We start from the raw sequence: 144,179 nt of genomic DNA on the forward strand, positions 1-144,179 counted from the left end.
AGTGTTTTGTTTTCTCTATTTCTATTCTGTATTTCTCTGCCAAGTCTGCTAGCTTTTGATGCACATTGCTTGCTTCCCTTGTAATTTTCAGGCACAAGTATCACAGTTCTGTATCGGTGTAAGATTCAAGTCTGTTCACACCCATAATTCCTTCAATGAGCTCACCCTCTTCCATCCCTAGTCTCGTATAGTTCAAGTACTCCTCTCCCCTAGGAGCACTCTGCGGGGTATTCAGTTTATCTAACCATTCCGGCAACTGTTGGGCAGTCAAACCTTGCAACAAAATGTTGTTGGGCTGAGTATTTGGCAACGGTTGTACAACTAGATTTGGAGACTGCGGTGTCAGTCATTTCAGGCTATGACTGGCGTTTGACCCTGTTCCGATGTCTGGAGGAACTCCGAATGGACTAAGGTCTAGTAATTATCTGGTTTCATCAAAGGGCTGTCCCACGGGAAAGACTACTCTGGCACCGCCACTGAGTTCTCCCCTAATAGAATTCTGACTCAGGACTCCTTGTCCGTTTGTACTGTTATTTACCTGTGCAAACAAAGGTATGACTGGATCAATGGTGACAGGCACAGATACAGCATCTGGGCTTGGTCTGACATTCCGGTTCTGTGGGTGCATAATTTCCATATTCTACCTTATCAGAACAGACATGTCTGTCTGTGTCCCTGTTACAGGTCTGTACTTTGGCATTGCTTGTGACTGCACTTGAGGCAGTAAGAATGGAGTTGGTTCTGTCTGAAACAATGTTGGTTTCAGGAAAACCTGTCCTGTTGGCACTATTAAGTTTGTGGCAGTTTCCACAATGGGTACATCAGGGTAAATTCTCAGGACATTGGCCTGTGGCATCTGATTGTGTGCTACCGGTGTAGTAGGCAGATTAAGATTGCTCTGCATTGGGCTCTGTGTCATGCTAGGATTAATGTGTACTAGATTCGCTGTCATGTTAACCAGTGTCGGTGCTGAAGGGTTTACACTGGTGTTCAGACCGCTTTCTTGTGCTGCATATGGTGGGGGCTGATTTCTCAATAACTGTAAAATAAACTCATCATCGTCTGACTCTTCCTCGAACTTTAAAGACCTCCTATACTCTTTTGATCTCTGCTCCCTACTCTCGGAAGGGCTTCTGTTTGTCGTTATGGTGGCTTTCCTTCCTTCCCTCTTGCTGTCCTGCTTAGTTTCAGGGAACAATTTAATCCCCTGTAAAGTTTCTGTTCTCAAACATTTCTGATCGCTGTCCCATCTAGCCTCCGCTAGTGTCTTTTCAGCTTTTCTCATCCTCCTCTCAAACTTCTGTTGCTGCTGCTGTCTGGCTACTAATTCCCAGATTGGTAATGCCTCGAATTGTGCTGGTCTTGAAGGAGGTTTCAAGTCATATAGCACCCTCCTCAAATTCTCTAAGCTCCTCAAATTAAATGTTCCATGGGCAGGAAACAATAGGCTCCATCTTTCTCTGTCACTTTGCACCATTGTTTTAGCCAAAGACATGGCGCAGCACCCTTTGCTTTGATCACAATGTAAGCTGGTGTTCCTTCTGGTGGTGCAAAATCTTCTATACCAATTGTAATGTATGTATTGCCCCTTAGGGCACTCTTTAAAGCTTTGAAAAATGCCATTTCTGCGACCTTTATTTTATTCTAAATCAAATCAGGAAGTGACTTTTAATCCCATAATTGTTTAACCAACCTTCTCAACCAATTGCGCTTCACTGTTGTCCGCCAATTCATGCGTGACCCTTCTCACTAACCAACCTAGCCCAGTGAGGCTCCAATGACGTCACACTCACACGTACTGAGGCTGAAAAAATCTTGCGCCTTGTCCTCCTAACCTCAGCTTCACACTAGACTAATGCAAAATTATTGCGAGCACGAAACAAAATCAAACCCCAATTTGTCAGTTTACTACAGGTAGGGTAGCCAAATCACTTCAGAAAATTTTTTCACTGACGGCTTTTGCTCTAGCATCTACTCCTTCTTTCTCAGTTTACCTGATTCACAAGCAAAATTCAACCTGCACATTTTACCCTCAACTGATCAGCGGGTCTGTCCTTGTGCACATAGGACACATCACATCTCAGTCGAAAATTATTTCACACAGACTCACACCCTGACTTGTCGACCACGCCCAATCGACCTTTTAAACAGACAAATTACAGCAAAGAGTCTCATACACTTTTCAATATACTCTGGAGTCTTAGATTACAAAGGGTCCTTATACCAACAACCACGTGGACAATTTTTTAGCACAAAGCGCCACACACATGTGAAGTTCGACAATTTCCCTAATCTCACACTTTGAAGTATGCACACTCCTTCTACAACTTAATTTGGAGCCTCACAGACATCAATCACAATTCACCTGCAATTTGCATAAGCTGTGCAAGCGCAAAACCTACCTTATTCACACTGTCATTAGGACACCGGGAACTCCCCAAACAATCAAGGTCTGGGAAAGTCATTGTAAATACTTGCACATTTTGTCTCCCCTTTGTATCATTGACATCTGAAAATCCAAACTTTCACCAATGTCTCTTACCAAATCTGTGAATCACTTTGCTCTTGTGAGAGACTAACCATTACCCCACTACCATCTCTGGGAAAACCTGCTATTTCTCGCTTATCATCTCTGGGGCCAAATACTCTTCTACCTATCTCTAAATGTTATGATGGGTTCTTAAGGAGACTAACCATGTACCAGGCCTTTATGATGGGCTCTTAAGGAGACTAGCCATCATACTCTGCTACCATCTCTGTTAATCCTCCTGGCCTTATTTGGTTATTTATCATTAATTTATAAGGGGATGCATTGGAAGTTTGATGGACCTTTTGACTGCGCTTAGAGTAGTTCCCACCATAAGACTCACACCAATACAAATCAATAAAAATGACAATCAATAACATCAATAATCATAGGAGTCAGTAATTCCCACGCACTATGACCTCTTGGCCATGAATAATCACACCTTATGCAAAAGTTAAAATGTTTATTTCCTTATATTAACAACGCTGATATTACGTAACTTAGGTCCTCATTATGCCATGGTGGAAAACCCTGCTTACCACTGTGGTGACGGGCACCAGGATACTGCCGCAGTGGCGAATATCCATTCGCCATATTATGACACACACACCAGTCTGACAGAATACAGCCACATACACAAATCTGCCAGCCCAAAGGTCAGTGATAAAGTGGCGGTCCCAACACCCATACCAATATGCCAACAAAACAACACCCATCACAATATGACCCACGAATCACCACAGCGGACATTCAACAGCGGGAAACCATTGGCGGTACTTAAATTGGACACTCACATGCAGAACAACACTACATTGGCCAATACTAAAAAGTCACACCTGACACCCAAACACACACCACTCCCACAGCACTATAAAACACACATCCACATTACCCACAACCCTTTACAAACAACAATTACTGCCAGGAGATTGACACAAACAGCGCAGAGACAACTGGACACACACACCACTTACGCCCATACATCCCTCACACACCCCACAACACACCCGACCACATTACTCAACACACTCTCACCAACACACACCACACAACACCCATGTCCCCACAAAGGCACTCCCGTTTCACTGATGAGGAGTTAAGGGTCCTGGTGGAGGAAATAGTCAGGGTAGAGCTACAGCTGTTTGGAGCACAGGTACAGCAAATATCCATTGCCAGGAAGATGGAGCTATGGTGGAGAATCGTGGACAGGGTGAACACCGTGGACAGCACCCAAGAACAAGGGACGACATCAGGAAGAGATAGAACGACCTATGGTGGAAGGTACGTTCCATAGCAGCAAGCCACCAACCCACCATACAGAGGACTGGCGCTGGACCCCCATCTCCTCCCCCACAGCTCACAGCAATGGAGGAGCATGTCTTGGCATTAATGCATCCTGAGGGACTCACTGGAGTAGTCGGAGGACTGGATACTGGTGAGTCAAGACTTACTACTTATCACCCGCCATACCTGCATGCCATCTCACCCCCTAACTCTCACTCCCATCACTCCACTACATTCCACATACTGCACCTACACATATGGCTAACCACTATGCCAAATCCTGCATGCTATACCAATGCATGGACAGCCCTCCCAGCCCTGCATGGACACCCATCACCAAAGCATGCACAGCATAGGGAAACTAACAATCACACAATACATCACCATACACAAGCAAAAGATGGGAGGGCAACACCAACGATAGAGGGGAAGCTAGGGATGTACAATATGTCACAGACATGAAGCATAATACATCACTTACATTCCCAGAGGTGCCCCAGCCAATCTTAGCGGAGAGGTGGTGCCACTACAAACAGAAGATGCCCCCAGTGATGACAGTAACTCTGGACTTCAGGATCTGGACAAACAACCTGGCCCATCAGGGACCACTGGGCAGCCGGTCACCCAAGCCCACTCACAGTTCACCCCAGAGCCTCCCCATCAGTATCCAACACCACCTCACCCACCCAGCATACCCATACCTCTGTCCCCACGACATGTCAATCAACAGTGTATCCACCTGTACAGGGACCCCAGTCCATACCTCATACCCAAGACAATCAGGGCCATGGGTCAGTGGCAGTGGGGACACCGTTCAGGGGACAGAGGCACAGGCCAACATAGACACTGGGAGGACTGCTATGCATCTGGGGGAGGACAGGACCAGGGAACCGACTCTCCAGGAGACACTCTCCGAGATCGTGGGAGCCTACCAACATTCCCAGGACACGATGGGTCAGGTCCTTGACAACATGCAGGAGAACAGGTGGCTGCAGGAGGGACAGTATCAGGGGATCAAGGAGGACTTGCAGGCCATTAACACCACCCTGATCTCCATAGCAGGGGTGCTGGCGGACATGGCCAATATCATGAGGGAGGCAACAGCACACCAGCGGGCCCCTACCTCTAGCCAGTCCATTGACCAGCCCTCCACTTCCGCTGCAGCTAGTGGGCAGGAGGCCCTGCCAAGGACCCACTGGCCACCAGCACGCATCTCCCTGCAGAAGGTGAACCACCCCGCAAACGTTTCTTGCAAACTAGACAGAAGCTAGAGACACTTGCCAAGACCACCACCAGGAAATTAGACTCTCCTGGCTGTTGCCCTTGTGTCCCACACAGTCACCTTGTCCACCTTTAACTGTCTTTGCTCCCCTTCCTATGGCCACTTGGCCACTGGATCTGTGCTACAAACAGACTGGAACAATACCCTGGACTTTCCTCCATCATCACCCCATTCCATTGCACTTCCCCTCAGTTTCTTATCACTACAATAAACACCCTTGAACACAACTTGACTACTAGTGTTTTATGTTTTCAAAATGTACATTTATGGAAACAGTCACATCTAGTGCAAATGATCTGAACACTATGAGAGCATAGAAATAAGGACCTGTAGCTGTCTGTAGTCATCACATCAGTGCACAGTTGTTGTATCACCAACATCTGTAAAATGACAAGCCATAGGTGACAGTAAGTTGAGATGCAAAGGATGTTAATGCCATCATGCTACAACCACTCAGAATACACCAATAGTCATAGGAATGATCAGTTGCTCTGTATCACCTGTGTGTCATTGGAGGTATTGACGGATAACTGATGTTCTGTTGTCCTAATCCTCAGCCTCTTCATGTTCACTGTCCTCAGGGTCTACTGCTGCCACAGGGGCATCTCCAGCCTCCTCCTCCTGCAGAAAGGGTACATATCGTCTTAGGGCTAGGTTGTGCAACATGCAGCATGCCACTACTCTCTGGCAGACCTTCTCCGGTGAGTAGCACAGGGATCCACCTGTCAGATGGAGGCACCTGAACCTGGCCTTCAGGAGCCCGAAGGAACTCTTGATGATCTGTCTAGTTCGCCCATGTGCCTGGCATTCCTCACAGGGGTCAGCAACCACGATAGGTTTGGGTATCCAGAGTCAACTGCAAGTATTGAGGGACCACATTTAGCCTCACACAATTACTTGGGGATGACACCTGAAGGCATGCACTAACATACAGTGGGTAGGGACCAAGGCTTACCTATTAGCCACACCATATGCTTCTGTAGTTGGGCCATCACATTTGGGATGCTGCTATTCCTCAGAACAAAGGCATAATGGACCAGCCCAGGATACTTAGCATTGACGTGTGGATGTACTGGTCCGCCAGGCACACCATTTGCATATTCAGTGAGTGGAAACCTCTACAATTCCTGAATACCTGTTCATTCTGGCGTGGGGGGGGGAGAAACGCAATATGTGTCCCGTCAGTCACCCCAATAATTTTGGGGATATGCCCCATTGCATTGAATCCGGCCTTCACAGAGGCCAAATCTTCCACCTGGGGGAAAGAAATGTAGATAAACATGTGTTTTACCAGGGCAGACAAGACTCTTGCCAGCATGATTGAGAACACTGGCTGTGACATTCCTGCTGCCAAGCCCACTGTCACTTGGAAAGAACCAGTTGCCAAGAAATGGAGCACTGATAGCACTTGAACAAGAGAGGGGATCCCAGTCGGATGGCGAATAGCAGATATCAGGTCAGGCTCCAAAATGGGCACACAGCTCTGTGATTGTGGTCCTGTCCAGTCTATAGGTGAGCATAATGTGCCTGTCCTCCAGTGTAGCCAAGTCCACAAGGGGTCTGTACACAGCGGTATGTTTCCACCTTCTATTCACCCGCAGCAAGAATGTAGCGGTATGAATCTAAGGGACACAAGAGTGAGTAGGCTGTCACAGTTTGAACAATGGAACCACAACTTCAGTGTACATGGTGCATTTATGTTATGGGACAATGGGAATGGCGAGGTATGTGCGGATCTAGTCTGGGACGCAGTTAATGTCGATATGACCATTGTCCCCTCTCCCCTGAAATGGCGACCGCCTGTCCTGTATGTAGGGACAGGTGGAAGTGAGGTAATTCCGCCGACGTTGGGTGTCGTGGAGGAAGGCGGTCTTCCACCACTGTGCAATTCCTCATTGGATAATATGGGGCTATATGGAGTACAGTGGCCAATGGGGATCTGCGCCGGCAGTGACAGTGTACACCGCTGCGGACGTGACCGCTATTTTCTATCTGATTCCTCACTTGTTTCCTGACCTTCAACAAGAGAACCCCTACACTGTGTGTGCTGCTGTGACCCACCATGGCCCGTGTGACCGGGGAAAGGGCCCCTACCTTCACTTTGGATGAGTTGGAGCAACTGGTGGATGGGGTCCTACCTCAGTACGGACTGCTGTATGGGCCTCCAGACCAACAGGTGAGTACACATTGGACACGATGCATGTGGGAAGGATGCATGGAGATGTATGTGCAAGCATCCTGTCATCGGGGGCAGGAGGTATGTCTTGTGATGGTGTACATGGTGTGCGCGGGCGCTGTGTGTGCCAATGGTGATGGAAATGGGACTGGTTGGCCAAATGTATGACATGCTGGACTGTTTGTTTAATGGTGTTCTCCTGTTTATATTGCCTCTGCAGGTCAGCACCCATCAAAAGAAGAGATTATGGTGTGCCATCCTGGCGGGGTCTATGGCTTGCGGAGCACCCACTGTCGGAAATGGTAGGAGGACCAGAGACGCTGGGCACGGAACACTGCGTAGGCCTAGCTGAGGATGGCCTCCCAACGAGGAAGGGGTGCCCGTCGGAACCTGACCCCCCCTGATGGCACGCATACTGACGGTGGCCCACTCAGAGCTGGATGGGCACTTGAGGGAATCACAGCAGCCACAAGTGGATGAGTACAGTGGGTATTATTCTAAAATTTGGCAGGTGGGGTGGGATCCGGGTGGTGGATGTGAGTTAGTGGGTGCCCCTAAGGCCAGGCCAGACATTACAGCGTGGGTCAACTCTAGGGTAATGGGTGTATGGCAAATGCAGGTAACCTAGCTTGTTAGCATTCCATTTCAGTCAGGGCTTTGTGGGTACCAGGAGGGTTGCAGTTGGCGGTGTGTGGCCCTTATTTTGCCTTAGCACCTAGCCAAATCACTGGCTGTGCAATGCATAGTGCTTAAGCCTGATCCCTGTGTGTGACGGTGCTGTGTATGCCAACTGTGGTGTTGGTGCAGTAATCAACTCAGTGTTTCCTTTTTTTTCTCTCCCCCCCTTTTTTGTTCTGTCATCCTGTCCATGTGTGCATTAGCATTATCTGGAGGAGGAGCAGGGGCACCGGCGACAGAGGGAGCTGCATCCCACAAGACCCTGGAGCAGGGTCCGCCAACGCGAAGAGAACCAGTGGGACGGAGGGCGAGGGGAGTAACACAGACTCCGATACCTCCTCCGATGGGAGCTCCCTGGTGGTGGCAGACAACTCTGTGACCACCCGAGCTGCAGGTAGATCCGCCACCCCCTGTACCAGCACCGCACTCCCAGTAGCCCCTCAGCGAGTTGCCCATGCCCGCTCACCCAGGAGGATGGACATCTCCTTCGCCCCACGCACCTCAGGCCCTGCCCCAATGAGCCCTGCTGCCCTGAGTGAGGAGGCCATTGACCTCCTGAGATCCATCTCTGTAGGGCAATCAACCATTGTGAATGCCATCCAGGGGGGGCTGGCATCCCAGATGGAGCAATGCAATGCATTCTTGGAGGGCATCCACGGTGAATTGGTGGCCCAACAGAGATCGATTCAGGCTCTGGCCTCCTATCTGATGGCAGCCATTGTCCTTGTTTCAACCATCCCCCCTCTGTAGGAGGCTGGCCTGGCTTATAGTGGGTACCAGATGGTACTTACACCTTGTGCCAGGTCCAGTTATCCCTTATTAGTATATTAGTAGTGTTGTAGCAGCTTGGGCTGATAGAGGTAGCCATAGCAGAGCAGCTTAGGCTGAACTAGGAGACATGCAAAGCTCCTACTATACTACTTATATCATATAGCACTATATCATAAGAATCACAATAGTCAGAGTTACTAAAAATGAAGGTACTTTATTTTAGTGACAATGTGCCTAAAATGTCTCAGAGGATATACTCCCTTAGGAGGTAAGTAAACTACACAAAATATACACACAAACCAAAATCAGGTAAGTAAACAGTTAGAAAAGTAGTGCAAACACTGTACAATACATTAGGATGCAATAGACCTGGGGCAACACAAACTATATACTAAGAAAGTGGAATGCGAACCACTTAGGGACCCCAAGCCTAGTGTAGTGTGTAGAAGGTCGCTGGGAGTGTAAGAAAGCACTAAGGGTGTCCAAGATACCCCACCCCAAGACCCTGAAAAGTAGGAGTAAAGATACCCTACTTACTCAGAAACACAATAAAGTCGTAATAGGAGATTCTGAAAAGACAACAACTGACTGCAAAGCACTGAAGACGGATTCCTGGACCTGAGGACCTGTAATGGAAGGGGACCAAGTCCAAGGTTCACAAAAGTGTCCAAGGGGGGGCAGGAGCCCACTAAACCCCGGATGAAGATGTAAAATGGCTGTCTCTGGGTGGAAGAAGCTGAAGATTCTGCAACAACAGAAGATGCCAGGAACTTCTCCTTTGCACAGAAGATGTCCCACAGTGTGCTAGAGGACGCAGTTGTTTCCACGCAGAAAGACTGCAAACAAGCCTTGCTAGCTGCAAAGGTCATGGTTGAAGAAAAGGGGTGCTGCCCGGGCCCAGGAAAGACGAGGAGGTTTCCCCTTGGAGGAGGAGGCAGAGGGGGCACCCAGCAACACAGAGTGTCCAAGCAGAAGCAGGCAGCACCCACAGAAGCACTTGAACATGGGTTCAAGTAAACTGAGCATGGCGGTCATCTCAACACTACAAAGGAGGGTCCCACAAAGCTGGTGGTCAACTCAGCGAGTTGAGGAATGCAGGACGGATTGCAGAGGACCAGGGCTATGCTGTGCACAAAGATTCCTTGCAAAAGTGCACAGAAGCCCTAGCAGCTGCAGTTCATGTAGTACACAGGATTACTGTCTGGGGTTGGGAGACAAGGACTTACCTCCACTAAATTTGGATAGATGGAACACTTGACTGTCTGGGTCACTTGGATCCAGCTCCTGTGTTCCAGGAACCACGTTCGTCAAGATGAAAGGGGACCCAGAGGACTGGTGAAGTGCACGTTTGGTGCCTGCGTTAGCAGGGGGAAGATTCCGTCGACCCACGGGAGATTTCTTCTTGGCTTCCAGTGCAGGGTGAAGGCAGGCAGCCCTCAGAGCATGCACCACCAGGAAACAGTCTAGAAAGCCAGCAGGATTAGGCACTACAATGTTGCTGGTAGTCTTCTTGCTACTTTGTTGCGGTTTTGCAGGCATCCTGGAGCAGTCAGCGGTCGATCCTTGGCAGAAGTCGAAGAGGGAGATGCAGAGGAACTCTGGTGAGCTCTTGCATTCGTTATCTGAAGAGAAGCCCACAGGAGAGACCCTAAATAGCCGTCAGAGTAGGATTGGCCACCTAATCAGGTAAGCACCTATCAGGAGGGGTCTCTGGCGTCACCTGCTGGCACTGGCCACTCAGAGGCCTCCATTGTGCCCTCACACCTCTGCATTCAAGATGGCAGGGGTCTGGGACATACTGGAGGAGCTCTGGGCACCACCCCTGTGGTGGTGATGGACAGGGGAATGGTCACTCCCCTTTCCTTTGTCCAGTTTCGTGCCAGAGCAGGGGCTGGGGGATCCCTGAACCGGCATAGACTGGCGTATACAAAGAGAGCACCATATGTGCCCTTCAAGGCATTTCCAGAGGCTAGGGGAGGCTACTCCTCGAGGAAATCCTATGTTCTACCTCCCTGGGACTGGGCTGCCCATACCCCAGGAGGGCAGAAGCCTGTCTGTGGGTTGGCAGCAGCGGTAGCTGCAGTGAAAACCCCAGAGAGCTGGTTTGTCAGTACCCGGGTCCATGCTGGAGACCTGGGGATGCCTGGGATTGGCACCCCAATACCTGATTTGGCATGGGGGAACAATTCCATGATCTTAGACATGTTACATGGCTATATTCGGAGTTACCATTGTGAAGCTACATATAGGTATTGACCTATATGTAGTGCACGCGTGTAATGGTGTCCCCGCACTCACAAAGTCAGGGGAAATTGCCCTGAACAATGTGGGGGCACCTTGGCTAGTGCCAGGGTGCCCTCAACCTTAGTAACTTTACACCTAACCTTCACCAAGTGAGGGTTAGACATATAGGTGACTTATAAGTTACTTTAGTGCAGTGTAAAATGGCTGTGAAATAACGTGGACGTTATTTCACTCAGGCTGCAGTGGCAGTCCTGTGTAAGAATGGTCTGAGCTCCCTATGGCTGGCAAAAGAAATGCTGCAGCCCATACGGATCTCCTGGAACCGCAATACCCTGGGTACCTAGGTACCATATACTAGGGAATTATAAGGGTGTTTCAGTGTGACAATCAGAATTGGTAAAAATGGTCACTAGCCTGTAGTGACAATTTTAAAGACATAGAGAGCATAAGCACTGAGGTTCTGGTTAGCAGAGCCTCAGTGGCACAGTTAGGCACCACACAGGGAACACATTCAGGTAACAACTATGAGCACTGGGGTCCTGGCTAGTAGGATTTCAGTGAGACAGGCAAAAACAAACTGACACACAAGTAAAAATGGGGTTAACATGCCAGGCAAGATGGTACTTTCCTACACAACCACCCCCCCCCCAAACAAGGGACAATAAGGCTAACCTTGTCCAGATGAATCTTCATTGTCTAAGTGGAAATATCTGGAGAGTCCATCTGCATTGGAGTGGGTACTCCCAGGTCTATGTTCCACTGCATAGTCCATTCCCTGTAGGGAGATGGACCACCTCAACAATTTAGGGTTTTCACCTTTCATTTGTTTAAGCCATAATAGAGGTTTGTGGTCTGTCTAAACAATAAAGTGTGTACCAAACAGGGATGGTCTCAACTTTTTCAGTGCCCAGACCACAGCAAAGGCCTCCCTCTCTATGGCAGACCAACGCTTTTCTCTACTGGTCAACCTTCTGCTGATGAAAGCAACATATTGATCCTGGCCCTTAGTGTTAAGCTGTGATAGCACTGCCCCACCCCTAATTCAGAAGCATCAGTCTGGACTGTGAACTTCTTGGACTAACAAGGTGCAGAGCACATGGCCTGTTTTAGCTCATCAAAAGCCTTTTGACAGCTAGCTGTCCACAGTACCTTTTTAGGCATCTTCTTACTAGTGAGGTCATTAAGAGGAGCTGCAATGGAGCCATAGTTCTCGATGAACCTCCTGTAGTACCCTGGGAGGCCTAAGAAGGTTCTCACCTGGGTTTGAATTGTAGAGGGAGCCAATTCCATAATGGTTTGGATCTTCTGCTGCAGTGCTGCAATCTGTTCCCCACCTACCAGGAGGCCCAGATAAACCACTTTCCCCTGCCCTATTTGGCACTTTGAAGCCTTGATATTGAGGCCTGCCTTTTGCAGGGCCTCCAAAACGTTCCATAGGTGGACCAGGTACTCATCCCAGGTGGAGCTAAAGACAGCTATATCATCTTGATATGCTGCATTAAAAGCTTCCAGACCTTGCAGGACTGTGTTCACCAACCTCTGAAAAGTGGCATGTGCATTCTTCAAACCAAAGGGCATCACATTGAACTGATAGTGCCCTCCAATGGTGGAAAATGCAGTTTTAGGTTTAGCATTTTCTGATAATTTAATCTGACAATAACCTGCAATTAAATCAAAAGTGCTTATATACTTGGCAGAAGCCAGTGTATCTATTAGCTCATCTGCCCTGCGTATAGGGTGAGCATCAGTTTGGGTTACTTGATTGAGTCCTCTGTAGTCAACACAAAACCTAATTTCTCTTTTACCATCCTTACTGCGAGGTTTTGGGACAAGCACCACTGGACTAGCCCATGGGGCTGCTGAAGGCTCAATCACTCCTAAGTCCAGAATTGTCTGTACCTCTTGTTTTATGCAATCTCTGACATGGTCAGTCTGCCTATTACTGCATGTAAACTGTCTCCAGTATTGATTGTGTGCTCACACCAGGTAGTGGTACCAGGTATTAGTGATAAGAGGTCAGAAAATTGGTCTAGGAGATTTATTCAGTTGTCCTTCTGCTCAGCAGTAATGCAATCTGCAAGCACCACTCCCTCCACTAAGCCATCAGCTTCAGTGGTGGAGAAGAGGTCAGGGAGAGGGTCACTCTGTTCTTCCTGCCCTCATCAGTTGCCTTGAGCAGGGTTAAGTCAGCCCTGTCATAGTAGGGTTTTAGGCGATTGACATGGAGCACCCTAAGGGGACTCCTGACAGTGCCAAGGTCTACCAAATAGGTAACCTCACCCTTCTGTTAAAAAATGAGGTGGGGTCCACTCTATTTGTCCTGGAGTGCTCAAATACCACACCATCTGTCCTGGGTGGTACTGGGTCAGGACAGCCTTCTGGTCATGCCATTGCTTTTAGAGCTCTTGGCTGTTCTGAAGGTTTTTACTGGCCTTTTTCATGTATTCAGCCATTCTGGATCTTAGGCCAAGTAGGTATTCCACAATGTCTTGCTTTGGAGCTTTTAAAGGTTGTTCCCAACCCTCCTTCACAAGTGCAGGGGGACCTCTTACAGGGTGCCCAAAGAGGAGTTCAAAGGGGCTAAAACCCACTCCTTTTTGGGGTACCTCCCTGTAAGCAAAAAGGAGGCATGGCAACAGGACATCCCATCTTCTGAGTTTTTCAGGGAGTCCCATAATCATACCTTTGAGAGTGTCATAAAACCTCTCAACCAGACCATTTGTCTGTGAATGATAAGGAGTTGTGAACTTATATGTTGCACCACACTCCTTCCACATAGTTTTGAGGTATGCAGACATGAAGTTACTACTTCTGTCTGATACCACTTCCTTATGGAAGCCCACCCTGGAAAAGATTCCCAGGAGGGCATTTGCCACTGCAGGAGCTGTAGTGGTTTTTAAGGGGATTGCTTAACCATAAGACCACCATAAGAAACCTATTGCCTCAAGCTGTTGGAGGGTCAAGGGGACCAACTATGTCAACCCCTACCCTTTCAAAGCGCACCTCAACCACAGGAAGTGGAATTGAGGGGGCCTTAGGTGTGCCACCAGTCTTGCCACTGCCTTGTCAGGTCACACATGAGCGACAAAACTCCTTAGTGTCCTCTGACATCTGAGGCCAGTGAAACAATGGAACAAGTCTGTCCCAAGTTTTGCTCTGGCCCAAATGCCCAGCCATAGGAATGTCATGTGCCAAGGTCAGAAGAAACTCCCTATACTGCAAAGGGATAACCAATCTCCTGGCAGCTCTGGGTTTTGGGTCCCTTGACTCAGTATAAAGGAGTATAAAGGAGGTTGTCTTCCCAATAGACCTTATGGCTATCAGTGATATCCCCATTCTGCTGTTTGACAGCTTGTTGTCTTAAACCCTCTAGTGTGGGACAGGTTTGCTGTGCCACACTCTGCGGCTCTTCCCTAGCAGGCCCCCCTGCACCCAAAAGCTCAGCAGTGTCTGCTGCCAGCTCATCTGGTGTAGGTTCTGCACAGGGAGAGGATTCCTCTTCCTCAAAAGGGGAATCTTCTGGAGAGGGAGGGATAGTGGGCAAGGATTTACCCTTCCTACCCCTAGCTTTTGGGAGCACTCTGTCCATTGTTTCAGGATCCAAGCTTCCCTGTCCTCTTTGCTTTTTGGCCTGAGTCCTTTTTAAAGCAAATATATGCCCAGGAATGTCCAGCATTGCTGCATGAGCCTCCAACTCTACTTCAGCCCAAGCTGATGTCTCCAAATCATTGCCTAGTAAGCAATCTACAGGTAAATCAGTGGCTACCACAACTTTATTTAGACCAGTAACCCCCCCCCGAGTTGAGATTCACAACAGCCATGGGGTGGCTAAGACTGTTGTTATGAGCATCAATCACTTGGTACTGCTGACGAAGTAGGTGTTGATCAGGGTGAACCAGTTTCTCAATCACCATAGTGACACTGGCTCCTGTATCCCTGTAGGCCCCAACCTCAACACCATTTATTAGGGGAAGTTGCTTGTACTTACCCATATTAAGGGGACAAGCAACCAAGGTGGCAAAGTCAATACCACAATCAGAGACTAAAACAGCCTCTGTGGTCTCCCTAACAAGACCAACCTCAACTACGCTACCAATGGTGAGCGCAGCTACAACCTTTCATTGGCTATTTGTAATAGACTTCCCACTACCACTGCTATTACTAGGGGCACTAGAGTTTGCAGTTGGGGTAGAGGTAGTGGGAGCCTTGGTGTTTTTCTGTGGACAAGTGGAATCCCTTGCCCAATGGCCTTTACCCTTACATAAATAACACCATGGCTTCTTTTTAGTGTTGGAAGAGGATTTGGACCCACCACCCCAAGAGGATTTTTGTGGGCCTGATGAAGACTGAGAATGTTTTTTATCTTTGTCCCCACCCTTGTCAGAAGACTTACCATCCTTCTTCTTGCCATCCTTTGTCACCGCCTGTATGAACTTTTCTGTTCACTCTTGTTCAGACCCATTTGTCTGCCTTCTTTCCCAATTTTTGGGGAGTGGTCAGATCTGAGTCTACCAAGTACTGGTGCAAAAAGTCAGACACACAATTATTCAGAATATGCTCTCTCAGAATTAGATTATACAGGCTTTCATAGTCAGTCACCTTACTGCCATGTAACCAACCCTCCAAGGCCTTCACTGAACAGTCTACAAAGTCTGTCCAGTCTTGAGAGGACTCTTTTCTGGTATCTTTGAACTTTATCCTGTATTGTTCAGTGGTTAAGCCAAATCCATCTAAGAGTGCATCCTTCAAAACTTTGTAATTATTAGCATCACTTTCTCTGACAGTAAGGAGCCTATCCCTACCCTTACCAGTGAAAGATAGCCACAAGATAGAAGACCACTGCCTTTGAGGGACCAACTGTACCATAATTGCCCTCTCAAGTGCAGCAAACCACTTGTTAATGTCATCCCACTCCTTGTAAGGGGGGACTAGCTTATGCAGGTTTCTAAAATCTTGTTCTCTTACAGGATTACTGACGAAAACACTGCTGCTGCCACCATGGGGAACTAACCACAACCTCTGCCTTTCCCTCTCTACATCTAGAGATTCCCTGTTTAAGGCCAACTGTTGCTGTCTTAGCTTCAGTCTGGCCTCTTCCAACCTCAGCTTTCTGAGTTCCCTTTCCATGGTGTTATCCTCAGGGTGGGAGGGTTGGGAATTCTGTAACACAGAGGAAATGTGGGAATTGGCAGAATGGGACCTGTCTCTAACTGGCTTGACTCTAGTAACCTGGCCGTTTGGAGTGAAAGGCGCCCTACTAGTGTGTGACCCCCTCCCACTACCAGTGTCACTAGGTGGCCTGTTAGCTGGCAGGTCCTTGGATGAACCCTCCCCAGAGTCCTCAGGGCTCTCCCCTGATTCTTGCTGGGTACCCCCCACCTCTACCTCCTGAGCCTGTGATGAGCCAGGCTGGTTCTGGACACTTTCTAGGAGAAGGCTAAGGAGAAGATCTTTGGTAGGGTTCTTACCAATGCTTAAACCTCTTTCTATGCAGAGACCCCTCAAGCCTTTAAAGTTTAAACTACCATAGGTTGTCTGGACAACTGTGGTAGTAAGTTCTACTGCAGACATGTTTAGAAAGGGTTTAGGACAGAGAGCAAAAAGGTTTTAGAAACTTTTAAAGAAAAGAGGAAAACTTTTCAAACTTTTCAAAACGTTTGAAAACTTTTCTGAAACTTTTTAGAAATTTTATAGAAAGAAAGTTAAACTGTTTAGGTTAACTGTGTATATTTTTAAGTATTTGGTATATGTTTTTCTTATGAAAAGCACCAATGACAAAGTGGTAAAGCAGTTACAAGTAGTTATCTCACCACTGCACCACCAATGTAGGAGGCTGGCCTGGCTTATAGTGGGTACCAGCTGGTACTTACACCTTGTGCCAGGTCAAGTTATCCCTTCTTAGTAGATTATTAGTGTTCTAGCAGCTTAGGCTGTTAGAGGTAGCTATAGCAGAGCAGCTTAGGCTGAACTAGGAGACATGCAAAGCTCCTACTATATCATATAGCACTATATCATAAGAATCACAATTCTCAGAGTTACTAAAAATAAACGTACTTTATTTTAGTGACTGTAGGAAAGTACCATCTTGCCTGGCATGTTACCCCCATTTTTACAGTATGAATGTTTGTTTTTGCCTGTGTCACTGAGATCCTGCTAGCCAGGACCACAGTGCTCATAAAATAATGCCCTGTATGTGTTCCCTGTGTGGTGCCTAACTGAATCACTGAGTCTCTGCTAATCAGAACCTCAGTGTTTATGCTCTGTCTGCTTTTAAAATTGTCACTGCAGGCTAGTGACTAATTTTACAAATTCTCATTGGCACACTGGAACAGCCTTATAATTCCCTATAAGGTACGGTACCTAGGTACCTAGGGTGTTGGGGTTCTAGGAGATCCCTATGGGCTGCAGCATTTCTTTTGCCACCCATAGGGAGCTCAGACAATTCTTACACAGGACTGCCACTGCAGCCTGAGTGAAATAACGTCCACGTTATTTCACAGCCATTTTACACTGCACTTAAGTAACTTATAAGTCACCTATATGTCTAACCCTCACTTAGTTAAGGTTAGGTGCAAAGTTACTTAGTGTGTGGTCACCCTGGCACTAGCTAAGGTGCCCCCACATTGTTCAGGGCAAATTCCCCGGACTTTGTGAGTGTGGGGACACCATTACACGCGTGCACTACATATAGAGAAACACCTATATGTAGCTTCACAATGGTAACTCCGAACATGGCCATGTAACATGTCTAGGATCTTGGAATTGTCACCCCAATACCATTCTGGTATTGGGGGGACAATTCCATGCATCCCCGGGTCTCCAGCATAGAGCCCGGGTACTGCCAAACTTAATTTCCGGGGTTGTCTCTGCAGCTACCGCTGCTGCCAACCCTCAAACAGGTTTCTGCCTCCCTGGGGCCTGGGCAGCCCAGTCCCAGGAAGGTAGAACAAAGGATTCCCTCCAAGAGAGGGTGTTAAACCCTCTCCCTTTGGAAATAGGTGTGAAGGGTCTGAGAGGGGTAGGCTCTCCTGGCCCCTGGAAGTGCTTTGAAGGGCACAGATGGTGCCCTCCTTGCATAAGCCAGTCTACACCAGTTCAGGGATCCCCCCAGCCCTGCTCTGGCGTGAAACTACAAAGGAAAGGGGAGTGACCACTCCTACGACCAGCACCTCCCCGGGGAGGTGTTCCGAGCTCCTCCAGTGTGTCCCAGACCTCTGCCATCTTGGATGCAGAGGTGTGAGGGTACAATGGACAGCTCTGAGAGGCCAGTGCCAGCAGGAGACGTTAGAGACCCGTCCTGATAGGTGCTAACCTTTCTCTGTAGCCAATCCTCCTCTGAGGGCTATTTACGGTCTCTCCTGTGGGCATCTCACCAGATAACGAATGCAAGAGCTCACCAGAGTTCCTCTGCACTTCCCTCTTCGACTTCTGCCAAGGATCGACCGCTGACTGCTCCAGGACACCTGCAAAACTGCAACAAAGTAGCAAGAAGACTACCAGCAACATTGTAGCGCCTCAGCCTGCCGGCTTTCTCAACTGTTTCCTGGTGGTGCATGCTCTGAGGACTGTCTGCCTTCACCCTGCACTGGAAGCCAAGAAGAAATCTCCTGTGGGTCAACGGAATCTTCCCCCTGCCAACGCAGGCACCAAATTTCTGCATCACCGGTCCTCTAGGTCCCCTCTTACCCTGACTAGCATGGTCCTTGGAACACAGGAGCTGGGTTTAAGTGTCCCCGACAGTCCAGTGGCCCTTCTGCCAAAATTTGGTGGAGGTAAGTCCTTGCTTCCCACTCCAGACAGTAATCGTGTCATGGGACCCCCTTTTGTTGTGCTGAGTCAACCGTCATGCTCAGATCTTCTGAATGCCTGTTCAGGTGCTTCTGAGGGTGCTGCCTGCTTCTCGTGGGCTCTCTGTGATGCTGAGCGCCCCCTCTGTCTCCTCCTCTTAGGGGCGACCTCCTGGTACTTCCTGGGCTCTGGCAGCACCCAAAACCTTCAACCGTGACGTGTTTGCAGTCTTTCTGCGTGGAAACAACTCTGCATCCTCCAGCATGCTGTGGGACACCTTCTGGCCAAAGGAGAAGTTCCTCACACCCTCCGTTGTTGCAGGATCTTCGGCTTCTTCCACTCAGAGGCAGCCCTTTTGCACTTTCATCTGGGGTTTAGTGGGCTCCTGCCCCCCCGGACACTTGCGTGACTCTTGGACTTGGTCCTCTCCTTTACAGGTCCTCTGGTCCAGGAATCCGTCTTCAGTGCTTTGCAGTCAGTTGTTGTCCTTGCAGAATCCCCTATCTCGACTTTACTGTCTTTCTGGGGTAGTAGGGTAACTTTACTCCTACTTTTCAGGGTCTTCGGTGGGGAATCTTGGACACCCTTAGTGTTTTCTTACACTCCCAGCAAACCTCTACACACTACACTAGGCCTGGGGTCCATTTGTGGTTTGCATTCCACTTTTGGAGTATATCGTTTGTGTTGCCCCTAGGCCTATTTCTCCCTATTGCATTCTATTGTGTTCTACAGTGTATGCACTACTTTTCTAACTGTTTACTTGCCTGATTTGTTTTGTGTGTGCATATTTTGTGTATATCACTTACCTCCTCAGGGAGTATATCCTCTGAGATACTTTTGGCATATTGTCACTAAAATAAAGTACCTTTATTTTTAGTAACTCTGAATATTGTGTTTTCTTATGATATAGTACTAAGTGATATAAGTGGTATAGTAGGAGCTTTGCATGTCTCCTAGTTCAGCCTAACCTGCTCTACTATAGCTACCTCTATCAGCCTAAGCTGCTAGAACACCTCTAATCTACTAATAAGGGATAACTGGACCTGGCACAAGGTGTAAGTGCCACTAGGTACCCACTATAAGCCAGGCCAGCCTCCTACAGTGACAATGTGCCAAAAATATCTCAGAGGATATACTCCCTTAAGAGGTAAGTAAAATACACAAAATATACACACAAACCAAAATCAGATACGTAAACAGTTAGAAAAGTAGTGCAATCACTGTAGAATACATTAGAATGCAATAGACCTGGGTGCAACACAAACCATATACTAAGAAATTGGAATGCGAACCACGTAGGGACACCAGGCCTAGTGTAGTGTGTAGAGGGTCACTGGGAGTGTAAGAAAACACTAAGGGTGTTCAAGATACCCCACCCCAAGACCCTGAAAAGTAGGAGTAAAGTTACCCTACTTCCACAGAAACACACTAAAGCTGTGATTGGAGATTCTGCAAAGACAACAACTGAGTGTAAAGCACTGAAGACGGATTCCTGGACCTGAGGACCTGTAAAGGAAGGGGACCAAGTCCAAGAGTCACGCAAGTGTTCAGGGGGGGCAGGAGCCCACTAAACCCCGGATGAAGGTGCAAAATGGCTCCTTCCGGGTAGAAGAAGCTCAAGATTCAGCAACAACGGAAGATGCCAGGAACTTCTCCTTTGCACAGGAGATGGCCCACGGTGTGCTAGAGGATTCAGAGTTGTTTGCATGCAGAAAGACTGCAAACAAGCCTTGTGTTAGAAATGGGGTCTTTGGTTGTCAGTCAGGTTACCCCCTGTCCAAGCAAGGACCCTCACTCTAGTCAAGGTAAGTCACACACAATCCAAATTATCCTGTGCCCACCCTCTGGTAGTTTGGCACTGAGCAGTCAGGCTTAACTTAGAAGGCAATGTGTAAAGTATTTGTGCAATAAATCATACAACAACACAATACAGCACCACAAAAATACACCACACAGTGTTTAGAAAAATATATAATATTTATCTGGATATTTGCAGGTCAAAACGATAAAAGATGCAATAAGAAAGTGTAAAGATATCACTGGAAAGTGATATAAAGTGTCTTAAGTCTTTTAAAAAGCAAACAAAGTCTCTTTCAAGCACAAAGTACCTGGTTTGAGTGAAAAATCTCCGCAAAGGGCCGCAGAGGAGGAGATGTTTGGAAAATGGTGTGTGCATCGGTTTCACCCCTTCACACACGGACTTGCGTCGTTATTTTCCATGCGGGGAAGATGTTGCGTGGATTTCTGGCGTGAGGACGGGCCTCCTCTTTGGGCTGCGGGGTTTTCAGACACCCCGGGGTCTGTGCATGGAATCCTCGGCTTGTTGACAAGCTCTGTGTCGTTCCGGTGGGCAATGCGGGGAAATTTCTCCCTCACAGCAGGCGCAGCGTCGATTTCCCCTCTGGGAGTCGGGTGGCGTTGTTCCAGGAGGGTCGTGCATCGAAGTTCTGATCACACCGCAGGCGCCGTGTCGAGCATTTCCTTGCGAAGTCGAGCGGCGCCTACCCGGGTCGGCGTGCTGTGAATTTTTCACTGCAGAACAAGCTGTGCGTCGAATTTTTAGCCGCACAAGGACTCCAGTTGCAAGAGAGAAGTCTTTTTGGTCCTGAGACTTCAGGGAACAGGAGGCAAGCTCTATCCAAGCCCTTGGAGAGAACGTCTGCAGCAAAGCAAGAGAGCAGCAAGACAGCAGGGTAACAGCAAGGCAGCAGTCCTCTGTAGAAAGCAGTCAGGTGAGTCCTTCAGGCAGTACATTTTGTCAGGGTGCAGGTTCTGGTTCAGGTTTCTTCTCCAGGAAGTGCCTGAGGTGGTAGGGCAGAGGCCCTGTTTCATACCCAAATGTGCTTTTGAAGTGGGGGACGACTTCAAAGAGTGGCTTAGAAGTGCTCCAGTTCCCCTTTCAGTTCAATCCTGTCTGCCAGGGTCCCAGTTGAGGGTGTGGCAGTCCTTTGTGTGAGAGCAGGCCCTCCATCCTCCCAGCCCAGGAAGACCCATTCAAAATGCAGATGTATGCAAGTGAGGCTGAGTACCCTGTGTTTGGGGTGTGTCTGAGTGAATGCACAAGGAGCTGTCAACTAAACCCAGCCAGACATGGATTGTAAGGCACAGAAAGATTTAAGTGCAGAGAAATGCTCACTTTCTAAAAGTGGCATTTCTAAAATAGTAATATTAAATCCAACTTCACCAGTCAGCAGGATTTTGTATTACAATTCTGGCCATACTAAATATGACCTTCCTACTCCTTTCAGATCAGAAGCTACCACTTCAATAATGTATGAGGGCAGCCCCAATGTTAGCCTATGAAGGGAGCAGGCCTCCCAGTAGTGTAAAAACTAATTTAGGAGCATTACACTACCAGGACATGTAAACCACACAGGTACATGTCCTGCCTTTTACCCACACAGCACCCTGCTCTAGGGGTTACCTATGGCACACATTAGGGGTGACGTATATGTAGAAAAAGGGGAGTTTTAGGCTTGGCAAGTACTTCTAAATGCCAAGTCAAAAGTGGCTGTGAAACTGCACACACAGGCCTTGCAATGGCAGGCCTGAGACAAGGTTAAGGGGCTACTTAAGTGGGTGGCACAACCAGTGCTGCAGGCCCACTAGAAGCATTTAATCTACAGGCCCTTGGAACATACAGTGCACATTACTAGGGACTTATAAGTAAATTAAATAGTCCAATGGGGTATGATCCAATGTTACCATGTTTAAAGGGAGAGAGCATATGCACTTTAGCACTGGTTAGCAGTGGTAAAGTGCGCAGAGTCTAAAAACCAGCACAAACAGTGTCCAAAAAGTGGAGGGAGGCAGGCAAAAAGTTAGGGGTGACCACCCTAAGGCTGTCAGGTCTAACACCTTGCTAGCTGCAAAGGTTGTGGTTAAAGAAAATGGATGCTGCCCAGGCCCAGGAAGGACCAGGAGGTCGCCCCTTTGGGGAGGAGACAGAGGGGGTGCTCAGCAACACAGAGAGCTTATGCAGAAGCAGGCAGCACATGCAGAAGCACCTGAACATGGGTTCAAGAGAACTGAGCACGGCGGTCGTCTCAACACTACAAAGGAGGGTCCGACGAAGCCAGTGGTCAACTCAGTGAGTTGAGCAATGCAGGATGGAGTGGTGGGGACCTGGGCTATACTGTGCTCAAAGGATTTCTTGCAGAAGTGAACAAAAGCCCTAGCAGCTGCAGTTCATGCAGTACACAGGATTACTGTCTGGCATGGGGAGGCAAAGACTTACCTCCACCAAATTTGGACAGATGGACCACTGGACTGTCGGGGTCACTTGGATCTAGCTCCTGTGTTCCAGGGACCATGCTCGTCCAGATGAAAGGGGACCCAGAGGACCAGTGAAGCAGATGTTTGGTGCCTGCATTAGCAGGGGGAAGATTATTCTGCAGCCTTTGATGCAGTGGACAGGAACTTATTATGGAGTAAACTCCAAAGCTGGGGAACCCCAAGCAAGTTATTAAGGGCAATAATTTTACTTTACATATCCACTTGGGTAAGGGTTAAAATGTCAAGCTCTGCCATCAGTAAGGAGATCACCACCACCAACGGGTTAAAGCAAGGATGTGTGTTAGCACCTCTTTTATTTAACCTTTATACAGCATATATATCCCAGGTGCTAAGACATGCCAACCGGATCCCAGCAAAAATCAGGAATCTTAAAATCACCCTCTTACAAGATGCAGATGATATTGTGCTGCTGGGACATTCAAACATTGGGTTAAAAAAAGCATTAACTGCCCTTAATAGTTACAACATGGAAAATTAAATGAAGGTGAATGCTTCCAACACTTAAGTAATAATCTTTGGAGGGTCACTTAAACACGGAAAATGGGGCCACTCACCATAAGAAGCCCAGACGTGTATAACTATCTGGGCGTGTGGTTATTGGTCGAAGAAAAACCAAAAGTCCATTTACATCATCTGAAGGTAAAAGTAGATTTCATATTAATCAGAATATGCCAGCTAAACAATTTCATAGAAATTCCCTCTCCAAGACTAAAGCCCTCATTACAACCATGGTAGGTGGTGTCAAAGCGGCGGTAATACTGCTAACAGGCCGGCATTAAAAAAAATGGAATCACGACCATGGCGTAAACTGCCAACATAGACAGCCACTTTAACACTCCGACCGCCATGGCAGTAGAAACAAACACCGCGGCAGTAACCGCCAACAGACAGGCAGAGTACAATGTACCTCCCACACTATTACAAGGAACCAATCCGCCAGCTTTTTTGGGGCGGTACCAACGCCATCAAAAGCACGGCAGAAACAGGACTTGGAAGGGAAACCACTCACCTTTCAACACCCAACGAGGAACCAGGACGCCATGGAGCCTGAGTTACTGGTCCTGCCCATGTTGGTTTACCTCCTCTTCTATCAGGAGCAGCGAAGACGCCGGCGACGACCATGGTGAGTACTGCACCTAGCACACAGGGGAGGGGAGGAGGGAAAAGAGAATGACACACACACACGCAACACCCCCACCCCCACCCTCACCCAGAACACCATACCCACAAAGACATGCATCAACATTACATTTCCACCCCGTCACCCCCTGGAATAACGCAAGACCAAATGAAATTATTGTAATGAGTGTAATCATCAAAAAATCAGATAGGCCAAAATGAAAATCATCAGTATATACACATACATACACCAACTACACAAGTCCGGATAGTAATTACATCATTGTCCGTGGACAAGTGGTCCCAAAATGCATGGGCGAAGCCCACACATGATACCTGACTTGAAACGGAGAGAACACTGCTGGGGCATCAGATCGAAAAGAAACAGGCACCTCAGGGGGAGGAGGGGCACCTCAGCCGGATGAACTGATGACACCACTGCTCCACGAGGGGGCTCCATGCCCACAGTTTGGTCCTGGGAGTGCAGAGCCACAGTCTCTCAAGTCTCTCCAGTGGGTGGTTTGCCCACTGCTGTATCCTGGGGAGTGCAAAGCCACAGTCTCTCAAGTCTCTACAGTAGGTGGTTTGCCCACTGCAGTATCCTGGGGAGTGTAAAGCCACAGTCTCTCAAGTGGATGTCAGACTCCACCGGTTCTGGAGGGGGCATTGTGCCCAGAGTGCTTCATCCTGCCAAGGACTGGGGTAGTTCATGCTTTTCTCCACTGGTTCTGGAGGGGGCTTTGTACCCAGAGTGCTTCATCCTGCCAAGGAGTGGGTGAGTGGATGCTTTTCTCCACTGGTTCTGGAGGGGGCATTGTGCCCAGAGTGCTTTATCCTGCCAAGGGCTGGGTGAGTGGATGCTTTTCTCCACTGGTTCTAAAGGGGGCATTGTGCCCAGAGTGCGTCACATGCAGTGTGGCAGGTCCCATTCCCTCACCTGGCTGTATGTGCCACAAGATTGCCTGGGAACAGGTAGCATGATACTCCATGGAGGCAGAGACACACTCCACCCTGCTGCGAATTCGCCTGCCACCCATAGGTACAAACAGTGCTGGGTGTCGTGCCTCATGTACGCTTTGCAGGGTCCAGGGGATGTTCCTGGGAACCGTTGCTGAGGCAGCAGACGTGCAGGTGGCGGTGCAGGTGCAGGTGGCGGTGTCCACCACCGTAGAGGTTGCTTTTCTGGTTGCCAGAAGGGGTGACTCTGGTCCCTCAGCCGTAGGCTCCGTGCCCTGTCCTGACTTGCCCTTCACCTTGGGTCCCTTCCCCACCTATGATGTCGCTGCTGGTCCCTTGGCACTGTCCCCTTTTGGCTTGGAGGAGCCCTTGCTGGGTGGTTGATGCGGCTTCTCCCTACGGCATGTGGGCACCTTCTTCACCTTGGCAGGTGGCAGGATGGGCTGATCCTTGGCCTCGCTAGGTGGCACACTGGCAGCCCTGATGGCTGCCGCCCGCAATGTGACCGGACTTGCTGAGACCAGAGTGCTGGACGAGTTGGTGGCTGAGGTGCTGGGCTGGGTCCTGGACATCCTGGCCCTAGGGGAAGGACGGGGGGGGGTGTAGAGAATAGGTCAATGTTAGCCAGGAAGAGTTTCTTAGACACACTGGGATGGGAAGATGGTGGGGTTTGGGAGTGGAGGAAGAGGTAGTGGTTGTAGGAGGTGTACGTCTGCTGAATTTGGGTGAGGGTGCATGGGCCGGAGGCTGTTGTGAGGTGGATGGGTGTTGGGTGGGTGTGTGCCTGTGTTTGTGTAGTTTTGGAGGAGGGCTCACAGACACACTGGGAGAGGACACAGGGGATGTGTGAATGGTAGTGGGGGTGGTGATTGCACGTGAGCTGTGTGTGGTGAAGGGCGTGCTGGTGATGGAGGTAGTGGATGAAGATGTAGTGCATGCAGGTGTGAGTGGAGACAAGACAGGGAGGGAGGAGGAGGATGTGAAGGAGGGGGACACAGTGGAGGCAGAGGATGTTGGTATGTCTGCATGGGGATGGTGCTTGTGAGAGTGCCTGTGGGATGTGTGGTGCTTATGTTTGCCATGTCCACTCTTGTGTGTTGATGAGTGTGCATGCTGGTCTGATGGTGTGCTTGGGATAGGCTGAGGTACAGGGGATTGGGTCTGGGTAGAGAAAGTTTGAGGGGGGAGGCTGGACACAGGGACAATGGCTGCCATCAGTGCTGAGGCCAGAGCCTGAAATGCTCTCTGTTGGGCCGCCATGCCAGAATGAATGCCCTCCGGGTATGCATTTGTTTGCTGCAAATGCCTCTCAACACCCTGGATGGCATTCAAAATGGTTGATTGCCCAGCAGTGAGGGATCTCAGGAGGTCAATAGCCTCCTCACTGAGGGCAGCAGGGATGACTGGGGCAGGGCCTGAGGTGCCAGGGGTGAAATGATGCCCACCCTCCTTGGTGAGCGTGCACGGAAAACTCGATGAGGGGCTGCTGGGAGGGTGGTGCTGGTGGGGGGGGTGGCAGCTGTATCTGTTGTTGCGGTGGGCACAGAGGTGCCCGCCACCGCAAAGGAGCTTCCATCACAGGAGGAGTCGCTGTCACTGGTGTCTGCTCCTCTCCCCGTCGTGGAGCTCCTCTCGCCCCCTGTCCCACTGGTGCCTTCTGACTCCGTAAATTCACCCTCCAGGGCCATGTGGGTTGCAGCTCCCTCCTGCTCCGCTGCCAATGCTCCTCCGCCAGATACTGCTAATGCACACAAGGATAGGGTGACAAAACAAAATGGGGGGGGAAAGACAGGAGACACATAGTCAGTGCCTGCAACACCACTACCGTTGGCGGACACTACACACAGGGAGCATCCCTATGCACTAAGCCATGCACTAACAGTGCAGGGGAAAAGCACATGCCCATGGGGGACTCTGTCTAGACCCATTTCATGCACAGCTGGAACCCATAGGAGCCTGACTAGGTGTAGAGGGCAAATACCACCTTTGAGGTTGGAGTGGGACTGAGCCTGCAAATCAATGGATCTACCTTTGCGCATCTGCCCTGGCCTAGGGGAACCCACAGCCCACCCCCCCCAGACACCTCATCAAGCGGGCAGAGTCAGCTGAATGAGAGTGTACTCACCCCCTTGTGGCTGCTGTGATGACCTCAAGCGCCCATCCAACTCAGGATATGCCACTCCCAGGATCCGGTACATCGGGGGGTCATGGTGCGACGGGCACCCCTTCCACGTTGGGAGGCCATCCCCAACTGGGCCTCTGCCGTCTTCTTGCTCCAGTGGCGCAGGTCCTCCCATCTTTTCTGGTAGTGGGTGCTCCGCCTATGGTAGACCCCCAGGGTCCGCACTCCCTTGGCGATGGCACGCCAAATACCCTTCTGGTGGGCGCTGACCTAGGAATAGTGAAGTAAAAAAGGATGTTACTCTCCCGTACAGTTCTTCTCACACATTGGCCACAAACCTCCCACTCTGTCCCAGGAAAACATGCACTCACCATCCTGACATGTTGACATGCCCCCCGTCTCTTCCATCCACGACACTCCATACAATAATGTCCCATCCACCATGCACACGGTTCACTCACCTGTTTGTCTGGAGGACCGTAGATTAGCGTGTACTGGGGAAGGACCCCATCTACCAGTTTCACCAACTCCTCTGCAGAGAAGGAAGGGACCCTTTCCCCAGACAGTGTAGCCATTGTCACTTCCAGATGCAGGTCACAGCAGCACTTGCAGTGTAGGTCCTCTCCTGTTGAAGGTCAGGTATCAAGTGAGGGAACTGATAGAAAATGGTGGTCACGTCCATGGTGGTGCTTACTGTCACACCCAGCATACATCGTCATTGGCTCCTGGAAACCATAGGACCCAATGATAACCAATGCTGAATTGCGCAGCGGTCTTAGACCACCTACTGTGATGCTGCACAACGCCAGCGCACTTACCTCATTTCACCTTGTCCCTCCTTACAGGTCAGGCAGCCGCCATTTCAGGGGGCCACATGGCAGGCCAACTAACTGTGTCACAGCTATTTTAGCCAGGAATACGGACAAAGGCACACAGAGATAATTTCAAGATTGTTCTAAACAGCCTTGTGAAACCTATGTGGTGTTTGACCCTCTGCTCACCCTTCTCCTCCATAGGGCACGTCCGCTGGGGCAGGTGATGAGATGGCGGCATCCTCCGGTGTACAGACCCCTGGTGGATCTGTCGACAATGGAAGACAGACACATCATTATCACTTACAGACTTGATCGTTCCACAATCCAGGAACTGTGTGCCCAGCTGGAGCGAGACCTGATGTCAGCTATCCGCCATCCCACAGGAATCCCCCCTCTAGTGCAGGTCCTGTCAGTGCTCCATTTCCTGGCAAGTGGGTCCTTTCAAACAACAGTGGCCTTGGCATCAGGGATGCCACAGCCAATGTTCTCTAACGTGTTGTCCAGAGTGTTATCTGCCCTGCTGAAACACATGTGCAGCTACATCTTTTTCCCTCAGGTGGAGGATCTGCACACAGTGAAAGATGACTTTTATGCCCTGGGACATATCCCCAACATCATTGGTGCCATTGATGGTACACATGTGGCATTTCCCCCTGCAGGAATGAAGAAGTATACAGAAACCACAAAACCTACCATTCTATGAATGTGAAAATGGTGTGTTTGACAGACCAGTACATCTCCCATGTGAATGCCAAGTATCCTGGCTCAGTGCATGACGCTTACATTTTGAGGAATAGCAGCATCCCTTATGTGATGGGGCAACTCCAGGGGCACCTTTTGTGGCTAATAGGTGAGCCCAAGGTCCCCACATAGTTTAATTAGGTGTCTGTGTATGGGAGATTCCATACTGTTTGGAGGATGTCTAACAGTTGTCCCTTTATCTTTGCAAGTGACTCTAGTTACCCCAACCTGTCATGGCTACTGACCCCAGTGAGGAATCCCGGGACAAGGGCAGAGGAACGCTACAATGAGGCACATGGGCGAACTAGGAGGATAATAGAGCGCACCTGATGCTGGTCTTGTGGCAGCTGTGGAGCCTGCGGACAGCGAAGAAGAGGAGGCAGAAGAAGAAGATATAGATAACCGAAACAACATCATCATGCAATACTTCCAGTGAGACACAGGTAAGAGGATAGCACTGCTTCACACATCTCATACTACTGTAGGACATAGCATAAATCTGCCTTTTTACCTCTGTGTATGGAACCTGACATGTCACTTTGCCTTTCCATTTCACAAATCTGGGTCCCACTTTGTGCCCTTTGCTATGTTTACGGCTGCACAACAACTGTGTAAGGTTGGTATGTGAACATGAACATTGACATTGCTATATTTCAGAGAGGTTGCAATGACACATTTGTGAAAGTACAGACGAACTCCAGATTGATTTGTGATTCAAGGGTGTTTATTTCTGTGCTAATAAGTGGAGGGGGTGTGCAATGGGCTGGGGTGATGGTGGAGGAATGTCCATGGTAGAGTTCAGTTTCTTGGTCTCGCAGGTGCATTGTCCATGGGGGCATAGGAAGTGGAGCAATGGCAGTTGAGGGTGGACAGGGTGACAAAGTGGGACAGAAGGGTGACAATCAGGAGGGTCTTATTTCCTGGCGGGGGTCTTGGCAATGTTCTCTGTCTTGTTCCTGGACAGTTTGCGGGTGGTTCTCCTTCTGCAAGGGGTGGGGTGCTGGTGGTCTGTTGTTCCTGTGCCGGTGCCTCCTGTCCACTAGCGCCGGCGGAGGTGGAGGGCTGTTCATCATCCAGGCTAGTGTCAGGGGCCCATTTGTGTGCCACTGTGTCCCTTATGGTGTTGGCCAGGTCTGCCAGCACCCCTGCAGTGGTGACCAGGGTGGTGTTAATGGACTTCAAGTCCTCACTGATCCCAAGGTAGTGTTCCTCCTGCAGCCGCTGGGTCTCCTGAAACTTGGCCAGTACCATGACCATGGTCTCCTGGGAATAGTGGTATGCTCCCATGATGTTAGAGAGTGCCTCGTGGAGACTGGGTTCCCTGGGCCTGTCCTCTCCCTGTCGCACAGCACTCATCCCAGCTTCCAGGTTGTCCTGTGCCTCTGTCCCCTGAACCGTGTGCCCACTGACCCTAGGTCCCTGATTGTCCTGTGTTTGTGGGGTTGCCTGGGGTCCTTGTAGTGGTGGACACACTGCTGATTGACGTGTCCTGGGGACAGTGGCATGGGCCCGCTGGGTGGGTGTTGTGGTGGTGTTTCCTGAGGGGGGAAGGTCTGTGGTGACTTGTGACTGTGGCAGGGGAACCGACTGTCCAGAGGTTCCTGATCGGCTGGGCTTGTCATCTTGATCCAGGCATGCAGAGCTGCTGTCATCACTGTGGGCCTCTTCTGTGGGTGGACTGGATATGTCTGGCACCTCCTGTCCGGTGACGTTGGGTATGGTTCCTGTTGTGGTGTGAATGCAGAGTTTTAGTATCTGTGTGTGCCATCATGTGCATTGGGTGAGTTACCCTCTACTCCTGTGCTTGCATTATTGTGTTTGCCTTTGTGTGATTGGTGTTTTGGGGGTCTGTATGGGTATCTGTACTGGACATGCTTTGCCAATGGGTGCCCATGCATTGTTGTTGCATGCAGGGCTTGGTATTTGGATGTGTGGGTTGTGATAGTGGGGCATATGTGAGGTGTTGGAGTGATAGCGGTGAGGGGGTGGGTGGGGGTATGTGATGGCATGCAGGTAGGGTGTGGGGGATATAGTATTAAAGATTTGACTTACCAGAATCCATTCCTCCTGCTACTCCTGCGAGGCCATCGGGATGCTGTATTGCCAAGACTTGCTCTTCCCATGTTGTTAGTTGTGGGGGAGGAGGTGGAGGTCCACCGTCAGTCTTCTGGACAGCAATCTGGTGTCTGGATACCATGGAACACACCTTCCCCCGCAGGTCAGTCCACCTCTTACTGATGTCATCCCGTGTTCTTGGATGCTGTCCCACTGCGTTGACCCTGTCGACAATTCTCCACCATAGCTCCATCTTCCTAGCAATGGAGGTCTGCTGCACCTGTGATCCGAATAGCTGTGGCTCTAACCGGATGATTTCCTCCACCATGACCCTGAGCGCCTCCTCAGAAAACCTGGGGTGTCTTTGAGGTGCCATTGTGTGGTGTGGGTGATGTGTGAGGTGATGTTTGTTGTGCTGTGTGTGTGTGTTGTGTTGGGGTGTGTTGTTTGAGGTGCGTGGATGTTGTATGAGTGATTTTGTGGTGTGCCTGTGGATGCTGGTATTGTGTTTGTTATTCTCTCTCTCTCTGCTTTTTCAAAAAAGTGTAGTTGGAAGGGTTTATGGGTAATGTGGGTGTGTGTTTTATAGTGGTGTGAGTGTGTGGGTGTGGTATGTGTATGTGTATCAGGTGTTTGTATTTCGAATTGTCCAATGTGGTTGTGTTTTGTAAGTGTGTGTATTTTGAGCGCTGACTTGTGGGTTGTGATAGTGTGGGCGTATTCTTGTTGGCGTGACGGTGTAGGTTTTGTTATCGCCAGTTTATCACTGACCTTTGGTGTGGTGGACTTGTGTGGGTGTCTGTATTGTGGCGGATTCCGAGATGTGGGTCGTAATACCTGTAGCGGGTTTCCGCAGCTGCCACGGTATGTTGGGGGCCTTCAGCACGGCGGCAAGCGGGATTTACCGCCAGGGTTGTAATGAGGGCCTAATTCTTCAAGTTCTTAATGCCTTTCTTCTTCTTGGAAGCCTATCCAGGAAAATTCACCACACTGATAGAAAAGCTTCAAGTTAATTCTTATAAAAGAGTGTTCAAGTTACGTCAGTACATAAGGAGCCACCTGATAAGGCTAGAATTTGGCTTGGAAGGCCAGAACCGGGTCCATATGGGTGCCTTCCTGAAATACTATAACAGGATAATTATGGCCTCACCTAACACTCTGAAATCAGCTCTCTGCCCTATCAAAAGTGAATCCCTTTCCGCAATAACTAACAACAGCATTAAATGCCCTTCAAATCGATCAAGCAGAACTGATCAAAGTGGCGCAGTCACATATTTCCATCAAGTCTATGCTGTAAGGCAGATAAAAATGCTTTCCCGGGCAAGTGACCTGAAAAAACTGAGTAACACCTCTGTGCAAGAAGCAGTGGCAGTATCTTATATGAATGATTCACAGCACTTGGCACCTCAGTCATATATGGCCTGCACAATCAGGAAAGTCTGTGTGGCACAGATTGCAACTGCAAGACTGTTTGGCCTGAAGATAAAGGAGCTGAACACAAAATGGCATTGTCTTTCCAAAATAAAACGTTCTAGGCTCTGTGAATACAAAACAGAGACTTTCAACCACCTATAATGCTGCCCACCACTGATGAATGCACAACGCACTTTACTAAGACCACTTTTCCTTCACCATGGGATAAGAACCTGTAATGAGGCCAGATCACTGATGTTTGCCCTAAAGGAGCCAATTGAACTAGGCAAATTTGCGAAGTTTATCTCTCAGCTGCAAGCAAAACTGAATGAATGCTCCACATTCACCCAAACTTTCTAATCTAAATCAGACAATTCGCCATGAATTGCATTTTACATATGATAGCACAATACTGTGATACTGCTAATTTTTTACTATTTTAAATTGCGCTGTCAGATCTTAAAGCTGTGAAAACATATGCAAAGGTTTTAACTTTAAAGGCTTGACAGACGTTCTCCATGCTATGTAATACCTCAAATAAATGATAGCCCTCAATAGTAGTGCATACATTACGTCAATTAAATCATAGCGCTCAACAGTAGTGCACTCACTAGATTATTGCCCTATAAGAGGACGATTTGTAGTGATAATATGCACTTTTAGGTATTTCACTTTTGTCCCTTTATCTTTTTTAAGTATTTCCTGTTAGTGCTGTAATAAGATAGCTTATTGAAATTTTTTGAAGTGGATGATTTGTAATGATGGCATGCACCTTAAATTTTAGATATAAGCAGACATTGATCTGTTATGATGAAATGTAGCATCTTTTTGCCAATATCGCAATGTTATCTCTTAATAGTAGTACATCTCTTAACAGTATCTTATTTATTGTGAGTAGATGATTAGTACTGAAAGCATGCATGTCATACTGTTCTACACAGAGGCAGGAAATGATTTGTCAGGATGAATGCTCTGCGGGTTGCACATTTCACATACACATTTCTTCTGATCTCTCCATGTTTTACTTCTGTATATTTTCTGCAACGATTTTAAGTAATCACGCAATAAAGATATATATATATATATATATAACTGTGAAATCGACTGACACTGCCCTTCTCTTGCCTAGCGGTGGTTTGCCTTGGGCCCTCAAGAGTGCGGCACTCCCTTCGTCCCTGACAAAACTCCTTTCTGCTGGATCCACCAGCTCCTGTCAATTCTGCCAAGTCAGGCAGATCTTAAAGTGGTGGAATTCCACCCTCAGAAGTCAGATATGGGGTTAAATTCCTCCTGCACCTCACAATATGCAGTGATCACAAGCTTCTCATGCTGGACATCTAGACATGTTAACTACTTGCCCGCATTTTGTCCACGCAAGGTTGCGACCCACCTGAGCGTTTTATCAAATGGTTAGATTTACGACTCTGTGACTAGGCCCGGATTCCTTTCTGCAAAGAGTGTTTAGAATTGTCTTATAACCCTTTAGGAATTGTATATAAGAATGCTCAGAACTCTATAACTTTGAGAGACAGTCACCTGGTCCTGACTCTGTACTACCCTCTACTTAAACCAACTGTTCCTATTTTGCCAAATGCCTCTTGTCTTTCAATTCTTTAAAGCAACATTTTAGTGAGCCAGACAGAGCAGATTGGTTTTTCGAACCCAAATGCAGCTGAAGGAAGAGAACTTTACCCATATGGATTCACATCTGTGCAACAAAAAGAGGTGACCAGATGCCGCAATTGACTAAAAGTTCTGCTTAATCTGTGGGGCAGAGCTCCATCCTGAAGGCGCTATCAGTGGGTAAGAGACTACATCTGATCCTTAGTCCCAGAATTTGGTACATGGCAAACTAGTAAAAAGTGTATAAATTTAACCTAATCTCCCTGACACTGAAAGAAATCTGACATTTGCCCATTTCATGTGTCCGAACTAAGTAATCGCAAGGCGGCCTCGAAGGCAATCCGACGGAGGTTACCTTTTTACGATAGTCAACACACAGCTAGGGGAGGTGAATGTGCTGAGTTTGCCACAGATAGCGCACTTGATCCCTGAGTGTGATATATGGACGAGGCCCACTGGGCATGGCCAAGACTGTACACATATGCTCTGGGTGTGATATAGGGCCAACACCTTAATCTTATCTTTTAGGCTAAAAACGTTTCTCAGCACTACTGGTCTCTTAAACACTAGTAGTGTATGAAAGAAGTGATAGCTATTATTTGCTTGGACCGCTGGGCATGACACAGATGGCGTGCTAAGCCATTGGGTGTGAAACAGGGTGCAATTTGAACGTTAGGGAAAGATTTGGACCTTGGAGATTAGGTGTAGGTGGTGCTTGGCCAAGGAAGGCCTGTAGTTCTCAATTTGTTCCTTCTTTTTGGCGTAAATTGTTGCTATCTTTGTCCGCAAGCTAATATTTGCAGACTATCCGACTCACTTAGTCCCGTGTACCATGCAGAGACTCCCCCTCGACATCGAGCAGCATGCAGTAGGAGCGGACTAAGATTTTTTTGGAGAAAGTCATAATTTATTTTCTGACACTTTTTTCTCTCTATTCTCTTTTATTTCCATTGTGGTTTTGAAATGATGCATTGTTGATGTTGTGATGCTAATAAACTACTGCAATTATATTTCATGTTGAAATCCTATGTCTTTTCAAATGTTTAATGTGTGCATGAAGAAGTTGTTACCTTTCTCTCACAGATCATTATTTCATATCTGCTAATCCACTGCTAAAAACAAATTACAATGTTTTGAACTAACCATTGCACTTTCTTTCATGTTGTGACCCTTCTTATGCATTGTTTTGTGTATTGTGAAAAGTGTGTTTGATGTATCTCTGTCTGAAGTTGAGCTCATAGCTAGTACTTGTTGCCGGCATAATTCCCTGTACATAGTTCTCCATTATCAGAGTAGGATTTAGGATTATTTAAAGCTCAAGAGAGTTGCAACTGCGTTAGTCCCTTAAAAAAGGTCCCCAACCCATCATGGAGCCGCTGTTAAGCCACATGCAACCTAAATTCTGAAAGCTGTAAAAAAAATAGATACATTCTGCCATGAACAACATGCACATATTAATGCACATGCGTTCCCCTGGCCAGGGTGGGGGACCTTCGAAACCAACATCCTAGAACATAGGAGGACACACCTTCAGACCAAATGTGTAGGGCAAAGGAAAGCTAAAACAGAGGCACTGTTAGAACTATGGGCCATCTTCAAGGTGGCCCTGACCTGTAACCACCCAGAACTCACAACCAAGGCTTCCACACCTCCCCCACCAGTAGTAAGTACGGAGGTGCTCTCTCTGATGCCTACCATCCCAGCCACTCCTATACTAGGTTACACCAATCTGCTGGTCCTCCGGGCAGTGAGCAGCTGGGTCCAGGTGTGATGAACCACCAAGCCGCAGGCACAGATGATTCCAGGCACATCCCAGGTCATCATTAGGATTCCTTCAATTTCAACCCTGGTCTGATGTGTTCCGTCATTCAAACCCCAGCAGCATGTGAAGTACATACTCCAACCCGTCCGAAAGAGCACTCTCAGGTGACTGGGAGGTTCATACCGATCCTAGACAGTGCCACCTCTAGCAGTGGCAAGAAAGAGAGCTTCAGTCCTTCAGGACCTAACAGCGAGGGAGAGTGCCAGATTGATCCCACCAACCAAAGGGGAAAATAGGGAACCTATGCCAGGTACCACCAAAACACTTAATGACACACACACTGAACCAGGCTGTTCAAGGGAGGACACCATGGTTACATTAATAGTAAACGACACACCTTACAACTTTCTGTCATGCCTAGGGGCAGGAACAGTCCCCTTATCGAAAAACACCACCATCATTCAAGGGGTTTGGTGGCTAGGGTCCCCTCCACAGAACCACACAAGCTGGTGATAGGAAATAGTCAGATGAGGGAACAGTTACTGTATTTTCCTGCATCACCGACTAATATATTAGGGCGGGACCTAATGATGAAGCTAAAAATGTCTATCCTTTTTGCCCAGAATGAGATGGCAGCCTGCCTTCCCCTGGAGTTCCCCTTCTAGAGCAGCAAACAGCAGGACTCACACATTACATGGACACCAGCCAGGGTGGTTCTAGCCAATCAAACCCCTTTTGGGGAAATCTTCCTGGAATATATGGAAAGCATCTTCAAGCGATGGGAATTAGCTCAGCAATAGGCCAGTCACCCATGCAGCCTCCTTGTAGGGACCGCCAAAAAAATAACGTGGGTAGGGAACAAGAGACTCAAGGCCATGACATGCACATGCCTACTGAGTCCCCCGGGGTTAGGAGGACAGCTGGCACAGGAATGATGGTGGTAGCAGAAAGACCGCATGTATAACTGGGGTTACCAAGTTCAGCCTACGTCTCTACTCTGGCACCTCCACAAGCGGGAAAGCGGCACTATGCGTTGCACTCCCTGTGCCCAAAGTCCCTTATCTACTGCCAAATGTGGTACCAAAGTGAGTGACCATTAAGGGAGACTTGGCACGCCCAGCAAATAAAACAATACCCCAAGGAGGTGTCCCCACCGACCACATGGGGAGTGTCCTGGAGAATGAGATGGGCAGGCCACCACCCATGCTCCCCATGCAGTAGCCCACTTGGAAAGGGGAAAAATAGGAGAAAGTCCAGAGAGATACCGCTAAGCTGGACCAACATCAGTTAAAAAAGACTGCCTTCGTGCAAATGGCCCCTGGTCTTGAAGAGCACTCCGCCTCAGAACTCCAGAGGGTTTCCACCAAGTCCTAGTGGCTGAAGTCAGGGAGGCTGACAGCAGCCAGACCTCAGAGAGTGCTACTAGTGCAGCAGAACGGCCCATATGGATGACTGATGCTGCCTAAAGGTGTATCATGAGCAAAGAGCGATAATTCTTGGCTAGTCCCCGCAAAATCCCCATCCACAGAACCAAGCCCAGGTCTACCCAAATACATCATACATTCAGCCACAGGGACATCAGGCAGCCACCACTCAACCACAGGAGGGACCCAGTGGTTGGTGAAACACAAGGCAAAAGCAACAGCAGACAAGGAACACAGCCCTCAAGGACTGGGGCTACAGCCATGGCAGGGAGTGGTAACTGTCTAGGAAGGAAGTGTCTTTACACAATCACAAAATCCAAGTATGCAGTTGGTCGGAAATCGCCAATAAGTTTGCATTCACATTATACCCACCTCAAAAGTCATCTAAAAAAAGTGTTTCCTGTTAGTGCCGTAATAAGATAGCTTATTGAAATTTTTAGAAGTGGATGATTTGTAATGATGGCATGCACCTTAAATTTTAGATATAGGCAGAGATTGATCTGTTATGATGAAATGTAGCATGATTTTGCCAATATCGCAATGTTAGCTCTTAATAGTAGTACATCTGTTAACAGTATCTTATTTATTGTGAGTAGATGAGTAGTACTGAAAGCATGCATTTCATACTGTTCTACACAAAGGCAGGAAATGATTTGTCAGGATGAATGCTCTGGGGGTTGCACATTTCACATACACATTTCTTCTGATCTCTCCTTGTTTTACTTCTGTATATTTTCTGCAACGATTTTAAGTAATCACGCAATAAAGATATATATATATATAACTGTGGAATCCACTGACACCGCCCTTCTCTTGCCTAGCGGTGGTTTGCCTTCGGCCCTCAAGAGTGCGAAACTCCCTTCGTCCCTGACAAAACTCCTTTCTGGTGGAACCACCAGCTCCGGTCAATTCTGCCAAGTCAGGCAGATCTTAAAGTGGTGGAATTCCACCATCAGAGGTCAGATACGGGTTAAATTCCTCCTGCACCTCCGGAGTTCTATGGGCTGGCTCACCAGGCCCAGTGCCCTTTCTCTTGTCATTGGATGCTTGGCCCATTATTCCAGTGTCCAAGTGTCCAGCCTTTCCCCGCTGAGTAGCCTGTGACCTCATCATAGCACATACCCACTCAGGGAGATCCAGCATCCTTGTGCTGATAGAGGTAAAAGCATTGTTAATGTGTGCGCATAACAACAAACTCATTACTATTGTTGATTCGACCCTATATGACCTCCTCAACAACCTAGATTCAGAAATACGTCATCAGGCAAGGCCTGTGGCCTAGGCCTGAAATAACTGATTGACAGATCACAGGGGTGACACGTAGCCCAAAAGCAATCTCTCGAACAGGAAAAACCCAGATCGATCTCTCAGATAGCCAGCAACACCACAAAAGCCATAGGAGATTGGCCCCCAATAAAACACATTTGACCGAAGGGCCGTGCATTCCCAAAACACCATAAATGTTAGATGCAACATGAAGTTAGGCCACTCAGCCAATCAGAAAACAGCACATACCAATATGCAGTGATCACAAGCTCCTCATGCTGGACATCTAGACATGTTAACTACTGGCCCGCATTTTGTCCACGCAAGGTTGCGACCCACCTGAGCGTTTTATCAAATGGTCAGATTTATGACTCTGTGACTAGGCCCGGATTCCTTTCTACAAAGAATGCTTAGAATTGTCTTATAACCCTTTAGGAATTGTATATAAGAATGCTCGGAACTCTATAACTTTGAGAGACAGTCATCTGGTCCTGACTCTGTACTACCCTCTACTTAAACCAACTGTTCCTGTTTTGCCAAATGCCTCTTGTCTTTCATTTCTTTAAAGCAACATTTTGGTGAGCCAGGCAGAATAGATTGGTTTTTCGAACCCAACTGCAGCTGAAGGAAGAGAACTTTACCCATATGGATTCACATCTGTACAACAAAAAGAGGTGAGCAGATGCCTCAATTGACTAAAAGTTCTGCTTAATCTGTGGGGCGGAGCTCCATCCTGAAGCTATCAGTGGGTAAGAGACTACATCTGATCCTTAGTCCAAGAATTTCGTACATGGCAAACTAGTAAGAAGTGTATAAATTTAACCTAATCTCCCTGCCACTGACAGAAGTCTGACATTTGCACATTTCATGTGTCCGAACTGAGTAATCGCAAGGCGGCCTCGAAGGCAATCCCACGGAGGTTACCTTTTTACGATAGTCAACACACAGCTAGGGGATGTGAATGTGCTGAGTTGGACACAGATAGTGCACTTGATCCCTGAGTGTGATATATGGACGAGGCCTCACCGATTTGACCAGTGGCCATGGCCAAGACTGTACACATATGCTCTGGGTGTGATATAGGGCCAACACCTTAATTTTATCTTTTAGGCTAAAAAAGTTTCTCAGCACTACTGGTCTCTTAAACACTGGTAATGTCTGAAAGAAGTGAAAGCTATTATTTGCTTGGACCGCTGGGCATGACACAGATGGTGTGCTAAGCCATTGGGTGTGAAACAGGGTGCAATTTGAAAGTTAGGGTAAGATTTGGACCTTGGAGATTAGGTGTAGGTGGTGCTTGGCCAAGGAAGGCCTGTAGTTCTCAAGTTGTTCCTTTTTCTCAGCGTAAATTGTTGCTATCTTTGTCCTCAAGCCAATATTTGCAGACTATCCGGCTCACTTAGTCCCGTGTACCATGCAGAGACTCCACCTCGACATCGAGCAGCATGCAGTAGGAGCGGACTAAGATTTTTTTGGACAAAGTCATCATTTATTTTCGGACACTTTTTTCTCTCTCTTCTCTTTGATTTCCATTGTGGTTTTCAATTGATGCATTCTTGATGTTATGGTACTGATAAACTACTGCAATTATATTTCATGTTGAAATCCTATGTCTTTTTAAATGTTTAATGTGTGCATGAAGAAGTCGTTACCTTTCTCTCACAGATCATTATTTCATATTGTAGGAAAGTACCATCTTGCCTGGCATGTTACCCCCATATTTCACTGTATATATGTTGTTTTAGTCTATGTGTCACTGGGACCCTGCCAGGCAGGGCCCCAGTGCTCATAAGTGTGCCCTGCATGCGTTCCCTGTGTGATGACTAACTGTCTCACTGAGGCTCTGCTAACCAGAACCTCAGTGGTTATGCTCTCTCTGCTTTCCAAATTGTCACTAACAGGCTAGTGACCAATTTCACCAATTCACATTGGCATACTGGAACACCCTTATAATTCCCTAGTATATGGAACTGAGGTACCCAGGGTATTGGGGTTCCAGAAGATCCCTATGGGCTGCAGCATTTCTTTTGCCACCCATAGGGAGATCTGACAATTCTTACACAGGCCTGCCAGTGCAGCCTGAGTGATATAAAGTCCACGTTATTTCACAGCCATTTACCACTGCACTTTAGTAACTTATAAGTCACCTACATGTCTAACCTTCACCTGGTGAAGGTTGGGTGCAAAGTTACTTAGTGTGTGGGCACCCTGGCACTAGCCAAGGTGCCCCCACATCGTTCAGGGCAAATTCCCCGGACTTTGTGAGTGCTGAGACACCATTAAACGCGTGCACTATACATAGGTCATTGGGGAGACAATTCCATGATCCCCCGGGTTTCTAGCACAGAACCCGGGTAGTGCCAAACTGCCTTTCCGGGGTCTCCACTGCAGCTGCTGCTGCTGCCAACCCCTCATACAGGTTTCTGTCCTCCTGGGGTCCAGACAGCCCTGGCCCAGGAAGGCAGAACAAAGGATTTCCTCTGAGAGAGGGTGTAACACCCTCTCCCTTTGGAAATAAGGTGTGATGGCTGGGGAGGAGTAGCCTCCCCCAGCCTCTGGAAATGCTTTGATGGGCACAGATGCTGCCCATCTCTGCATAAGCCAGTCTACACCGGTTTAGGAATCCCCCAGCCCTGCTCTGGAGCGAAACTGGACAAAGGAAAGGGGAGTGACCACTCCCCTGACCTGCAACTCCCAGGGGAGGTGCCCGGAGCTCCTCCAGTGTGCCCCAGACCTCTACCATCTTGGAAACAGAGATGTTGCTGGCACACTGGACTGCTCTGAGTAGCCAGTGCCAGCAGATGACGTCAGAGACTCCTTCTGATAGGCTCTTACCTTTCTTACTAGCCTATCCTCCTTCCTAGGTAGCCAAACCTCCTTTTCTGGCTATTTAGGGTCTCTGCTTTGGGGAATTCTTCTGATACCGAATGCAAGAGCTCACCAGAGTTTCTCTGCACCTCCCTCTTCACCTTCTGCCAAAGGATCGACCGCTACCTGCTCAGGACGCCTGCAAAACCACAACAAAGTAGCAAAGACGACTACTGCAACCTTGTATTGCTTCATCCTGCCGGCTTTCTCAACTGTTTCCTGGTGGTGCATGTTCTGGGGGTAGCCTGCCTCCTTTCTGCACCAGCAGCTCTGAAGAAATCTCCTGTGGGGCGACTGAATCTTCCCCCTGCAACCGCAGGCAACCAAAGACTGCATCACCGGTCCTCTGGGTCCCCTCTCAGCACAACGAGCGTGGTCCCTGGAACTCAGCAACTCTGTCCAAGTGACTCCCACAGTCCAGTGACTCTTCAATCCAAGTTTGGTGGAGGTAAGTCCTTGCCTCCCCACGCTAGACTGCATTGCTGGGTACCGCGTGATTTGCAGCTGCTCCGGCTACTGTGCACTCTTCCAGGATTTCCTTCGTGCACAGCCAAGCCTGGGTCCCCGGCACTCTAACCTTCTGAGTTGTCTTCCTGCATCGTGGGACTCCCTTTTCTGATTTCGGGTGCACTCCGGTTCCCTCCTCTTCTAAGTGCCTGCTCCGGTACTTCTGGGGGTGCTGCCTGCTTCTGTGAGGGCTCCCTGACTTGCTGGGTGCCCCCCATATCTCCTCACCCAAGTGGTGACATCCTAGTCCCTCCTGGGCCATAGCAGCATCCAAAAACCCTAAACGCGACCCTTGCAGCTAGCAAGGCTTGTTTGTGGTCCTTCTGCGTGGGAACACCTCTGCAAGCTTCTTCACGACGTGGGACATCCATCCTCCAAATGGGAAGTTCCTAGTCCTCTTCGTTCTTGCAAAACACCAAGCTTCTTCCATCCGGTGGCAGCTTCCTTGCACCCTCAGCTGGCATTTCCTGGGCTCCTGCCCACTCTCGACACTGTCGCGACTCTTGGACTTGGTCCCCTTATTTTACAGGTACTCAGGTCCGGAAATCCACTGTTGTTGCATTGCTGGTGTTGGTTTTCCTTGCGGAATCCCCCTATCACGACTTTGGTGCTCTCTGGGGGTCGTAGGTGCACTTTACACCTACCTTACAGGGTCTTGGGGTCAGCTATTTTTCTAACCCTCAATGTTTTCTTACAGTCGCAGCGACCCTCTTCAAGCTCACATACGTTTGGGGTTCATACGTGGCTCTCATTCCACTTTTGGAGTGTATGGTTTGTGTTGCCCCTATACCTATGTGCTCCTATTGCAATCTACTGTAACTTTACACTGCTTGCATTACTTCCTTTTGCTATTACTGCATAATTTTGGTATTGTGTACATATATCTTGTGTATATTTGTCATCCTCATATTGAGGGTACTCACTGAGATACTTTGGCATATTGTCATAAAAAAAGAAAGTACCTTTATTTTTAGTATATCTGTGTATTGTGTTTTCTTATGATATTGTGCATATGACACCAGTGGTATAGTAGGAGCTTTGCATGTCTCCTAGTTCAGACTAAGCTGCTCTGCTATAGCTACCTTCTATCAGCTTAAGCTGATATAAACACCTCTTCTACACTAATGAGGGAGAACTGGACCTGGCACAAGGTGTAAGTACCTCTGGTACCCACTACAAGCCAGGCCAGCCTCCTACACATATCTGCTTTTCCACTGCTAAAAACAGATTATAATGTTTTGAACTAACCATTGCACTTTCTTTCATGTTGTGACCCTTCTTATGCATTGTTTTGTGTATTGTGAAAAGTGTGTTTGATGTATCTCTGTCTGAAGTTGAGCTCATAGCTAGTACTTGTTGCCGGCATAATTCCCTGTACATAGTTCTCCATTATCAGAGTAGGATTTAGGATTATTTAAAGCTCAAGAGAGTTGCAACCGCGTTAGTCCCTTAAAAAAGGTCCCCAACCCATCATGGATTCGCTGTTAAGCCACATGCAAACTAAATTCTGAAAGCTGTAAAAAAATATAGATAAATTCTGCCATGAACAACATGCACATATTAATGCACATGCATTCCCCTGGCCAGGGTGGGGGACCTTCGAAACCAACATCCTAGAACATAGGAGGACGCACCTTCAGGCCAAATGTGTAGGGCAAAGGAAAGCTAAAACAGAGGCACTGTTAGAACTATGGGCCATCTTCAAGGTGGCCCTGACCTGTAACCACCCAGAACTCACAACCAAGGCTTCCACACCTCCCCCACCAGTAGTAGGTACGGATGTGCTCTCTCTGATGCCTACCATCCCAGCCACTCCTATACTAGGTTACACCAATCTGCTGGTCCTCCGGGCAGTGAGCAGCTGGGTCCAGGTTTGATGAACCACCAAGCCGCAGGCACAGATGATTCCAGGCACATCCCAGGTCATCATTAGGATTCTTTCAATTTCAACCCTGGTCTGATGTGTTCCGTCATTCAAACCCCAGCAGCATGTGAAGTACATACTCCAACCCGTCCGAAAGAGCACTCTCAGGTGACTGGGAGGTTCATACCGGTCCTAGACAGTGCCACCTCTAGCAGTAGCGAGGAAGAGAGCTTCAGTCCTTCAGGACCTAACAGCGAGGGAGAGTGCCAGATTAGTCCCACCAACCAAAGGGGAAAATAGGGAACCTATGCCAGATACCACCAAAACACTTAATGACACAGACACTGAACCAGGCTGTTCAGGGGAGGACCCCATGGTTACATTAATAGTAAACATGACGCCTTACAACTTTCTGTCATGCCTAGGGGCAGGAACAGTCCCCTTATCGAAAAACACCACCATCATTCAAGGGGTATGGTGGCTAGGGTCCCCTCCACAGAACCACTCAAGCTGGTGATAGGAAATAGTCGGATGAGGGAACAGTCACTGTATTTTCCTGCATCACCGACTAATATATTAGGGCGGGACCTAATGATGAAGCTAAAAATGTCTATCCTTTTTGCCGAGAATGAGATGGCAGCCTGCCTTCCCCTGGAGTTCCCTTTCTAGAGCAGCAAACAGCAGGACTCACACATTACATGGACACCAGCCAGGGTGGTTCTAGCCAATCAAACCCCTTTTGGGGAAATCTTCCTGGAATATATGGAAAGCTTCTTCAAGCGATGGGAATTAGCTCAGCAATGGGCCAGTCACCCATGCAGCCTCCTAGTAGGAACCGCCAAAAAAATAACGTGGGTAGGGAACAAGAGACTTAAGGCCATGACATGCACATGCCTACTGAGTCCCCCGGGCTTAGGAGGACAGCTGGCACAGGAATGATGGTGGTAGCTGAAAGACCGCATGTATACCTGGGGTTACCAAGTTCAGCCTATGTCGCAACTCTGGCACCTCCAGAAGCGGGAAAGCGGCACTATGCGTTGCACTCCCTGTGCCCAAAGTCCCTTATTTACTGCCAAATGTGGTACCAAAGCGATTGACCGTTATGGGAGACTTGGCACGCCTGGAAATAAAACAATACCCCAAGGAGGTGTTCCCACCGACCACATGGGGAGTGTCCTGGAGAATGAGATGGGCAGGCCACCACCCATGCTCCCCATGCAGTAGCCCACTTGGAAAGGGGAAAAATAGGTGAAAGTCCATAGAGATACCGCTAAGCTGGTCCAACATAAGTTAAAAAAGACTGCCCTCGTGCAAATTGCCCCCGGTCTTGAAGAGCACTCCACCTCAGAACTTCAGAGGGTTTCCACCAAGTCCTAGTGGCTGAAGTCAGGGAGGCTGACAGCAGCCAGACCTCAGAGAGTGCTACTGGTGCAGCAGAATGGGCCATATGGATGACTGATGCTGCCTAAAGGTGTATCATAAGCAAAGAGCGATAATTCTTGGCTAGTCCCCGCAAAATCCCCATCCACAGAACCAAGCCCAGGTCTACCCAAATACATCATACATTCAGCCACAGGGACATCAGGCTGCCACCACACAACCACAGGAGAGACCCAGTGGTTTGTGAAACACAAGGCAAAAGCAACAGCAGACAAGGAACACAGCCCTCAGGACTGGGGCTACAGCCATGGCAGGGAGTGGTAACTGTCTAGAAAGGAAGTGTCTTTACACAATCATAAAATCCAAGTATGCAGTTGGTCGGAAATCCCCAATAAGTTTGCATTCACATTATACCCACCTCAAAAGTCATCTAAAAAAAGTGTTTCCTGTTAGTACCGTAATAAGATAGCTTATTGAAATTTTTAGAAGTGGATGATTTGTAATGATGGCATGCACCTTAAATTTTAGATATAGGCAGAGATTGATCTGTTATGATGAAATGTAGCATGTTTTTGCCAATATCGCAATGTTAGCTCTTAATAGTAGTACATCTGTTAACAGTATCTTATTTACTGTGAGTAGATGAGTAGTACTGAAAGCATGTATTTCATACTGTTCTACACAGAGGCAGGAAATGATTTGTCAGGATGAATGCTCTGCAGGTTGCACATTTCACATACACATTTCTTCTGATCTCTCCTTGTTTTACTTCTGTATATTTTCTGCAACGATTTTAAGTAATCACGCACTAAAGATATATATATATATAACTGTGGAATCCACTGACACCGCCCTTCTCTTGCCTAGCGGTGGTTTGCCTTCGGCCCTCAAGAGTGCGAAACTCCCTTCGTCCCTGACAAAACTCCTTTCTGGTGGATCCACCAGCTCCTGTCAATTCTGCCAAGTTAGGCTGATCTTAAAGCGGTGGAATTCCACCATCAGAGGTCAGATACGGGTTAAATTCCTCCTGCACCTCCGGAGTTCTATGGGCTGGCTCACCAGGCCCAGTGCCCTTTCTCTTGTCTTGGATGCGTGGCCCATTATTCCAGTGTCCAAGTGTCCAGCCTTTCCCCGCTGAGCAGCCTGTGACCTCATCATAGCACATACCCACTCAGGGAGATCCAGCATCCTTGTGCTGATAGAGGTAAAAACATTGTTAATGTGTGCGCATAACAACAAACTCATTACTATTGTTGATTCAACCCTATATGACCTCCTCAACAACCCAGATTCAGAAATACGTCATCAGGCAAGGCCTGTGGCCTAGGCCTGAAATAACTGATTGACAGATCACGGGGGTGACACGTAGCCCAAAAGCAATCTCTTGAACAGGAAAAACCCAGATCGATCCCTCAGATAGCCAGCAACACCACAAAAGCCATAGGAGATTGGCCCCCAATAAAACACATTTGACCGAAGGGCCGTGCATTCCCAAAACACCATAAATGTTAGATGCCACATGAAGTTAGGCCACTCAGCCAATCAGAAAACAGCACATACCAATATGCAGTGATCACAAGCTCCTCAAGCTGGACATCTAGACATGTTAACTACTGGCCCGCATTTTGTCCACGCAAGGTTGCGACCCACCTGAGCGTTTTATTAAATGGTCAGATTTATGACTCTGTGACTAGGCCCGGATTCCTTTCTACAAAGAATGTTTAGAATTGTCTTATAACCCTTTAGGAATTGTATATAAGAATGCTCAGAACTCTATAACTTTGAGAGACAGTCATCTGGTCCTGACTCTGTACTACCCACTACTTAAACCAACTGTTCCTGTTTTGCCAAATGCCTCTTGTCTTTCATTTCTTTAAAGCAACATTTTGGTGAGCCAGGCAGAATAGATTGGTTTTTCGAACCCAACTGCAGCTGAAGGAAGAGAACTTTACCCATATGGATTCACATTCTGTACAACAAAAAGAGCTGAGCAGATGCCGCAATTGACTAAAAGTTCTGCTCAATCTGTGGGGCGGAGCTCCATCCTGAAGCCGCTATCAGTGGGTAAGAGACTACATCTGATCCTTAGTCCAAGAATTTCGTACATGGCAAACTAGTAAGAAGTGTATAAATTTAACCTAATCTCCCTGCCACTGACAGAAATCTGACATTTGCACATTTCATGTGTTCGAACTGAGTAATCGCAAGGCGGCCTCGAAGGCAATCCCACAGAGGTTACCTTTTTACGATAGTCAACACACAGCTAGGGGATGTGAATGTGCTGAGTTGGACACAGATAGTGCACTTGATCCCTGAGTGTGATATATGGATGAGGCCTCACCGATTTGACCACTGGGCATGGCCAAGACTGTACACATATGCTCTGGGTGTGATATAGGGCCAACACCTTAATTTTATCTTTTAGGCTAAAAACGTTTCTCAGCACTGCTGGTAATGTCTGAAAGAAGTGAAAGCTATTATTTGCTTGGACCGCTGGGCATGACACAGATGGTGTGCTAAGCCATTGGGTGTGAAACAGGGTGCAATTTGAAAGTTAGGGAAAGATTTGGACCTTGGAGATTAGGTGTAGGTGGTGCTTGGCCAAGGAAGGCCTGTAGTTCTCAAGTTGTTCCTTTTTCTCAGCGTAAATTGTTGCTATCTTTGTCCTCAAGCCAATATTTGCAGACTATCCGGCTCACTTAGTCCCGTGTACCATGCAGAGACTCCACCTCGACATCGAGCAGCATGCAGTAGGAGCGGACTAAGATTTTTTTGGACAAAGTCATCATTTATTTTCGGACACTTTTTTCTCTCTCTTCTCTTTAATTTCCATTGCGGTTTTCAATTGATGCATTCTTGATGTTATGGTACTGATAAACTACTGCAATTATATTTCATGTTGAAATTCTATGTCTTTTTAAATGTTTAATGTGTGCATGAAGAAGTCGTTACCTTTCTCTCACAGATCATTATTTCATATTGTAGGAAAGTACCATCTTGCCTGGCATGTTACCCCTATATTTCACTGTATATATGTTGTTTTAGTCTATGTGTCACTGGGACCCTGCCAGGCAGGGCCCCAGTGCTCATAAGTGTGCCCTGTATGTGTTCCCTGTGTGATGACTAACTGTCTCACTGAGGCTCTGCTAACCAGAACCTCAGTGGTTATTCTCTCTCTGCTTTCCAAATTGTCACTAACAGGCTAGTGACCAATTTCACCAATTCACATTGGCATACTGGAACACCCTTATAATTCCCTAGTATATGGTACTGAGGTACCCAGGGTGTTGGGGTTCCAGGAGATCCCTATGGGCTGCAGCATTTCTTTTGCCACCCATAGGGAGATCTGACAATTCTTACACAGGCCTGCCAGTGCAGCCTGAGTGATATAAAGTCCACGTTATTTCACAGCCATTTACCACTGCACTTTAGTAACTTATAAGTCACCTACATGTCTAACCTTCACCTGGTGAAGGTTGGGTGCAAAGTTACTTAGTGTGTGGGCACCCTGGCACTAGCCAAGGTGCCCCCACATCGTTCAGGGCAAATTCCCCGGACTTTGTGAGTGCGGAGACACCATTACACGTGTGCACTATACATAGGTCATTGGGGAGACAATTCCATGATCCCCCGGGTTTCTAGCACAGAACCCGGGTAGTGCCAAACTGCCTTTCTGGGGTCTCCACTGCAGCTGCTGCTGCTGCCAACCCCTCAGACAGGTTTCTGTCCTCCTGGGGTCCAGGCAGCCCTGGCCCAGGAAGGCAGAACAAAGGATTTCCTCTGAGAGAGGGTGTAACACCCTCTCCCTTTGGAAATAAGGTGTGATGGCTGGGGAGGAGTAGCCTCCCCCAGCCTCTGGAAATGCTTTGATGGGCACAGATGCCTAATACCAAATACAAAGCATTTCTCTTCCGATCTCCAGCGCGATGGGGGAGGCTCTGTGACAATCAGTGCGTGCTTGCGCGGTGACCTCACGGGGGTGGGGGGGTCGGGATGTAAGGGGAAGGGCTTCCCCTTCCATCCCTGACTTGGGGGGGTGGGGGGAACCCCACAGAGGGAGCGCTAGTAATGGTTATGTCCTGGGCATGGCAGCACTGTGCCACAGGACGTAATCATTACGTCCGCGGCACAGAAGGGGTTAAAGAAATGAAAGACAAGAGGCATTTGGCAAAACAGGAACAGTTGTTTTAAGTATAGGGTAGTACAGAGTCAGGACCAGATGACTGTCTCTCAAAGTTATAGAGTTCTGAGCATTCATATATACAATTCCTAAAGGGTTATAAGTCAATTCTAAACATTCTTTGCAGAAAGGAATCCGGGCCTAGTCACAGAGTTGTAAATCTGACCATTTGATAAAACGCTCAGGTGGGTCGCAACCTTGCGTGGACAAAATGCACAGGTAGGCACTTTGCAAAAAGCACCTCTGTTTTCTGTGAAAAAATGTGATGTGTCACTGTTGTGTTTTGGGGCATTTCCTGTCGCGGGCGGTAGGCCCACCCACACAAGTGAGGTACCATTTTTATCGGGAGACTTGGGGGAATGCTGGGTGGAAGGACATTTGTGGCTCCTCTCAGATTCCAGAACTTTCTCTCACAGAAATGAGAGGAAAAAGTGTTTTTTTTGCCAAATTGTGAGGTTTGCAAAGGATTCTGGGTAACAACAACTGGTCAGAGCCCAACAAGTCACTCCATCTTGGATTCCCTACGTGTCTAGTTTTCAGAATTGTGCTGGTTTGCTAGGTTTCCCCAGGTGCCGGCTGAGCTAGAGGCCAAAATCCACGGGTAGGCACTGTTTTTGGTGAAAAAATGTGATGTGTCCATGTTGTGTTTTGGGCCATTTCCTTTCGTGGGCGCTAGGCCTACCCACACAAGTGAGGTACCATTTTTATCGGGAGACTTGGGGAAACACTGGGTGGAAAGAAATTTGTGGCTCCTCTCAGATTCCAGAACTTTCTGTCACCGAAATGAGAGGAAAAAGTGTTTTTTTAGCCAAATTGTGAGGTTTGCAAAGGATTCTGGGTAACAGAACCTGCTCAGAGCCCCACAAGTCACCCCATCTTCGATTCCCCTAGGTCTCTAGTTTTAAAAAATGCACAGGTTTGGTAGGTTTCCCTAGGTGCCGGCTGAGCTAGAGGCCAAAATCTACAGGTAGGCACTTTGCAAAAAACACCTCTGTTTTCTGTCAAAAAATGGGATGTGTCCACGTTGTGTTTTGGGGCATTTCCTGTTGCGGGCGCTATGCCTACCCACACAAGTGAGGTATCATTTTTATCGGGAGAGTAGGGGAAACGCTGGGTGTAAGGAAATTTGTGGCTCCTCTCAGATTCCAGAACTTTCTGTCACCGAAATGTGAGGAAAATGTGTTTTGTTAGCCAAATTTTGAGGTTTGCAAAGTATTCTGGGTAACAGAATCTGGTCAGAGCCCCACAAGTCACCCCAACTTGGATTCCCCTAGGTCTCTAGTTTTCAAAAATGCACAGGTCTGGTAGGTTTCCCTAGGTGCCGGCTGAGCTAGGGGCCAAAATCTACAGGTAGGCACTTTGCAAACAACACCTCTGTTTTCTGTAAAAAAATTGGGATGTGTCCAAGTTGTGTTTTGGGCCATTTCCTTTCGTGGGCGCTAGGCCTGCCTACACAAGTGAGGTACCATTTTTATCGGGAGACTTGGGGGAACGCTGGGTGGAAGGACATTTGTGGCTCCTCTCAGATTCCAGAACTTTCTGTCACCGAAATGAGAGGAAAAAGTGTTTTTTTTGCCAAATTGTGAGGTTTGCAAAGGATTCTGGGTAACAACACCTGGTCAGAGCCCAACAAGTCACCCCATCTTGGATTCCCGTAGGTGTCTAGTTTTCAGAATTGTACTAGTTTGCTAGGTTTCCCCAGGTGCCGGCTGAGCTAGAGGCCAAAATCCACGGGTAGGAACTGTTTTCTGTGAAAAAATGTGATGTGTCCATGTTGTGTTTTGGGCCATTTCCTTTCGTGGGCGCTAGGCCTACCCACACAAGTGAGGTACCATTTTTATCGGGAGACTTGGGGAAACGCTGGGTGGAAGGAAATTTGTGGCTCCTCTCAGATTCTAGAACTTTCTGTCACCGAAATGAGAGGAAAAAGTGTTTTTTTGGCCAAATTGTGAGGTTTGCAAAGGATTCTGGGTAACAGAACCTGCTCAGAGCCCCACAAGTCATCCCATCTTCGATTCCCCTAGGTCTCTAGCTTTCAAAAATGCACAGGTTTGGTAGGTTTCCCTAGGTGCCGGCTGAGCTAGAGGCCAAAATCTACAGGTAGGCACTTTGCAAAAAACACCTCAGTTTTCTGTCAAAAAATGGGATGTGTCCACGATGTGTATTGGGCCATTTCCTTTCGTGGGCTCTAGGCCTTCGCACACAAGTGAGGTACCATTTTTATCGGGAGACTTGGGGGAACGCTGGGTGGAAGGACATTTGTGGCTCCTCTCAGATTCCAGAACTTTCTGTCACCGAAATGAGAGGAGAATGTGTTTTTTTAGCCAATTTTTGAGGTTTGCAAAGGTTTCTGGGTAACAGAACCTGGTCAGAGCCCCACAAGTCACCCCATCTTAGATTCCCCTAGGTCTCTAGTTCTCAAAAATGCACAGGTTTGGTAGGTTTCCCTAGGTGCCGGCTGAGCTAGGGGCCAAAATCTACAGGTAGGCACTTTGCAAAAAACACCTCTGTTTTCTGTCAAAAAATGGGATGTGTCCACGTTGTGTTTTGGGGCATATCCTGTTGCGGGCGCTAGGCCTACCCACACAAGTGAGGTATCATTTTTATCGGGAGACTTGGGGAAACATAGAATAGCAAAACAAGTGTTATTGCCCCTTGTCTTTCTCTACATTTTTTTCTTCCAAATATAAGAGAGTGTGTAAAATAGACGTCTATTTGAGAAATGCCCTGTAATTCACATGCTAGTATGGGCACCCCGGAATTCAGAGATGCGCAAATAACCACTGCTCCTCAACACCTTATCTTGTGCCCATTTTGGAAATACAAAGTGTAAGGAAATGCCTCCTTGGCATGGTTACCCCCTGACTTTTTGCCTTTGCTGATGCCAAGTTATGATTTGAAAGTGTGCTGAGGCCTGCTAACCAGGCCCCAGCACCAGTGTTCTTTCCCTAACCTGTACTTTTGTTTCCACAATTGGCACACCCTGGCATCCAGGTAAGTCCCTTGTAACTGGTACCCCTGGTACCAAGTGCCCTGATGCCAGGGGAGGTCTCTAAGGGCTGCAGCATGTCTTATGCCACCCCGGGGACCTCTCACTCAGCACAGACACACTGCTTGCCAGCTTGTGTGTGCTGGTGGGGATAAAATGACTAAGTCGACATGGCACTCCCCTCAGGGTGCCATGCCAACCTCACACTGCCTATAGGTATAGATAAGTCACCCCTCTAGCAGGCCTTACAGCCCTAAGGCAGGGTGCACTATACCATAGGTGAGGGCATAAGTGCATGAGCACTATGCCCCTATAGTGCCTGAGCAAAACCTTAGACATTGTAAGTGCAGGGTAGCCATAAGAGTATTTGGTCTAGGAGTCTGTCATACACGAACTCCACAGCACCATAATGGCTACACTGAAAACTGGGAAGTTTGGAATCAAACTTATCAGCACAATAAATGCACACTGATGCCAGTGTACATTTTATTATGAAATACACCCCAGAGGACATCTTAGAGATGCCCCCTGAAACCATACCGACTACCAGTGTGGGCTGACTAGTTTTAGCAGCCTGCCACACACCAGACATGTTGCTGGCCACATGGGGAGAGTGCCTTTGTCACTCTGTGGCAAGTAACAAAGCCTGTACTGGGTGGAGGTGCTTCTCACCTCCCCCTGCAGGAACTGTAACACCTGACGGTGAGCCTCAAAGGCTCACCCCCTTTGTTACAGCACCCCACGGCACTCCAGCTAGTGGAGTTGCCCCGCCCCCTCCGGCCACGGCCCCACTTTTGGCGGCAAGGCCGGAGGAGATAATGAGAAAAACAAGGAGGAGTCACTGGCCAGTCAGGACAGCCCCTAAGGTATCCTGAGCTGAGGTTACTCTGACTTTTAGAAATCCTCCATCTTGCAGATGGAGGATTCCCCCAATAGGATTAGGGATGTGCCCCCCTCTCCTCAGGGAGGAGGCACAAAGAGGGTGTAGCCACCCTCAGGGCTAGAAGCCATTGGCTACTAACCCCCCAGACCTAAACACACCCCTAAATCGAGTATTTAGGGGCTCCCAGAACACAGCAAGATAGATTCCTGCAACCTAAGACGAAGAAGGACTGCTGAGCTGAAAAACGTGCAGAGAAGACGGAGACACCAACTGCTTTGGCCCCAGCTCTACCGGCCTGTCTCCCCACTTCAAAAGAACTGCTCCAGCGATGCGTTCCACAGGGTCCAGCAACCTCTGAAGCCTCAGAGCACTACCCTGCATCTAAAAGGACCAAGAGCTCCCGAGGACAGCGGCTCTGCTCCAAGAAAGAAGCATCTTTGCAACAAAGAAGCAACTTTGAAAGAACACACGTTTCCCCCCGGAAGCGTGAGACTTTGCACTCTGCACCCGACGCCCCCGGCTCGACTTGTGGAGAAACAACACTACAGGGAGGACTCCCCGGCGACTGCGAGCCCGTGAGTAGCCAGAGTTGACCCCCCTGAGCTCTCACAGCGACGCCTGCAGAGGTAATCCAGAGGCTCCCTCTGACCGCAACTGCCTGCTTCAAAGAACCCGACGTCTGGTAAAGACTTTGCACCCGCAGCCCCCAGGACCTGAAGGATCTGACCTCCAGTGCAGGAGCGACCCCCAGGTGGCCCTCTCCCTTGCCCAGGTGGTGGCTACCCTGAGGAGCCCCCCCCCTTGCCTGCCTGCATCGCTGAAGAGACCCCTTGGTCTCCCTTTGAACTCCATTGCAAACCTGACGCCTGTTTGCACACTGCACCCGGCCGCCCCCGTGCCGCTGAGGGTGTACTTTTTGTGCTGACTTGTGTCCCCCCCCGGTGCCCTACAAACCCCCCTGTTCTGCCCTCCGTAGATGCGGGTACTTACCTGCTGGCAGACTGGAACCGGGGCACCCCCTTCTCAATTGAAGCCTATGCGTTTTGGGCACCACTTTGACCTCTGCACCTGACCGGCCCTGAGCTGCTGGTGTGGTAACGTTGGGGTTGCCCTGAACCCCCAACGGTGGGCTACCTTGGACCCAACTTTGAACTGTGTAGGTGGTTTACTTACCTGCAAAACTAACAAACACTTACCACCCCCAGGAGATATTGAAAATTGCAGTGTCCAGTTTTAAAATAGCTTATTGCCATTTGTGTGAAAACTGTATATGCTATTTTGCTAATTCAAAGTTCCTAAAGTTCCTAAGTGAAATACCTTTCATTTAAAGTATTGTTTGTAAATCTTGAACCTGTGGTTCTTAAAATAAACTAAGAAAATATATGTTTCTACATAAAAACCTATTGGCCTGGAATTGTCTTTGAGTTTTTGTTCTCCATTTATTGCCTGTGTGTGTTCAACAAATGCTTAACACTACCCTCTGATAAGCCTACTGCTCGGCCACACTACCATGAAATAGAGCATTAGAATTATCTCTTTTTGCCACTATCTTACCTCTAAAAGTTTTGTAAAAGTTTGAATTAAGTTCTAGAGATAGTTTTAGCTTCTTAAAAAGTATTCCAACTTTTAGAAACATAGGGCCAGATGTAGCAAACTTTTGCGAGTCGCAAATGGCCCGAATCGCAATTTGCGACCCCGCAAAATTGGAAATGGGATTTAAAAATTCAATTTCCGACTCGCAAAATGCGACGCGAGCCATTACCGACTCGCAAAAATAGTGACCCCATTTTGCGACCTGCAAATAGGAAGTCGCAATTTGCGAGTCGCAAACCAAATGCAATAGCCACTCACAAATTGCGACTCAGAGCAGGTGGTAACCAGAACCAAAGTATAAAAGGAGACCCAGAAGGCACCTGGGTTACTCAAGGTGGTGGAGATATATGTGATAGCAATGAGGAGGAGAGCCCACGCCGCACAGCAGAGGAGGAGGAGCCAGAGACAGGAGAAGATATACAGAACCAGGCAGACACTTTTCCAACAAACAGAGGAGGAGATATATGATCAATATAGACTCAGCAGTGCAGCAATACTAGATTTTATAGATTTACTCAATCCGCAGCTTCAACGCCAGACTGTGCACGGCTGCACCATCCCTACGCATATGCAAGTGCTATGCTCTCTGCACCTCTTGGCCTCGGGTAGCTATCAGGGGGTCATTGCTGTGGCAGGTGGGGCATCCCAAAGTTCACTCTCACGGTTCTTTAGAGCATTCCTAGATGCCTTATTCACACACATGTCCAGATACATATACCTACCCAGGAATGAGACAGAAATCAACAGCACCAAGTTGGAATTCTGCAGGATTGCGAACTTCCCCCATGTCATAGGGTGTGTGGACGGGACACATATACAAATCTGCCCTCCTGCAAATCTGGAATATCTGTTCTGCAACAGGAAGTGTACCCACTCACTGAACATACAGGTGGTATGTGACGCCCATTATGTTATCACTGACGTGGTTGCCAAATTTCCAGGGAGCACACGTGACTCCTACATTTTCAGGCACAGTGGGATACACCAACGCCTAGAACGTGGGGAGTTTGGAGACGGATACCTCCTAGGTATAGCTGAATACACCTTGCAGACATACACACAGGTCAATGTGGAAACCATCTATGCCCAGCTAACATTGTACATTTTGTGCCAAACAGGTGACAGTGCATATGCACTATGACCATGGATACTCACCCCATACTTAACACCCAGCAATGAGACAGAGAGGCGATACAACAGTGCACATAGGAAGACCCGAAATATCATAGAGAGGCCCTTTGGACTGCTGAAGGCATGATTCAGATGCCTCCACAGAAGTGGAGGTGCCCTCCAGTATACCCCAATAACAGCTTTCAAGATTGTTGGCACATGCGCTATCCTGCACAACATTGCCACCGGACGTGGGCTACCTCTTACCCCAGAAGACCCAGATTCGGAGGATGAAGAGCAAGAGCTACCACATCACCACCATGGGGATAGAAGCATTGCAAATCAAGGCAGACTGAGACGGGACCACATTGCAAACCAGTACTTTGGAAGGTACGTGCTAACTGTCACCATACTCACTAATGTCACACACAAAGAGTCCAGGTGTGAAGTGGAACTAACAAGAAATTTTAATAATGTGCACCAAAAAAACTATATACATTAACTACAGTTCAGGGGCTGTAGAAGTCCACCTGGCATGATACACATTGACCTCATGTGCCCCTACTCCAGGACAGTGCGGAGCTCACACTCTACGCCACCCTCGGCCAGCATGGCTGGTGCCTGGTGTGTCAGCAGTGCCCTGCCTTTCGCTACCACTGCGCAACACCCTGGTGTCACTGGCTGAGACACTGCTGACGGTGGAGCCCTCCTCGCTGTCCTGCGGTGTGTCAGCCGCGCCCCTAGCCACCTGCTGTGCCTCCATGATATCTACGGCGTGGCTGAGACATCCCAGTCCACATGCCACATCACTGGCAAAGTGACCCATGTCTACCTGGAGGCTGACCATGCACCGTGAAAGGCCAGTGGTGTTCACTGCCAGCTTGACGATGGAGGCAGACAATTGGTCCAGCCGTTGCATTAGCTGCCTGTCACGGCGCCTTGCACCCTCTCTCTCTGTTATGAGTTCTGCCACCAGTTGTCTCATAGAGAGTGCAAGATCGCCAACATGGGTATTCAGTTGTTGCAGCTCTGTGTGTACCAGCTGCATGCCACTGTTCTGGTTTTGCTCCATGCGCCGCATGGCCCCTGATATTCTCCTTATCTCCCGTGTCTGCAGGTGCTGACCCCGTAGGAATGCAGCCTCGGCGGCCGACATGGAGGCGTCCCCTGACTCAGCCTGTGGCACTGGATGGACATTTACACGTCGCCTGCGACGCTGTGGAGGCTCTGTGTCATCTACAACGGCACTGTGGCTGGGACCAGGTGCTGGCTCACTCACCAGTATGGCAACTGGTGCATCATGAGGGGACTGTGTGTGGGTGGTGCAGGTCCCTGTGGTGGCTTGTCCTGAGTCCTCTGCAGGCTGGTGGCTGACCTGTGGCCCCTGGACACTTTGGCTGGAGGTGCTGTTGTGTGGGAGACCTGTGGGACATAGGGAACACACTGTCAGTATCTACCATCTGTCATCAACTTCCTAATAAACTGTTGACTATCAACTGCCTACTTGACTACATTGCCCATAATGCACCATGCAGGTGGTTGCTACTCTGAAATGGAGCTATTGTGGTTGCCCATGCTGCTGTGTACAAGGTGAGTGGTGGTATGGCATATATGGGTGTACATGCATGTCTCATGGCACTCACCGGTTGATGGTCCTGGCTCTGAAGTGTCCAGCTCTCCCATCCCGCACACTGCCTCTGGCTCCAAGGTCTCCTCCACTCTTTCCTCCAGGGGTGTGGGTGGTGGTACAGTGGATGGTCCCCCTCCAGTGCCCCTTATCTCCCGGAGCCGCTCTGCCACCCTCTCCTTGGTCCGGGAGCGCAGGTCATAGCACAGTTTCTTTAACTCTTCTATACTCCGGTGGCTGACACCCATGGAGTTCACCTTGTCCTGGATTTCGGTCCAGATTCTTTTCTTCTCCACCTCTGGCACACTGAGGGCTGCCCTACCAAACAGTTGTTTATGGTGCTGACAGCATTCCTCAGTCAGCGCCTCCAGCTCTTTTTCAGCAAATTTCAATTTGCGCTTTCTTGGTGTCTCTGCCATGGTAGCTGCTCTTCCTCCTGTTTGCAGTGTAGCAGTTGAAAATGGGTGTGGTCCTCCCTCCTCCCAGGTGTATTTGTAAACTTCCTGGCTGTGATGTCATCATCAGGAGCCAGGAAGTGTTTTCCAGAGTGTTCTGCTGCACCTGCATTCAATTTCCAGTACAGTCGCAATTTGCGAAACCCACTCGCAATTTGCGTGTTCGTTTTTAGCACGGTCGCAAAAAGCAACGTCGCAAACAGCGGACTCACAATCTGCTGTGCGACTTCATTTGCGAGTCGCAAATTGAAGTAAATTTTTCTTCTTGGATGCCATTTAGCGAGTCGGAAATTCCGAGTCGCAACGACTCGCAATTTCCGACTCGCTAAATTTTTTCTACCTACATCTGGCCCATAATGTCTAATGCAGAAGAGATTGTGATGGAACTCAACGTCACCCCTTACCTGCATCTTAGGATGTCAGAGTTAAGGTCTCTCTGCAAAATCAAAAAGATTAAAACTGGTTCAAACCCTACCAAAGTACAGCTCCAGGAGCTTTTGGCAGAGTTTGCTAAAAACAACCCCTCTGATGATGGCCTCACAGAGGAGGACCCTAGTGACCTGGAGGATTTACCACCTCCAGTCCTAGGTAGGGAGCCCAGGGTCTCTCAAACCCTGACTCCAAACGTGATAGTCAGAGATGCTGCTTCTCTCACAGGAGACTCCAGCAACTCTGGAAGCATTGAGGGCAGCCTCAACGAAGATGACCTCCTGTTAGCCAGGATGGTCAAAAGATTTGCTTTAGAGAGACAGCTCCTAGCCATAGAAAGGGAAAGACAAGAGATGGGTTTTGGTCCCATCCATGGTGGCAGCAACATAAATAGGGTCAGAGATTCTCCTGACATTTTGAAAATCCCAAAAGGGATTGTAACTAAATATGAAGATGGTGATGGCATCACCAAATGGTTCACAGCTTTTGAGAGGGCTTGGGCAACCAGAAAAGTAAACAGATCTAACTGGGGTGCTCTCCTTTGGGAAATGTTCCCTGGAAAATGTAGGGATAGGCTCCTCACACTCTCTGGAAAAGATGCAGAATCCTATGACCTCATGAAGACTACCTTGATTGAGGGCTTTTGATTCTTCACTGAGGAGTATAGAATTAGGTTCAGGGGGGCTCAAAAATCCTCGAGCCAGACCTGGGTTGACTTTGTAGACTACTCAGTGAAAACACTGGATGATTGGAGTCAAGGCAGTGGTGTAAATGATTATGATGGGCAGTACAATTTATTTGTGAAAGAACACCTGCTAAGTAATTGTTTCAATGATAAACTGCATCAGCATCTGGTAGACCTAGGACCAATTTCTCCCCAAGAATTGGGAAAGAAGGCGGACCATTGGGTCAAGACTAGGGTGACCAAGACTTCCACAGGGGGTGACCAAAAGAAAGGGGTCACAAAGACTCCCCAGGGGAAGAGTGTTGAGACATCCAAAGGGAAAAGTAAAGAGTCTTCTATAGGGCCCAAAAACCTGCTCAGGATGGAGGGTCCAGAACCTCTTCACAATCCAATTTTGGGTACAAGGGTAAAAACTTTGATCCCAAAAAGGCCTGGTGTCTTAGCTGTAATCAGCAAAAACACCACACTGGAGACAAGGCCTTTCCCAAGAAAGGTTCCACTTCTAACTCTACTCCAGCTAACACTGGAATGGCCAGTCTCCAAGTGGGATCAACAGTGTGCCCAGAGCAAATCAGGGTTCACACTGAAGCTACACTAGTCTCTGAGGGTGGGGTGGATTTAGCCACACTGGCTGCCTGGCCCCCTAATATGCAAAAATACAGGCAGCAACTCTTAATTAATGGGCAAAGTGTAGAAGGCCTGAGGGATACAGGTGCCAGTGTCACCATGGTGACAGAGAAACTGGTTTCCCTTGGTCAATACCTGGCTGGACAAACTTATCCAGTCACCAACGCTGACAATCAAACTAAAGTACATCCCATGGCTATGGTAACTTTAGAGTGGGGAGGGGTCAATGGCCTGAAACAGGTTGTGGTATGCTCAAAGATCCCTGTAGACTGTTTGCTTGGAAATGACCTGGAGTCCTCAGCATGGGCTGAGGTAGAACTCAAAACCCATGCAGCCATGCTGAGTATCCCTGAACTGGTATGTGTCAAGACAAGGGCACAGTGCAAAGCTCAGGGTGAAAAAGTGGCGTTGGAGCCTGGAAAAAGGGCCCAACCCTCCAAGAGAAAAGGAAAGAAAACTGAGGAACCAATTTCAACACAAGAAAAAGAGAACCTCTCTTCCCAGGAAGAAGTTCTGCCCTCTGAGGGAACTGAGCCCATGGAGTTAGAACCTTATCAGGTTGAGCTCCTAGGCCCAGGGGGACCCTCAAGGGAGCAGTTGTGTAAGGGGCAAGGAACCTGTCCCTCTCTTGAAGGCCTTAGGCAGCACGCTGCTGAAGAGTCCAAAGGAAAAATAACAGGAGCACATAGAGTCTATTGGGAAGATGGACTCCTTTACACTGAGGCAAGAGATCCCAAACCTGGTGCCACTAGGAGAGTGGTAGTGCCTCAGGAGTTTAGGGAGTTCATTCTGACCTTAGCTCATGATATTCCTCTTGCTGGGCATTTGGGACAGACCAAGACGTGGGAGAGATTAGTCAACCACTTCTATTGGCCCAACATGTCCCAGAAGGTCAATGAGTTTTGTGTCTCCTGTGCCACCTGTCAAGCCAGTGGTAAGACAGGTTGACACCCAAAGGCCCCCCTCATTCCACTTCCAGTGGTGGGGGTCCCCTTTGAAAGAGTGGGTGTGGACATAGTGGGTCCACTTGAACCTCCCACAGCCTCAGGGAACCAATACATACTAGTAGTAGTGGATCATGCTACTAGATACCCTGAAGCAATTCCCCTTAGGTCGACTACTGCCCCTGCAGTAGCCAAAGCACTCATTGGTATTTTTACCAGAGTGGGATTTCCTAAGGAGGTGGTGTCTGACAGAGGTACCAACTTTATGTCAGCATACCTGAAACATATGTGAAATGAGTGTGGGGTGACTTACAAATTCACCACACCATATCATCCACAAACCAATGGTCTTGTTGAAAGATTTAACAAGACATTGAAAGGCATGATCATGGGGCTCCCTGAAAAACTCAAAAGGAGATGGGATGTCCTCTAGCCATGTCTGCTTTTCGCCTACAGAGAGGTGCCTCAGAAGGGAGTAGGGTTTTCTCCCTTTCAACTTCTGTTTGGACATCCTGTAAGGGGACCACTAGCTCTTGTGAAAGAAGGCTGGGAGAGACCTCTTCATGAGCCTAAGCAAGATATAGTGGACTATGTACTAGGCCTACGTTCAAGGATGGCAGAGTATATGGAAAAGGCAAGTAAAAACCTTGAGGCCAGCCAACAACTCCAGAAGATGTGGTATGACCAAAAGGCTGCTATGGTTGAGTTCCAGCCAGGGCAGAAAGTCTGGGTTCTGGAGCCTGTGGCTCCCAGGGCAGTTCAGGACAAATGGAGTGGCCCTTACCCAGTGCTAGAAAGGAAAAGTCAGGTCACCTACCTGGTGGACCTAGGCACTAGCAGGACCCCCAAAAGGGTGATCCATGTGAACCGCCTCAAACTCTTCCATGACAGGGCAGATGTGAATCTGTTGATGGTAACAGATGAGGACCAGGAAGCTGAGAGTGAACCTCTCCCTGATCTCCTCTCCACAGACCCTAAAGATGGCTCAGTTGATGGAGTGATCTATTCAGACACCCTCTCTGGCCAACAGCAATCTGACTGTATGAAGGTCCTGCAACAGTTTGCTGAGCTCTTTTCCCTAACCCCTGGTCAGACACACCTGTGTACCCATGATGTGGACACAGGAGACAGCATGCCTGTCAAAAACATAATTTTCAGTCAGTCTGACCAAGTTAAGGAAAGCATCAAGGTGGAAGTCCACAAGATGCTGGAACTGGGAGTCATTGAGCACTCTGACAGCCCCTGGGCTAGCCCAGTGGTCCTAGTCCCCAAACCTCACACCAAAGATGGAAAGAGATGAGGTTTTGGGTGGACTACAGAGGACTTAATTCTGTCACCAAGACAGATGCCCATCCCATTTCAAGGGCAGATTAATTGATAGACAAACTAGGTGCTGCCAGATACTTAAGTACCTTTGACTTGACAGCAGGGTACTGGCAAATAAAAATGGCACCAGGAGCAAAAGAAAAGACAGCATTCTCCACACCTGATGGGCATTATCGGTTTACTGTTATGCCCTTTGGTTTAAAGAATGCCCCTACCACCCTCCAAAGGTTGGTGAATCAAGTCCTTACTGGCTTGGAGTCCTTTAGTGCAGCTTATCTTGACGATATTGCTGTCTTTAGATCCAGCTGGCAGGATCACCTGGTCCACCTGAAGAAGGTTTTGAAGGCCCTGCAAGCAGCAGGCCTCTCTATCAAGGCATCCAAATGCCAGATAGGGCAGGGAACTGTGGTTTACTTGGGACACCTTGTAGGTGGAGACCAAGTTCAGCCACTCAAGCCCAAGATCCAGACTATTCTGCACTGGGCAGCTCTAAAAACCCAGACTCAAGTCAGGGCATTCCATGGCTTGACTGGGTACTACAGGAGGTTTGTGAAGGGATATGGATCTATAGTGACACCCCTCACTTACCTCCAAGAAAATACCCAAGAAGGTAAACTGGACTGTAGAATGCCAACATGCTTTTGACACCCTGAAACAAGCAATGTGCACAGCACCAGTTCTCAAAGCTCCAGATTACTCCAAGCAGTTCATTGTGCAGACTGATGCCTCTGAACGTGGGATAGGGGCAGTTTTGTCCCAAACAAATGATGATGGCCTTGACCAGGCTGTTGCTTTCATTAGCAGGAGGTTACTCCCCAGGGAGCAGCGTTGGAGTGCCATTGAGAGGGAGGCCTTTGCTGTGGTTTGGTCCCTGAAGAAGCTGAGACCATACCTCTTTGGTACCCACTTTGTAGTTCAAACTGACCACAGACCTCTCAGATGGCTAATGCAAATGAAAGGTGAAAATCCAAAACTGTTGAGGTGGTCCATCTCCCTACAGGGAATGGACTTTATAGTGGAACACAGACCTGGGACTGCCCATGCCAATGCAGATGGCCTTTCCAGGTTCTTCCACTTAGAAAATGAAGACTCTCTTGGGAAAGGTTAGTCTCATCCTCTTTCGTATGGGGGGGGGGGGTTGTCTAAGGAAATTCCTCCTTGGAATGGTTACCCCTGACTTTTTGCCTTTGATGATGCCAAGTTATGATTTGAAAGTGTGCTGAGGCCTGCTAACCAGGCCCCAGCACCAGTGTTCTTTCCCTAACCTGTACTTTTGTTTCCACAATTGGCACACCCTGGCATCCAGGTAAGTACCTTGTAAGTGGTACCCCTGGCACCAAGGGCCCTGATGCCAGGAAAGGTCTCTAAGGGCTGCAGCATATCTTATGCTACCCTGGGGACCCCTCACTCAGCACAGACACACTGCTTGCCAGCTTGTGTGTGCTGGTGGGGATAAAATGACTACGTCGACATGTCACTCCCCTCAGGGTGCCATGCCAACCTCACACTGCCTTAAGGTATAGATAAGTCACCCCTCTAGCAGGCCTTACAGCCCTAAGGCAGGGTGCACTATGCCATAGGTGAGGGCATAAGTGCATGAGTACTATGCCCCTACAGTGCCTAAGCAAAACCTTAGACATTGTAAGTGCAGGGTAGCCATAAGAGTATATTGTCTGGGAGTCTGTCATACACGAACTCCACAGCACCACAATGGCTACACTGAAAACTGGGAAGTTTGGTATCAAACTTCTCAGCACAATAAATACACATTGATGCCAGTGTACATTTTATTGTGAAATACACCCCAGAGGGCATCTTAGAGATGCCCCCTGAAACCATACCGACTACCAGTGTGGGATGACTAGTTTTAGCAGCCTACCACACACCAGACATGTTGCTGGCCACATGGGGAGAGTGCCTTTGTCACTCTGTGGCAAGTAACAAAGCCTGTACTGGGTGGAGGTGCTTCTCACCTCCCCCTGCAGGAACTGTAACACCTGACGGTGAGCCTCAAAGGCTCACCCCCTTTGTTACAGCACCCCAGGGCACTCCAGCTAGTGGAGTTGCCCGCCCCCTCCGGCCACGGCCCCACTTTTGGCAGCAAGGCCGGAGGAGATAATGAGAAAAACAAGGAGGAGTCACTGGCCAGTCAGGACAGCCCCTAAGGTGTCCTGAGCTGAGGTGACTCTGACTTTTAGAAATTCTCCATCTTGCAGATGGAGGATTCCCCCAATAGGATTATGGATGTGCCCCCCTCCCCTCAGGGAGGAGGCACAAAGAGGGTGTAGCCACCCCCCAGACCTAAACACACCCCTAAATCGAGTATTTAGGGGCTCCCAGAACACAGCAAGATAGATTCCTGCAACCTAAGACGAAGGACTGCTGAGCTGAAAAACCTGCAGAGAAGACGGAGACACCAACTGCTTTGGCCCCAGCTCTACCGGCCTGTCTCCCCACTTCAAAAGAACTGCTCCAGCGACGCATTCCACAGGGTCCAGCAACCTCTGAAGCCTCAGAGGACTGTCCTGCATCTAAAAGGACCAAGAACTCCCGAGGACAGTGGCTCTGCTCCAAGTAAGAAGCATCTTTGCAACAAAGAAGCAACTTTGAAAGAACACACGTTTCCCGCCGGAAGCGTGAGACTTTGCACTCTGCACCTTACGCCCCCGGCTCGACTTGTGGAGAAACAACACTACATGGAGGACTCCCCGGCGACTGCGAGCCCGTGAGTAGCCAGAATTGACCCCCCTGAGCCCCCACAGCGACGCCTGCAGAGGGAATCCAGAGGCTCCCCCTGACCGCGGCTGCCTGCTTCAAAGAACCCGACACCTGGTAAAGACTCTGCACCCGTAGCCCCCAGGACCTGAAGGATCCGACCTCCAGTGCAGGAGCGACCCCCAGGTGGCCCTCTCCATTGCCCAGGTGGTGGCTACCCCGAGGAGCCCCCCCCCTTGCCTGCCTGCATCGCTGAAGAGACCCCTTGGTCTCCCATTGAACTCCATTGCAAACCCGACGCCTGTTTGCACACTGCACCCGGCCGACCCCGTGCCACTGAGGGTGTATTTTTTGTGCTGACTTTTGTCCCCCCCGGTGCCCTACAAAACCCCCCTGGTCTGCCCTCCGAAGACGAGGGTACTTACCTGCTGGCAGACTGGAACCGGGGCACCCCTTTCTCCATTGAAGCCTATGCCTTTTGGGCACCACTTTGACCTCTGCACCTGACCGGCCCTGAGCTGCTGGTGTGGTAACTTTGGGGTTGCCCTGAACCCCCAACGGTGGGCTACCTTGGACCCAACTTTGAACTGTGTAGGTGGTTTACTTACCTGCAAAACTAACAAACACTTACCTCCCCCAGGAACTGTTGAAAATTGCAGTGTCCAGTTTTAAAATGGCTTATTGCCATTTGTGTGAAAACTGTATATGCTATTTTGCTAATTCAAAGTTCCTATAGTTCCTAAGTGAAATACCTTTCATTTAAAGTATTGTTTGTAAATCTTGAACCTGTGGTTCTTAAAATGAACTAAGGAAATATATTTTTCTACGTAAAAACCTATTGGCCTGGAATTGTCTTTGAGTGTGTGTTCCCCATTTATTCCCTGTGTGTGTACAACAAATGCTTAACACTACCCTCTGATAAGCCTACTGCTCAACCACTCTACCACAAAATAGAGTTATCTCTTTTTGCCACTATCTTACCTCAAAGGGGAACCCTTGGACTCTGTGCATGCTATTTCTTACTTTGAAATAGTACATACAGAGCCAACTTCCTACACAAAGGTTTTCTTGATAGCTATTTTTTACCCTTTATATTTCAGCAAATGAATTGCTGTAAAGCCGTTATAGAATGAAAACCCAAGGCAGGGTGCAGGAGTAAAACGTAGAGAAAAATTGCAGATTTTTTCACCTCAATTTCAATATATTGTTTTTTCAGTTGTTATTTTCTGTAGGAAACCCTTGTAGGATCTACACAAATTACCCCTTGCTGAATTCAGAATTTTGTCTACTTTTCAGAAATGTTTCGGTTTCTGGGATCCATCATTGGTTTCATGCCCATTTCTGTCACTGACTGGAAGGAGGCAGAAAGCACAAAAAATCGTAAAAATGGGGTATGTCCCAGTAAAATGGCAAAATTGTGTTGAAAATTTGGGTTTTCTGATTCAAGTCTGCCTGTTCCTGAAAGCTGGGAGGCTCGTGCTTTTAGCAACGCAAAACCTTTGTTGATGCCATTTTCAGGGAAAAAAACAAAAGCCTTCTTCTGAAGCCCCTTTTTCCCATTTTTTAAAAAAAACAAATTTCCACTGTATTTTGGCTAATTTCTTGGCCTTCTTCTGGGAAACCCACAAAGTCTAGGTACCTCTAAAATCCCTAAGATGTTGGAAAAAAAGGACGCAAATATTATGTGGGTAGCTTATGTGAACAACAAGTTATGAGGGCCTAAGCGCCAGCCAGAATAGATTGGTTTTTCGAACCCAACTGCAGCTGAAGGAAGAGAACTTTACCCATATGGATTCACATCTGTACAACAAAAAGAGGTGAGCAGATGCCGCAATTGACTAAAAGTTCTGCTTAATCTGTGGGGCGGAGCTCCATCCTGAAGCCGCTATAAGTGGGTAAGAGACTACATCTGATCCTTAGTCCCAGCATTTGGTACATGGCAAACTAGTAAGAAGTGTATAAATTTAACCTAATCTCCCTGCCACTGACAGAAATCTGACATTTGCACATTTCATGTGTCCGAACTGAGTAATCGCAAGGCGGCCTCAAAGGCAATCCCACAGAGGTTACCTTTTTACGATACTCAACACACAGCTAGGGGAGGTGAATGTGCTGAGTTTGACACAGATAGTGCACTTGATCCCTGAGTGTGATTAATATGGACGAGGCCTCACCGATTTGACCACTGGGCATGGCCAAGACTGTACACATATGCTCTGGGTGTGATATAGGGCCAACACCCTAATCTTATCTTTTAGGCAAAAAAAGTTTCTCAGCACTACTGGTCTCTTAAACACTGGTAGTGTCTGAAAGAAGTGATAGCTATTATTTGCTTGGACCGCTGGGCATGACACAGATGGTGTACTAAGCCAATGGGTGTGAAACAGGGTGCAATTTGAACGTTAAGGAAAGATTTGGACCTTGGAGATTAGGTGTAGGTGGTGCTTGGCCAAGGAAGGCCTGTAGTTCTCAAGTTGTTCCTTCTTCTCAGCATAAATTGTTGCTATCTTTGTCCTCAAGCCAATATTTGCAGACTATCCGGCTCACTTAGTCCTGTGTACCATGCAGAGACTCTCCCTTGACACCGAGCAGCATGCAGTAGGAGCGGACTAAGATTCTTTTGGACAAAGTCATCATTTATTTTCTGACACTTTTTTCTCTCTCTTCTCTTTTATTTCCATTGTGGTTTTCAGTTGATGCATTGTTGATGTTGTGGTGCTGATAAAGTACTGCAATTATATTTCATGTTGAAATCCTATTTCTTTTTAAATGTTTAATGTGTGCATGAAGAAGTCATTACCTTTCTCTCACAGATCATTATTTCATATCTGCTATTCCACTGCTAAAAACAGATTATACTGTTTTGAACTAACCATTGCACTTTCTTTGATGTTGTGACCCTTCTTATGCATTGTTTTGTGTATTGTGAAAAGTGTGTTTGATGTATCTCTGTCTGAAGTTGAGCTCATAGCTAGTACTTGTTGCCGGCATAATTCCCTGTACATAGTTCTCCATTATCAGAGTAGGATTTAGGATTGTTTAAAGCTCAAGAGAGTTGCAACTGCGTTAGTCCCTTAAAAAAGGTCTCCAACCCATCATGGAGTCGCTGTTAAGCCACATGCAAACTAAATTCTGAAAGCTGTAAAAAAATATAAATAAATTCTGCCATGAACAACATGCACATATTAATGCACATGCATTCCCCTGGCCAGGGTGGGGGACCTTCGAAACCAACATCCTAGAACATAGGAGGACACACCTTCAGACTAAATGTGTAGGGCAAAGGAAAGCTAAAACAGAGGCACTGTTAGAACTATGGGTCATCTTCAAGGTGGCCTTGACCTGTAACCACCCAGAACTCACAACCAAGGCTTCCACACCTACCCCACCAGTAGTAGGTACGGAGGTGCTCTCTCTGATGCCTACCATCCCAGCCACTCCTATACTAGGTTACACCAATCTGCCGGTCCTCTGGGCAGTGAGCAGCTGGGTCCAGGTTTGATGAACCACCAAGCCACAGGCACAGATGATTCCAGGCACATCCCAGGTCGTCATTAGGATTCCTTCAATTTCAACCCTGGTCTGATGTGTTCTGTCATTCAAACCCCAGCAGCATGTGAAGTACATACTCCAACCCATCCGAAAGAGCACTCTCAGGTGACTGGGAGGTTCACACCGGTCCTAGACAGTGCCACCTCTAGCAGTAGCGAGGAAGAGAGCTTCAGTCCTTCAGGACCTAACAGTGAGGGAGAGTGCCAGATTGATCCCACCAACCAAAGTGGAAAATAGGGAACCTAGGCCAGATACCACCAAAACACTTAATGACACACACACTGAACCAGGCTGTTCAAGGGAGGACCCCCTGGTTACATTAATAGTAAACGACACACCTTACAACTTTCTGTCATGCCTAGGGGCAGGAACAGTCCCCTTATCAAAAAACACCACCATCATTCAAGGGGTATGGTGACTAGGGTCCCCTCCACAGAACCGCTCAAGCTGGTGATAGGAAATAGTCGGATGAGGGAACAGTTACTGTATTTTCCTGCATCACTGACTAATATATTAGGACGGGACCTAATGATGAAGATAAAAATGTCTATCCTTTTTGCCGAGAATGAGATGGCAGCCTGCCTTCCCCTGGAGTTCCCTTTCTAGAGCAGCAAACAGCAGGACTCACACATTACATGGACACCAGCCAGGGTTGTTCTAGCCAATCAAACCCCTTTTGGGGAAATCTTCCTGGAATATATGGAAAGCTTCTTCAAGCGATGGGAATTAGCTCAGCAATGGGCCAGTCACCCATGCAGCCTCCTAGTAGGGACCGCCCAAAAAATAACGTGGGTAGGCAACAAGAGACTCAAGGCCATGACATGCACATGCCTACTGAGTCCCCCGGGGTTAGGAGGATAGCTGGCACAGGAATAATGGTGGTAGCAGAAAGACCGAATGTATACCTGGGGTTACCAAGTTCAGTCTATGTCGCTACTCTGGCACCTCCACAAGCGGGAAAGCGGCACTATGCGGTGCACTCCCTGTGCCCAAAGTCCCTTATCTACTGCCAAATGTGGTACCAAAGCAAGTGACCGTTATGGGAGACTTGGCACACCCGGCAAATGAAACAATACCCCAAGGAGGTGTCCCCACCGATCACATGGGGAGTGTCCTGGAGAATGAGATGGGCAGGCCACCACCCATGCTCCCCATGCAGTAGCCCACTTGGAAAGGGGAAAAATAGGAGAAAGTCCAGAGAGATACCGCTAAGCTGGTCCAACAAAAGTTAAAAAAGACTGCGCTCTTGCAAATGGCCCCCGGTCTTGAAGAGCACTCCGCCTCAGAACTCCAGAGGGTTTCCACCAAGTCCTAGTGGCTTAAGTCAGGAAGGCTGACAGCAGCCAGACCTCAGAGAGTGCTACTAGTGCAGCAGAATGGGCCATGTGGATGACTGATGCTGCCTAAAGGTGTATCATGAGCAAAGAGCGATAATTCTTGGCTAGTCCCCGCAAAATCCCCATCCACAGAACCAAGCCCAGATCTACCCAAATACATCATACATTCAGCCACAGAGACATCAGGCAGCCCCACACAACCACAGGAGAGACCCAGTGGTTGGTGAAACACATGGCAAAAGCAACAGCAGACAAGGAACACAGCCCTCAAGGCCTGGGGCTACAGCCATGGAAGGGAGTGGTAACTATCTAGGAAGGAAGTGTCTTTACACAATCACAAAATCCAAGTATGCAGTTGGTCGGAAATCCCCAATAAGTTTGCATTCACATTATACCCACCTCAAGCGTCATCTAAAAAACTGAAGACTAGACAACATTAGGAGAAAACGCACGCCTTTACATGCGTTCAGGAAAAGCTCATGCTGCTGTACATTTTGTTGATTTGAAAATTACCCTAGAGTCTGCCATTCTAGTGCCTGTAAGAACCTAGGCCCCGCTCTACTGTTGGTCCTCTGGGAAGGGGTTGCCTGGCCTTGCCCCTTGGCGAGGGAAGTCTGGCGAGGCGGTAGGGTGCCCCCCCAACCATCCCTAAAAGCAGACACCCAGGTCCACGCATCCAAGCTCTTGCCGAACGGCTACAAGTCGAAAGGACACCATTCTGCAACAGCAGGCCTCCAGCTATGACGGCCCCCTTTCAGTTCGAAAACAAAGTAATGTTCCAGTGCCAGGAACTATGGCCCTCATTACAACCCTGGCGGTAAATGCTGCTTACCGCCATGCAGAAGACCGCCAACATACTGCTGCGGCTGCGGAATTCCGCTACAGCTATTACGACCCACAGCTCGGAATCTGCCATAATATAGACACCTACACAAGTCCACCACACCAAAGGTCAGTATTAAACTGGTGATAACAAAACCAACACCGTCATGCCAACAGGAATACGCCCACACTATCACAACCCATGAAACAACTTGACGGTCTTTCAACCGCGGTAATCCATTGGCGGTACACACGGCCGCGCTCACAAATACAAAACACAACCACATTGGACAATTTGAAATACACACACCTGATACACATACACACACCACTCCCACACACTCACAACACTATAAAACACACACCCACATTACCCACAAACCCTTACTACCAGAAATTTGAAAGCAGGCCAAAGAGAGACCCTACCTAAAACAACACCAGCATCCACAGATACACAACACCATCACTTACACAACATCCACGCACCTCAAACAACACACACCATCACATCCTCTCACACATCACAACACACACCACCTCACACATCACCCACAACACATCATGGCACCTCAATGAGACCCCAGGTTCTCTGAGGAGGAGCTCAGGGTCATGGTGGAGGAAATCGTCCGGGTAGAGCCACAGCTATTCGGGTCACAGGTGCAGCACACCTCCATTGCAAGGAAGATGAAGCTATAGCGGAGAATTGTTGACAGGGTCAACGCAGTGAGACAGCATCCAAGAACTAGGGATGACATCAGGAAGAGGTGAAACCACCTACGGGGGAAGGTGCGTTCCGTAGTCTCCAGACACCAGATTGCTATACAGAGGACTGGCGGTGGACCCTCACCTCCTCCCCCACAACTAACAACATGGGAGGAGCAAGTCTTGGCAATACTGCATCCTGAGGGCCTTGCAGGAGTAGCAGGAGGACTGGACTCTGGTAAGACATATCTTTATTACCATATCCCCCACCTGCATGCCATCACATACCCCCAGCCTCACCCCCATCACTCCAACACCTCACATATGCCCCACGATCACTACTCAGCCATCCCAATAACAAGCCCTGCATGCAAAAATAAAGCATGGACACCCATCACCAAAGCATGTCCACTACAGATACCCGCACAGACCCCAATCCGACTATCACACAAGGACCAAGCCAAGAATGCAAGCACTGGAGTACAGGGTCACTCACCCAATGCACACGATGGCACACACAGATGCAATAATCTTCCCTTAACACCCCTACAGGACCCCTACCCAACGTCATCGGGGACCCACAGTGATGACAGCAGCTCTGCACAACTGGATCAAGATGACCAGCCTGGCCCATCAGGGACCTTGGGACAGTCGGTTCCCCTGACAAAGTCCCAAACCACCACTGAACCTCCCCCCGCAGGAAAGACCAGCACAGCACCCACTCAGTGGGCCCATCCCTCTGTCCCCAGGACACGTCAATCAGAAGTGTGTCCACCACTACAGGGAACCCAGGCAACCCCACTAACACAGGACGATCAGGACCTGGGGGCAGTGGCAGTGGACTCATGGTTCAGGGGACAGAGGCACAGGAACACAGGGAAGCTGGGATGACTGCTGTGTGACAGGGGGAGGCCAGGCCCAGGGAACCCACTCTCCACAAGGCACTCTCCAACATCATGGGAGCTTACCATCATTCCCAAGAGACGATGGCAACGGTACTGGCCAAGTTTCAGGAGACCCAGCGGCTGCAGCAGGAACACTGCCTTGGGATCAGGGCGGACTTGAAGTCCATTAACAACACCCTAGTCACCATTGCATGGGTGCTGCAAGACCTTGTCAACACCAGGAGGGACACAGTGGCAAAACAAGGGGCCCCTGACACTAGCCTGGATGATGAACAGCCCTCCACCTCTGCCGGCGCTAGTGGACAGGAGGTACCGCCACAGAAACACGACACCAGCACCCCAGCCCCTGCAGATGAGAACTACACGCAAATGGTACCTGAGATCCAGGAACAAGACAGAGAACATTGCCAAGACCCCTGCCAGGAAATGAGACCCCCCTGAACGTCACCCTTCTGTCCCACTTTGTCACCCTGTCCATCCTTCAACTGCCATTGCTCCACTTCCTATGCCCCTTTGGACAATGCACCTGTGAAACAAATAGACTGGACTCTGCCATGGACATTCCTCCACCATCCCCTCAGCCCATTTTACAACCCCCTCCACTTATTTTCACAGAAATAAACACACTTCAATTACAAAACAATCTGGAGTCAGTCTGTGCTTTCACAAACGTGTAATTGCAATAACCATGGAATATAGCAATGTCAATTTACTTGTGCACATACCGATGTAACACAGCTGTAGGCCTGGAGGAAATATAGCAGAGGGCACAAAGTGGAACCTACATCTGTGAAATGGAAAGGCAAAGTGACAAGTTAAGGGTCCAGGGTCCATAAAGTATGCTAGCTCCAGAAATTGTATGAGATGTGGGAGGCAGTGAAATGTTCTTACCTGTGTCTCACTGGAAGTATTGCATGATTATGTTGTTTCGGTTGTCAATATCCTCTTCTTCTGCCTCCTTTTCTTCACTGTCCACAGGCTCCACAGCTGCCACAAGACCACCAGCTACCCCATCCTCCTGCAGAAAAGGCAACTGCCGTCGAAAAGCCAGGTTGTGCATCATACAGCAGGCCACGATGATCTGGCACACCTTCTTTGGTGAGTAGTAGAGGGAACCACCTGTCATATGGAGGCACCAGAATCTGGCCGTCAGGAGGCCGAAGGTTCGTTCGATCACCCTCCTAGTTCGCCCATGTGCCTCATTGTAGCGTTCTTCTGCCCTTGTCCTGGGATTCCTCACTTGGGTAAGTAGCCATGACAGGTTGGGGTAACCAGAGTCACCTGCAAATATCGAAGGACAACTGTTAGACACACACTAACCCTTAGGGACAACCCAATACCCAGACACCTATTCACACTGTATTGGGTCTTTGGCCTCACCTATTAGCCACACCCTGTGCCTCTGGAGTTGGCCCATCATATAAGGGATGCTGCTATTCCTCAATATGTAGGCGTCATGCACTGAGCCAGGAAACTTGGCATTCACATGGGAGATGTACTGGTCTGCCAAACACACCATCTGCACATTCACAGAATGGTAGCTCTTCCGGTTTGTGTACACCTGTTCACTCCTGCGGGGGGTACCAATGCCACATGTGTCCCATCCATGGCACCAGTGATGTTGGGGATATGTCCCAGGGCACAGAAATCACCTTTCACTGTAGGCAAATCCTCCACCTGAGGGAACACGATGTAGCTGTGCATGTGTTTCAGCAGGGCAGACAACACTCAGGACAACACGTTAGAGAACATTGGCTGTGACATCCCTGATGCAATGGCCACTGTTGTTTGAAAGGAATCACTTGCCAGGAAATGGAGTACTGACAGGACTTGCACTAGCCAGAGTTGGATGGGCGCTTGAGGGCATCACAGCAGCCAAAATCGGGTGAGTATACTCTCATTCAGCTGATTTTGCATGCATCACAAGGTGTCAGGGCGGGGGAGGTGGGCAGTGGGTTCCCCTAGGCCAGGGCGATCTTGGTAGACAAGGTCCCTTGTGAGGCAGGCTATGTGGCACCACAACCCGATTAGTGGTTAAAGCAATCTACACCTAGTCAGGCTCCTGTGACTTCCAGGTGTGCAGCAATTGGGCTTAGGCTTCGTACCCCATGGGCATGTGATTAATCTAGGAACTATAAGTGCATGGCGTAGTACAGAGGGCTGCTCACTGTCTGTTGTGTCCGACAACGGTAGTGGTGTTGCATGCACTGAACATGCCTTTCTTCTGTCTCCCCCTCCCCCTTTTTGTGGTCTCCCTGTTCTTGTGTGCAATAGCATCATCAGACAGAGGAGCATTGGCACCAGAGCAGGAGGGAGCTGCATCCCACTTGGCCCTGGAGGGTGAAGCAATGGAGTCTGAAGCCACCAGTGGGACGGGGGGTGAGGGGAGCTCTACGGCGGGGACAGGAGCAGAGACCAGCGACAGCGAGTCCTCCTCTGATGGGAGCTCCCTTGCGGTGCGGCCACCTCTGTGCCCACTGCATCACCAGGTACAGCCGCCACCCCCCTACCAGCATCGCCCTCCCAGCAGCCCCTCAGCGTGTATCCCGTGCCTGCTCACCCAGGAGGGGGGGATCTCCTTCGCCCCAGGCACCTCAGGCTCTGCCCCAGTCATGCCTGCTGCCCTCAGTGAGGAGGCTATTGACCTCCTGAGATCCCTCACTGTTGGGCAGTCTACCATTCTGAATGCCATCCAGGATGTTGAGAGGCATTTGCAACAAACAAATGCATACCTGGAGGGCATTCATTCTGGCCAGGCAGCCCAACAGAGAGCATTTCAGGCTCTGGCCTCAGCACTGATGGCAGCCATTCTACCTGTGTTCAGTCTCCCCCCTCCAACCTCCTCCACCCAGACCCAGTCCCCTGGAACTCAGCCTATCCCGAGCACACCATCAGACCAGCATGCACATACATCAACACACAAGAGTGGCTCAGGCAAATATAAGCACCACACATCCCACAGGCACTCACACAAGCATCATATCCATGCACACATACCAACATTCACTTCCTCCACTGTGTACCGCTCATCCACGTCTCCCTCCTCCCTCCCAGTTTCATCTCCACTCACACCTGCATGCACTACATCCTCAGCCACTACCTCCATCACCAGCACGCCCATCAACACACACCGCTCATGTGCACTCACCACCCCACTACCATTCACACATCCCCAGTGTCCTCTCCCAGTGTGTCAGTGAGCCCGCCTCCCAAAGTACACAAACGCAGGCACACATCCACCCAACAGCCATCCACCTCACAACAGCCTCCAGCCCATGCACTTTCACCCAAATTCAGCATACGTACACCTCCTACAACCACTACCTCTTCCTCCACTCCCAAACCCCAAACCCCCTCCATCTACCCATCCCAGTGTGTCTAAAAAACTTTTCCTGGCTAACATTGACCTTTTCCCTACACCTCCCTCCGTCCTTCTCCTGGGGCCAGGCTTTCCAGGTTCCAGCCCAGCACCTCAGCTACCACATCCCCAGGAACAGTGGTGCCAGCAACTGCGTGGTCATGGAGTGCACCAACCATCAGGGCTGCCAGTGTGCCACGGAGCGAGGGCAAGTACATTCCACCACCTACCAAGGTTAAAAAGGTGCCCTCATCCCGAGGGAGAAGCCGAAAACACCTGCCACCAAGGGGTCAGTGAAAACTAAAGGGGATAGTGGCAAGACAACTGCGCCACCATCAAAGGTGGGGAAGGGCCAAAAACTTAAGGGCAGGTCAGAAGACGGCATGGTGGCATCGACCGAGGGACCAATGTCTTCTGTCCGCATCCACGCCAACCTGTCCGGCGGCGACCACCACCACCTGCACCGCCAACTGCACCACCTCCGGCACGTCTACAGCTGCTGCGACAGTCCCCAGCCTCTTCCCCGGTGGGCAGCCGTCCGACGCTGCAGGAGACATCCAGTTTTCTCCCTCAGCAGGTGCTGACACATGCCTCGCTGCCAGCACCGCCGCCACAGACCCCGCAGCCAGCACCACTGCCACAGACCCCACCGCCAGCACCGCCGCCACAGACCCTGCAGCCAGCACCGGTGCCACAGACCCTGCCGCCAGCACCGCTGCCACAGACCCCGCAGCCAGCACCGCCACGACTGACACTGCTACATGCACCGCCACAACTGACACCGCCGCAAGCACCGCCAGCGGCCCCGCAACGTCCTCGGACAGTGGCACCACCGCAGACATGCCTACCATCCCCAGTGGTCAGTCGTCCGATGCTGGTGGTGAGTTCCAGGACCCTGGGCAGCTTCCATGAAGCACTACTGTCATCACAGTTGTCATCTGCAGGTGGAATGCGAAACCGCAGCAGTGTGGGGTATGTCACAGCCTCCATGGCGTATCATGCTACCTGCACCTCAGCAATCTCATAGCACACACACCCAGGTGAGTGAATTGTACTGGCCACACTGCAAGTGGAGCACTCTGGGCACCAAGCCCGCTCCAGAACCAGTGGAGAAAGGCATCCACTACCTCAGTCCTTGGCAGGATGAAGCACTTTGGGCACCAAGCCCGCTCCAGAACCAGTGGAGTATCACATCCACTACCTCAGCCCTTGGCAGGATGAAGTACTCTGGGCACCAAGCCCCCTCCAGAACCAGTGGAGTATCACATCCAATACCTCAGTCCTTGGCAGGATGAATCACTCTGGGCACCAAGCCCCCTCCAGAACCAGTGGAGAAAGGCATCCACTACCTCAGTTCTTGGCAGGATGAAGCACTCTGGGCACAAAGCCCCCTCCAGAACCAGTGGAGTATCACATCCACTACCTCAGTCCTTGGCAGGATGAAGCACTCTGGGCACCAAGCCCCCTCCAGAACCAGTGGAGTATCACATCCACTACCACAGTCCTTGGCAGGATGAAGCACTCTGGGCACCAAGCCCCCTCCAGAACCAGTGGAGAAAGGCACCCACTACCTCAGTCCTTGGCAGGATGAAGCACTTTGGGCACAAAGCCCCCTCCAGAACCAGTGGAGTATCACATCCACTACCTCAGTCCTTGGCAGGATGAAGTACTATGGGCACCAAGCCCCCTCCAGAACCAGTGGAGAAAGGCATCCACTACCTCAGTCCTTGGCAGGATGAAGTACTCTGAGCACCAAGGGCCAGATGTATCATCACGGCCCTTTGCGATTCGGTAATAGCGATTTTTAAGAAATCGCTATTACCGACTCGCAAAGTGCCATGTATCACATTTGCGATTCGGTAATAGCGATTTCTTAAAAATCGCAAATGCTACTACCGAATCGCAAATTGCGATACCGGCCCCATTCGCAGCTATGGGCCTGTTGGCCCATACCTGCGAGTTTTTTGCATTTCCAAAATTGCGATTTCTGAACCAGAAATCGCAATTTTGGAAATGCAAAAGACCAGGGTGCTGGGGGCCTAAGGCCCGCTCTGCTGCACCCCAAAATCATTTTTTGCAACATGTAAGGTACACACATGCCAAAAGTGCATGTGTGCTTCACATGTTCAATTTAAAAATGCAGTTCAACTGCATTTTTAAATTTTGCACCAGGTTACCACCTGGTTGCATATCATGGTATTTTGCATGTGCAAAATGGCATTTTTGAAAAACTCGCAATTTGCGATTTTTTCCAGCATAGCCTTGCGACCTGGATTTTGTGAATCGTAAATTGCGACTCGCAATTTCCAGGTCGCAACGCAAGAAATCGCAATTTTATAGATTTCTTAATTGTGGTCTGCGAATGCCTTTCATGCATCGCAGACCACTGTTTTGCACTCGCAAACGGCCGAATTTACCGATTCGCACCATTTGAGATTGCAAAACTTTTTCATACATCTGGCCCCAAGCCCCCTCCGGAGCCAGTGGCGTATCACATCTAGTACCTCAGTCCTTGGCAGGATGAAGCACTCTGGGCACAAAGCCCCCTCCAGAACGAGTGGAGTATCACATCCACTACCTCAGTCCTTGGCAGGATGAAGCACTCTGGGCACCAAGCCCCCTCCAGAACCAGTGGAGAAAGGCATCCACTTGAGAGACGGTGGTTTTGCACTCCCCAGGATAAAGCAGTGGGGAAAGCACTCACTGGAGAGACTTTAGAGACTGTGGCTTTGCACTCCCCAGGATAAAACAGGGGGCAACCCACCCACTGGAGAGACTTGAGAGACTGTGGCTTCACACTCCCCAGGATACATCAATGGGCATGGAGCCCCCTCATGCAGCAGTGGCGTTGTGCGTTCATCTGGCTTAGGTGCCCCCCCTCCAACTCCCACTGAGGTGCCTGTTTCATTTCTATCTGATGCCCCTGGAGTGTTCTCTCCATTTCCAGTCAGGTGTCATATGTGGCCTTCGCCCATGCATTTTGGGCCCAGTGGTCTACGGACAATGATTGGTGCACTATCCGGACTTGTGTAGTTGGTGTACATAGTTGCGTTTACTGGATTTTGAACTTTGATAATGAGATTTCACATGATTACATTCGTTCAAATCAATTCCTTTTGTCCTTGCATTCTTTCAGGGGGTAGGGTGGTATATGTGTACTGTTGCTGCATGTATTTGGTGTATGGTGTTGTGGGTGGGGGTGAGGGTGTTGCGTGTTGCGTGTGTGTGTCACTCTCTTTTCCCTACCCCTCCCCCGTGTCGTAGGTGCATTACTCAGAGTGGTCGTCGCCGCCATAGTTTGATGCTCCTGATAGAAGAGAAGAAAGACCAGCATCAGCAGAATCTGCAATTCGGGCTCCATGGCGTCCTAGTTCCTCGTGGGGTGTGGAGAGGTGAGTGTTTTCCCTTCTGTGTACTGTTTCCGCTGTGTTTTTGTTTCATTGGTTCCGATCCGGTAAAGGTGGTGGATAGGCATCTTGTGATAGGGTGGGTGACACATTGTCTTCTGCCTGTCTGTTGGTGGTGTCCGCCGCGCTGTTTATTTGTACCGCCGTGGCAGTCGGAGTGTTAAAGTGTCTGTCTATGTTGGCGGTTTCAGCCACTGTCGTAATCCCATTTTTTTTCTCGCCGGCCTGTTTACGGTATTACCGCCGCTTTAACACCAACCGCCAGGGTTGTAATGAGGGCCTATGTTTCTCTGTGCACTTGGGATACTAAAGACCCCCTCAAACTTCAAAGTTCACGCAAATCCCACAGCTTATGAAGCAACAACATGGCACCAAGTCAGAAGGGAAACTCACCAGAGCAATCAGCCATCCCAGTTTATTAACCATATTGGGCAAATCTCAACGAGTCCCGGCCACATACCTGACTCCCACCATGAGCTAATGATCAGCCTCCTCCTCTCCCCAAAAGACTTCAAAACATCCAAAGGCTGCTCATCGGATTTACTCCCTCCAAACCAGTGAGGGGAGCATGTCACTGAGTCATTCTTGGACCCAGCTAGGGCAGCAGACCCAAAAATATCCTGGATCCAAAGGAGATGGTGTGCAGGGATGAAAAGAGATTCTGTAAATGACCTCCTCACCCCCATGCGAGGTGCACGGGCACTGTACCACTTCCTCCAGCCTGCTGATTTGATCATGTAGGGCCTCACATACAGTCTGAGAAGCAATAGGCCCGATCCCAGTTAGTGTTGCATCGAAGGTCACACGGAGCCACAGAGCACCTCTCCAACCCTCTAAAGCATACCAAAATAAAAACAGCATCACATGAAGATCTAAGAAGGCACCCACTGAACTGCAAAAAGTATCCCTAAACAAAGCTTCAGAGGAAAGGGTGTAGCCAAGACACCTAACTCCATTAGGGAGAACCTCATTCCATGCCACCTGCAGGAACTAGGGAGGCATAGATGTCCTCAGAACACCCCCTTCCTTTCATATCACACCATGCACATGTAGGTTAAAAGGTTCCAACCACATCAGTAAAGCACACACGCATGTTACAGAAAAATGGTTATGAAAAAAGAATAATAAAAACACACATTCCCAAAACACCATAAAAGTTAGATGCCACATTAAGTTAGGAGCACTCAGCCAATCAGAACACAACACATACACAACATGAAGAGATCATGCGCTCCTCATGCCGTACATCTGGACATGTTATCTATTGGCCTGCATTTTGTCCATTCAAGGTCGAGGCTTATCTGAACACTTTATCAGATGGTCAGATTTCGACTTGGTGACTAGGCACGGGTTCCTTTCTGCAAAGAATGTGTAGGAATATTTTATAACTCTTCAAGTATTTGTTTATAATGGTGCTCAGAACCCTGTAACTTTGAGAGACAGTCATCAGACCTTGACTCTGTACTGCCCTCTCCCGGCCACTGCGTTTAATGAAACCAACTGTTCCTTTTTTACAAACGCCTATTGTCTTTAATTTCTTTACGGTAAATCCGCATTCCAGCAACACTTGCAAAAACCCGTCTCTCCATGCCTGACCAGTCAGACGCTTTAAGGTTCATTCCTCAGTATGCAGTCCACTGGGAGTCCAGGAGACACAACTACCTGTTTAAAATCTGTCACACCTCTCCATTCCAAACCCATCATTGCCGTGGGATGAAGTTTGTCTCTGCTATCTAAATTGGTTACCTGGTGGTACACACCAGGTACGATCTGCTCTGGAGAGATCGGCTTCTCTGTGACCCTAGTTACACTGGCTCCTGTATCTCCCAGAGTCTCGACTTCAGCTCCATTGATTTTAAGCCTCTGCCTGCACCTTTCCATGCTGAGAGGCAAGGTAGCCAGGGTTGTAATTTTCACCCAAACCAAGGACACTAAGGTTGCCTCAGTTAACCCCTTTCTCATCTCTGGGACAATCTCCACTCCACACCTACACTACGTAACTATGTGGACTGCCCACCAGTGGGGGACTTCTTTGTGCAAACAGCATCTCTTCTCTTGTGTCCTGGCTGATAGCAGTCAAAACACTGACCTGCCTTCATCAGGTCACTGAACTTTCCTGCCTTTGTAGGATCAACGTTCTTCCCCAGATACCTATTCCTCTTGAAAGTGGCTTGGCTAGGGTTCCCTCCCTCCTCTGTAAGTTTTTGTGGGCCTTGTGAGGTCTCTTTCTGCTTTTGACCCTATTTTCCCTTGGCCTACCCCTGGAAGTGGACATGTCCTCCTTTGTCTTGGTCACCTCCCAGGTGTTGATTAGAAACCCAGGTTCTTACCCACTTATAAGCTGTCTCCCCCAGTTCCCTGGAAACCAAACAACTTTGACTCCACTAAGCACTGGTGTAACTTCCTTTGCATACAATGAGTCAGGTTGTGCTCTTCAAGAAATACATTATACAGCCCCTCATAAGTGCTGACTGGATCAGCTGTAATCCATCCCTTTAGTGACTTCACTGAGATATCTACAAAGTCCAAATAGGAATTTGTGCTCATCTTCTGGGTGTCCCTGAACTTCACCCTGTACTGTTGTGGGTTAAGACCAAATTCCTTGACTAACCATTGCTTCAGGTTGGAGTAAGATTTTCTCTCATCCCTCTGTAGGGTCAAGAGCCTATCCCTCCCAGCTTCTGGGATCTGTTCCTACAAGAGTGAACCCCGATCCTTAGAGTGGAGCCTTCTCAACTCAAGGGCCTTTTCAAATGCAGTCAACCATTTGTCAATATTATCCCCCACGGTGTACATGGGAACCATTCCCTTAGGAAGCCTGGGATTAAACTTTCCACCCCTGAGCACCTCAGCATCTTTTTCATTGTTTCTTCAACCATTTCCTCTTAATTTTGCCACCTCCCACTGCTCTCTAGCTAGTGCTAACCTCTTCTCTTCCAGGGCTATGGAAGCCAACTGAGACTAGATTCTTGCCTTCTGGGGGCCTATCTGGGTCCTCTGTGAAGGAGCATCTTCTCCTCCCATTATCTGGAAGTGTGAACGAGAAGAAATAGTTGCGGTTTCATCATCCACCTCCTGGAGGTGACTGGAAGAGTCACCCTCCCCTTCCTTCTCTGCAGCTGTCTGTGCCCAGGCCTTAAGAGACTTAATCAACTCTGCCTTCCTGATCTTGTTGTTATTAGGTAACCGCCTGGATCTGCACTAAACCCTAAGCTCAGCCACTTTGAGTTTGTTCAATTTAGCCAGATCCAGCTCCATGGTATCCCTAGTTTTGGGTCACAGAAACTTTACAATCAAATATAGAACAAATTTAGAAAAATCAAAAGAATAGATAAAAAATCAGTTTTAGTCCAAGTTTTTAAAATTCAAAATCAAATGTTTTGTTCTAAGTCAATTTAGCGGATTTTTACAGATCTTATTATACTTTACTTTACGGTGTAATTCAAACACAAGTACGTGTCCACACTGCTGAACACCAAATATGTTGAAGGATGGTTTATTAGTAGGGTAATATACTTTACTTTATGGTGTAATTCAAACACAAGTACGTATCCATGCTGCTGAACACCAAATATCTTGGAGGATGGATTATTAGTAGGGATGAGTATGCACCCACCACTAGCAATAAGACCACCACACCAACATAAGGTCCATTCAAAGTCTCAATACTTTAGCTCCTGAAGTGTGGCTCAATGGTTAGAGCAGCAGACCCTAAAGCAGAGATCTGGCTCAAGACCAGTGTTCAAGTCCTGCTTTGGCAGGTCTTGGGCTCAATTCCCCTAGACCAGATAATTCTCGCCTCTGTGCCTAATCTAATTCATGGGTCCCACTCTGCAACTCTGGGCAATAGCTTGCTTAATCTCCACAACGGCCCCAACAGCGCTTGGATGCCTGCCTTCACCCTGGGGGTGCTCAGGAGTGGGCACCTCACAGGGAAAAGCCAGGAGGGGTTCCATAGCGGTATGAGTACAGTGCCTTGAGACCCTAACGGGTGAGTAGTGCGCTATACAAGTGCTAATTTTTAAACTCAATCCTTGGTAGTTGGCTGTGAACAGGCAGGCTTAACTTAGGAGACAGGAATGTAAAGCATTTAAATGCACCAATACAGTAAATATGTAAGACACAATGCACAATAAAAAATCCCACACCAATTTATAATATTAGCAACTGTTTTTATCTTTAAAATGACGCCGCAACAACAAAAATCCAATATAGGGAACAGGAGATATGCATTTTTAAAGATTAAATCACACAATGTGCCTTCTAGTGTTGAAAAGCCAGTATTGCCAACTGGGGCCATCTGGTCATGCTAGCCCAGGACCAAGTCACAATTTGAGGCCGACTGCATAGAACCCTGCTTGGATACACTGAGCTGGAGGCCTTGGTCAAAGTTTTACCTTCAGACGTAGTCATTTCTCTTGGGATATTTCTCTTGTCGTCAGGCGAGGCTCCTCGTCAGGCCAGGATCCGATGCAACATCATCGACTTGGCTCAGCATGAGCTCCAGGTCAACTCCTGGAAATCTAGGTGACAGGGAAAAGCTCTGGAGAATCAACTGGAAGATCCTGAAATTCAGGCCGGGTTGAGGTTCATCAGCGGCAGCTAGACTCTCATCGACAGGTCCGACACCCTATATAGCTTTTTCCAAGTTGCTCCAAACTTCTCCAAACATCTGGAACTTCTTCCTGAAGTTCACCTTGGGGTTCTAAGTGTCCAAAATCCAAAGTCAAGGGTCTAGAAGCTCTGGGATGGTCCTTGGAAGTTTGGACCACATCCCAAAATGCAACTGGCCAAATCCCTAAAAGCCCACTGGACCCACTCCAGGCTGAGGACTTCTTGGGGAGATGGTGCAGGGAAGCTCTGTCAACCTGTTGATTTCAGAGAGTCCAGTAACCCTTTCAGAAGCAAGGAAAAGTGCTGAGGGCTGTAGTCCCCAATATGCAGCAGGAGCAGTCCTTCAGAGAGCAGTCCTTTGGGTGCAGACCAAGGTTCCAACACAGAAGTCCTTTTTCTCCTTGTAGTTTCAGGCAGCAGATCTGAGTTGCTATGCAGTTCTCACAATTTATTCAATGGTCTGGGGCCAACCCTGTTCAATAAAAGGCAGGGTGCCACCCAAAAGCATAACAGCTCGCTCTAAAGTGTGGCATATCCTTGTTCCACAAAGCACTGCACTTTAAAATCCAAGATGGTGGATCCAGCACCGTAAGACCTTGCTAAACCAACCTACTTGTGTGGCTCCTTTCCATTAACACTCCCCCTCCAGACCATCTGCAAATTCCTTTCCTTGGCCTTCCATCTGGCTGGAGGTACAGGGAGAGCGGTTAGGCCTGGCTGGCATTGCTTTTTGTTCTGTTCTCTTTGAAGCCCAGTTTGATTTACCCAGCCCCCTTTCTGGCCAGTGCCCTGCGGCTGCAGAGCTCCCCAACTAGATGACATCTACTCTATGCAGGCCACTTGTCACCTGATCAAAGAAGCCTGGCTAAGCCTGTTAAGGCTGACCAATCAGGAGAGGCTACTAAAAGGTGTAATTTCGGCTCACAGAAAAGAAAGTCTTAGAACTTTTTTTTCTGCAATAGTTATGATACATCCAACAGTGGCAAATTGTTGGATTTATCATTCCTAATCTTGTGAGTCCTTGAATTGTATTTCTAGCTCCTTCCTAGCACTATTTATATTTAAATAAATATTCCAATGTTAGCCAAACGGGCTAGGTATCTACAATGGAGAAAAAGAAAATGGGCATTTTTGCCCTTACCAGGGCAGATAAAACATCTTTTATAATGTCCCTGCTTATATTTACATGACACCACACTCAACACTCCTGGGGCACATGGGGAGACTTTAGGGGTGATTAACACTTTGGAAGTGCCTTTAATTCCAAAGTTGAATTTGCATATATTTTACTGTTAAAGATAGTCTGCAAAGCAGGGCTGCTTTTAAGAGTGACAGTAGGTGACAGAGCACTGTACAGTATGGTCCAGTGCAGGAAATCTACTGGGCTTCTAAACCTCTCTGCCATAATATATATTAGGGATGTATTGGTAATTTGAAGCCTCCTTGCCTTATTATATAATGGGGACTTGCAGGAGTCTGTCATTGGAAATTTTAATTATACCTAATTATCATATACCTTTTTAATCAGAGCACTTGCCCTGGGCTTGATTAGCAGAGCCCAGGGCACAGCCAGAGTCAGTTACCACCAGTATCAGTCAAATAAAATTGGGGTGAACAGGGCTAAAACGATGACTTTCTTACAATGCTTAGCACATTGAATTTGTTACTTGTCTTATCTTCTTCCTAGTGAAAGGAAAAAAGTACATGCAGGATGTAAATAATTATAATAATGTTTAGGTCTCTCATATGGGCAGCTATAGATGTCTGTTGTTGTAAGCTTAACAGTGGACTTTGTGCCAGCCCATTGCTTTTCAATGGTTGATTTTCTTGTCTAGCTCATTTGCTTGCTTCTTAATCAATTACTTCCCTTCCTTTTATTGTGTTCATTCTTTCCCTGGAGCATATCCTGTTTGCCATCCTTCTTACTGGATAAGTTGTACCCTTTGATTGCTTACATGGGGACTACTTGATTTCCTTTTCCTTTGAGGACTTCATGTGGATGCAGGTGCTTTCTTTGCTGATTGTCCCCTCATCTACCCGCTCCTATACTATCTGTTTTTCTCTCCCAAAATCCTAGCTTATCCCTTGCTTCATGGACCATCCCAGTACCACTCTGCTCTTGTGTGTTTTTCTTTAAAACTACCCAGAAATTTCATTACTCACCACCACTCAGAGACAATGATTTGCTTCACCTGCCCGTTTCTCCAATTTTTTTGTTTGATGGCCTGGCAATTGTAATTTTCTATCAGGCCACTCCTCTCTAAGAAAAAACAATTTTGTGCGGTTTTTATATTTTTTAATTGATTGCTTCAAATCTGATATATGCCATTATGGTGACATAAACATGCTTATGAATAGGGGCACCATGATGCATGTACGCATAGACATAATCACAGAAGGGTTGTCTAGTTCAGCTTTTTAGGTTCGCCTGCACAGCACTTGCAAAATCTTCTGTATTAAATAGATCTTAAAAGGGGCTCACATCCCGCCTCCTCTTGCTTTCCTTGCTTCCATTGGGTCATGTGCTTGCCACTTAGTTTTCCTCTATTTTAAGTGGTTGTAGCAGTATTTTCTTGCTTTTACCAATGCTTTTTGCATTTCTTTTTCTGTACTTTTGTCTTATCAGGCTCCCGTGGCCCAAGAACTCATTTCATGTCACTTTGATGTGTGGAGCTTTTTTTTTACTTTGCACCACTGCATTTATTTTTTTTAGGTCGAGCGTAAGCGTATGACCTCTTGTATACTTTTAAGTATATTTCTTCTGTGAGCTCCAGCTATTTCATTTGTTAGTTTCAGTGCCATTTAAAAATCCATGCTTGTTAGTGGTCAGTCATGCCTCTTTATCCCTCCTTCGTCTGTGTGGAAGCAGTGACCAACTACTGTATAATTACACTTTGTCCTGTTTATCTGGTCTGTAGGGGACTTTTGTTTACTTTGTTTCTTGCTGCTGTCCAGGGAAGCTTCCCTTTTCATTTTCAGAGCATTCTTCCTCTGAGCTTAGCTATAATGAAGGCTATAAATCAGCTATCTTGGTCACATTTGGTCTTTGTGGGCTCTCTGCACTCTTTCTCAACTGCTTGGCTCCTGCCCTTCCTTGGCTTGGATTTTTTTTTACCAAGTGTGATTGTCTGTGTGCTGAGAGCAAGGGCGGAGGATCGCTCGTAAATGCTTATAGCCTAGGCACTCAGCTCTACCAGGGCTCCACAATCCTTATAGACAGTGCCCACTTCTGCTCCATACTGGGATCCCGCTTGCAGCTCCATCACTGCACCTCAGTTCACACACTCCAAGTCCGCAGTCGCGCCAGGCCCAGGAACCCCACATATGCTGTCTGGCAGAGCACCTCAATTCTTGCAGTCAGTACAATCTGCTGCTCCAGTACTGGGACCTCGGGCGCAGCTCTATCAGTGCAGAGCGGTTTACACACTTCAAGCCCTCAGCCGTACCAGTGCCACGAACCGCACACACTCTGTGCACCAGAGCACCTCAGGTTTTGCACTCAGTACACTCTGCTGCACCAGTACTGGGATCTCAGGCGCAGCTCTATCAGTGCACCGCAGTTAACATACTCCAAGCACTCACCATGCCAGTTCCAGGAACCCCACACACACTGTCTGCCAGAGCACCTCAGTTCTTGCAGTCAGTACGCTCTGCTGTTCCAGTACTAGAACTTCGGACGCAGCTCCATCAGTGCACCTCAGTTCACGCACTCCAAGCCCTCAGCTGCGCCAGTGCCAGGAACCACACACACACTGTCTGCCAGACCACCTCAGTTCTTGCAGTCAGTACACACTGCTGCTCCAGTACTCGGACCCCGGCGCAGCCCCATCAGTGCACTGCAGTTCACATGCTCCAAGCCATCAGCCATGGGACTACCACAAACCCCACACACTCTGTCTGCCAGAGCACCTCAGTTTTTGCAGACAGTACGCTCAGCTGCTCCAGTACTGGGACCTTGGGCGCAGCTCCATCAGTGCACCTCAGTTCACACACTCCAAGCCCATAGCCGTGCCAGGAACCCCACACATGCTGTCTGCCAGACCACCTCAGTTTTTGCAGTCAGTGCACTCTGCTGCTCCAGTACTGGGAACTCGGCCGCAGCTCCATCAGTGCTCCTCAGTTCACACACTCCAAGCCCTCTCAGCCTTGCCAGTGCCAGGAACTCCACACACGCTGTCTGCCAGAGCACCTGAGTACTTGCAGTCAGTACACCCTGCTGCTTCATTACTGGGACCCCGGGCACGGCTCCATTGGTGCGCCACAGTTTACACACCCCAACCCCTCAGCATTGTCAGTGCCACAAACCCCGCATGCTCTGTCTGCCAGAGCACTTCAGTTTTTGCAATCAGCACACTCCGCTGCTCCAGTACTGGGACCTCGGGTGCAGCTCCATCAGTGCATCGCAGTTCACGCACTCAAGCCCTCAGCCATGCCAGTGCCAGGAACCCCCCACACGCTGTCTACCAGAGCACCTCAGTTCTTGCAGTCAGTAAACCCTCCTGCTCCAGTACTTGGACCTCGAGCGCAGCTCCATCAGTGCACAGCAGTTCGCACACTCCAAGCCCTCAGTCATGCCAGTGCCAGGAACCCCACACACACTGTCTGCCAGACCTCCTCAGTTCTTGCAGTCAATACACTGTGCTGCTCCAATATTGGAAACTCGGGCGCAGCTCCATCAGTGCATCTCAGTTCACATAATCCAAGTCCTCAGCCTTGCCAGTGCCAGGAACTCCACAAACGCTGTCTTCCAAAGCACCTCAGTTCTTGCAGTCAGTACACTCCACTGCTCCGCACACGCTGTCTGCCAGAGCACCACAGTTCTTCCAGTCAGTACACTCCACTGCTCCAGTACTGGGACCTCGAATGCAGCTTCATCAGTGCACCTCAGTTCACCCACTCCAAGCCCTCAGCCGTGCCAGTGCCATGGACCTCCCAGTACTGGGACATCGGGTACAGCTCTATCATTGCATCTCAGTTTACACACTCCAAGCCCTCAGCCGTGCCAATGCCAGAACCCCACACATGCTGTTTGCCAGAGCACCTCAGTTCTTAAGGTCAGTAGACTCTGCTGTTCCAGTACTAGGACCTCGGGCACAGCTCCATTAGTGCACCTCAGTTCTACCGTTGTGAAATCACTTCCTTTCCTATACTGGGACCCCCTCACATACAGTTCCATTACAGCAGCTCCTTTCTTATATTCAGTCCCACTGCCAAGCCAATACTGGACCCAAAAGAGTAATAAACAGCTCAGCCAGTGTACCTCAATTCTAACATCCAACACCACTTTTGATGGGAACCACCACAGCTCCACCAGAATCCATCAATTTTAACATTCAGTGTGCATTTCTTCTCAGTACTAAGGCTCACACACATGTCCTTCAGGACTTCTCGCTTCTGTGGTTCAGAGGCAATGCCAATCCCATACTGGGCTCCACTCACAGCTTCACCAAGGCACCTCCAGGCTAACAGTCTGCAACACTGACACACCAATACTAGGTTCCATTCATAGCTCCATAAGCATACCTTACTTCTGACCTTGTGTGCCTGTTACTATTCCAGTACTGCAGCCCATATACAACTCTGTCAATGCACCTCAACCCTAACCTGCAGGGCCCCATGATTCCAATACCAGGAATTACATGGTGCTCCGTTTCTCATTCTTCACCTGCTGCATTTCTGCTGTTTCAGCACTGGGCTGGGACACAGCTCTGTCTATACCCCCAATCCTGATCTGAAGTGCCCCAATATTGCTGTATTGGGGTTCACATACAGCTCTGCTGATGCACCTCCTGCCGTTCTGCAGTGACCCCCGCTGTTCCACACTCTGACTTCTGTTTGAGGGCATGGGGGAGCCAATTAAATCTATTCTTAGTTGCCATCTTTATTTGGGAAGGTCTGTTTCACCTGTCTCACTCTGTTCTTTCCTTTACTTTTCCTTTCCTTTACTCGGTTTAGTCTCATTGTTTTCTTTCTCCCCCACTTTTCACTTTCCAGCTCTTAAAATCCACACATTAACAGTTTTGCTCTTTCTTTCAGCTGTTTATTTCTACTACTCTCCCTTTTTTTATTTCACTCTTCCTCTTGCTACCTCCTATTTAAAATTTACAAAAACTTGATTATTTAATTCCTTGTTTAGTTTCTCTCTTTTTTCTTCATCAGGCGTTCATTCTTTTACAATTTTTTTCCTCATCCCTTCATTCTTTCTTTAATTTTTTTTATATACTCTTTCCTTTGACTCGTTATGCATCTTTTCACTTTTTTTTTTAGATCTTTCTTCCTTCCATTTTCTGGTGTTTTTCTCATCTTTATCTGTCAATTCACTTTTTACTATAAATCCCTCTTTTTCCTGTCTGTATGTGAAAGGTACAAGTTACTTGTCGGGACTTGAAGTGTCAAAGTGGCTTTCCCATTCTTGGTCTGGGAAATATGTCAGTATATACTTACACTGGTTCTTTCGCTGCTTGTTTAGCTCACCATCTCTCTTTTTTCTCTAATGTTCATTTTTCTCTTTCTTTTCACACGTCTTTCATTATTTTTTCCTGTTTAGGTTTTGCTCGCTAGCTTCCTTCATTCTTCTTAGATGTGTTTTCATTTTCTCATTCTTTCTTTCACTTCTTTCATTTATTTCTTTGCAACCTCTTCTCTTTCCTCCTTTTGTCTGTTGAATTCCTTTCGCTTCTCTTTTTCTGCTTCATCCACTTTCTCTCCTGAGGCCTAGTTATCAATGGATCAACAGGTGCAGTGCTCCTCTCCATCTTTACTCCCGACTCCCTCTTTCCTTTCACCCTCCAATCCGTCACAAATATATTTTTATGGTGTTTTGAGGATTACACTCTAATGGCAAAAGTTTATTTCTGATAAATGTTTATATGATCTTTGTATATGTTTTAATATGGAGGAAGAAGGTAAATGGAAGTGCTTTAGTTAAATGCTGGAACACTGGAAATATATGACAGGAAGAGACGAAATTATGAGGCAGGGTTGACCAAGTTATGTGGCACAAAAAGTCCAGTTATAAATTTAGAATGCCACTAGCTCTAACTCAATAAAATGCGAGACCTATTGCATTGCAAATGTTTGTTTTACTTTGATTGCAGCACAGCGTTTATTAATAGTCCTTATTGTGTGGGGCGTTTTGACAACAATTCTAAAGCCACCCACACTCCCACAATCAGTTATTTTTAAATCCCCAAGCTCATTGTTGTTCTTTTAATACTCACCCCGCCTCCTCCAGCTCTCTGTTTTTAAAAAAACTACAACGACAATGCTAGCCTACTTCAACAGGCTGGGTGACTCTGGGTCTGATCCGGGTTGTTACACAGCAGGGAGAATTACTGACACACGCTACTTGTGAGAGAACGATGCTGTTAAACGTGAGTGTATTTCTTGTATGTCTGTTTAAGTGTCGTTTTTAGGGTCGAGTCTGCGTTGCATGCGCTCACGCATGCGTATCGCAGCGAGACGCTTTTGTATTTAGAAAAGGGCTCGGAGCCCTGTCAACTTCACAGCAGTGTTTTTTATTGGTTCGTGGGCTTGTCTAATAAAATCTGCTTGCTTTCATTAGTCGAAGGCAAGCATACGTACACCTTTTCTGGTGGCTAGCCCTCCTCGAGCGCAGCGACCAAGTACAGAAAACATGCGACGCTCGCTGTTTTCCATCGGGCTCGTGGACTTCTTTTTCTCTAATTTACGAGCGCGATCTCGCTTGGCAGAAATCGAGCGCTTTACATAGTTAATTACACTTTTTCGGGTTGTGTACACAAATGCACTTTTGCCTGATTGGTCAGGTTAGGAGTTTACAACGCGATCAGCTCTAACATGAGCAAACACTAGACCCGTTGCATTGTAAATGCTTGTTGTTTTTGCATTTTTGTTTTAGCTCAAACTCAGCCAGAAGGTATCGTAGTGCTTTACATCAGCACCAGTTATGTTACACAAGGACACATTTATATTTTGGTAGGCACAGTAAGACTAGGCAATTTCCCCAAAATCACAAGATGTTTAGCCGGAACCTGGTTCTCCAGCTTCAAAGTCAGCAGCTGTGGCGGTAATGCCACATCCTCTCCATAGCTCTTCCGGGATCATATCTCTCTTGATCGCCTCATGGAGAGTCAGATTTGGGGCCCGGCTTGCCAGGCTTGATAGTTTGCCACAGCTGTTGCAGTGATGGGGCAGTGGGGCTGTGAGTAAAAACTAGGGCAAAAGAGAGTCCGCAAGCAAGGCGCATGAACGCTAACGTGCTGCCTTTTTCACCTTCCACGTTAAAGCCCACTTTTATTGTTCTGTTTTGCTCTGAATGTTGCTGGGGCACAACTAGTGTGCACATGGGACTCTTCATTAGTCATCGACCCTAGACAGCTCTTGCAGAATCTCAGAGCTCTTCACACGTTTATGCATTTCCCTAAATTAGCGTGGCACCCCCTCGCAACAGAGGCACAGCTGCTGGTCACCCACCCTTTATTTTTGCATGGAATTCTCCCAGTCTGTTCCTTCAATTGGCCGCAGCCAGCCCACTGCTCGCTTTCACCCTCTGTGAGGACACATTGTTTTGTTCTGGCTTCTAATTTTATAATACTATGATCTCTTAGCACGTAAAGTACTTAGGGGGTCATTCTAACCCTGGCGGTCGGTGATAAAGCGGCGGCCAACCCGCCAACAGGCCGGCGGTACAAAAAATGGAATTCTGACCCTGGCGGGAACCGCCAACACAGCCCGCCACATTAACACTCCGACCGCCACGGCGGTACAGACAAACAGCGCGGCGGTCACCGCCAACAGGCAGGCGGCAGACAATGTACCGCCCACACTATCACAACTCACCAATCCGCCACCTTTTCCGGGGCGGGAGCCCCGCCGATAAAAACACGGCGGAAACAGACTACGGACGAGAAAACGCTCACCAAAACAGACTCCACGAGTACAGAGGACAGCATGGAACCCGAATTAAACATCCTACCTGCACTCGTCTACCTGCTCATCTACCACGAGTGCGAACTCCGGCGCAGACGACAACGGTGAGTACTGCACCTACGACACACGGGAGGGGGGAGGAGGAAAGGTTACGGGCACACACATATGCGACCCCACCCCCCCAAACTATGTACACACCAATGCAGAGCAACAATGCACAGTGACACCACCCAAACCCCCCTGAAAAATGCAAAGACATAATTAAATTGTGAACCAAATTTTTATATAAAAAATAGACTCTGAGACGTATCGGCAACTATGCAAAATATCCATAACAAAATAATACTATACACACTGCCATGGCGAACCAAGGCAATTAGTCCGCTACATCCAAGTCAAATGGAACAGTCCGTGGGCTACAGTGTAGCGACACAATGGCAAAGCCCACACAGGAGACCTGAGTCCTTTGGAGAGAACACTGCAGGGGCATCTGATGAAAATACTACAGGCACCTCAGGGGGAAGGGAAGGGGGGGGCACCACAGCCACATGAGTCCACGACGCAAGATCCACGAAGGGGCCACCATGCCCACTGTGCCATCCTGGGGAGTGCAAAGCCACAGTCTCTCAAGTCTCTACAGTGGGTGGGTTGCCCACTGTACCATACTGGGGAGTGCAAAGCCACAGTCTCTCAAGTCTCTACAGTGGGTGGCTTGCCCACTGGACCATCCTGGGGAGTGCAAAGCCACAGTCTCTCAAGTCTCTACAGTGGGTGGCTTGCCCACTGTACCATCCTGGGGAGTGCAAAGCCACAGTCTCTCAAGTCTCTACAGTGGGTGGCTTGCCCACTGTACCATCCTGGGGAGTGCAAAGCCACAGTCTCTCAAGTCTCTACAGTGGGTTTCTTGCCCACTGTACCATCCTGGGGAGTGCAAAGCCACAGTCTCTCAAGTCTCTACAGTGGGTGGGTTGCCCACTCTGCCATCCTGGGGAGTGCAAAGCCACAGTCTCTCAAGTGGATAACAGTCTCCACTGGTCAAGGAGGAGGCATGGTGGGCACAGTGAACCATAAACAGTGCTTGAGATGAAGGGGCCCAGCGGAGCGGTGCTTGAGACGGCGGGGCCCAGCGGAGCGGTGCTGGAGACGGCGGGGCCCAGCGGAGCGGTGCTTGAGATGAAGGGGCCCAGCGGAGCGGTGCTTGAGACGGCGGGGCCCAGCGGAGCGGTGCTTGAGATGAAGGGGCCCAGCGGAGCGGTGCTTGAGACGGCGGGGCCCAGCGGAGCGGTGCTTGAGATGAAGGGGCCCAGCGGAGCGGTGCTTGAGACGGCGGGGCCCAGCGGAGCGGTGCTTGAGACGGCGGGGCCCAGCGGAGCGGTGCTTGAGACGGCGGGGCCCAGCGGAGCGGTGCTTGAGACGGCGGGGCCCAGCGGAGCGGTGCTTGAGATGAAGGGGCCCAGCGGAGCGGTGCTTGAGACGGCGGGGCCCAGCAGAGCGGTGCTTGAGATGAAGGGGCCCAGCGGAGCGGTGCTTGAGACGGCGGGGCCCAGCGGTGCGGTCCTTGAGACGGCGGGGCCCAGCGGAGCGGTGCTAGAGACGGCGGGGCCCAGCGGAGCGGTGCTGGAGACGGCGGGGCCCAGCGGAGCGGTGCTTGACAGGAAGGGCCCAGCGGAGCGGTGCTTGACAGGAAGGGCCCAGCGGAGCGGTGCTTGACAGGAAGGGCCCAGCGGAGCGGTGCTTGACAGGAAGGGCCCAGCGGAGCGGTGCTCTTCTGCACGGCGGGCCCTGTTCAGCGGTGCTCTTCTGCACGGCGGGCCCTGTTCAGCGGTGCTCTTCTGCACGGCGGGCCCTGTTCAGCGGTGCTCTTCTGCACGGCGGGCCCTGTTCAGCGGTGCCTATCTTCACGGCGGGCCCTGTTCAGCGGTGCTCTTCTGCACGGCGGGCCCTGTTCAGCGGTGCTCTTCTGCACGGCGGGCCCTGTTCAGCGGTGCTCTTCTGCACGGCGGGCCCTGTTCAGCGGTGCTCTTCTGCACAGCGGGCCCTGTTCAGCGGTGCCTATCTTCACGGCGGGCCCTGTTCAGCGGTGCTCTTCTGCACGGCGGGCCCTGTTCAGCGGTGCCTATCTTCACGGCGGGCCCTGTTCAGCGGTGCTCTTCTGCACGGCGGGCCCTGTTCAGCGGTGCCTATCTTCACGGCGGGCCCTGTTCAGCGGTGCTCTTCTGCACGGCGGGCCCTGTTCAGCGGTGCTCTTCTGCACGGCGGGCCCTGTTCAGCGGTGCACATCCAGTAGGTTCAGGGGAGCCAGACCTGGCCTGGACTCCGTGCTCAGACGCCCTCCGGCCGTGATGTTACTGGGCCCTTCGGTGACGGAGTCCTGGGCCCTTTGGTGTCCTCCTTTACAGCTGGGATGTGGCATGTGGGGCCCACCTACTCCGCGCTCCTGCTGGCTGACATCTCCGCCCTACTGCCCTTACGCTCCTTAGATGGGGCTCTCGGGCCCTTGCCTCCCCTAGACGTTGTGGTTGGTGAAGTGGGCGAACTCTGCTCCTTGGGGGCAGCCGTGTCAGTCTTCGCACGGCGGCCCTTGTGTTTCCTGGTCCTCTTGCCGGGGGGGGGGCTGGATGTGTCCTTGCTGCTGATGGAGGTGTCACTGCTGGCAAAGGGTGGGCTCCAGAACCCATGCACAACAGTGACACCCGAAGTTGGGCTGGTGGTGGCTGTGGTGCTCTTGGGACTCTTTGCAGATGGAGGGGGTAGGTCATCGGAGGGGAAGAGGTCAAGATTAGCCAGGAAAAGTTTTTTAGGGCCAAGGTAAAAGGTAGGAGAAGTGGAGATGGAAGTGGAGGAAGAGGATGTGGTTGTAGGAGAGTCAGGTGTGCTGTCATTGGGTGAAGGTGCAGGTGCTGTAGGCTGTTGTGAGGTGGATGTCTGTTGGGTGGGTGTCTGCCTGCGTTTGTGTGTCTTGGAAGGGGTGGTGACAGACTCAGTGGGAGAGGACACAGGGGACGTGTAAATGGCAGTGGGGGTGGTGACTGCACGCGTGCGGACTGTACAGGAGGGTGTGGTGGTGATGGAAGCACTGGCTGATGTTGGTGTGCATGCAGGTGTGAGTGGAGACGTCACAGGGAGGGAGGAGGGAGACGAGGAGGAGGGGGACACAGGGGTGGTAGTGACTGTTGGGATGTCTGCATCTGTGTGTTGCTTGGGTGAGTGTTTGTGGGATCTGTGGTGCTTGTGTCTGGATGAGCTGCCCTTGGGTGTTGAGGTGTTTGCAGGCTGGTCAGATGGTGTGGATGGGATAGGCTGAGGAACAGGAGACAGAGACAGGGTGGAGGCAGTCAGAAGAGGGAGGCTGGAAACAGGGACAATGGCTGCCGTCAGTGCTGAGGCCAGAGCATTGAACGATCGTTGATGGGCAGCCTGACCCGAATGAATGCCCTCCAGGTAGGCATTGCTCCGATGCACCTCCCTTTCTACCCCCTGGATGGCATTCAAAAGGGTAGTCTGCCCAACAATGAGTGTCCTGAGGAGATCAATGACCTCCTCACTGAGGGCAGCAGGGGTAACAGGGGCAGGGGCTGAGGTGCCTGGGGCGAAGGAGACGCCCGCCTTCCTGGGTGAGCGGGCACGGAGCGTAGGCTGAGGGGCTGCTGGGAGGGTGGGGCTGGTGCGCTGGGTGGCGGCTGTACCTGTAGAGGCGGGGGGCCCGGATGTTGCCGCCACCGCTAGGGAGCTCCCATCCGAGGACGTGTCGCTGCTCTCACCAGCGGTCCCCGTTGTGGTGCTCCCCTCGCCCTCCGGCTCACTTGGGCCCTCGGTGTCGGTTCCTGTGCCCACCGGGGCCTTGTGGCTTGCAGCTCCCTCGTGCTCCGATGCCAAATCTCCTCCGCCTGATGATGCTAATGCACACATGCACAAGAAGATGAAGAAGAAGGGTGGGGGGAGAAAGAGAAAACCCGGTTGAGTGCATGCAATGTCAACACCGTTGGCAGAGAGGACAGACACAGGAGCCGCATGCACTAAGCCGCGCATTCGGGGCACACTACTCAGTACTTCTGACTCGGACAACAGGTCAGGAGACGACAAGCGCGCACATGTGTGAGGCTGGACCATCAATAGCTGGACTTGTCACCCTACGGAGGTGGGGGCCGGGAGCACAGGGCCATGCCTAAGGGAGAGGACTACACTACAGAAAGCGCCCAGGCCTAATGTCACCCCCAACCCTCCTCCCCCACCCAGACACCTCCACTGCGCAGAAAGATAGCTGAATGTGCTGATACTCACCCCCTTGTGTCTGCTGTGATGCTCTCAAGCGCCCATCCAACTCCGGGTAGGCCACCGCCAGGATCCGGGACATCAGGGGGGTCAGGGAACGACTGGCACCCCTCCTAGGTTGGGAGGCCATCCCCAGCAGTGACTCGGCGGTCTTCCTGGTTCCGCGGCGGATGTCCTCCCACCTCTTGCGGCAGTGGGTGCCCTGTCTGACGTGGACCCCCAGGGCCCGGACTTCCTTGGCGATGGCACGCCAAATCCCGACTTTCTGATGGGCGCTGACCTATGTGACATGTACAGGGTGGGAAGGAAACAATCATCAACTTACTGCATGTTAGATGTGATTGCCCCCCCCTCCCCAACCTTGCAATATAGCACATGCTCTCATCTGTCGTGCGTTGCACTCCTCATTCGCCCCCCACCCCACCAACTTACATCCACCCCACTCCACACAGGCATCGCCCATTCCATGTGCACCCGGTGTACTCACCTGTTGGTCTGGAGGACCGTAGAGTAACGCATACTGGGGGAGGACCCCATCCATGAGCTTCTCCAACTCTTCAGACGTGAAGGCAGGGGCCCTTTCCCCAGTCGCAGCAGCCATTGTCACTTCCAGACCGAGTTCACAGCAGCACTTGCAGTATAGGTCCTCTCCTGTGGATGATCAGGTCTCGAGTGATTAAGCAGATAGAAAATGGCGGTCACGCCCGCGGCGGTGCGTACCGCGGCGGTGCGTACCTCGACCGACGGCGCACATCGTCATTGGCTCCTGAAACCCATAGGCTTCAATGTTATCCAATGCGGCTCCGTATAGCGGTCTTCGACCGCCTACCGCCACGGTGTGCTCCGCAAGCGCAGTGACCTCACATCCCATTGTCCCACTTCACAGGCCAGGCAGCCGCCATTTCAAGGGCCCACATGGCATAATCTCTACTGCGACACACAGGCCTAGGCCTGGCATTGCCACACATACACACCTTTCAATACCTAGATAACCGTGTGCCATGCAAGCAGTGGTGAACGTACCAGTGATTATCTTGACTCTGTACTCCATGTTGTCCTTCCTAGGCACCGTCCGCTGGGATTTGCGAGGAGAAGGATGAATCCTCGCGTGTACCGACCGCTGGTGGACCTGTCGACAATGGAAGAACGCCACATCATACTACGATACCGACTTGACCGTGCCACCATCCATGAACTGTGTGCCCAGCTGGAGCCAGCCCTGATGTCCCCCATCCGCCAACCCACAGGAATTCCCCCTCTGGTGCAGGTGCTGTCAGTCCTCCATTTCCTTTCAAGTGGCTCATTCCAGACAACAGTGGCCATGTCATCTGGAATGTCTCAGCCAATGTTTTCTAAGGTGTTGACTAGAGTGTTGTCTGCCCTGACGAAACACATGCAGAGTTACATTATATTCCCAGAGGAGGTTGATTTGCCCACTGTGAAGGGTGATTTTTATGCCCTTGGACATATTCCCAACATAATTGGTGCCATTGATGGGACCCATGTAGCCTTAGTCCCTCCAAAAGACGATGAGCAGGTGTACAGAAACAGGAAGAGTTACCATTCTATGAACGTCCAGGTGGTCTGTTTGGCTGACCAGTACATCTCCCATGTGAATGCCAAGTTCCCTGGGTCAGTCCATGACGCGTATGTGATGCGTAATAGCAGCATCCCTTTTGTGATGGAACAGCTACAGAGACAACGTGTGTGGCTAATAGGTGACTCTGGTTACCCCAACCTGCCTTGGCTATTGACCCCAGTGAAGAATCCCCGGACCAGGGCTGAGGAACGGTACAATGAGGCCCATGGGCGAACTAGGATGGTCATTGAAAGAACCTTTGGCCTCCTGAAGGCCAGGTTTAGGTGTCTGCATATGACAGGGGGATCCCTGATGTACTCACCAAAGAAGGTGTGCCAGATCATCGTGGCCTGCTGTATGCTTCACAATCTGGCATTGCGACGTCAGGTGCCTTTCCTGCAGGAGGATGGTCCAGATGGTGGTGTTGAAGCAGCTGTAGAGCCTGTGGAGAGTGAAGAGGAGGAAGACTCAGAGGACGACCCAGACAACAGGGACAGAGTTATCCAACAGTATTTTCAGTAGCACACAGGTAAGAATCACACACGCCATTTTAATTTTCCTGACTGCCTCGTTTTTCTCAACTTTGTCTATGACCCCCCAGTTATTTGAAACTGATGTTTGATTCTCCCTTCCCTTTTCAGTGCTGTATGATCCACTGCGTGACTTCTGCTTGGTTAGCCCATGGACTAATGCTTATTGATCTCGGTATGTGTTCAGCACAAAGTTTACAGAACATAATTGATCGGTAATGTGTTTTACATTTGTAAATAATACAGCCTGACTCCAGCATGATTTCAGTGCATTGAGTGATTTATTTTTTGTGCTAAATAATGGTACATGATATAAACACGGTGATGGGTGGGGGTGGAGTAATGGCCATGGCAGAGTCCAGTTCTCAGTCTCACAGGTGCATTGTCCATATGCCTGTGGAAGGATGGAGCAGGGGCAGTTCAAGGTTGGACAGGGTGGCAATGTGGGACAGTGGGATGACTTCAGGGGGTATCTCATGCTGGCGGGGGTCTTGACATCCTACTCTGTCGATTTTTTGGATCTCAGGCTCCTCTTGCGGGGTGGTTGTTCTTCAGCAGGAGGTGGGGTTCTGGTGGCCTGTCGTTGTGGTGGGGCCTCCTGTCCACTAGCGCCGGCGGAGGTGGTAGGCTGTTCCTGGTCCGGGCTAGTGACAGGGGCCCTGTGTGGTGCCACATGGTCCCGCAACGTGTCTTCTATCCGGTGGAGGGCCTGGACTAGGCTCCCCATGGCGGTAGAGATGTTGGTGAGATGATTGTTGAACCCCATGTAGCGTTCCTCCTGCTGTGCCTGGATCTCCTGGAACCTGGCCAGTACCGTCGCCATCGTCTCTTGTGAGCGGTGGTAGGCTGCCATGATGGTGGTGAGGGCCTCTTGGAGAGTCGGTTCCCTGGGCCTCTCCTCCCCCCCCTGTCGCACAGCAGCCCTCCGAGTTGCCCTGTTTCCCCCGGACTCTGTCCCCTGGACGGTGTGCCCACTACCACTGCCCCCAGGTCCCTGTTGTTGTTGGGGTGGTGGGTTAGCCTGGGGGCCCTGTAGTGGCAGACACACCGCTGATTGACCTGTCCTAGAGACAGAGCCATGGGCCCGCTGGGTGGGAGCTGTGCTGTTGTTCCCAGAGGGGGTTGGGTCTGCTGTGGCCTGTGTGTGGGGAACCGACTGTCCAGAGGTCCCCGATGGTCCGGGCTGGTCGTCAGGTTCCAGGTCGACAGAGCTGCTGTCATCACTGGGTGCCTCTTCCGGGGGGGGATGGACATTTCTGGACCCTCCTGGCCGGTGTGTTGGCGTTCTGGTCCTGCATGGGGTAAGAGAGTATGGTTATTGTTTCTGTGTGTGCTATTGTGTGCGATTTATGGGTGCCCTTGTCCCCCAGTGCTGTCATTCCCTTGGGGGAGGTGTTGTGGGGGTGTTGGGGGGGGGTATGTGCAGTGGTCATGCTTAGGTGATGGGTGTCCATAGTTTGTGGTGGCATGCAGGGGTTGGTGTTGGGTGGGTTGTGCTGGGGAGACATTCTCAGGAGGATGTGTGATGGGGGGTTGGGGGTGAGGGTGGTGGTGGGGGTTGGCATGCGGGGGGGTGAAGTAGTTGAGATTGTACTTACCAGAGTCCATTCCTCCGTGTACTCCAGCTAGGCCATCAGGATGCAGGATGTTTAGTACCTCTTGCTCCCATGCTGTGAATTCGGGTGGTGTGGGTGGGGGTCCCCCGCCAGTCTTCTGCACTGCGATGTTGTGTCGCGAGACCATCAAGCGCACCTTTCCCCGTAAGTCGTTCCAACGTTTGCGGATGTCCTCTCGATTTCTGGGATTCTGTCCCACCACGTTTACCCTGTCCACGATCAGCTGCCATAGCTCCGCCTTCCTGGCTATAGTGGTGTGCTGCACCTGTGAGCCGAAGAGCTGGGGTTCGACTCTTATGATCTCCTCCACCATGACCCGGAGTTCTTGGTCCGAAAAGCGTGGGTGCCTTTGGGGTGCCATGGGGTGGTGTGGATGAGGTGTGGGGTGGTGTATATGGTGAAGAGTGTGTTGGTGTGTGGTGCTTTGTGCTTCTATGTGGTGTGTGTGATGGTGTAGTGTGCCTCTGTGTGATGTAGCTCTCTATTCTGTGATGTGTCTCTCTCTCCTTCGTCTATGATCTTCGGTCGTAGGGGTTTGTGGGTGATGTGGGTGTGTGTTTTATAGTTGGTTGGATGTGTGGGAGTGTTGTTTGTATGTGTGTCAGGTGTGTGTATTTCAGATTGTCCAATGTGGCTGTGTTTTGGAGCTGTGTGTGTATTTTGACCGCGGCAGTGTGTCCCGCCAATGGAATACCGCGGTTGAAAGACCGCTGCGTGGATTCGTGGGTCAGAATGGCATGGGCGTGTTTGTGTTGGCGTGACGGTGGAGGTTTGGTCATCTCCAGTTTTCCGCGGCCCGCTGATGTGGCGGCCTTCCTTGGATGTCGGGATTTTGGCGGTTCCGCCGTTGTGGGTCAGAATGACTGTGGTGGTTTACCGCGGCCGCGGCGGTAGAATGGCGGACTTCTGACCGGCGGTAAGGGCCTTTTACCGCCGAGGTCAGAATGACCCCCTTAATATAATTATATTGCTGGCCCCTCTCACAGGCAAATACAAATAAGTCAGCTGTTATTTCTAACATCATGCATGTTTCCAAAACTGACCCCTACGGCCAAATCAATCCATCCTTCCAGCTTTTTCCGAAAATGTATAGGCCCTCATTACAACCCTGACAGTCGGTGATAAAGCGGCAGTAATACCACCAACAGGCCGGTGGTAAAAAAAATGGAATTATGACCACGGCGGAAACCGCCCACACAGACAGCCACATTAACACACCAATTGCCATGGCGGTAGCAACAAGCACTGCAGCGGTAACCGCCAACAGCCAGGCAGAAGACAATGTACCGCCCACACTATTACAACAGGCCTATCCACCACCTTTTCCTGTGTGGTACCAATGACATCAAAAACACGGCGGAAACAGAACACAGAAGGCAAAGGACTCACCTCTGAAGAGTCAAGGAACAACCACAATGCCATGGAGCCCAAGTTGCACATCTTCCTTATGCTGGTATACCTCTTCCCATTGCGAACAGCAACTCTGGTGAAGACGACAACGGTGAGTACTTCTGCCTAGCACACAAGGGAGGGGGGAAAGAGAGTGACCCACACACGCAACATGCAACACCCCCAACACCATAAACAAACAAATGCAATAACATCACATATCTACCCATCAGGAATAATGCAAGGACAAAATAAATTGATCAAACTGAGTGTAAGAGAAAATAGTAGAAATTTGTGCTTCAAAATCAAAACACTATATACATATATACAAATGGCGTTACACTGCCCAGTCCTCAATTACCGTGGGCCACAGGGCCACATCACATAGGCTAAGGCCCCACCTTACTCCTGCGACAACACAGAGAGAACACTGCAGGGGCATCAGGTAGAATATACACAGGCACCTCAGGGGGACGGTGAACAGGGGGCACCTCAGCTGGAAGATGGGACAACACCACTGCTCCTGGAGGGGGCTACATGCCCTGTGCTCTGTCCTGGGGAGTGCAAGGCCACAGTCTCTCAAGTGGGTGGTTTGCCCACTGCTTGGTCCTGGAGAGTACAAAGCCACAGTCTCTCAAGTGGGTGGTTTGCCCACTGCTTGGTCCTGGGAAGTGCAAGACCACAGTCTCTCAAGTGGGTGGTTTGCCCACTGCTTGGTCCTGGGGAGTGCAAAGCCACAGTCTCTCAAGTGGATGGTCTCTCCACTGGTTTTGGAGGGGGTTTTGTGCCCAGTGTGCTTCATCCTGGAAAGGAGGTGGTGAGTGGATGGCTTCTTCCACTGGTTCTGGAGGGGGCCTTGTGCCCAGTGTGCTTCATCCTGGCAAGGAGGGGGTGAGTGGAAGGCTTCGTCCACTGGTTCTGGAGGGGGCCTAGTACCCTGTGATGCATATCTTGGGGAGGGCAAGGTCACAGTCTCTCACCTGGGTGTCACACCTACAGGATTTGCAGGGGGCAGGACGCATTACAGCCCATTGCCCGCCGGCCGTGACTGCTGCTCAGTGGGGGCAGTAGCAGGGCTGGTGTCGGGGCTGGCAGTGGTGGAGGGAGGCTCCAGCCCATCCCAGCAGTGTCGGACGGCTGCCCACTGGGGCTGCTGCTGCTGGCCGTGGTGCTGGTGGCTTTGTTGGCAGTGGTGGGGGGAGTCTCCAACCCATCCCCAGCAGCCTCGAATGGCAGAACTGCCATGGTTGGTGGTGGGGGCTCAGAATCAGTCCCAGCACCAGGCCTCTTGTCATTCCTGCCTGCAGGCCCCTTGCTCCTCCCTTTCGCAGCTGGTGGTGCCTCCTTGCCCTTTCCCTTGGCAGCTGGTGCAGGCACACTGTCAGTGCTGATGGCTGGTTCCCTGGAGCCTTTCCCATCTGCAGTAGCTGCTGACACTACTGTGGCCATGGACTGGGTGGCTGAGGTGCTCGTCTGGGTTCTGACCACCCTGGCCCGATGTGAAGGACAGGATTGGGGAGTGGTAGAGAAGAGGTCAATGGTGGAGAGGAAAAGCCTCTTAGGGACATTGGGGCGGGAAGAGGGTGAAGATTTGGGAGTGGAGGGAGAGGAAGTGACTGTAGGAGCCGTCTGTCTGCTGATTTTGGGTGCAGGTGCATGGGCTTGATGCTGTTGTGAGGTGGATGGCTGTTGGGTGTCTGAGTGCTTGCGTTTGGGTACTTTGGGAAAAGGGGCACAGACACAGTGGGAGAGGACACGGGATGTGTGCATGGATGTGGGGGTGGTGTCTGCCAGTGAGGGTTGTGTAGTGATAGGCGTGATGGTGATGGGGGTAGTAGATGAGGATGTAGTGCATGCAGGTGTGAGTGGAGACACTACTGGGCGGGTGGTGAACAACGAGGAGGAGGGGTACACAGTGGAGGCAGTGGAGGTTGGTATGTCTGCATCTGGATGGTGTTTGGGTGAGTGCCTGTGGGATGATGTGTGGTGCATGTGTTTGCCTGAGCCACTCCTGTGTGTTGTCTTGGGTACATGCTGGTCTGAATCTGTGCTTGGGATAAGTTGAGGATGAGGGGAATGGGACTGGGTAGAGGAAGTTGGAGGGGGAGGCTAGAGATAGGGACAATGGCTGCCATCAGGGAGGAGGCCAGAGCCTGGATTGAACTCTGTTGGCCCGACAAGCCAGAGTGAATGCCCTTCAGGAATGCATTTGCTTGTTGCAAATGGGCTGCCTGCCCCTGGATGGCATTCACTATGGTTGACTGCCCTACAGAGATGGATTGCAGGAGGTCAATAGCCTCCTCACTCAGGGCAGCAGGGCTAATTGGGGCAGGGCCTGAGGTGCCTGGGGTGAAGGAGATGTCGACCCTCCTGGGTGAGCAGGCACGGGAAACACGCTGAGGGGCTGCTGGGAGGGCGCTGCTGGTACGGGGGTGGCGGTCTTACCTGTAGTTGGGGTGGCCACAGAGGTGTCCGCTACCACCAGGGATCTTCCATTGGAGGAGGGATCACTGTCAGAACTGTCCCCTCCTGTCTCCACCGTGGTGCTCCCCTCACCCTCCGTCCCACTGGTGCCCTCACTGTTGGTGGATTCGGCCTCCTGGGCCATGTGGGATGCAGCTCCCTCAGTCGCCGGTGCCTCTGCTCCTGCACCAGATGATGCTAATACACTGAAGGACAGGGTGACAAAACAAAAAGGGGGGGAGAGACAAAGATACACTAGGCCAATGGCGGCAACAACACCACCGTTGAAGTACACAGCACACACACACACACACACACAGGGAACAGCCCTACGCACTAGGCAAAGCACTACCAGTCACAATGCTAGTCACCAGCCCATGGAAAACAATACCTAATGTCAATAGCAGCACACCTGACACCCACAGACGCCTGCCCAGTAGTGGATGCCTACTTGCTTGGTAGGAGGTGGTGTTCATCAGCCCCTTCCCAACATGGGACCCACCCTGCAAGGTCCGGCCTGGCCTGGGGGCACCCATATGCCCCCACCTCCCACCCAGAGACCACCCAACGACAGGCAAGTGGTATATTGGGGAACTGTATTCACCCCCTTGTGGCTGCTGTGATGCCTTCAAGCACCCATCTAGCTCTGGATAGGCCACTGCCAGTATGCGGGCTATCAGGGGGGTCAGTGTTCGACAGGCACCCCTTCCTTGCTGGGAGGCCATCCCCAGATGGGCCTCTGCGGTCTTCCATGCCCAGTGTCTCAGGTCCTCCCACTGTTTCCAACAGTGGGTGTTCCTCCTGCCGTAGACCCCAAGGGTCCGCATATCCTTGGCGATGGCACAACATTTACCCTTATTCTGATGGGCGCTAACCTGCAGGAAAATAAACGTAGAAATAGGTATCAGTGACACCGTCCGACCTGTTACACTCATGTCCCTCCATAGCCCTCACATCCTTTTCTGTACATACTTTGCCCACCATACATGCAGCACGCTGCCCAGAACCCTTCCACCAACCCCCCCTACACGAGGCCCTCAAACACAGCACTCCATGCATCCATGCCACTTCCATCATGCTCACAGTGTACTCACCTGTTGGTCTGGAGGCCCATACAGCATTCGGTACTGGGGTAGGACCCCATCCACCAGTCTCTCCTACTCCGCAGCAGTGAAGGCAGGGGTCCTTCCCCAGTGACACGAGCCATGGTCATTTCCAGACACAGGTCACAGCAGCACTTGCAGTGTTGGTCCTCTCCTGTTGAAGATCAGGTAGCAAGTGAGTGAACAGATAGAAAATGGTGGTCACGTCCGCGGCGGTGCGTACCGTCACCGCCGGTGTACATCACCATTGGCCACTGTACCCCATAGGGCCCAATGACAACCAATGAGGAGTTGCACGGCGGTACTCGACTGCCTCCCGCAACAGTGCACAACATCAGCGGAATTACCTAATTTCCACATGTCCCTCCTAACAGGACTGGCGGACACCATTTCAGGGGGGTGGGCAAGCCCTGGCACATAACTGCGTCACAGTACACATAGGCACCATTTGGGCCTATCCAACAACATACTGATACAGTCGCAACATGCAATGCAGTGTGGTGTTTGGGAATGTGGAATACTGACCAGCTGCTCACCGTGTTGCCCCCTAGATTGCAACCGCTGCGGATGAATAGGAGATGTAGACATCCCCCTGTGTACAGACCCCTGGTGGACTTGGCAACAATGGAGGACAGGCACATTATCTTCACCTATAGACTTGAAACGGCCACAATCACAGAGCTGTGTGCTAAATTGGAGCCTGACCTGATATCTGCTATCCGTCACCCCACCGGGATCCCCCCTCTTGTGCAACTCCTATCTGTGCTCCATTTCTTGGCAACTGGCTCCTTCCAAGTGACAGTGGGCTTGGCAGCAGGAATGTCTCAGCCAATGTTCTCAATAGTGTTGACCAGAGTGTTGTCAGCCCTGATTAAACACATGCACAGCTACATTGTTTTCACCCCAGGTGGAGGATTTGGCCACAGTTAAAGCTGACTTCTATGGAATGGGACATAGCCCCAACATTATTGGGGCAGGTGATGGTATACATATTGCATTTGTCCCCCCCCCCCCCGGAGAAATGAACAGGTGTTCAGGAATTGAAATAGCTAATACTCCATGAATGTGCAGATAGTGTGTCTGGCAGACCAGTACATCTCCCATGCCAATGCAAAGTATCCTGGGTCTGTGCATGATGCCTATCTCCTGAGGAACAGTAGCATCCCATATGTGATGGCTCAACTCCAGAGGCACCGGGTGTGGATAATAGGCAAGCCCATGGTTCCAACCCAGTATATGTTGGTGTATGGGTATGGTGTTGGCCATAAGGGTAAGTGTTTGGTTCACAGGTATCCCTCAATATTTGCAAGTGACTCTGGTTACCCCAACCTCTCATGGCTACTAACCGCTGTGAGGAATCCCAGGACAAGGGCAGAGGAACGTTACATTGAGGTACATAGGCGAACAAGAAGAATAATAGATAGGAAGTTCTACGTCCTGAAGGCTAGGTTTCGTTGCCTCCATCTAACAGGTAGATCCCTGTACTACTCACCCAAGAAGGTGTGCCAGATCATCGTGGCATGCTGCATGTCGCATGACCTTGCCTTGAGATGCCAGGTGCCTTTTCTGCAGGAGGATGAGGCTGGAGATGGGTGTGTGGCGGTAGTGGACCCTGTGGACAGTGAAGATGAGGAGGCAGAGAATGAGGATGAGGACAACAGAACAGCTATTATCTGACAGTACTTCCAGTGACTCAAAAGTAAGCCACTGTAACTTAACTTTGCATTGACAGTTTTGTATTTGACATTGTACGTGGCAGGCAGATTCTCCCACTTCTATGGCCACTTACTGTACCCTTTGGCATCTCCATTTTCAGATATCTGTGCCCCACACTGGCACCTGGTGTGTCGACTGCAGCCAACTACAGGTCATTCCTATGTATACATTACTGTACAGTTGTACTGCAGTGTTTAAACCTTGTTAAACAAATACATACATGAATCATTTGACCCACTCCATATTTGTTGTTTTCAAAGGGTGTTCATTTAAGTGCTAATAAGTAGAGGGGTATGTGCAATGGGCTGGGGTGATGGTGGAGTAAAGTCCAGTATAGAGTCCACTCTATTTTTATCACATGTGCATTGTCCAAGGGGGCATAGGAAGGGGAGCAATGGCAGTTCAAGGTGGACAGGGTGACAGGGTGGGGCACAAGGGTGACATACAGGAGAGTCTTATTTCCTGGCGGGGTCTTGGCAATGTTCTCTGGCTTGTGCCTAAATCACAGGGACCGTTTGCAGGGTGGTTCTCCTTCTTCAGGGGGAGGGGTGCTGGTGGCCTGTTGGTCCTGTGGCGGGGCTTCCTGTCCACTCGCGGCAGTGGAGGTGGAGGGCTGTTCATCGGTATGGCTAGTGTCAGGGGCCCATTGGTGTGCCACTGCCTCCCTCATGGTTTTGGCCATGTCTGCCAGCACCCCTGCAATGGTGACCAGGGTGGTGTTGATGTCCGTGAGGTCCTCCCTGAACACCAGGTACTGTCCCTCCTGCATCCGCTGGGTCTCCTGTAACTTGTCTAGTATCTGGCCCATCGTCTCCTGGGAATGGTGGTATCCTCCCAGGATGTTGGTGAGTGACTCCTGGAGAGTCGGTTCCCTGGGCCTGTCCTCCCCCTGTCGCACAGCAGTCCTCCTGGCTTCCCTGTTGTCCTGTGCCTCTGTCCCCTGAACCGTGTGCCCACTGACACCAGGCTTCTGATCGTCCAGTGTTTGTGGGGTTGCCTGGGGTCTCTGTAGTGGTGGACACACTGCTGATTGACGTGTCCTGGGGACAGAGGTATGGGCCCACTGGGTGGGTGCTGTGGTGGTGTTTCCTGAGGGGGTAGGCTCTGGGGTGGCATGGGACTGTGCCTGGGTAACCAACTCTCCGGAGATCCCTGATGGGCAAGGTTGGTCATCCAGATCCAGGTGTCCAGAGCTGCTGTCATCACTGTGGGGGGGGACTGGATGTTGCTGGCACCTCCTCTCCAGTGATGTTGTGTGGGAGACCTGTGAGGATGTAAATGCAGTGTTATTATTTCTGTGTGGAACATCTTGTGCATGGGTGTGTTGCCCTATATGGTTGTTATTGCCCTGTCAGCTTTGCCTTGTGTAAGTAGTGATTTTGTGGGCTAGGTGATTCTCTCTCATGTGCATGCTTTAGTGATGGGTGTCCATGCAGGGCTGTAATGATTTCCATGCATTGGTGTTGCATGCAGGGCTTGGTATTGGGATGAGTGGGTTGTGATGGTGGGGTATGTGGGAGGTGGTGATGTGATGGGAGTGAGAGTAAGGGTATGTGATGGCATGCAGGTAGGGGGGTTATGGTAATAGAGAGTTGACCTACCAGAGTCCAATCCTCCTCCTATTCCTTCCAGGCCCTCAGGATGCATGATTGCCAAGACTTGTTCCTCCCATGTTGTTAGTTGTGGGGAAGGAGGTGGGAGTCCACCTCCAGTCCTCTGTACAGCTATCTGGTGTCTTGCAACGATGGAACGTACCTTCACCCGTACTTTGTTCCACCTCTTCCTGATGTCATCCCTTGTTCTGGGGTGCTGTCTCACGGCGTTGACCCTGTCCACAATTCTCCGCCATAGCTCACTCTTCCTAGCGATGGATGTCTGCTGCACCTGTGACCCGAATATCTGTGGCTCTACCCGGATGATTTCCTCCACCATGACCCTTAGCTCCTCCTCTGAGATCCTGGGGTGTCTTTGTGGTGCCATGGGTGTGGTGTGTGAGGGTGTGTGGAGTGATGTGTTGGGGTGTGTACTGTAAGGTGCGTGGATGGTGTATGGGTGATGGTGTTCAGTGGCTCTGGTTCTGTGGGTGCTCTTGGTGTCTCTCTCTCTCTCTGTTGTCAATTTCTTTGGGTCGTAAAGGATTGTGGGTAGTGTGTGTGTGTTTTATAGTGGTGTGGTGTTTGTATGTGTCTCAGGTGTGTGTAGTTTGAATTGTCCAATGTGGTTTTGTTTTGTTTGTGTGTGTCAATTTTGAGCGCAGCAGTATGTCCTGCCAGTGGTTTACCGCGGTTGAATGTCCGCCGCAGTGATTTGTGGGTTATAATGCTGTGGGTGTAGTTCTGCTGGCGTAACGGTGTGGGATTTGGTACCGCCAGTTTGTTACTGACCTTTGGGCTGACGGACTTGTGTGTGTGGCTGTATAGTGATCGATTGCTATGTGTGGATCATTATATGGGTGGCGGTAAACCGCCGCTGCGGCAATATGTTGGCAACAATTGGCATGGCGGGAAGCGGGGCTTACCGCCATTGTCATAATGAGGGCCATATGCGGATAGTGTGGTTATGTTGGTGTCACGAAACTCTTTCAAACGCATACATTAAATATTAAAAGCATTGTAAAAGGGGGCGTGGCCGGGCCACGAAACAAGATGGCCGCTTAGAGCGAGAGCTCCGCGCCGAGGCGGTCCCGGAGGGGTGACGGGGGCGAGAAGACAGCCGGACAACACACCGGGTTCGGTGCCCCTCCACCCCTACAACAGCGGCGACACGGAACCATGTCCGGGGACCCCGTAGGAGCGGGACGCAAGGCAGGAAACTCGCGACTCGCCCCAGGCCGATAAGGCCTGGAAAAAGGGGCGGAGTCGCGTCTTCGGAAGACCGGGGACGGCGTGCCCGTAGCGGCAAGGAGCAAGCTGAACAGGCCGCAGGGACTGCGGGAGCTGTGACGACCCGCATCCATCTCCCTACAACGTCAACAAACACCCGTGGACCTTCCCCCCCCCACAGGGAGACGGGAAGACGCAGCAAAGGGGTGCGGCCCCTTCGACAGCCGGGAGAGAAACCCAAAGAGAGGTAGGATCGAATCTCTTCAAAATAAGAACGGCATCGCCGGAGGCAGAGGCACGACTTCTCCCCTCTTTTCCATCACAGAGGGACAACAAAAACCCTCCCGCTGAGATAATAAACTTTCTCCCCCCCCCTCCAGACAACTAATACTGAGGAGGGCAGAGGGGCACGACGGGAGGCACGTGGAGGCGAGGGGACGAGAGGGGTGAGCGACTGGAGGGGCACCGGAGATGAGGAGAGCCAGAGGGAGCCAAGAGAACAGAGATACAGGAGAAGGGAGTGGACTGACACCAGTGTAAGCCACCGAACATCTATATTCTTATCGGAATCTACGGAGGGAATCTCGGGCCCCACGTGGTCAGACTCTGTAGACAATTGAGGCGATGCCCGGCAACAAACCGAACCATAAACCTGTCAGCAAGCCTGCACGACAACTATTATTCTCAGAAGCGCTACAACACAAACGCCTAACCCCCACGAAGATAAACCCTCAAACATCGCCACCTTTAAACGAGTCCACCACGATGCCTGATAAAGATCAATCCACGACCATGGACAGGATACTACAAGAGATCACCACCGTCAGCCGCCGCATAGAGGGGATGGATGCCTCTATAACTTCATTGACACTAGAAACCAAATCCATGCGATCTGACATTGCCGGCTTTCAATCTAGAGTGAAAGGGCTAGAACAACGCATGGGATCACTAGAGACGCAGATCAACACGTCTCAGGTGCGAGAACAAGACTTCATCTACCTCAGGAGCAAACTAACGGACATGGAGGACAGGAGCCGGAGAGACAATATCCGCATACTTGGGATCCCGGAAAACTAAGAAGGCTCGGATATGCAGACTTTTCTGACCTCCACTCTTCCAAAAATGATTTCATTGGACTTTGACCCGCCGCTAGAATTCCAACGGGCACACAGGATAGGCCCAAAACGCTCTGACAACTCCTCAAGGCCCCGCCCAATCATCGCATGCTTGCTGCGGCATAATCAAACCCGACAAATACTCCAAGTAGCACGCAACCACGGCCCTTTCCGAATAGACCAGCACGAGATCCGAATAACCGCCGATTACTCCAAGGAAACCAACGAACGTAGAAAGGCTTTCCTAGCCCTACGACCCCGGCTTCGCAAACTAGAGATGAAATACGGTCTCTTTGACCCTACAAGAATGTGGGTTACAAAAATTGAGACTCTTCCTTGACTCTTTCCAATCCCAGCCTATGGACTCTTACAACACAGACAGTGAGCATGACATTGTAGGAGGCAGTGATAGGGCCGAAACCCCCCACCCGGGAATAGAAAAGGTGAAGACGGCTCTACACGACACCGGAGCCAGTCATAGAGGTAGAGACATGGAGAGACTAACTAGATCATATGATGACAGGGGTCAGATTTTACACGCAGTAGTAACCCACACCCAACTATCGGAAAGAGACAAATCCCGCTCCCCTTTAAAGCCTACAACTGGGTCTTCTTGAGAAGGTAACGCGACAAGACGACTTATGGGACTATCGCCAGAGAGTCGAAAATAACAACTATAGACTCCGCGGAAGGATGAGTACCTTTCCAGATCATATGTGTATTACTATTGTAATTGTCTAAGACTGCTAGTATCAATGTTAAAACCAGATACATGAAAAATCTATGCTCTTTATGACTAGAGCCGAGGCCCTATAATGGAAAACTACCAGTAAATCGTTATTTGCCCTCAGTACACAACAGATGATGATTACTAGAACAGGGATCAGACCCCACCAACTCACTGTATGTTGAATAAGGGCCCGGTCCCGACCCTATAACCCTATAACAAGGTAACAAGGTAACAGGGGCATTAAACAGATAACAAAAAAATAAACACTAATTAACTATCATGGAACTTACCTTATATTCCACACACTACAAAATATCTCATGGTAGTAAACAACAAAGTATGTGAAACTTTCCTAATACACACCACACTCGACCAGCGCCGACATTAGAACCGTTTAGCCCCCATTATCACCCCAAGGGATGGGACTAGACCACGTAAAGATAAATTTATTCCAATACAGGGACACACAATACGATATAACCTGAAACATATCAAAGCTCCCACTACTTGACTTTACCTTATTCTACAATAAGAAACTGGAAAAAAATAAAATAGAACACGAGGACATAATACAACATAATACCGCATAACAAAGCGAAATATTATGACATTCTACACTGCCACTCCACACCACATTATAACATCACAATGTAAATTATAAACTATTAGCTATTCTTTTCCCCAGATGTTCGTACCTACCCCCATCCTAATCATTATTACTATCTTAAACTATCATCAACAACAGAACGACTATGATGGTGGCACATACCAAGTAAGACCTTAGTAGGTCAGTATTATGATGTAATAATACACGGCAAGGAGTTAGTAATAGGATGAGATACGCACTATCCTCGCGTAACCCGGGGCTCAGCTACACTCATTACCTATCCTACGATTAATAGAGAGACGTTTGGCATAATGACTCCTAACATGATAATGTGATAAGATGCCAGGATATGTTATGTTGATCAACCTAATATGTCATTGAACAGTTGTAAGGCGAGACGAGACGAGGCAGTGTTATAGTTGAAAAGAAATGCTCAGGAAGTATTATATTATACTGTATATTGGTATCTTTATGTACCCATGCATACGCGAGAACTATAATACTCTGTTTGAGCTCTCTCCCCCCCTCCTCTGCCCTGCCCCCCCCTCCCCTCGCCAGCCGGTCTCGGTCTTTCTGTCTGCCCAGTCCCTACTTTAATTTACGACCCTATCTTATGAACTCCTAAACACCCTACGATACCATACAACATCAAGTACTAGGCACAACATCCTAAACACCATACCCCATCAACACCCGACACATCCCCCCTCCTCTCCAGCGCCGCTCAGGCACTATAGTTATTAACCGATCATTACTTCTGCCAATATACACTTTAGTTATATAACTAATACACTAGCCACTAACCACCGATGAACAGACCCACTTCCCGATACATAAACATAAGCACTGCTGTGTGCCCCCCCCCACCCTTCCTTATCACCGACATATCGATAACTGGCTGTCTGCTGTTTCCCCCCTTCGCCCCCCCGATCGAGACCGCCCGACGGCACGAGAGCTCCGAGAGAAATCGGTCCCGCCGTTTACAGACCTAACGAACGAAGGAGGTTGGACTCCTAACCTCCCTCACCCCTACCCTTCTCCACTTCTTCCCCCAAATTGCACGCTCTCTTGCTATACTCTCAATCTCAACTTCAGCACACGCATCCATCCCTTCCTCCCCTTCTCCCTCTTTTCTTCTCCCTCTCATTTCTCCTTGCCTTCTTTTTCCCTCATATTTCCCCTCCATCTGGCTCTCGTCCTACTTATATTGCCTCTCTTCCTTCACCCTCTCCTCTCTCTTCTCTTTCTTCTCCAGAGGATTCCCTTGGCCTCCACCAGCTACTAACCCCCGTATAAAATAAAATAAAATAAAACACCGTATCATATCGAAACACAACTCCCACTCTAACTACTAAGTCAATATCTCCCACCCACTCCCCCCCCACCAACACCAACCCCGGATCGAGGGTGCTTACTTACTCATAATTATCCAATATGTCGAAGCCCCACCCTCAAGCGACGCAACCATTACGCATACTCTCTTGGAATGTACACGGCATGACGAGCTATGTTAAGCGGAGAAAGATACTGTCCTATCTTCAATCCAAAAAAACAGATATAGCTCTGATTCAAGAGACTCACCTTGACACTCTGGAATCCAGTAAACTTAAACGGGATTGGGTAGGGAGGGTTGCCTTCAGCTGCCGTCCAACGAGTCAGGAATCTGGCAGTAACGGACCCCGCAAATGTGGAGTGGCGATACTAGTGCGTAAATCCCTCCCGGTCACTATCATTAAAACCTGGAATGATACGGAAGGAAGGTATATATTTGCTAAATTAAAACTAGGGGACACTGTTTTATGCGTGGGATCCGTTTACGCACCAACCGGCCCAAAACGCCCATTCCTTCTACAGCTAAATCGCCTCCTGACAGAAATCGGAACTACTCGATACATAATCGGGGGAGACTGGAATCTCGTCCAAGACGCCATAATGGATAGGACAGGCCCTGTCGATGTATGTAACAATCACGACAGAGCGCTTCTGACAGACCTGACCACTGACGTCGGTCTGGTGGACTGCTGGAGAATACAACACCCGAAAGATAAGGAATATACTTTCTTATCCACCGTCCATGGCACCCAATCGCGTCTGGATTATTTCTTAGTATCACACACTGTAATCCCTCATATACAAGACACCTGTATCCTAGACAGCGGGCTCTCAGATCACTCCCCAATACTAATCCGGATCCAGGTGGGACTCTCCTTCTCTAGTCGTAAACCATGGCGATTGGCTGTACACAGATATCGCTCTCCACAAGGGAAGGAACAATTAAAAGCTCATGTAACCACATACATGGCAGAGAATTCAGGCACTGTATCCTCAAAAAGGATCCTATGGGCGGCAGCAAAAGCAACCCTAAGAGGGAATATGATGCGAGATGCAACACTGGCCAACAAAGACAGAATAGCCCGCCAAACCACCTTAGAGACCACGATACAGGACCTCACTAAACAATATACCGCCCAACCATCCTCTAGGCTGCGACACGCCTTAGAACAGGCCCTCATGGCACACAATGAACTCTATACATCTCAGGCGGAATACGCACTGCAAAAATTGCGAGGCCGCCATTACGAACAAGGGGAAAAAGCAGGTCGCCTCCTAGCGGCGCAGCTCCGACAAAGAGAGGCAGCCTCTGCCATTGCGGCCATAATATCTTCTTCAGGAGCAGTGCTAACTCGCCCACAAGACATTGTAAACGAGTTCGCCAAGTACTACCGACATTTGTACACTCCTGAAACAACGACAGATCAAACACAAATGGAGACATTCCTTGCCGCGGCCAATCTACCCCGTCTGTCTGAGGCAGGCAGGGCCCTCTTGGACGGTAACATAAGCAAAGAAGAGATAACCCAAGTTATAACAAGCCTCCCCTACCATAAATCACCAGGAGAGGACGGATTCCCTGCGGAATTCTATAAATGGGCTGGGGAGGAGGCAATAACCGCAGTACATGAAGCACTGACGGAAGCATGTCAAGAAGGCTCCCTGGGCGCTCTATCCAATAAAGCCACGATTGTCATCTTGCCTAAGCCAGGGAGGGACCCCCTTCTTTGCGGCAGTTACCGTCCTATCTCCCTTTTGAATGGGGATGTCCAACTCCTAGCCAGTGTTCTAGCAGCGCGGCTCCGCAAGGTGATACCATAATTGATTCACAATACCCAAGTAGGATTTGTACCAGGCCGTACCTCCAGAAATCATATGCGAACTGAGTGGCCCTACCTATTCACAACCATGAAGCATTTTGGCCTGGGGGAACAATTTATCTCTAAAGTACGTTTATTATATGACCACCCCACAGCACAGGTTAACTGTGGGGGCATCATGTCAGACCCATTCCCTATCGGAAGGGGCACACGCCAGGGATGCCCCTTGTCGCCACTTCTATTTTTATTGGCCATGGAACCCCTAGCTGCCACCATACGAAATTCTCACCAAATAAAAGGGATCCATATCACCGGGGGCATATCCAAAATATATCTCTACGCAGACGACATTCTGATAACAATGTCCGATCTAGAAACCTCGCTCCCAGCACTACTTTCCACTATAGAAGACTTTGCATCCCTATCCGGATATCGGGTAAACTGGGATAAAAGTGAGGCACTACCATTATCCCGCATAACGACGAGGGCAGCGATACATGGCCTTCAATTCAAATGGACCCCGACCCGCCTTAAATATTTAGGAACGTTTATTAACAGAGGTCTAGAACATATGGTCAGGGACAACATAGACCCCCTTATATCTAAAATGAAACAAGACTTTGCCAAATGGTCCCTACTAGGCCTGTCCATGTGGGGCAGGACACAGGCGGTCAGAATGGTCACCTTACCACGCTTCACATATGTGTTAGGCATGCTTCCCCTACAGATACCTCTTTCCTCACTCCGATTAATAGACGCATCCATAAGGGCCTTCGTTTGGGGCTCCTCACGCCCAAGACTGAAACCTGCAATAATACTGGCACGACGGCTCTACGGAGGATTAGGACTACCCTCGGTAGAACAATACTCTCTGGCCCTACAACTCTCACAGCTAATATATACGCTTCCGGATATAGCCGATCCACCGCAATGGGTGATCACAGAGAAACTCCTATATGGACAGTATACGGAGATGGGAGGAACATACGCCGACCACGTTCCCTTAACTAACCCCATCCTCAAGGATACAAACACAGCGTGGTGCAGAGCCCATCGACTACTAGGAGTACACCCCTCCCTGCATACTCAGGCTCCCATAGCAGGGAATAAAAGCATTAAAATAGGAGGGACTATTCTCAGATGGCCCCAATGGTCCGAGGCAGGTATCCACAATATATCTCACATAATAGATGGAGATAGCTTCCGCACATTCGCCTCCCTCCAGGAAGAATTCGGTATCCAAAGTAATCAGGAGTGGCGATATCTACAGCTCAAACACTGTATGCGGAGAACATTAGGAACCCCCCCGTGGCTGCTCAAAACCTCACCCATCGTCACCTATCTTCAGAAATGGGGCCGACAAAAAGGCATCTTGGCTGGCCTCTATGCCGAATTAACTAACCACCTTTACTCTCAGCCTTTACTTGAACGACTACGCTTAAAGTGGCCGGACATACTAGAGATAACCTACACGGACGAAGAATGGCCAGACATACTAGAAGCCCTCGACAGGGGCGTACGTGAAGCACGCCTGAAATTTTGCCTATTTAAAATCCTTCAGGGATGGTACTGGACCCCCGTTAAACTCTTCAGGGCAGGGTTGATACCTCACGCGAACTGTTGGAGATGCACAGAGCCATATTGCGACCAACTTCATATTTTATGCCACTGCCCCACGGTACAGTCACTATGGGACGCGGTACGCCTCGCCTTATCGGACTTCATACAGATACCAAAACCGACCCCACCAGCATTTATCATTCTACATGACATTCGCCCGTATCCCTCCCTATCGCGGGCACATAAACGATTAATCCACACGGTGCTAGCCACGGCCAAAATATGCATACTCCGGCACTGGAGATCTAGCATTGCCCCCACACCCATGGAATGGATGACGGCCATGAATCAAACGGCTACCCATGAACGAGTGATCTATAACCTACAGGACCAAGCAGAACAATTTGAGGAGGTCTGGCGCCCATTCTTGAAGAGACCATGAAGCGGCTGGTGGATGACCAACGGATGATCAATGTTCAATGATCAATGATTAGGGAATATTAATTACCAATCACCCTCTGAGAATCCTAGACTCCGGAAACACATTTAATCTCCTACTGCCCCCTCTCTCTCTCCCTAGCTACGCTATCCTCTCTTCTCTCTCTCTTTTTTCTCTCTCTCTATCAATCCACAGGCCTCTAATTTTGTCACATGCCCGAGACCCTGAACTACCCAACATAGTAATACAAGTCGCTTCCTAACATAAACAAGGACTGAGAAATCAACTCATATAAGACGTAGACACTCTCTAACCGACCTTACCATATCTATCATACATATTATCTACCCCTAGATAATAACTTGCTACAGACGGAGAAGTACAGAACGATCTACTCTTAGGCCTGAACAAGCTAGTCTCAGGATACAAAGACCCCCTGCCTACCTCGAGTCTCTTCATTCTACATTCCCCCGCGATTACCCTTCCTCTTTCTCCCTCTTTCTTTCCCTTCTCTCCCCCTCCCCATTTCATATGACTATTTTGTCTCTCCCCTATACCAAGACCAACCCCTCCTACACAACCCTATCCTCGCTCCCCCTCCCCTTACCACCCCCCCCCCACCTGTTTTCCACTCTTCTTCAAAATAAGGGTACACAACTCAACTATGCAACTGGGAATTTTTACTTACCTGACAGTACATGTATATATGCTTACAATGGAAATAATTGTGGTAAACTAACAAAAACAATGTTTTGAAAGCTAAACAGTTTGTTTATATGCTGTATGTACCGCCTTATATATTCTTAATAAAACTTTTGAAACTTTAAAAAAAAAAAAAAAAAAAAAGCATTGTAAAAGAAAACGGAGAATAACATTTCGATTTCACCCATTTATTACTGTTTTTTCACAGTTTTGTGTGTTTGGGCATATTCAGTCAACTATGTAGTACATGTTGTTTGTTTTTGGTATATTAAACCTTTAAGCTACCTTATACCAACTATAACTGCCAATTCATAATTTTCCAATTCTTCTTTATCAGGTAAATTAAATAACACAGGTAATTTCGCACTGTGAAAATTGTTAATCACGTAAGCGAAACCTAATGCATTTGCCAATGCTTGTTTTTTTTTTGCTGAAGCTGTTCAGCAGTCGGCAGTTTTTTTCTTTTGGCTGATGCTACTCAGAAATGGCAATAGGCATTGTCAAATTCAGAAGGTTGGCTAACCACTTACAAAGTAGAGACCTATTGATTTTACCAATGCTTGTTTTTAATATGTCACTTGCTCCATTACTTTCAGCTGTTTCATAGCACTGTAAAAGTTGTAACCATTAAGCAACTGCAAGGCACACTGTGTTGTGAATGCTTAACTCATATAACCAGTCATCCAATCGACTCCCTCCTCGAAATGTGTGCACTTCTGGGCAGAATAACAGAAGTATTATGCAGATAATTTTTACAATTTCTGAGACACAATTATTAATGGTTAAAATACAGTAAACAATCTCATATGAGTGAGTAGGAGACCACCCTTCGCAGGCTAGTCCTCATCTCTTCCCATTACTGTTCCATTCTCCACCCTCTCCACACCCACCATGATCATTACAGTTACAGATCAATAGTTTGGGGAAATACCTGTGTTTTTAACTATTTTCCAAAACACATATATGACCACAAATTAATTATTTCCTCTCTGGTTCTATGTGAGAATGACAGCAGTACCACTTTGTGGCTACCACAATAATTAAGCAATCATGTCAACACTTTCAAAGTTTGAAATATCAAATACAACAGTCTACAACAAGGTGGTGGAACTTAAGCACATGCATTGAACTACTCTTCAAAAAGAATTTTTTAAAAAGGGTCGGAACAAAAACAAGCCAATCACCAGGGCCAAACGGCATAAAAATAGGATGACAGTGTCAAACGGAGAGTATTCTAGTCACAGACTGTGTAGTAAGGAAAGGTGGGGACAGCAGGGGTGTGGCTAGCAGTTCTTTTTCAGGTGCATCTGAACCAGTGCCCAGAGGTCTGAAGGGCTACCACAATAATTGCTTGAATATTGCTGCATTTTACTACCTTTTTTGTTCAAAATATTATATTGGCATGTTTAATAAAAAAGAACAATACAGAGGGGGAACCAAAAGGGAAGAATATGAAACATGGGTACAGTTGTTGAGACATGTACGCAAATGAAATACGTAAGAGCCTAATCACCAAGTTCAGCAGAGCATTTAGTGTTTGAAACTGTACAAAAAGATTATTATGTCGATTTTGGTTTGTGCAAAAGTATATGATGATAAGAAAGAGAATAAAAATTATGTAGGATTTGGAGTGATTGATGTATGTGAAGGGTTAGAGATGTGGATGGTTTCCCTGAGGTGCACCTAAATAGTGTATATGTGAAATACATGTCATTATAAATGTAGGCCAAGTAAGGGGTTACAGATGGGAAGGGATAGAGGAGAGGAAGGGGGTCATAAAAGGGAGTCATATGAGACCATAGAAAAGTTATTACGCTTTAGGTGCAATCAAAGATTGAGGTCAAGTGATAGGTAGGTGTTGGTATTGGCGAGTTTCCCTTTATGAGAATAGATTGGGGTTGAAGAGGGCTAGCATCTTCCATAAACTCTAGGAGGTTATAGGGTGACCTTTATTGAGAGATTGAGTTATAAGTGTGCTCCTCAGGTAGGTAACACAAGCCTGTCAGGTATTGTATAAAACATTGTTTCTAGATTTCCGGTTGATCAATGTCAATTTGATAGCAATAGTGAGTACAAGATCAAGTAGGGAAAGGTTTGAATCAGGAATATTAATTGAAGGGTGTGCGAAGTGTGGGCCCAGGATGATAAGTGGGGAAGATAGTGAAATGGTGGTGTTAAAAATGTTTTGCGAGTGGGTGGAGATGTCTTGCTGATAGGAATACAAATGTGGAAAAGAGAAGAACAAATGTTCTTCATCACCAGGTGATGAATCGCATGCACAGCACATGTTGGAGTCTTTGAGCTTTAGCCTGACCAGCTTGGTGGAGGTTCAGTAGAGGAAGTGAGGAAGTGTGCAGCGGAAAATTTGGTTTGGGTTAGTGAGGGAATTAGCTTATGTTTGAGTAAGTTTTATCCAATTTTGGGGGCTGACGTGGGGTATTAGTGGTAGTAAGTACTTTGTAGAATCTAGAAGCAGTGTGACTGTTCAAGAAAATCAGTTGTAATTTTCATAGTAGAGATGAATTGTGGACAGGACCAAGCTTGGATATTTTGGCTTTGTTTTTTAAGAAATCATAAAAGTCCATGTTTGAGAGGTTGTATTTGTGCTGTAAGGAGGCGAATGAGAGTGGTTCGGTGTTTACGTTAAGATCTGATATTGTTAAGAAGCATTTAATTGACCACATCGGACCAATGGGTAATGAGTTAAGGATTTGTAGTTTTTTTTGTTTGATAATGACGTGATGAAGGATTTGTGAATTGTTGGAATTGGCCCTTCTGCAGGGTTATCCCCAGACTTTTTGCCTTCCTCCTTCTCTTTTTCTGACCTCATTTTTGCTGGTTTTTAGACTCTGCGCACTTTACCACTGCTAACCAGTGCTAAAGTGCATGTGTTCTCTCCCTTTAAACCTGGTAACATTGGATCATACCCAATTGGACTATTCCAGAGGGGAAATCGACGCAGCGCCAGAGGGGAAATCGACGCAGCGCCTGCCGTGAGGGAGAAATTTCCCTGCATCGCCCACCGGAACGACGCACAGCTGGTCAACAAGCCCAGGATTCCACGCATTGACTCCGGGGCATCTGAAAACCCCGCGACCCAAAGAGGAGACCCGGCCGAACACCGGAAATCAACGCAACGTCTTCGCTGCGTCAAAATTAATGATGCAAGTCCGTGTGTGAAGAGGCGAAACCGACGCACACACCATTTTCCACGCATCTCCTCCTCTGCGCCCCTTTGCGGAGATTTTTCACTCCAACCAGGTACTTTGTGCTTGAAAGAGACTTTGGCCCTCATTACAACATTGGCGGTAAAAGCCGCTTACCGCTTACCGCTGTGCAGAAGACCGCCAACACACCGCCACACCAAAGGTCAGTGATAAACTGGCGAAAACAAAACCTCCACCGTCACGCCAACAGAAATACGCCCACACTATCACAACACACGAATCCACGCACACACCATTTTCCACGCATCTCCTCCTCTGCGCCCCTTTGCGGAGATTTTTCACTCCAACCAGGTACTTTGTGCTTGAAAGAGACTTTGGCCCTCATTACAACATTGGCGGTAAAAGCCGCTTACCGCAGTGCAGAAGACCGCCAACACACCGCCACACCAAAAGTCAGTGATAAACTGGCGAAAACAAAACCTCAACCGTCACGCCAACAGAAATACGCCCACATTATCACAACACACGAATCCACATGGCGGTCTTTCAACCGTGGTATTCCATTGGCGGTACACACCGCTGCGCTCAAAATACATACATATATACAAAACACAGCCACATCGGACAATTCGAAATACACACACCTGATACACATACACACACCACTCCCACACACACAATACAATATAAAACACAAACCCACATCACCCACAAACCCTTGCTACCAAAAATACTGAAAGAAGGCCAGAGAGAGACACCACAAACAACTACCAAGCATCCACAGGCACACAATACCATCACCCACATAACTTCCACGCACCTCACACAACACACCACTAAATATCACCCCACTTATCACTATACACACCACCCCACACATCACCCACACCACCCCATGGCACGGCACAGACACCCCAGGTTCTCGGAGGACGAGCTCAGGGTCATGGTGGAGGAAATCGTCCGGGTAGAGCCACAGCTATTCGGATCACAGGTGCAGCACACCTCCATAGCTAGGAAGATGGAGATATGGCGAAGAATAGTGGACAGGGTTAACGCAGTGGGACAGCACCAGAGAAATCGGGATGACATCAGGAAGAGGTGGAATGACCTACGAGGGAAGGTGTGTTCCGTGGTCTGAAGACACCACATTGGGGTTCAGCGGAATGGCGGCGAACCCCCACCTCCTCCCCCACAACTAACAACATGGGAGGAGCAGGTCTTGGCGATTCTGCATCCTGAGGGCCTCGCAGAAGTAGATGGAGGAATGGACTCTGGTAAGTCAAAGTTTTACTATTACATCCCCCACCCTACCTGCATGCTATCATATACCCCCACCCTCGCCCTCACCCCCATCACCCCAACACCTCACAAATGTCCCACTATCACAACCCACCCATCCCAACACCAAGCCCTGCATGCAACAACAAAGCATGGACACCCATCACCAAAGCATGGCCACTGCACATACCCATACACCCCCTTAAACCACCATCACACAAGGTCCCACACAGGAATGCAAGCACTGGGGTACATGGTCACCCACCTATCGCTCACCATGGCACACACAGATGTAATAAACATCCTTTTATACCCCTGCAGGACCCCTACCCAACGTCACCAGATAGGAGGGTCCACACATGTCCACACCACCAACAGAAGAGGCCCACAGTGATGACAGCAGCTCTGTCCAACTGGATCCAGATGACCAGCCCGGCCCACCGGGGACCTCGGGACGGTCGGTTCCCCTCACACAGTCACAGGCCACTACAGACCTTCCCCCCTCTGGAAGCACCAGCACAGCACCCACCCAGCGGGCCCATACCTCTGTCCCCAGGACACGTCAAACAGCAGTGTGTCCACCACTACAGGGAACCCAAGCTAAACCAACACCCCAACAACAACAGGGTATTGGGGGCAGTGGCCAAGTTTCAGGAGACCCAGCGCCTGCAGGTGGAACAGTATTTGGGCTTCAGGGAGGAACTCAGAACCATCAATTCCACCCTGGGCACCATCATAGGGGTGCTGAAGGAAGTACTTAACACCACGAGGGACACTGTGGCACAACAAGGGGCCCCTGACACTAGCCTGGACGATGAACTGCCCACCACCTCCGCCGGTGCTAGTGGACAGGAGGCACCGCCACAGGACCACCACACCAGCACCCCACCCCCTGCAGAGGGAGAACCACCACGCAAACTGTCCCTGAGATCCAGGACAAAGACAGAGAATGATGCCAAGACCCCCGCCAAGAAATGAGACCACCCTGAATTTCATCTTTCTGTCCCACTTTGTCACCCTGTCCATCCTCAAACTGCCCCAGCTCCACTTCTTGCCCATTTTGGCAATGAGCCTGTGAGACTTATAGACTGGACTCTGCCATGGACATTCCTCCACCATCACCACTCACCATTTACAACCCCTTCCAATATTGAGCACTTAAATAAACACCCTTGAAGCACAAAACAATCTGGAGTCAGTCTGTGATTTCGAAAAGTGTATTAGCAATTACAGTGACAAAATGCTCTTTCAATTGTAATGTCAACATACCTATGTCACACAGCTCTAGTCCATGAGGAAACAAAGCAGATGTCACACTGTGGGACACACATCTGTGAAATCGCAAGGGAAAGTGACAACTCAGTGACCATACACTGGGTGAAAACGACAGACAGTAGAGAGGTAGTAGTGTTAAAGTACATGTAGTAGGCAGGTCTGTATTCTTACCTGTGTCTCACTGGAAATATTGCAAAATCATCTAGTTCCTGTTGTCCATGTCCTCTTCTTCTGCTTCCTCGTCTTCACTGTCCACAGGCTCCACAGCTGCAACAAAACCGCCATCTGGACCATCCTCCTGCAGAAAAGGCACCTGTCATCGCAAAGCTAAGTTGTGAAGCATACAGCAGGCCACGATGATCTGGCACACCTTCTTTGGTGAGTAGAATAGGGATCCACCTGTCATATGGAGGCACCTGAACCTGGCCTTCAGGAGGCCGAAGGTCCTCTCTATAATCCTCCTAGTTCACCCATGGGCCTCATTGTAGCGTTCCTCTGCCCTTGTCCTGGGATTCCTCACTGGGGTCAGTAGCCATGACAGGTTGAGGTAACCAGAGTCCCCTGCAAATGGTGAGGGGCAACTGTTAGACACACACTAACCTGTAGCGATATCCCCAGACCCAGACAACCATTCCACTGACTTGCTTCCAGGTGCTAACCTAATAGCCACACACGGTGCCTCTGGAGTTGACCCATCACATAAGGGATGCTGCTATTCCGCAGGATGTAGGCGTCATGCACTGAGCCAGGGAATTTGGCATTAACATGGGAGATGTACTGGTCTGCCAAACACACCATCTGCACATTCATGGAATGATAACTCTTCTGGTTTCTGTACACCTGTTCACTCCTGCAGGGGGGGTACCAAAGCCACATGGGTCCCATCAATGGCAGCTATGATGTTGGGGATATGTCCCAGGGCATAGAAGTCACATTTCACTGTAGGCAAATCCTCCACCTGAGGAAAAACGATGTAGCTCCACATGAGTTTCAGCAGGGCAGACAACACTCTGGACAACACGTTGGAAAACATAGGCTGGGACATCCCTGATGCATTGGCCACTGTTGTTTGAAATGACCCACTTGCAAGGAAATGGAGTACTGACAGCACCTGCACTTGAGGGGGGGTTCCTGTGGGATGGCGGATAGCTGACATCATGTCTGGCTCCAGCTGGGCACACAGTTCCTGGATTGTGGCACGGTCAAGCCTGTAGGTGAGGATCACATGTCTTTCCTCCATTGTCGACAGGCCCACCAGCAGTATTTACACCGGAGGATGCCGCCATCTCCTCACATGCCCCAGCGGTGCCTATGAAGGACAACAGCGAGCACAGAGTCAACCAACTCAGAGGTACGTACCCACAGCTTACACAGAACAATAATCATAATCTGAAAATCGGCCTGTATGTGTGTTGAGGCTAGGCCTAGGTATGTGTGACGCAGTAAAAAATTAAGCCATGTGGGCCCCTGAAATGGCGGCTGCCTGACCTGTAAAGTGGGACAATGAGATGTGATGTAACTGCGCTGGCGTTGTACACCGTTGCGGTAGGTGGTCAAAGACCGCGGTGCAATGCTGCATTGGTTAACATTGGACCCTATGGGTTCCAGGAGCCAATGACGATGTACGCCGGCGGTGACGGTACGCACCGCTGTGGACGTAACTGCCAATTTCCATCTGTTCAATCACTCGATACCTGATCTTCGACAGGAGAGGACCTACACTGCAAGTGCTGCTGTGACCTCGGTCTGGAAGAGACAATGGCTCGAGTGTCTGGGGAAAGGGCCCCTGCCTTCACATCGGAGGAGTTGGAGAAACTTGTGGATGGGGTCCTCCCCCAGTACACGCTACTCTACGGTCCTCCAGACAAACAGGTAAGTACACTGGGAGCGTGCTGTATGGGTTATGCCTGTGTGGAGTGGGGTGGATGAAAGAGGGGGGGCGAATGAGGCGTGCATGAAACGACGATGAGTGTATGTGCCACATGTCAAGGGTAGGGATGGGGGCCAATGACTGTGACGGTGCATTTGGTAATAACTAGTCATGCTCCTGTGTCATCCATGTGTGCAGATGTCGTGCATGGCCTTGTAGGCCATGTCTCAGGGATTGAACAGTGGAGCCCAAGTGCGCGTCGTAGAGCAGGGGGCTTCTGTGTCTGTTGTGTCCGTCAACGGTAGCAGTAATGCATGCACTCAACATGTCTTTCTTCTTTCGTTCCCCCCCCCTCTTTGCGGTCTCCCTGTTCTTGTGTGCATTAGCATCATCAGGCGGAGGAGCAGCGGCACCGGAGCAGGAGGGGGCTGAATCCCACATGGCCCTGGAGGGCGAGACTATGGACTCGGAGTTCACCAGTGGGACGGAGGGTGAGTGGAGCTCCACGGCGGGGACAGGAGCTGGCACCAGTGACACGGACTCGTCCTCTGATGGGAGCTCCCTTGTAGTGGCGGCAACATATGTGCCCCCGCATCTACAGGTACAGCCCCACCCCCCCTACCAGCACCGCCTGCCCAGCAGCCCCTCAGCTTTTGCACCGTGCCCGCTCACCTAGGAGGGTGGGCATCACCTTCGCCCCAGGCACCTCAGGCCCAGCACCAGTCACCCCTGCTGCCCTCAGTGAAGAGGCCATTGACCTCCTCAGGTCCCTCACTGTTGGGCAGTATCCCATTTGGAATGCCATCCAGGGTGTCGAAAGGCAGTTGCAACAAACAAATGCATTCCTGGAGGGCATTCATTCTGGTCAGGCGGCTCTTCAGCAAGCTTTTCAGACTCTGGCCTCAGCACTGATGGCAGCCATTGTCACTTGTCTAGCCTCCCCCCTCCAACTTCCTCCACCCAGACCCAATCCTCTCTACCTCAGCCTATCCCAAGCACATCTTCAGACCAGCATGCACACAGGTCAACACACAAGGGAAGCTCTGGCAAACATAAGCACCACACATCCCACAGGCACTCACGCAAGCATCACACACATGCAGACACACCAACATCAACTGCCTCCACTGTGTCCCCCTCCTCGTCTCCCTCCTCCCTCCCAGTCTCGTCTACACTCACACCTGCATGCACTACACCTACAGCCACTACTGCCATCACCAGCACACCTACCACCACACCCCGCTCACGTGCAGTCACCACCCCAAATGCCAATCACATGTCCTCCATGTCCTCTCCCAGTGTGTCTGTGACACCACCTCCCAAGATACACAAACGCAGGCACACACCCACCCAACAGCCATCCACCTCACGGCAGCCTTGATCTCTTTCCCACACCTCCCCCACCCCGTCCATCTCCTAGGGCCCGACTCTCCAGGTCCCAACCTAGCACCTCAGCCACAACATCTCCGGGACCAGTGGTGCTTGTAGTCACCGGAATCTGGAGTGCACCGGCCACCAGGGCAGCCAGTGTGGCACAGAGCCACAGCACGGACAGTCCCCCACCTGTGAAGCATCAAAAGTTGGCCAGTGCCCGGCGGGAGAGGGGGAAGCTCTCAGGGGTCCACGTGGGATTGTGGAGTCTGCTGCAACACCTTCCAAGGTGGGGAAGGGCCACAAGAAAGTCAGCAGGTCTGGGAAGAGCAGCACGGCGGAGAAGACCGGCATCATCCCCCTGCCCAGGGGGCCACCGCCATCATCCCCGCTGCCCAAGAGGCCACCGTCATCATCCCCGCTGCCCAGGAGGCCACTGCCATCATCCCGCTGCCCAGGAGGCCACCACCATCATCCCCGCTGCCCAAGAGGCCACTGCCACCAGCCCCACTGGGCCAGAGAGGACCGCCAGCTCCAGCCCCATGGGCCATGAAGGACTGCCAGCAGCTGAGGTACTGCAAAGGACCCCACCGCCACAAGCACCGCTGAACTGGGCACCACCGCAACAAGCACCGCTGAACAGGGCACCGCTGCCACATGCACCGCTGAACAGGACGCCGCCGCCACAAGCACCGGTGGCCCATGAGCGCCAAGGGCACTGACGCTACTGAGTCCGTCACGAGCAGGATTAAGCACTGTGGGCAACAAGCCCCTTCCGGAACCAGTGGAGAAAGGCATCCACTACCTCAGTCCTTGGCAGGATGAAGCACTCAGGGCACAAAGCCCCCTCCAGAACCAGTGGAAAAAGGCATCCACTACCTCAGTCCTTGGCAGGATGAAGCACTCTGGGCACAAAGACCCCTCCAGAACCAGTAGAGATTTACATCCACTGCCTCAGTCCTTGGCAGGATGAAGCACTCTTGGCACAAAGCCCCCTCCAGAACCAGTGGAGAAAGGCATCCACTACCTCAGTCCTTGGCAGGATGAAACACTCTGGGCACAAAGCCCCCTCCAGAACCAGTGGAGAAAGGCATCCACTTGAGAGACTGTGGCTTTGCACTCCCCAGGATTGAACAGTGGGCAAACCACCCACTGTAGAGACTTGAGAGACTGTGGCTTTGCACTCCCTAGGACTGAACAGTGGGCAGACCACCCACTATAGAGACTTGAGAGACTGTGGCTTTGCACTCCCCAGGATTGAACAGTGGGCATGTGGCCCCCTCGTGGATTTGGCGTCGTGCACTCAACCGGCAGAGGTGCCCCCCCTTTCCCTCCCCCTGAGGTGCCTGTTTTCTTGCTATCTGATGCCCCTGCAGTGTTCTCTCCGTCATAGTCGGGGATCTTGTGTGGGCCTCGCCCATACCGTGTGGGCCCAGTGTTCAACGGACTTCAATGGAGCACTACCTGGACTACTTTCTTGGTGTATATATTTGTTAGTAATGTATATATATTTTTGCATACTGGATTTTAATATATTACAATGGTTACACTCATTTCCTTTTGTCTTTGCATTCTTCTGGGGGGTTAGCGGGTGTAACTGTAATGCATCATGCTGTATTAGTGTGTGTGTGTTGTGGTGGGTGAGAGTGGGGGTGGGGGTGGGGGTGTTGCGTGTTGCATGTGTGTGTCCCTGTTTTTTCCCTCCCCTGTGTCGTAGGTGCAGTACTCACCGTGGTCTTCGCCGCCGGCGTTCGTGCTCCTGGTAGAGGAGCAAGAAGATAAGGGCTGGCAGGATCTGCAGCTCTGGTTCCATGGCGTCCGGATTCCTCGTGGTGTGTGTAGAGGTGAGCGTTTTCCCTTCGAAGTCCTGTTTCTGCCCTGTTTTTGTCTGCGGTGAATCCACCCCGAAAAGGTGGTGGATTGGTAGGTTGTGATACTGTGGGCGGTACTTTGTCCTCCGCCTGTCTGTTGGCGGTGACCGCCGCGCTGTTTGTTTGCACCGCCGTGGCGGTCGGAGTGTTAAAGTGGCTGTCTTTGTTGGCAGTTTCCGCCACGGTCGTAATTCCAATTTTTTTACCGCCGGCCTGTTGGCAGTCTTACCGCCGCTTTAACACTGTCCGCCAGGGTTGTAATGACCACCTTTGTTTGCTTTTTAATGACTTAAGACACTTTATATCACTTTCCAGTGATATCTCTACACTTTCTTATTGCATCTTTTTGACCTGCAAATATCCAGATAAATATTATATATTTTTGTAAACACTGTGTGGTGTTTTTTTGTGGTGCTATATTGTGTTATTGTATGATTTATTGCACAAATACTTTACACATTACCTTCTAAGTTAAGCCTGACTGCTCAGTGCCAAGCTACCAGAGGGTGGGCACAGGATAATTTGGATTGTGTGTGACTTACCCTGACTAGAGTGAGGGTCCTTGCTTGGGTAGGGGGTAACCTGACTGTCAACCAAAGACTGAAAACACACAAAAAGGATTACGGGGTTCTTCTATTGCGACGAGGGGCAGACCTCTGGTGCACCAGTTGTTCCCCAGGTTCCTCGTGGTCCTCTAATAGAGGAGGGGTATCAGTGTGAGGTGGGATAGCAGTGGGTCTGGGAATTTCCTTTGCGGACTAGGTGGTCTCACACTCTATATAGTGTCATTCTTCATCAAATGACCACCTAGCCCCACCCAGGTAGGACAGTGCCACCTGGGCGGACTCAACCTCACTGTTAAAAAACAGGAGGGAGTGCGTAAATCAATTCTCGGTCTGGAAAAGATCGGGATCCAGCTAAACTAGGGAATAAAAACACCTAAATAGATACCTGTATGAGTATTTTAATAATAGGGTCTGTTTGGTGTGATTAAAAACGAAGATTGGGACACCTCTGTGAGAGCAAGGACTCACAGGGACACCTATCTAAAGAGTGAAAGCCGACATGTTTCTGCCCTCAGTAGTGAGCCTAGAAAGGTCTCGGGCATTCATCAGGGCAAAGGATCCCTAAGACTCACGCTAGGAGTATCAGAAAACACTGTCTGGTAGTTAACAGTATACGTAAAGGAAAAAAAAAAAAAAGAAGGGGGGCCTACCTTACCAAGGAACTACCTGGCGGGTTCCCTATCCCTAGAGGCTAATGGCCTCTGGTATCCAGGAGAGGTCCAGGGAGAGGACGGTATAGCGATCGCCCTCTTTGATGCATGTCTGACTTAAAGGGGACACTCCCTCTCCTGGATACCAGAGGGCCCCCTCTTCTTTTTTGTTTCCTTTACTTATAATGTTAACTACCGGACAGTGTTTTCTCACAGAGATGTCCCAATCTTCATTTTTAATCACACCAAACAGAACCTATTATTAAAATAATCATACAGGTATCTGTTTAGGTGTTTTTATTCCCTAGTTTAGCTGGATCCCGATCTTTTCCAGACTTAGAATTGATTTATGCACTCCCTCCCGTTCTTTTAACAGTGAGGTTGAGTCCGCCCAGGTGGTACTGTCCTACCTGGGTGGGGCTAGGTGGTCATATGATGAAGCATGACACTATATAGTGTGTGAGACCACCTAGTCCGTAAAGGAAATTCCCCCCTGTTCTCCAGACCCACTGGTGTCCCACCTCACACTGATACCCCTCCTCTATTAGAGGACCACGAGGAACCTGGGGCACAACTGGTGCACCAGAGGTCTGCCCCTCGTCGCAATAGAAGAACCCCGTACTCCTTTTTGTGTGTTTTCAGTTATATTGGGAGTTGAGTACGGTTGTGTTCCCCTTTAAATCCTTTTCTCCCACATACTCTCTCCATGTGTATTGCCAACCAAAGACCCCATTTCTAACATGTATGTTAGTCACTAGTGCTGTGTCCAAGGTCAATATGGAACATATAGTACCTTCAAATATTTTTCTTAATTGGCTGTAAGGGTAGTATGTCACTGTCAGTAGCAGATTGAGGAATACACATCAATCAGTTTTTTAATGGGTTAGTTTTGAACCATTGTGAACCTTTAGCTGCTAAGTATGGAGTTTGAAAGGTATTCCAATTTGGGAAATTGCAACCTCCTAGTTTGGGGGTGTTTTCAGCTTTTTAAGACTAATTCTGTGCTTTTTACTCTCCCAAAGAAAGTTTGAGACAACCTTATCAATCTTGATGAAGAATTCTTGGGAAAGGCGAACTGGGAGAATGCTAGATAGGAAATTAATCAGCAGGGATCCATCATCTTGATGGTTTCAAATGTATCCTACCAGGAGATAGGTTTAGATGCCCATGTAGACAGTAGGTCCTTTATTATGTTCAGGGTTTTGCTTTCATTGAAGAAGATAGATTCAGAAAGGTCATTTCACCAACATATCCCAAGATATTTGACATTAGAATTCCATTGAAAGTAGAAGGAGCCAACGAGGGGTTGCAGTTAACGTTCAGAGGAAGGATCTCAGTTTTGTCTCTATTCAGGGAGTATCCAGAGAAATAAGAGAAGCAGTCAATACTATTTAGTATTGCAGTGATGACATGATCTGAGAATTCTGTGAACATCAAGATGTCATCTACATTTGCAGCTTTTTTATATGGGATATTGTTGAATGAGATTCCTGGGATATGAGATGATTCATTCAGCATTAGTAGTAGAGGATCAATGGCAAGTAGAAATAATAAAGGTGATGAGAGGCAGCCTTGATGGGTTCCCTGTTGTAGTATAAAGGATTGTGATAGAGCCCACCCCATTTACTCTAAATCTAGTCTCAGGTTTTGAGTATAAGGCTCTGTTCATCATAATAAACTCTTTCCCTAAGTTGTGTCTCAAGAGGATGGCTTCATTATATGGCCATGAGACTTTATCAAAAGCCTACTCTGCGTCTATGGCTATAGCAGCTGATGTGGGGAGAGCGGGCTGTGGGTTCTCAATGACATGAGAGAAGAGGAGAATGTTATCGCTGGCTAGGCGTTCTTCGATAAAACCAAATTGGGTAGGATGAACTAGTATGGGAATCAAGGGGGAAAGTGGTTTGCAAGGAGTTTCGCATATATCTTTGCTTCCATGTTTATGAGGGATATAGGCCTAAAGATCTTAGGGTCAGAATGGCCCTTCCAGTCATTGGGGATGTCCACAATGGTGGCTTCGGAAGTGATTTCTGATACAGAGCCGAAAGTCACGAAGTGAGGGAGGGCCAAGCCTAATGTGTCAATGATTGTAGGTGCAAAGGTTTTATAGAATCTAATTGGAAAACCATTTGGTCCTAATGCTTAACCAGATAGTATATTTTTAGGCTGTTAATCTCATCTCTGATAATTGGTCTGGCTGTGACATGTGTTCACTATTAGTGATTTGTTTAATTGGTAAGGTATATAAGATTTCTAATCAGGCTTTTTGAGGAATATTGACAGAGAGGGTGTATAATTTAGTACAGAAACACTGGAATGCCTTAAATATCACATCTGCTGATGTCTGCATCCTATTTTATTCATCTTTAATCATCTGGATGAGGTTAATATTGTGCCTGAACTTTAGGTAGGCAACCAAGGAGTATCCAGCTTTGAACAAGTAGAATAGTTTATTGCCCTTTTGGGACCAAGTGTGCGCTTTTACTGATTATAGAGTTGAATTCACATTTAAGACATTTTAGTATAGTCATGGTAGCAGGATCATTAGATTACTTATAACTCAGTTCTTTATCTTTTATTTCTGATGTTAATTGATCTAGGGATGATTTAATTTGTCTTTTTTCTGTGGGACATTCAGCTTATAGTTTAAGGGAGTCCCAGAGAACTATTGGGTAAGAAGTGGGAATCTTTATTTATCTGAATGAATTGGAATAGCTCATTATGGAGGTCTTTGACCATGTCTGAGTCTTCCAGGATCTCTAAGTTCATACGTCAGCCCTTCGCTTTTGGAGGAGTAGGAAGAAATTGAAGAGTTATTGAGCTGGCTGCATGATCTGAAATTGTGATGGGCTCTATTAAGGTAGAACGGGAATGTTTAAGAAGAAAGGAGTCGACTAGGAGATAGTTCATTCTGGAAAAGGTGTTGTGTGGTGGAGAGAAAAATGTAAAATCCCTACCTGTGGAGTTGTGCAATCTGTTAGTTAATATTATGTACAAAGGGCATGTAGTGCCTTGTGGGATCTTGGGGTTCTGTATCTAAAGGCAGATTGTCTATCCAAACGAGGGTCTATTGGGAGGTTGAAGTCACCACGAAGAACAATCTGTGCATTCGGGGGTGATGTAGTTTAAATTTTAGTGTTGTACCTTCTCCCACCTCGCCGCCAAAACCTGGAACTCTCTCCCCACCAACCTGCGCAAGACCCAGGACCTCCTAACCTTCAGAAAGCAACTCAAAACATGGCTTTTCGAGCAGAAACCCCCTTCCCCAGCGCCTTGAATCCCTACCGGGTGAGTAGTGCGCTTAAGAAATTTGTTTGATTGATTGATTGATGTCACAAAAGTCACCTAAATGTGTCAGTTTATTTCTTATGTTAATTAAAGCACTATTGGTTAAAGGTAGAAATAGCACTGACATGTTTTAATAATGTGCCTTCATTTACAATGTAGAGTTCTACATAGGTGGTATTTAAATTAAATCAAGTATTTGCAAGAGTTACATGATATAATGGTATAATTTAGTCCTTAGACTAACAGAATATATTGAAACAACATAGAATTTCTAATGATTAATGAATTAAAAATGTGCACAAAAGATGAAAGAAATGTGTCTCTCTATCATACTTAATGAAATTCATTCACCAAGTTATTTTCCATTTAAAATGAGTGTAGAAAGCATATCATTGAAGCCTTATTAACCTTGAATGTATAAGTCTGCATATTAAAGGTGTGATTATTAAAACATGCATTGTTTTAATTTATTTGTGTTAGCTTGTGTTAGCTTGAGTGAAGCTTGTTAGATTTGTAATTAGTGCAGGAAGTGCTGATTTATTTTTTCATAATGTGAGCTTTCTTTCAGACTTTGTTCCCATGAGAAGACTAGATTTTGGTAATAGACCCTATTGTTTAGACATAGAAAGAATGCATCGTATTGCCCTTAAGAGCATCACATTACGGAACATAGACGGCCATTGTATACAATTATTTCAAACGTACATGGAGTCCATAGATGGAAGATGTTCCCATGAACGGACCGGGAATGGAAGCTGATGTTGCAACCTGGAGTCGTGTGATTGATTATTATCAGATGATGCCCTTCAAAGTAATGTGGACTGTTTTGGAGTGAATAAATTGCTTCATGAACTTCAAAATATTGTTGGTTAGTTGGACTTTGCGTACTTTGTCAGATCCTCCCGATGCTAGCAGATGCTTTCCATATATTGATGCAGATGATTTACTGAACAAGCATCCCAGTATGCTGAGCCCCTTGGAAAGGTATCTTCCTCTCTGTGCTTTACCCTTTTGAGATGCCCCTTTGAGGTTTAGAGGCTTTATTTGAATCCTTTTCAGAGGCCTCTTGATTGAGCTTCTGACAAGCTGACTCATTCCCTTTTTTTACCTATCTTTCTTCCCACGTTGGATAGTATTTTTTTCCCAAAATTTCCTTTTCCAAAATATTTTTTTCTTTTTTTCTGCTTTTTTGTCTTTTGCCTGCACATGTTCCACCCCACACATTTATTTTCCTGATTTGGCTAACTGTAGGGGTTTTTTCTGTGCCCAGCTAAATTTATGACTCAGCTAAATTGATTTGACTGATGATTGCTATTCCTGAGCAAATCGTACTTTCCGTATCACAGATATCTTTCATGATATGTAATGTTCTGGTTGAATGTTTAGTTCTATTGATGTTAATTTGTTTGAATTTATTTCATTGCCTTGGGCAACCCTTGGTGATTATGTATCTGCACGTATTAGTACATGGTTTTGTACTTAGAGTGACATGTCAGCGAGACTGGGGTTACTTCTATTTTTCTTTCAAATTCAACTGTCCATACTAACACTTGAAGGATGCCTTTGTGGGAATGCTTACAGTCATTATTTGGGCATGTTCGGTTTTGTCATCGCAGGGACATATAAGCGTGACCATGGTTTCTTCTTTCTGTCTCTCTATTTGTTCTTTTTAGACTTTGAAGGCACATTTGTAGGAGGTATGCATTGGAATAGTACTGGTTCTTGCATGTTTAGGTTTTTAGAGCGCAGTATACTCTACAGTCTAGTTGTTGTATGGGTATTTCAGTCCGTCAATTTCAGAACACTCCTGCACTCAGTGGAGTCTTTGAAATCAGAGTGCTGTTTAATAAGGTGGTAGGCAGCCCTGTACTGTTTTGGAATGCACGTGTGGAGGTGGTTTTCGCATCTATTTGGGTGTGTTGCATGAGATTCTCTTTCCTGGTGGGATTTGCACCTTTTTGGTTTTTGATAGTGATGGGCGTTCACACTCAGCTTTCATTTACTTGTGCAGTGCTCACTGCATCAGTAGCTACTTTATTTAGAGAAGCGGATTGAACTTGGGTTGAATCATTTTCCAGGTAATTTGATGCCCGCATCCACTTAGACATGAGTTTTGTACACATTCTTAGGGTGACATGCCTTAGTTGTATTCTGTGTTTTTTGCTAGGTTGAAAAGCAATACGGTCTTAAGATAAGTGAGGTTGTTTTCCAGCAAGCAAGTAAGTGGCTTTGCGCATGATGTTTTGTACACAGGTCTATTTGGTTTCACGAATGGCACAGTCGTGGTAGAGGGGCATTTTTGGGTTGCATATTCAGTTGTGTGTGGGGTGTCTGACTATGGGTATTCACAACCTGGTGTGATATAGTTTGTGTTTGGGCATGAATTGGGTGCAGTTCATGGCTTTAGAATCATCACGCGGATGGATTCTGTATGCATGAAGTTGGGTGCCGAGGTGAAGTTGTTTACACAGTACAAATGACAATTAGGACTAATTCTTCTCTTTGTCCCCTGTTTCTTTCTTTCTTTTTTTGTAATTCCCTTGACTATTTAGTCCAGCAGCATCACCCCTGAAGAAGGGACATTCAGTCCCGAAAAGCATCAGGCACCACTGGACATTTGTAATGCTGCTTTTGTGATCAGAGATCCAATTTTGGATGGTCAATTATTTGTGCTATAGTATTGTTGATGAAACAATATCAGTACAGGTTCAAGTTAATTGCGTAGATTTTCTAGAGATTGTGTTGTTATTAAATTGTAAGATTACTGTCATTTTGTTTAGAAATGTTATTGATATTAAAAATGTTTTCTCTTCTGCTGTGTGTGTTTGGTCTGAACCATGTTTGTGATCCTGTACTTAGTGTAGAAAAAACATTTTGCCAGTGGTAAACTTCCTATTTGATACTTATAAGTGACCTCTATAGTAGGTCTTAAGGGTTCAAAGGGCAGGGTGCATGGTACTGAAAAAGTAGGACATTTGTACATAAATCTTTACATGCCCTGACAGCGAAAAACTCCTAAATTAATTTTTCACTCCAACAAGGATATCTCACTCATTGTTACCTATTACACTTAATAAGTGATAACTTCTTTTTAGGAACGAATAGAGAGATGCTCATTATACGGAGTGATTTGACATTTAAAATCTTCCTGAATTATATATTTACTATTCTGGAAATGCCACTTTTAGAAAGTTAGCATTTTTCTGCTTAAACCAAATGTGCCTTTCTGCCAGTGTACATGGACACCAGTGTGAATGGATCTCCTGTGTTGTGTATTCCTTCTAGACATGGGGACAAAACAGAAGGTTGTTGTAGGGTAGTGTGTTCCTCTCCTGAGCACCATGGGGGTGTCAGCTCCTCCTTAGCTATGAAGGATAGTCTGGGAACTGCATCTACCCCCTTCCTGACTTCTAAAGGTTGCCTGCCCGGCCACTAATAAAAGCAGCTCTCATGTAGGCCTGCCTAACCTCGTTCCCCAAGACAGACTGAATCCAAACCAATGAAAAGGGAAAGGCTAGATAAAGGGGGCATCTCCCACCCACTGTCTGGCACTGGGTATAAAATTGTCACCTTCAGAACCTCTCAGAAGAACATTCCTGGACCTTTGGGAAATGTAGAACGAGGACTGCCCTGCTGTCTGAAGAAGGAAGAATAAACCTGTTTGCCTTGAACCCGGAACTCCCAGAAGTTACTCCAAGGGGCAGATGACTGACCAGCAGTTTGGGATACAGGGACACAACTAGCTTCCAGAGGCCTCCCTGCTACTGCCCAGCTGCACAGCACAACTTGGACCTGCCTGAGCCCTGCTTCTGACCTCTTCTGGATTGAGTCATTATCTCCAAGAGGGAACCCGCCGGTCCCGGACTCATGGGTGGCATTAGTGCACTCCTGCCTGAAATCTACAGAAATCTGACCTATAGGAAAAAATGCAGATGTCTGGGGCTCCTCAGGAAAGGGCTCCTAATATTAGCAAAGACTCCCACTAATTGGATGTGCCAACAGCAACCTGCCCTTCAACCCAAACAGCAACCACCCACATCAACCATCAATGTAAAGCTCCAGTGACCACTGCTCCTTGGACCAACATTGACCTCCCTGCGGCCTCTGGTAACGAGAGGCTCTAGCCGAATTTCATTTTGAGAAGCTAAAATCTTCAGCGGGACAAACCTGTTCCCTATATCTGACGTGCACTCCATTGTAGTAAGCCTGAATTTCTGACACTGACCTCTCTAGTGGGACAAGAAAACCGTAAGTAGTACTTAGTGCCTCTTGGTGCTCTTTTTACCTGAATATTTAAAAATTCATAACTTCAGTTCTATTGATTAGTACTTAGTGCCTCTTGGTGCTCTTTTTACCTGAATATTTAAAAATTCATAACTTCAGTTCTATTGATAGAATTTTTGACATTTTTGTGTCTTTTTATTTTTAAAAAATGTACTATATTTTTCTAAATTTTTGGAGGATTTTACCAGTGCTGTATTTTCATATTATACTTTATATATTTCCTTTAAGTTAAACATGACTGCTGTTGTGGCAGGCTACCTGGGGGTTAAGCACAGGTTTATTAATGACTTTTGTGATTCACCCTGACAAGTATTGTGTTTATTACTTGAGTGGCATTCTCACCCCTCTAAAAAAAACAATTTTTTACAAAGACCAACTCAAGCATGCTGTTTGCAGTGTAAAGTCTCCCACAAGCCAGCCAGCAGGGATGCAGTTAAACACTTACTCAGGTATACAAAATTGCAGATCAGTAATTAAAATACTAAGGGGGTGATTCTGACCCCGGCGGTCAAGGACCGCCGGGGCCAGGGTTCGGCGGGAGCACCGCCAACAGGCTGGCGGTGCCCCGCAGGGCATTCTGACCGAACGGTTTGGCTGCGGTCAGAACAGGAAAACCGGCGGTCTCCCGCCGGTTTTCCGCTGCCCTCATGAATCCTCCATGGCGGCGCAGCTTGCTGGGCCGCCATGGGGATTCCAACACCCCATACCGCCATCCTGTTCCTGGCGGTTCGCCCGCCAGGAACAGGATGGCGGTATGGGGTGTCGTGGGGCCCCTGGGGGCCCCTGCAGTGCCCATGCCAATGGCATGGGCACTGCAGGGGCCCCAGTAAGAGGGCCCCACAAAGAATTTCAGTGTCTGCTTAGCAGACACTGAAATTCGCGACGGGTGCAACTGCACCCGTCGCACCTTCCCACTCCGCCGGCTCCATTCGGAGCCGGCTTCCTCGTGGGAAGGGGGTTTCCAGCTGGGCTGGCGGGCGGCCTTCTGGCGGTCGCCCGCCAGCCCAGCGGGAAAGCCAGAATGGCCTCCGCGGTCTTTCGACCGCGGAGCGGCCATAGGCGGTTCCCGCCAGGCAGCTCAGAATGAGGCCCTAAGTCTGTTAGAATATATTCTCACTGAGCAAATCATAAATACCCAGGGTTTGTCAGACAGGGCAACTGTAGGAAATTGGGTGATTGGTTGTGAAGGATGGGAGGCCTGAACATGCAGTGGGTCCACAATTTCTCCTTCCTGAGAACCAAGCACCTTATTGTAGTGCTTGACTCTATCAGGATAGTGATGCAGAGCAGTCCAAGGCCTTCCCAGGGCAGGTGGTGTGGGCTAGTAATCACCATTAGCAGGCACTTAATATTAATACTCACTAAATGATTGTCCAGATTTCTTTAGGAATGGGAAAGTATATTTATTACACACACACTTGAAGTTTAATAAAAATAGTCTTTTTGTGCATAATTACGCACCCTAGGAATAAATGGAAAGTCACCTGTAAAAATACATATAAAATCACACAGTTGCTTTACCAAGTTCTTCTTTTGCAGGTTGGTCGAGGTCATAGGTGGGCACACTTTCCCAGCTGGAGAAGTTGGATGGTTCCTTGTTCCGGCTTGACCAGCGATGAAAAGTCTCTGGAGGTGGTGCAGTGTCACTGCAGGGGACCACTAGGAAAACGTCTGGGAAGATAAGTTTAGAGGTGGTTCCTTGGGGTCCCCTTGGAGTGTTGAGGTCGCAAGGGGTGAGGGACCCTTAGGGCACAGCAGGTTCTTCGTTGCATGGCACAGGGCGGCCGGGTGCAGAGCGAATCGGTGAGCCAGAAGCTGTGCGCAAAGATGCCCTTTGGATCTGGAGGTAAGTCACTTCAAGGGTCATTTGCAGGAGAATGGAAACACTCTGGCAGGAGGTTCGGAGTGTTCCTGAAGTCCCTTGACTGGGGCTTCTTACTGGTACTTTTTCAGTCCCTGGCGGGCTGGTTTTGTTGGTATCTGGCATCAGCTGACTGGTACCCAGGGTAATGGTATGGTTCGACCACTGGAGGGTGCAGTGCCACCAAACTTTGCCATTAAATATTGTATTTAGTGGTTGTTTTATGAGGGAACCTGGTAGTGACAAACGGGTCATTTACTTTAGGGTGGCTACACCCACTAAATGACTACTTCCTGTGCAGAGGGGTCACTTCCCTATACCTACTTTGCTATTTTCATTCCATCCAAGATGAAGCAAAATTAAATTGAGGGTTTACCTCACGGGAACACCTTAGGGATGATAGATACACCAAAACGGCCAGGAGGTGAAGTTGAAATGTCTCCAATTAAAGGAAACAAAAATGGGGCAAGATCACGTTAACAAAGCTTGCTTTAATAACCGGATTTGAATTTTCATTTCACAAACTGGAGCGTTGCACAAAAGATATGTACAATTGAGTGCTTTCAAATTTCCCAGGTTCAGACGTGACCTCGTTCAGGCCAAGTTTTTTCTTTGAATTCTGAAACTTCTAGTATTGTGCTGTGTATTACATTAGACATGCAGGTCACCATGCAACAGAATCCAGCAAAAAAGCGTATTAATCTATTCTGAACTGTAAATATTAACTGTAAAATATATGAGAACAACTAAGTGCATGTTTATATTATACTATACTGTCATAATAGAGTACCACTTCAACTCAACTTCTTGTACCACCACTTACTCTATGAGGTGTGTAGCCTCTACCTAAGCATCACATGACCTACCTAGCCCAATAGAAATTAAAAAGAAACAAACCCTACCCTCCACTTTCATGCCCCTCCACCAGTAGGGGAAAAAGAGGTCAGAACCCTTCACACTTTCTATCGTTTCTGTGTACTCTTCAGACATTGCAGAACCTATGGAGCCTGTGAACGCTCTTTTAATGTAAGCTCTGAGGGGCAGGTTCTCTCAGAGATAGAGGATTCTAGGCATTGCTGTGACTCCTGCCATACATGAATCTGGGCAGGGCACAGAGTCCAGAGTCTGAACAAAAATATATAGATGCTCATTGATTGTGAAGTGGCTGCGCTTCTACTTAAATTAATGAATGTGGTTTTCTCCTCCTTGGGTGCTCCTACTTGGTTGGATCAATTATAGTGGACCTCAGCTTCCCCTCAATTCACCTGCCTTCTGATACCACTTCCAGAGTAGGGGCTGCTGTGCCTTTATTGCTCTGGAAAGAGACGTGTCTTCTGGCTTGCCATGTCTCCGTGCAGGGTGTTGTTTTTTTCAGAAGGTGGCTGGGATGAGGAACAGCTGCTCTGGGAGGCATGTGTTGGTTTCTTTAATTATCTTTTTGGATGCAGCGCCTCTCCTTGGGCAACATTCCTACTGATTACTGGTCAGGAAGGCTCACAAACTAGAGATCGAGCACACCATCCCTAGGGAGATTACTTCCTGTATAAGCTGGCTTCTGCAATGCCTGATTCAGAGGTCTCATTTCAGGTATAGAGACCATTGGTAGCCAAAAAAGTAAAAACCATTATAGCTCTGCTGATTCTTCTACAGCCTCTTCTTTTCTGCCGACAGATGTTCTAGCCTGGGTGTTGTCCCTATCTATTATATTTGTAAATACAGTTATTTTAATTGAAATTTGAAAAATATATGTTTTATGAGAATAAAAATCTGTTTTGGAACGAAATACAATCCCTGTGACCGAAATTATTTTGTACAGACTGCGACCCTTGTGGCAGATGTGTATAGGGGCACTTTTTAATTCCCTTGTAGACCTTATCACGGAGCATAGGAAGCATGCCTGCAAACACCGTCATTGTGCTGCTGTCCAGGATGTGAATGATAAAAGGCGCAGGCATAACTCATCTACTCCTTATTCCTCGGCTGTTTTATCTGAACAGTTGCAGTATTTGGCAGCCTCACTGTCAGATGCTCTTCATACATCCAGAAGAAGTCCAGGGATCATTATTCTCCGTCTTTCCCTAATTTTCACTATCTTCTTTTGATGTTTCTTTTCCCTCATCTGTTTCTTCATGGCCTTCTCCTGAGCATAATGTTGAAGTACAGATTCTTGAATCTATTCATAAAAACAATTTAATTTAAAAAAATCTGACCTTTCTGCTTTATTTGGATATTTGGGGGATAATTTTCAAATTCCTATACAAGATGAAATACCGAATACCAGCTGTGGCCTGTTTTAACAGTAACAATCTCACTCTCCAGCTTGTTTAGCAATCAACAAAGAGGTATTGGATCTTCTGAAAGAGAATGGAAGATTCCAGAAAAGTCTGTATTTCCAAAGGGTTTTGCAAAACTGTACCCCTTGGCTAAGGGTGGCATTGAGATTCCTCCATCTATTAAAATGTATCCTATGTTAGCCAATTTTGCTGGTAGGTCCACTGTTTGACTGAGGATATTCCTGTCGAGGATATGGTGCACCCAAAGTAGGGAGCACTCATAGGAAGGGTTACTCAGCACTGAATCTTGCCCTAGGGGTGCCAATGTATGCTGTCTGTGACATTTTGAAAGCACCACCCTCTTCTATGACATTCAGCATAGCTGAAAGGTATCATATTTATTTAAGGCACAGGAAGTCTGATTGTGCTCAGAAAGCAGGTTTGCTTAATATATAATTTTCTGAAAGCCAGGTATTTTAAGTTTAGTTAGAAGAGGTACTTTGTAGAGCCCTTAAAAATAGAAACCCAGCCCTACTGTAAACAGCTCCAATCAAAACAGATCCTCCGAGAAGGTTTGACAGCAGAAAGTGTCAGAAAGGGTTTAAATGTAATTTCTGAAACGACCCAGTCTCATCAGCCTTACTCGGCTAGAAGTCAGGGGACCAGGCTCCCTCCTTCTCAAACAAAATCCAAGACGAGCTCCTGACTATGCTGACATCAGAGTTCACCTTTCTTGTATTCTGCAAAGATGTCAAGAAAATGTTTCAGATGCCTGGGTTCTTCGAATTGCAGAAAAAGGCTATGCCTTGGAATTAGAGCACATTCCTCCAGACTCAGTGACCAGTCCATCTATCATGTCAATTGGATCTGGAGAAGACTCTGGCATTATCTCAAGAACTTTTTGAACTCTTCAAAAGAATGCCATTTGTCAGTGCATACAGATCAGAGAGGTAAGGGATTTTATTTCTGAATTTCTACTTAGAGAACCGTCAGGAAAATCCAAGTTGATAATCAACCTAAAGAAGTTAAACATCTTTCTCAGAAAGACTCATTTAAGATGGAAACCCTTCAGAAAATCATCCTGCTGGTGACTTCAGGAGAATGGATGACATTATTGGACTTGACAGATGCATACTTCCATATCTCAATTTAACCCCCTCAGCAGAGGTTCCTCAGTTTTTCTGTGGAGGGTTGTCATTGGCAGTTTCGGGTTCTCTCATTTTGACTAACATCATCCAAGGGAATTTACAAACACTCTTGTCCCATTTAATTGACCTTCACATGAAAGGGATCCTAATCCACACTTCTCTGGATGATTGGTTCATTCAACCTCCCTCAGAGGCAATGCCTTATGGACCACACCAACTTTGTTTGGCGGACTCTAGAGGAGTTTGGTCTCTTGATTAACTCGTAGAATTCTCATCTCACCCCATATCAGGATCTGGAGTTCATCGGTCCCAGTTCTAAACACAGCTGGGAGTTTTGAGCTATACGCTAGCAACAGCCTTGACAATCAGGAGTCTGCTTCTGGGACAGCATTCCAAAGTCTCATCCAAAGAATGGTTATATCTCCAGGGGCACATGGTTAGTCATTTTTTATTAGGGATCATTTTATTCTCTTCCATGTTGATGGTTATTTATTTTTCCTCTGTGTGTTTTGTCTACAGGCATTTTGTGTGTTTGTGGTACAGTGGCCTCGTCTTCACCTGGGTCTTTTGGCTCGTTATCTCTAGAAGTATTGGAATCCAGCTCGATATAATTTGAATTGAATGGTGCCTATGAAAATAAGCATTTGGGGGAAGATGCAGTGGTGGATGAATCCAGTAAATCTGTCAAAGGGGATCTTTTTGTCAAAGCCCCCCTGTATTCTGAGTTTGGATACAAGGAGGATAAGTTGGGAAGCCACTTTGGAAATCTATCAATTCAGTGGAGGTGGTATCAGGGGAAGGAATTTCGCTACTCGGATTGGAAAGGAATAATTACAGTTTACCAGGCTCTTTTTCAATTTTCAGATCATCTGCTAAATCAGGCTGTATTGATAAGAACAGACAAGACTGTCACAAAGGCCTATTTAAAGAAAACAATCAGGGCCAGATTCCTGTTCTCCTGCAGAGCTCACTTACCTGATATTTAGTTGGGCGGAAACCCACCTATGAGCTATGTCTGCAACTAATATGGGAAGAACAGTCAATGTTGTAGCAGACAGATTAAGCAGGTTTTTCCCTGCTTCCTACAATTTTTGGCTATCTCTCCAGGTCATGAAGCAATATGTTAAAATATTTGGTACTCCTCAACAAGATCTTTTTGCCACAGGAGGAAACTCCCTTTTTCTAGCATTTCTGTCTCGGTTACAGGAAGAGGGCTATTCAGGTGTAGATGCTCTAATGTTCCACAGGCCTCCTGTACTACCATTTGCTTTCCCTCCGTTTCCACTAATTCCCAGGTTTCTAGTTAGGCTGTGGAAGGAGAAAGTGAAACCCATTTTAGTAGCTCCATTT

This window comes from Pleurodeles waltl, chromosome 6 (assembly GCF_031143425.1).
Source record: "Pleurodeles waltl isolate 20211129_DDA chromosome 6, aPleWal1.hap1.20221129, whole genome shotgun sequence".
Lineage (NCBI taxonomy): Eukaryota > Metazoa > Chordata > Amphibia > Caudata > Salamandridae > Pleurodeles > Pleurodeles waltl.